Genomic DNA, 141,909 nt, shown 5'->3' with positions numbered 1-141,909 from the left:
ATATACCGTATGCTGTGTGGGGGGGACTTGTCTATATACTGTATACTGTGTGTGGGGGACTTGTCTATATACTGTATGCTGTGTGGGTGACTTGTCTATATATCGTATGCTGTGTGTGGGGGACTTGTCTATATACCTTTATGCTGTGTGTGGGGGACTTGTCTATATACTGTATGCTCTGTGTGGGAGACTTGTCTATATGCTGTATGCCGTGTGTGGGGGACTTGTCTATATACTTTATGCTGTGTGTGGGGGACTTGTCTATATACTGTATGCTCTGTGTGGGGAACTTGTCTATATACTGTATGCTCTGTGTGGGGAACTTGTCTATATACAGTATGCTGTGTGTGGGGGACTTGTCTATATACTGTATGCTGTGTGTGGGGGACTTGTGTATATACTGTATGCTGTGTGTGGGGGACTTGTCTATATACCGTATGCTGTGTGTGGGGGACTTGTCTATATACTGTATGCTGTGTGTGGGGGACTTGTGTATATACCGTATGCTGTGTGTGGGGGACTTGTCTATATACCGTATGCTGTGTGTGGGGGACTTGTCTATATACCGTATGCTGTGTGTGGGAGACTTGTCTATATACCGTATGCTGTGTGTGGGGGACTTGTCTATATACTGTATGCTGTGTGTGGGGGACTTGTCTATATACCGTATGGTGTGTGTGGGAGACTTGTCTATATACCGTATGCTGTGTGTAGGGGACTTGTCTATATACCGTATGCTGTGTGTGGGGGACTTGTCTATATACTGTATGCTGTGTGGGGGGGACTTGTCTATATACCGTATGCTGTGTGTGGGGGACTTGTCTATATACCGTATACTGTGTGTGGGGGACTTGTCTATATACTGTATGCTGTGTGTGGGGGACTTGTCTATATACTGTATGCTGTGTGTGGGGGACTTGTCTATATACCGTATGCTGTGTGTGGGGGACTTGTCTATATACTGTATGCTGTGTGTGGGGGACTTGTCCATATACTTTATGCTGTGTGTGGGGGACTTGTCTATATACTGTATGCTGTGTGTGGGGGACTTGTCTATATACCGTATGCTCTGTGGGGTGAACTTGTCTATATACCGTATGCTGTGTGGGGGACTTGTCTATATACCGTATGCTGTGTGTGGGGGACTTATCTATATACCGTATGCTGTGTGTGGGGGTCTTGTCTATATACCGTATGCTGTGTATGGGGGACTTGTCTATATACTGTATGCTGTGTGTGTGTGGGGGGGACTTGTCTATATACCGTATGCTGTGTGTGGGGGACTTGTCTATATACTGTATGCTGTGTATGGGGGACTTGTCTATATACCGTATGCTGTGTATGGGGGACTTGTCTATATACTGTATGCTGTGTGTGTGGGGGGGGGACTTGTCTGTATACCGTGTGTGGGAGGTGGGGGACTTGTCTATATACCGTATGCTGTGTATGGGGGACTTGTCTATATACTGTATGCTGTGTGTGGGGGACTTGTCTATATACTGTATGCTGTGTGTGGGGGACTTGTCTATATACCGTATGCTGTGTGTGGGGGACTTGTCTATATACCGTATGCTGTGTGTGGGGGACTTGTCTATTTACTGTATGCTGTGTGTGGGGGACTTGTCTATATACTGTATGCGGGGGACTTGTCTATATACCGTATGCTGTGTGTGGGGGGGGAGGGGGTGGGGGACTTGTCTATATACCGTATGCTGTGTGTGGGGGACTTGTCTATATACCGTATGCTGTGTGTGTGGTTTGACTTGTCTATATACCGCATGCTGTGTGCGGGAGACTTGTCTATATACCGTATGCTGTGTGTGGGGGACTTGTCTATATACCGTATGCTGTGTGGTGGGGGACTTGTCTATATACTGTATGCTGTGTATGGGGGACTTGTCTATATACCGTATGCTGTGTGTGGGGGACTTGTCTATATACTGTATGCTATGTGGGGGTCTTGTCTATATACCGTATGCTGTGTGGAGGACTTGTCTATATACCGTATGCTGTGTGTGTGTGGGGGGGGTGCGTGGCTTGACTTGTCTATATACCGTATGCTGTGTGTGGGGGGGAGCGGGTGGCGGAATTGTCTATATACTGTATGCTGTGTATGGGGTACTTGTCTATATACCGTATGCTGTGTGTTGGGGACTTGTCTATATACCGTATGCTATGTGGGGGTCTTGTCTATATACTGTGTGTGGGGGACTTGTCTATATACCGTATCCTGTGTGTGGGCGACTTGTCTATATACCGTATGCTGTGTATGGGGGACTTGTCTATATACTGTATGCTGTGTATGGGGGACTTGTCTATATACTGTATGCTGTGTATGGGGGACTTGTCTATATACAGTATGCTGTGTGTGGGGGACTTGTCTATATACCGTATGCTCTGTGTGGGGGACTTGTCTATATACTGTATGCTCTGTGTGGGGAACTTGTCTATATACTGTATGCTGTGTGTGGGGGACTTGTCTATATACTGTATGCTGTGTGTGGGGGACTTGTCTATATACTGTATGCTGTGTGTGGGGGACTTGTCTATATACCGTATGCTGTGTGTGGGGGACTTGTCTATATACCGTATGCTGTGTGTAGGGGACTTGTCTATATACCGTATGCTGTGTGTGGGGGACTTGTCTATATACCGTATGCTGTGTGTGGGCGACTTGTCTATATACCGTATGCTGTGTATGGGGGACTTGTCTATATACTGTATGCTGTGTATGGGGGACTTGTCTATATACTGTATGCTGTGTATGGGGTACTTGTCTATATACTGTATGCTGTGTGTGGGGGACTTGTCTATATACCGTATGCTCTGTGTGGGGGACTTGTCTATATACTGTATGCTGTGTGGGGGGGACTTGTCTATATACTGTATGCTGTGTGGGGGGGACTTGTCTATATACCGTATGCTGTGTGGGGGGGACTTGTCTATATACCGTATGCTGTGTGTGGGGGACTTGTCTATATACCGTGTACTGTGTGTCGGGGACTTGTCTATATACCGTATGCTGTTTGTGGGGGACTTGTCTATATACCGTATGCTGTGTGTGGGGGACTTGTCTATTTACTGTATGCTGTGTGTGGGGGACTTGTCTATATACTGTATGCGGGGGACTTGTCTATATACCGTATGCTGTGTGTGGGGGGGGAGGGGGTGGGGGACTTGTCTATATACCGTATGCTGTGTGTGGGGGACTTGTCTATATACCGTATGCTGTGTGGGGGCGACTTGTCTATATACCGTATGCTGTGTGTGGGGGACTTGTCTATATACCGTATGCTGTGTGTGGGGGACTTGTCTATATACTGTGTGTGGGGGACTTGTCTATATACCGTATGCTGTGTGTGGGGGACTTGTCTATATACCGTATGCTGTGTGTGGGGGACTTGTCTATATACCGTATGCTGTGTGGGGGGGACTTGTCTATATACTGTATACTGTGTGTGGGGGACTTGTCTATATACTGTATGCTGTGTGGGTGACTTGTCTATATATCGTATGCTGTGTGTGGGGGACTTGTCTATATACCTTTATGCTGTGTGTGGGGGACTTGTCTATATACTGTATGCTCTGTGTGGGGGACTTGTCTATATACTGTATGCCGTGTGTGGGGGACTTGTCTATATACTTTATGCTGTGTGTGGGGGACTTGTCTATATACTGTATGCTCTGTGTGGGGAACTTGTCTATATACTGTATGCTCTGTGTGGGGAACTTGTCTATATACAGTATGCTGTGTGTGGGGGACTTGTCTATATACTGTATGCTGTGTGTGGGGGACTTGTGTATATACTGTATGCTGTGTGTGGGGGACTTGTCTATATACCGTATGCTGTGTGTGGGGGACTTGTCTATATACTGTATGCTGTGTGTGGGGACTTGTGTATATACCGTATGCTGTGTGTGGGGGACTTGTCTATATACCGTATGCTGTGTGTGGGGGACTTGTCTATATACCGTATGCTGTGTGTGGGAGACTTGTCTATATACCGTATGCTGTGTGTGGGGGACTTGTCTATATACTGTATGCTGTGTGTGGGGGACTTGTCTATATACTGTATGCTGTGTGTGGGAGACTTGTCTATATACCGTATGCTGTGTGTAGGGGACTTGTCTATATACCGTATGCTGTGTGTGGGGGACTTGTCTATATACTGTATGCTGTGTGGGGGGGACTTGTCTATATACCGTATGCTGTGTGTGGGGGACTTGTCTATATACCGTATACTGTGTGTGGGGGACTTGTCTATATACTGTATGCTGTGTGTGGGGGACTTGTCTATATACTGTATGCTGTGTGTGGGGGACTTGTCTATATACCGTATGCTGTGTGTGGGGGACTTGTCTATATACTGTATGCTGTGTGTGGGGGACTTGTCCATATACTTTATGCTGTGTGTGGGGGACTTGTCTATATACTGTATGCTGTGTGTGGGGGACTTGTCTATATACCGTATGCTCTGTGGGGGGAACTTGTCTATATACCGTATGCTGTGTGGGGGACTTGTCTATATACCGTATGCTGTGTGTGGGGGACTTATCTATATACCGTATGCTGTGTGTGGGGGTCTTGTCTATATACCGTATGCTGTGTATGGGGGACTTGTCTATATACTGTATGCTGTGTGTGTGTGGGGGGGACTTGTCTATATACCGTATGCTGTGTGTGGGGGACTTGTCTATATACTGTATGCTGTGTATGGGGGACTTGTCTATATACCGTATGCTGTGTATGGGGGACTTGTCTATATACTGTATTCTGTGTGTGTGGGGGGGGACTTGTCTGTATACCGTGTGTGGGAGGTGGGGGACTTGTCTATATACCGTATGCTGTGTGTGGGGGACTTGTCTATATACCGTATGCTGTGTGTGGGGGACTTGTCTATATACCGTATGCTGTGTATGGGGGACTTGTCTATATACTGTATGCTGTGTGTGGGGGACTTGTCTATATACTGTATGCTGTGTGTGGGGGACTTGTCTATATACTGTATGCTGTGTGTGGGGGACTTGTCTATATACCGTATGCTGTGTGTGGGGGACTTGTCTATATACCGTATGCTGTGTGTGGGGGACTTGTCTATTTACTGTATGCTGTGTGTGGGGGACTTGTCTATATACTGTATGCGGGGGACTTGTCTATATACCGTATGCTGTGTGTGGGGGGGGAGGGGGTGGGGGACTTGTCTATATACCGTATGCTGTGTGTGGGGGACTTGTCTATATACCGTATGCTGTGTGTGTGGTTTGACTTGTCTATATACCGCATGCTGTGTGCGGGAGACTTGTCTATATACCGTATGCTGTGTGTGGGGGACTTGTCTATTTACCGTATGCTGTGTGGTGGGGGACTTGTCTATATACTGTATGCTGTGTATGGGGGACTTGTCTATATACCGTATGCTGTGTGTGGGGGACTTGTCTATATACTGTATGCTATGTGGGGGTCTTGTCTATATACCGTATGCTGTGTGGGGGACTTGTCTATATACCGTATGCTGTGTGTGTGTGGGGGGGGTGCGTGGCTTGACTTGTCTATATACCGTATGCTGTGTGTGGGGGGGAGCGGGTGGCGGAATTGTCTATATACTGTGTGCTGTGTATGGGGTACTTGTCTATATACCGTATGCTGTGTGTTGGGGACTTGTCTATATACCGTATGCTATGTGGGGGTCTTGTCTATATACTGTGTGTGGGGGACTTGTCTATATACCGTATGCTGTGTGTGGGCGACTTGTCTATATACCGTATGCTGTGTATGGGGGACTTGTCTATATACTGTATGCTGTGTATGGGGGACTTGTCTATATACTGTATGCTGTGTATGGGGGACTTTTCTATATACAGTATGCTGTGTGTGGGGGACTTGTCTATATACCGTATGCTCTGTGTGGGGGACTTGTCTATATACTGTATGCTCTGTGTGGGGAACTTGTCTATATACTGTATGCTGTGTGTGGGGGACTTGTCTATATACTGTATGCTGTGTGTGGGGGACTTGTCTATATACTGTATGCTGTGTGTGGGGGACTTGTCTATATACCGTATGCTGTGTGTGGGGGACTTGTCTATATACCGTATGCTGTGTGTAGGGGACTTGTCTATATACCGTATGCTGTGTGTGGGGGACTTGTCTATATACCGTATGCTGTGTGTGGGCGACTTGTCTATATACCGTATGCTGTGTATGGGGGACTTGTCTATATACTGTATGCTGTGTATGGGGGACTTGCCTATATACTGTATGCTGTGTATGGGGGACTTGTCTATATACTGTATGCTGTGTGTGGGGGACTTGTCTATATACCGTATGCTCTGTGTGGGGGACTTGTCTATATACTGTATGCTGTGTGGGGGGGACTTGTCTATATACTGTATGCTGTGTGGGGGGGACTTGTCTATATACCGTATGCTGTGTGGGGGGGACTTGTCTATATACCGTATGCTGTGTGTGGGGGACTTGTCTATATACCGTGTAATGTGTGTCGGGGACTTGTCTATATACCGTATGCTGTTTGTGGGGGACTTGTCTATATACCGTATGCTGTGTGTGGGGGACTTGTCTATATACTGTATGCTGTGTGTGGGGGACTTGTCTATATACCGTATGCGGTGTGTGTGGGGGACTTGTCTATATACCGTATACTGTGTGTGTGGGACTTGTCTATATACTGTATGCTGTGTGTGGGGGACTTGTCTATATAGCGTATGCTGTGTGGGGGACTTGGCTTTATACTGTATGCTGTGTAGGGGACTTGGCTTTATACTGTATGCTGTGTAGGGGACTTGTCTATATACTGTATGCTGTGTGTGGGGGACTTGTCTATATACTGTATGCTGTGTGTGGGGGACTTGTCTATATACTGTATGCTGTGTATGGGGGACTTGTCTATATACCGTATGCTGTGTGTGGGGAACTTGTCTATATACTGTATGCTGCGTGGGGGGAATTGTCTATATACCGTATGCTGTGTGGGGGGGGACTTGTCTATATACCGTATGCTGTGTGTGGGGGACTTGTCTATATACCGTATGCTGTGTGGGGGGGACTTGTCTATATACTGTATGCTGTGTGGGGGGGATTTGTCTATATACTGTATGCTGTGTGGGGGGGACTTGTCTATATACCGTATGCTGTGTGTGGGGGACTTGTCTATATACTGTATGCTGTGTGTGGGGGACTTGTCTATATACCGTATGCTGTGTGGGGGACTTGTCTATATACTGTATGCTGTGTATGGGGGACTTGTCTATATACTGTATGCTGTGTGTGGGGGACTTGTCTATATACCGTGTGCTGTGTATGGGGGACTTGTCTATATACTGTATGCTGTGTGTGGGGGACTTGTCTATATACCGTATGCTGTGTGGGGGACTTGTCTATATACCGTATGCTGTGTGTGGGGGACTTGTCTATATACTGTATGCTGTGTGTGGGGGACTTGTCTATATACTGTATGCTCTGTGTGGGGAACTTGTCTATATACCGTATGCTGTGTATGGGGGACTTGTCTATATACTGTATGCTGTGTGTGGGGGACTTGTCTATATACCGTATGCTGTGTGGGGGACTTGTCTATATACCGTATGCTGTGTGTGGGGGACTTGTCTATATACTGTATGCTGTGTGGGGGGGACTTGTCTATATACTGTATGCTGTGTGGGGGGGACTTGTCTATATACTGTATGCTGTGTGGGGGACTTGTCTATATACTGTATGCTCTGTGTGGGGAACTTGTCTATATACTGTATGCTCTGTGTGGGGGACTTGTCTATATAACTGTCACGGGTGTGTCGCCACGAAGATCGTCACGATTACACAGCCTGACTTCTCGCAGCTGACTTTTTGGTGCTTTGTGTTTTCGGCAGTGAGGGAGTTAATTCTCTCTCTCTCTGTGCTAGAAGAGGTCCAGCCTCGCCCAGCTGCAATCAATGCTGCTGTAGTGAGTCTCCTTCAAATGCCTGCTGGTCTGTTTGGGAAGTATCGGTGAAAGCATTTCATACAGACTTACAGAGTGGATCGTGGTAATTGGAGTTTCTGAGATAAGTGTATTTGGAGTGTATTTTCCCTTCCTCGCTTTATCATTTATCTCCTTTCCCGTTCGTGTTCCCTCTGTTGTAGTTGTGTAGTTTTTGTATGCAAGGTGGTTTTGGTTTTTCCCTTGTACTGTCTCGTTCGTCTAAGTACTGTGTGTGGGCATATTATTACTTGTCCTCTTTTGTTGTGATCGGGGTCCTTCTCAGGACTAGATTACTTTGGTGCAGGGATCCTCAGGAGGTAGGGGTTACGCTGGCGGCCTGGACCTCTGTACCTTTAACAGTACCTCCAGGTTGAGGGATTAGTCAGGGCCCCAGCTTGGGGTCAGCTTAGGCCCCCTACCTCCAGTATACAGAGACAGCGTGACAATACCGTATGCTGTGTGGGGGACTTGTCTATATACCGTATGCTGTGTGTGGGGAACTTGTCTATATACCGTATGCTGTGTGTGGGGAACTTGTCTATATACTGTGTGTCGGGGACTTGTCTATATACTGTATGCTGTGTGTGGGGGACTTGTCTATATGCTGTGTATGGGGGACTTGTCTATATACTGTATGCTGTGTATGGGGGACTTGTCTATATACCGTATGCGGTGTGTGTGGGGGACTTGTCTATATACCGTATACTGTGTGTGGGGGACTTGTCTATATACTGCATGCTGTGTAGGGGACTTGTCTATATGCTGTGTGGGGGACTTGTCTATATACTGTATGCTGTGTGTGGGGGAGACTTGTCTATATACCGTATGCTGTGTGTGGGGGACTTGTCTATATACCGTATGCTGTGTGTGGGGGGGGGGGAGGGGGTGGGGGACTTGTCTATATACCGTATGCTGTGTGTGGGGGACTTGTCTATATACCGTATACTGTGTGTGGGGGACTTGTCTATATACTGCATGCTGTGTAGGGGACTTGTCTATATGCTGTGTGGGGGACTTGTCTATATACCGTATGCTGTGTGTGTGGGGGGGGGGGACTTGTCTATATACCGTATGCTGTGTGTGGGGGACTTGTCTATATACTGTATGCTGTGTGGGGGGGACTTGTCTATATACCGTATGTTGTGTGTGGGGGGGACTTGTCTATATACCGTATGTTGTGTGTGTGGGGGGGACTTGTCTATATACTGTATGCTGTGTGTGGGGGGGACTTGTCTATATACCGTATGCTGTGTGTGGGGGGGACTTGTCTATATACCGTATGCTGTGTGTGGGGGGGACTTGTCTATATACCGTATGCTGTGTGTGGGGGGACTTGTCTATATACCGTATACTGTGTGTGGGGGACTTGTCTATATACTGTATGCTGTGTGGGGGACTTGTCTATATACCGTATGCTGTGTGTGGGGGGGGGGGAGGGGGTGGGGGACTTGTCTATATACTGTGTGTGGGGGACTTGTCTGTATGCTGTGTGTGGGGGACTTGTCTATATACCGTATGCTGCGTGTGGGGGACTTGTCTATATACCGTATGCTGCGTGTGGGGGACTTGTCTATATACCGTATGCTGTGTGTGGGGGACTTGTCTATATACCGTATGCTGTGTGGGGGGGACTTGTCTATATACCGTATGTTGTGTGTGGGGGGGACTTGTCTATATACCTTATGCTGTGTGGGGGTGACTTGTCTATATACCGTATGCTGTGTGTGGGGGATTTGTCTATATACCGTATGCTGTGTGTGGGGGACTTGTCTATATACTGTATGCTGTGTGGGGGGGACTTGTCTATATACCTTATGCTGTGTGGGGGGGACTTGTCTATATACTGTATGCTGTGTGTGGGGGACTTGTCTATATACCGTATGCTGTGTGTGGGGGACTTGTCTATATACTGTATGCTGTGTGGGGGGACTTGTCTATATACTGTATGCTGTGTGGGGGACTTGTCTATATACCGTATGCTGTGTGGGGGGGGGGGGGGAGGGGGTGGGGGACTTGTCTATATGCTGTGTGGTGGGGGACTTGTCTATATACCGTATGCTGTGTGTGGGGGACTTATAGAATCATAGAATGGTAGAGTTGGAAGGGACCTCCTGGGTCATCTGGTCCAACCCCCTGCTCAAAGCAGGATTCACTAGATCATCTCAGACAGATGTCTGTCCAGCCTCTGTTTGAAGACGTCCATTGAAGGGGAACTCACCACCTCTCGTGGCAGCCTGTTCCACTCATTAATCACCCTAACTGTCAAAAAGTTTTTTCTAATATCTAATCTGTGTCTCCTCCCATTTAGTTTCATCCCATTGCTTCTAGTCTTTCCTTGTGCAAATGAGAATAAAGATGATCCTTCTACAATGTGACAGCCCTTGACATATTTGTAGACAGCTATTAAGTCTCCTCTCAGTCTTCTTTTTTGCAAGCTAAACATTCCCAAATCCTGCAACCGTTCCTCATAGGACATGGTTTGCAGACCAGTCACCATTCTGGTCGCTCTTCTCTGAACTTGCTCCAGTTTGTCTATGTCTTTTTTAAAATGTGGTGCCCAAAACTGTACACAGTATTCCAGATGAGGTCTGACCAAAGAGGAGTAAAGACCGATAATGACTTCACGTGATCTAGACTGTATGCTTCTGTTAATACATCCCAGAATTGTATTTGCCTTTTTTGCTGCTGCATCACACTGTTGACTCATGTTCAGTCTATGATCTATTAGTATACCTAAGTCTTTTTCACATGTACTGTTGCTTAGCTCTATTCCTCCCATTCTGTATATGCTTTTTTCATTTCTATTGCCCAGATGTAGTACTTTGCATTTTTCCCTGTTAAAAACCATTCTGTTGGTTGCTGCCCACTGCTCCAGTTTATTTAGGTCTTTTTGAATCCTCTCTCTCTCTTCTCTAGTATTAGCTATCCCTCCTAGCTTTGTGTCATCAGCAAATTTAATCAGTTTACCCTCAATTCCTTCATCTAAATCATTGATAAAGATGTTGAACAATACAGGTCCCAGGACGGAGCCCTGTGGTACCCCACTTGAGACATTCATCCAGCTGGATGTGAAGCCATTTACAACCACCCTTTGAGTCCGATCACTAAGCCAGTTATGAATCCACCTAACAGTTGCCTGGTCCATTGCATACTTGGTCATTTTTTCAATAAGGATCGTGTGAGATACTTTGTCAAATGCTTTGCTGAAGTCAAGATATACTATATCTACAGCATTTCCCTGATCCACCCAGTCAGTGATTCTGTCATAGAAGGAAATTAAGTTAGTCTGACATGACTTGTTAGTTACAAACCCATGCTGACTCTGGTTAATCACTTCATTCTTATCCATGTACTTGCATACATGTTGTTTAATAATTTGTTCAAAGATCTTTCCTGGTATAGAAGTCAGACTCACCGGCCTATAGTTCCCTGGGTCCACCTTCTTCCCCTTTTTAAAGATGGGAACAACATTTGCTCTTCTCCAGTCTTCTGGGACTTCTCCTGTTCTCCAAGAATTTTCAAAGATTATGGAGAGTGGTTCTAAAATTTCTTCTACGATCTCCTTCAGTACTCTGGGGTGTAATTCATCTGGACCTGGAGACTTGAACTCATTTATGTTAGCTAAATATTCCCTCACAATCTTTCTGTTTACTGATAACTTGGATTCCTCTATTCCTTTAAAAGGACAGTGAAGATCAGTTGATGTTACATTTTCTTTCTGAGAGAAAACAGATGCAAAATAGGAATTAAAAAGCTCGGCCTTCTCAACATCCTCTCTTACCATTTCTCCATTTTCATCCTGTAAAAATCCTATAGCATCTTTGACTTTTCTTTTACTTTTGACATACCCCCAAAATCCTTTTTTATTGCTTTTGACATCTCTTGCAAGCCTTAATTCATTGGACTTGTCTATATACCGTATGCTGTGTGTGGGGGACTTGTCTATATACTGTATGCTGTGTGTGGGGGACTTGTCTATATACTGTATGCTGTGTGTGGGGGACTTGTCTATATACTGTATGCTGTGTGTGGGGGACTTGTCTATATACCGTTTGCTGTGTGGGGGACTTGTCTATATACTGTATGCTGTGTGTGGGGGGACTTGTCTATATACCGTATGCTGTGTGTGGGGGACTTGTCTATATACCGTATGCTGTGTGTGGGGGACTTGTCTATATACCGTATGCTGTGTGTGGGGGACTTGTCTATATACCTTATGCTGTGTGTGGGGGACTTGTCTATATACCGTATGCTGTGTGTGGGGGACTTGTCTATATACCGTATGCTGTGTGTGGGGGACTTGTCTATATACCGTATGCTGTGTGTGGGGGACTTGTCTATATACCGTATGTTGTGTGTGGGGGACTTGTCTATATACCGTATGCTGTGTGTGGGGGACTTGTCTATATACCGTATGCTGTGTGTGGGGGACTTGTCTATATACTGTATGCTGTGTGTGGGGGACTTGTCTATATACCGTATGCTGTGTGTGGGGGACTTGTCTATATACCGTATGCTGTGTGTGGGGGACTTGTCTATATACTGTATGCTGTGTATGGGGGACTTGTCTATATACCGTATGCTGTGTGTGGGGGACTTGTCTATATACCGTATGCTGTGTATGGGGGACTTGTCTATATACTGTATGCTGTGTATGGGGGACTTGTCTATATACCGTATGCTGTGTATGGGGGACGTGTCTATATACCGTATGCTGTGTGGGGGGGACTTGTCTATATACCGTATGCTGTGTGGGGGGGACTTGTCTATATACCGTATGCTGTGTGGGGGGGACTTGTCTATATGCTGTGTGGGGGGGACTTGTCTATATACTGTATGCTGTGTGGGGGGGACTTGTCTATATACCGTATGCTGTGTGGGGGGACTTGTCTATATACCGTATGCTGTGTGTGGGGGACTTGTCTATATACCGTATGCTGTGTGGGGGGGACTTGTCTATATACCGTATGCTGTGTGGTGGGGGAGGGGGTGCTGGACTTGGTTCTCTTTGCTATATGTGGGGGAGGGAGACCTGGATAAATATGCTATACATGGAGGAGGGGAACTTGTCTATATACTTTGTGTGGGGGAGCGGGGACCTGGCTATATACTGTGTGTGGGGGAGCGGGGACCTGGCTATATGTGGTAGGTGTGGGGCAGTTGATGTTACGGGGGCAGCTTTATTGTGAATGTATATGTAGTGGGTACAATGTGGAGGACTCTTTATAGATCACAGACATCATATGTGCTGATCAGGAGCCTTTCTGTGAATGCTATGTGTCAGGTCAGAGCTGCACTATTGCTAGATGATCTTGTGGGGTGAACGTCTCATTCAGACGTCTGTTTTTTTTACATCCATGTTATTGACAGACATAATACGCACCTTTATCATCTATGGGGCAGTTCACATATCCATATATATATTATTTTTTTTTATTTGCATATAGTAACAAACATTGATACAATTCGGATCGATCCCTTTTGATGAAAATCAGTTTTGGTTTTTTTTGCTTTTTTTTTTTAATGTACCAGAAAACTACAGATGTCTGAATGAGGCCTGAAGATCTGTTCAAATGTGGCAGATTGTTCCTGGAGGATTTCCATAGAAAATCAGAGCAAATTAGCAAAAATTCGCAAGAAAATCCACAACAGCAAATTTGCACTCCATGATTATGGTGCAGATCATTCTGGTAATTCACTGTGGAAAACAGCAGCGTGTAAAATAAAAAGAAATAAACTTGCTGGGAGTTGTAGTCCCTCACCACATACTGCAGTGCTATTATGACGCAGTGATGGTTTAGTTACATGATCGGTGCCTGCGCTGTCACTTGCTGGGAGTTGTAGTCCCTCACCACATACTGCAGTGCTATTATGATGCAGTGATGGTTTAGTTACATGATCGGTGCCTGCGCTGTCACTTGCTGGGAGTTGTAGTCCCTCACCACATACTGCAGTGCTATTATGATGCAGTGATGGTTTAGTTACATGATCGGTGCCTGCGCTGTCACTTGCTGGGAGTTGTAGTCCCTCACCACATACTGCAGTGCTATTATGATGCAGTGATGGTTTAGTTACATGATCGGTGCCTGCGCTGTCACTTGCTGGGAGTAGTAGTCCCTCACCACATACCGCTGTGCTATTATGACTCAGTGATGGTGAACTGTGTATCTAATCCTATCCTTTGTGATACTGTCTGCTGAGCCGTGTATCTAATCCCATCCTGTGATACTGTCTGCTGAGCCGTGTATCTAATCCTCTCCTGTGTGATACTGTCTGCTGAGCCGTGTATCTAATCCCATCCTGTGATACTGTCTGCTGAGCCGTGTATCTAATCCTCTCCTGTGTGATACTGTCTGCTGAGATGTGTATCTAATCCTCTCCTGTGTGATACTGTGTGCTGAGCCATGTATCTAATCCTCTCCTGTGTGATACTGTCTGCGGAGCCGTGTATCTAATCCTATCCTGTGTGATACTGTCTGCTGAGGTGTCTATCTAATCCTATCCAGTGTAATACCATCTGCTGAGCCATGTATCTAATTCTCTCCTGTGTGATACTGTCTGCTGAGCTGTGTATCTAATCCTCTCCTGTGTGATACTGTCTGCTGAGCTGTGTATCTAATCCTCTCCTGTGTGATACTGTCTGCTGAGCTGTGTATCTAATCCTCTCCTGTGTGATACTGTCTGCTGAGCTGTATCTCTAATCCTACCCTGTGTGATACCATCTGCTGAGCTATGCATCTAATCCTGTCCTGTGTGATACCGTCTGCTGAGCTATGTATCTAATCCTTTCCTGTGTGATACTGTCTGCTGAGCTGTATCTCTAATCCTGTCCTGTGTGATACCGTCTGCTGAGCTATGCATCTAATCCTGTCCTGTGTGATACTGTCTGCTGAGCTATGTATCTAATCCTCTCCTGTGTGATACTGTCTGCTGAGCTGTGTATCTAATCCTATTGTCGTCACAGAATTTTGGGTCTTCTATCCTTTGGATTACGAGCTCGGAGAGAATGAAGACACAGGACAGGATGTTTGTGTCTAAACATACTGTAAAAACTTTATTACAAAACACAGGGCTAATATACACCCTAAAAGGCAGGAAACTTATTTGCCATATATGGTTCGATTATACAGTTTAGCTGAACAAGCGAAAAAAGCTAGTCTCTGTATGCTTTAAAATATTTAATTAGACGTATCTGGTTAGCAAGGCCATTTTATCTTCTTGCAAGAACACATTATTGCTACAAGAAGAAACATCTGGCCAGGGAGTACATGTTATCTTCTTAGCAAGGACACGCTATTGATACAAGAAGGAACATTTCAGCTTGCTGTTGTTTTTACCTAAAATAACTGTCAGACTTATATAGCATAGATGGGGCCTTTAAACTTGAGGGACTCCATCTTCTGCTATAACACCGTCAACAAGGTACATTGTGGATTTGTCCTGGACAGGGCCAAACTAGCCTCAAGACCTGTTCACACTGCACCAAGACTTGTTGGCGATGGACGTTGCTGAAGTTGCTCCTGAGCAGTGGCACCACATCTATGCTGATTTGCATCCAACTTACCCAGAAACAGGACTCATGGCTGCATCTAGCCCTTGTGACAATACCTGGCTGTCGTCTCCAAGTTTTGTTCCTAAGGACCCTTGTTCTGTTAATGCTGGCAGCACATTTGAACTTGAGGAACCAGACGCTGACGGAGAGATCAGACTCTACACGCTGCATACATGTGATACCAAAGTTGAAGCTGAGGCCTCATCACTCTGGAAGCTTCTCAAGCTAGCCACCAGTTGTGCAGGCTGGTATTCATTTGACTTATACCACCAAGTGCTTCATGGGAGAAGGTATCACATGAATGACATTGCTACTGGACACAGCTTACGGCGGGGAGCTTACCGCCATATGCCTCCAGCTGTGTTAGGACGTTGGAACTTTTTCCAGTGGATTGTTGGGTTGGTGGAAGTGTTTGCACGTTGCGGCTTCCCCAATCCGAAGATGGGTTTCCATTTGGACTTGGATTATCCGGCTGTTGAGGACTTCAGGCCTCCAACTGAAAATTGGACAACAACTGTTATTGTTGTATTCTTGTTTATTTCTTTTAGTCTTCAGGTCTACTGTGACATCCTCAGAAGACTTCACGTCAAAAGAATCATTGTGAAATCTAAAGATTTCAGACGGGGAGTGTTATGTCCCATGATTGGGAATTTCAGAGACTATAATGGACTTCTTACAGTTGCTATGTATTACTGTTTATTGCATTGCTGTAATGTTTACTTTCCTTGAAGTTTGTCCCTTCTGTCTCCCTCTCATGTGGCTGTGATGCAACTATCCCCTCCCTTCTTCTTCTTCCTGCTTCTCCTCATTCTCTACCTTACCACCATTAGAAGCTCATGTGCTCACAGCCTCTCAGAAAAAGTTATTTTTACCTGCTGCTGATGTATTCACTTTTACAAGATTTCTGCAAGGAAAATAAAGCTTCTTCTAAATCTTCACAACGTGCCAGCCTGCAGCCAAGTTAAAGCTATCTGTGACCATCGCCCTTGTAAGTAAGGTGAATACGATAGTCTGGAAACAGCGCCTCACAGCTCCATATATTTACAGCACAGCCATGGGGACAGAATAGTAACCACTGCTTAGACGACAGCCGCTCCTAAGAATGTATGCTTTGCAGAACACAAATGATTACTTCAGTAGGTAGAGTATATGTAAGCAGCTACCTAATATTTTTGGGAATGGCTTTTTTTCTCATGGTAGCAGTAGATAAAAAGATGGCAGCACGGTGGCTCAGTGATTAGCACTGCAGCCTTGCAGCGCTAACCTTGTGGCTCAGTGGTTAGCACTGCAGCCTTGCAGCGCTGGTGGTTCAAATCCCACCAAGGACAACATCTGCAAGGAGTTTGTATGTTCTCCCCGTGTTTGCTTTCCAAAGACACACTGATCGGGTTTAGATTGTGAGCCCCATTGGGTACAGCAATGGTAATGAATGTAAAGCACTGTGGAATACAGGGCCATATTTGGAGTTCATGCTGCCCTAGGCACTTTAAGTGGTCACGCCCCACTGATAAGTCAGACTAAGGCCTGATTCACACGTCAGTATTTTTTGATCAGTATTTGTATGCCTAAACCAGGAGTGTCTCCAAAACACAGAACAGGTGTCAATCTTTCATTTATAGTTTTTCTCTGTAAGTTCCACTTCTGGCTTTGGCATACAAACACTGATACAAAATACTGGCGTGTGAATGAGGCCTAAGGCTATGGTACACTACCGGTTTTCTCTCATCCAAGAAAATCGGTCCAATTATGCTGATAAGACTCTGATCAGATTTTCTTGGATGTGGAGAATAAAAAAAAAAATCTCCATCTTCTCTATTCTGTCAGTCCGTGAAAATCGAACCACATTCGGATGTCATCCGAGTGTGGTCTGATTTTTCCATGGACCTATAGACCTGAATGGCTGAGTGCGATCTGAGAATTGGAGGCAAATCGTGCATGCTGCAATTTATTTCCGACTTGGTCCAATTAAATAAATCGGACACGTAAACTACACCATAGAAGGAGGAGTGCGTCCGATTTTTACGGTCGCGTGCACGAGCCCTAAGGGTATATGCACCCGACGTCTATCTCACACAGATCCACTCTGGAACCCGCCTGAAAAAGCACTAAATAAATGCTAAGCAGAATGAACATATGCAACGGAAAAATGACTTACAGTGCATATGTTTAGTCTTTTGATCTTCTTTTAACAGATTCAGGTTTCCAAAGACGCAAAGCAGTTAAAAGAAGTAACTTAATTTATTTAATACAATTTCAATTAAAAGAAACAAAAAATGGTGGCCAAAACATGTCAGGAACGACAACTAAAAAATAGCAAAAAAAAATGCTTCAGGACAAAAAAAAGATGCCGGTGTGTCCTGAAGAGACTTCTGCCTGAACACATGCAGAGTTTGCAGACATCTAAAAGACATTGTGTGCACATACCCTAAGGCCTTACACATTAGATGACTGTCAGCCAAACTACGCTTCAGCTCAGGGGCAGACATACAGCTGGTGCAGCTGCACAGGGGCCCCGGAGGAGAGGGGCCCGATCAGCTGCTGCACTGTCTGATTCTTACATAGAGCCAAGCGGCAGCATCTACACTAAGAGAAGTGGAAGGGGGCCAGTACCTGAGTCCCTGGCTGTCAGCTAGGGGTCTGCAGACCAGCTGGCAGGGCCCCTCTCCCTCCTCTTAGTTGGTGCTGCCGCTGCTCTAATACGCAGGAGCTCTGGATTCCTGGACACGCCCCCGGCCTCATGTTCAGACCCAGGCAGGAGGAAGCAGCCTGGTGAGTATTGCTGATGCTCTCAGCCAATCCTGTCTCCTGCCTCTGAGCAGCCTCCGAGCAGTCAGTACATCTGACAACTCTTCTTCCCGCTGAGCAGTTTTGACCACTGAACTGCCTGGCCAATGTTCACATGATCTATCACACCAGTCCCCCCTGGCCCCCTGAAGCTTCCTCCACCTCCTGTACTGAGGGGGCTTTATTGCAAAACCGCTGCACTGGTCCATTCACAAGCAGCGGCTGCAGTGTGAATGCTGCCTGAGTGGCTCAGGTCCCCAATAAAGGCCTCCTCAGTACAGGGGTGGTAAGTGGCTACATGGGGGAGGGGAGGGTGATGTGATGGCCGATGTTACTATGGGTCAGGCAGCTAACTGCTTGAAGGCTGCTTCCTGCAGCTATCAGGTAATGAGGCAGAGACAGGACAGGCTGACCGCTGGAGAGCTGCCAGTAGGGCTGATGGAGGACAAAAGACCACCTGGATGCAGCAATGCACCTGCCCGAGGGACTTCATATTAAGTATGTGCACTGTACTGTATTGTATGTGTACTCCATATACCAACCCCTTTTGGTTGGTATATGGAGGGGGCAGGGATACGTCTAATGGTAACAAAGGACGGTCCGCACTCTGTATAGGAGGTATATGAGGTAGTGAGTATTGGTCATGATGAGAATTGTAAGAAAAAATTTCCGTATAGAGAGGTATGGTAAATAATTATGGGCACAAAAGAAATCGGTATTGAGCTGATTTGTATGCTGCCGGGATACCAAATGTATATGTAGTTGCAGTAATTTATTTGAAAGGGGCTGTGCCTTTAAATAATATGAGAGAGAGCGGTGCAGTGAGCGGTAACACTGGTTTCCAGGGTTACCAAGTGATACCAGTTGCATGTGACCGCAGGTCAATGAATGAGGTCTGGTGCAGGACCTTCCAATGTCTGGATGATCGCTTTTACCGTGGTGACCATCGGACGCTGGATGCACGTGACCATGTAGTAGTGAGCAAGGCCCGCTTGAGGACCTTAGTTGCCGAGGTGATCACTGCACGCCGGAAGCTTGCTACCGGAAGCGGTATGGCGTTTGCCGCAAACTGAGGGCGGTCGCCTAGTTTAGGTGACCGCTCTGCAAAATGAGTTTAAGAGCAAGCACGGGGGACAGCATCAAAGGGGTACAGTACATTTGAGTGATTTCTGCCTACAATGATCACACAATGACTGATTACATAATGACTGCAGGATGATATAAATGAGTAATGGATCAGGGAACCCCATTGGAATTATAGGCGGTTACCATGGTGAAGGTAAACAATGATGGGGGAAGGTCCCCTCCCCGGTAAATTATTTAGGACGCCCATCAAACAGCGGTAAATGAGAATAAACAAGAAGGGAGAGACATGTGGCCATCTCCCCCTTTTTTCAGGAGAGTGTGGCACTCTGCACCTCCTCAGAGAAACCCACCACTGTGGGACCTCCATATGTTCGGATATTTTTGATATCTCGTTTTTAGGCACAGAGCACTTTATTTAAGCACTGGGACGCTTTTTGTTGGATTGTAATAATGTTTAGCAACTTGGTCTCATATTAATAGTGCTCTATTGCATGGCTTTTTTTTCCAACAATTACAGTACACTCCCCTGATGACTTCTCCTCACGGAGAAAGAAACGCGTCAGGAGGGATGAACCACACTTGTGTACTGCCCTTGTTAGGGCGTGAGTGCACGGGGTACGACAGGGTAGTAAGGAATATATCCTGTCGATCTCTACATATCTGTACCCCTGGACGTTTGACTCCCCTTCAGCCATAAACGGGTAAGAGCTATACATGTCTTTCTTCTTCTTTGAATGTTGGGGTATGATGCACTTTAGCACCTTGTGATTTTTAATTGTTCTAATGGAGAGAGGTCATGGATGTATGTTTTATGTTATATGATGCTTAATATTTAGTGGACCCAGATAATTTGGGGTCTTTAAAAGTGTTATGATCTGCAAAATGAACTAAGGAAAGATAGGGGAAGGCTGTCCCTACAGTAAGAGTAAGCTGAATCCCTACGATGTAGCGGGCTGCCTGTTCCTAGCGAACAGACCCGCTTTAGTCCTCGGCTAGTCTGAACGAAGATCTATAGCATAAGGGAGGGGTCCCTAAAAGAACTAAGGACTGGGACAAAAAATGGGACACCTCCTAAACAGAAAGTAGTTGCAGAACACAAAAAGACAAACTGACAAAAAGGTACTAGAGGTCCCAGAAGGACCAAGCAAGCTGCCAGATAGGCACAGAAGCACCTGGCTAGAGAAGCAGTAAAACACTGAAGTCCAGCACAGCCAAAAGGGCGGAGCTGGAATATAAAGGCAGATGGTCACGTGACCGCAAAACACAAGATGGAAAAAACAAACAGGAGGGTTCTAACAAAGACTATATACTGTGTCATACTCTGATGGTATTGGAGTTGGTGGGGTGTTAGCAGTTGTTAGCCCACCCACCTTTTTAATTAAGTATTAATAAAAGGTATGTTTTAAAGGGATTTGCTATGCTATAACAAAAATTTGCAGTGCAGGTGCATCAATGTGGAGGGGGGCCTGCTGACACCACAAATATTTCAGCTAGATGAGCATCCTCGGACGCACATTCTGCTGCAATATATTGCAGCGCAGGGGATCCGCCCGCTCCCTGCACTGCACTCCAATTTGCCGCCAGTAGCTGACCTCTTCGTGCCCATGACTGGGGACATTGACGTCATGTGCGATGGTGGGGACACCGAAGTCAGCTGGCGGCTCCGGCTCCTGCTCAGCTTGGTCGCCATAAAAGCAGGGGGGCCCAAACACATTTCTTGCACAGGGGCCCCAAGCTGTCTGTGTCCGCCCCTGCTTCAGCTGATCGTTCAGCAGACAGCCTTTCAGTCGACATTCTCATACACAGGAGCGCTCGCTTAGCCTACAGCTTACAACATCTAAATTAATACATCACCAGGACCGCCGCCAGCAGACTGCTACATCACCAGAACCGCCGCCAGCAGACTGCTACATCACCAGAACCGCCGGCAGCAGACTGCTACATCACCAGAACCGCCGCCTGCAGACTGCTACATCACCAGAACCGCCGCCAGCAGACTGCTACATCACCAGAACCGCCTCCAGCAGACTGCTACATCACCAGAACCGCCTCCAGCAGACTGCTACATCACCAGAACCGCCTCCAGCAGACTGCTACATCACCAGAACCGCCGCCAGCAGACTGCTACATCACCAGAACCGCCGCCAGCAGACTGCTACATCACCAGAACCGCCGCCAGCAGACTTCTACATCACCAGAACCGCCGCCAGCAGACTGCTACATCACCAGAACCGCCGCCAGTAGACTGCTACATCACCAGAACCGCCGCCAGCAGACTGCTACATCACCAGAACCGCCGCCAGCAGACTGCTACATCACCAGAACGGCCGCCAGCAGACTGCTACATCACCAGAACCGCCGCCAGCAGACTGCTACATCACCAGAACCGCCGCCAGCAGACTGCTACATCACCAGAACCGCCGGCAGCAGACTGCTACATCACCAGAACCGCCGCCAGTACATGAATACAGAATCAGAAGTACCATCAGGATATCACCAGAAACGCTATCAGTACATAAATACAACACTAAATCCATCATCTTTACGTGAATACAGCACCAAGCTTAGTGATCAATTGCAATGCCATATCAGTCCCATATACAGTGGAGAAAATAAGTATTTGCTCTTCTATTCCAGTGTCCCCTATGTGTTGTATATACACCAGTCCCAAGGTTTCATATGTGACGTATATGCACCAGCCTCAATGTCTCCTATACAGTGTGTATGCTTCAGCCCCAGTTTCTCCTATGTGATGTATTGTATATACTCCTGCTCCAATGTCTCCTGTGTGATGTATATGCCAGCCACAGTGTCTCCTACATGCTGTATATACTCTAGTCCATCGTCTCCTATGTGTTTTAAATACACTAGTCCCAGTGTCTCCTAGAGTGGGGGAAATAAGTATTTGATACACTGCTGATTTTGCAAATTTTCCCACCTACAAAGAATGGAGAGGTCTGTAATTTTTATCGTAGGTCACTTCACCTGTGAGAGACAGAATCTAAAAATATAAAACGGAAAATCACATTGTATAATTTTTAAATAATTAAATTGCGTTTTATTGCGTGTAATAAGTATTTGATACAATACAAAAACAGAACTTAATATTTGGTACAGAAACTTTTGTTTGCAATTACAGAGGTCAGACGTTTCCTGTAGTTCTTGACCAGGTTTGCACGCACTGCAGCAGGGATTTTGGCCCACTCCTCCATACGGATCTTCTCCAGATCTTTCAGGTTCTTGGGCTGTCACTGGGCAACATTGAGTTTCAGCTCCCTCCAAAGATTTTCTATTGGATTCAAGTCTGGAGACTGGATAGGCCACTCCAGGACACTGAAATGCTTAGTTTCCATGGCTGTGTGTTTCGGGCCTGCAGTGATTAAAAGTATGTTTTCCTTTTAAACGCTGCAGGTTTGATTGCAGAGAAAAGCGCTTTAATCAATTCTATTTTGTACAGGCTTGACGTCCGGGGAACGCCAAGCAATTCCCACCTATGTGCATATTATTCCCCCAATCCTCCCCTCCCCTGCACGTCACAGGGCCCTGTGACGTGCACTGTGCTCCCTGACTTCCCGGGCATGAGCTTTGCTTCATCCCTGACCCGTCTGCCTGTGCCCTGTGACAGTGACTCCCCGGCGACTGCGCAATAGAACCCTGCAGCGCAGTGCACATAGAGACAGGGCCGGGAGGAAGCAAAGTGCGCCCCATGTGAGTGGCGCTTTGCGCATGCCCGGGAAGTCAGGGAGCACAGTGTATTTCACAGGGCCCTGTAACGTGCATGGGATGGGGGGAATATGATAATTAAGCATATAGGCGGGGATTTAGGGGAATAATAAGCACATAAACGGGGATTGCTTGGTGTCCCCCGGATGCCAAGCCTGTACTAAATAGAATTGATTGAAGCACTTTTCTCTGCAATCAAACCTCTACTATGGGCCATACAGGTATGTATAGATTTACTTTTCTATACCCTGTATGGCAATAGTAGAGGTCTGATATCACCAAGGGGGGTGACACATTCCCTTTACGCAAGAGGCACCACTAACCAAACAACATCATGAAGACCAAGGAGATCTCTAAACAAGTCAGGGACAAAGTTGTTGAGCGGTATAAATCAGGGTTTGGGATTTTTTTTTTATAACTCATCTCTGATGATCCCCCAGAGCACCATCAAATCCATTATCATTAAATAGGAAGAACATGGTACCACAACAAACCTGCCAAGAGGGCCGCTCACCAAAATGCTCAGCCTGGGCAAGGAGGGCATTAATCAGAGAGGCAGCACAGAAACCAAAATTAACTGTAAAGGAGCAGCAGAGTTCCCAAGCAGAGACTGTAGTATCTGTCCATATGACCACAATAAGCCGTATACTTTATAGAGGTGGCCTTTATGGAAGAATAGGCACAAAAAGTGTAAGGCTTGTTTTGAGTTTGCCAAAAGACACCTGGGATACTCCCCAAATGTATGGAGGAAGATGCTATGGTCTGATGAGACCAAAATTTAACTTTTTGGCCACAAGGTAAACGCTATGTCTGGTGCCAAACCAACACAGCTCATCACCCCAGGAACACCATCTCCACAGTGAAATATGGTGGTGGCAGCATCATGTTGTGGGGATGATTTTCGGCAGCAGGGACAGGGAAAATGGTCTGAGTTGGGGAAAAGATGCATGGTGCGAAATACAGGGATATTCTTGAGCCAGTAGGTTAGCTACTGGAGGGGCAGAGGGGGCGGTCGCCCCGGGCCCCGCGCTCTGATGACGCCCACCCGGAGCTACACTATTGTAACTGTAGCGGCGTGAGCAGCACGCCGCTACAGTTACGCTCCGGGCCGAGCAGGGAGACTCTATGTCCCTGCTCTGTCTGGCGGCCGCTATGGGGCCCTTGAGCAGGAGGGGGGCCCCAGATGCCAGCATCAGGCCACCCCCACCATTCATCGCAACCACGAGCTCAGTGATAGGAGAGGGAGCGACGCTCCCTCTCCTATCAGTCCCCATAGCGTTCTCTGTGTTTGACGTCACTGACGTCATCACTTGGCACCTGGCCCGCTGTGCTGAAGATGTGTGCGGGCTGGGCTCTCAGAGCAGCGGGGGAACCAGGAGGAGAGAGAGGTGAGTATTGTGCTTATTTTTTTTTTTTTCTTATCGGGGGGATTATGCTACAGACTGCCTATGGGGGGTGGGGGATTGGATTATGCTACAGACTGCCTATGGGTGGGTGCGGGGATTATGCTACAGACTGCCTATGGGGGGCTGGGGGGATTATGCTACAGACTGCCTGTTGGGGGATTATGCTACAGACTGCCTACTGGGGGGTGGGGGATTGGATTATGCTACAGACTGCCTATGAGGGGTGGGGGATTGGATTATGCTACAGACTGCCTGTTGGGGGATTATGCTACAGACTGCCTATAGGGGGGTTGGGGGATTATGCTACAGACTGCCTATAGGGGTGTTGGGGGATTATGCTACAGACTGCCTATTGTGGTGGGGGGATTATGCTACAGACTGCCTGTTGGGGGATTATGCTACAGACTGCCTATGGGGGGTGGGGGGATTATGCTACAGACTGCCTATGGGGGGCTGGGGGGATTATGCTACAGACTGCCTATTGGGGTGGGGGGGATTATGCTACCGATTGCCTATGGGGGGTGGGGGATTGGCTTATGCTGCAGACTGCCTATGGGGGGGATTATCCTACAGACTCTGCCTTTGGGGAGTGCATTATACTATATTGAGGACTATCTGGCGCATTATACTATATGGAGGTTATTTATACAGTGTGGGGATTACAGTTAGGGTCATAAAGTGTGGGAGATTATGTGGGGTCTTTGCACAGTGTAGGGGCCATCATACAGTGTGGGAGATAATGTGGGGTGTTTGCACAGTGTGGGGGCCATCATACAGTGTGGGAGATAATGTGGGGTCTTTGCACAGTGTGGGAGCCATCATACAGTGTGGGAGATAATGTGGGGTCTTTGCACAGTGTGGGGGCCAACATACAGTGTTGGAGACATCAGTTTGGAGGCTACTAAGGGGTCAGTATATTGTGTGTTGGGTACTATACAATGAGGGGGCATTATACTGTGTATAGGAGAGCATCATACTGTGTATAGGAGAGCTGTACATGGGGGGAGACTTAGGACATTATTAAATGTTAAGTGGGCACTTATAGTTATAGGGGAACTCAGGTTTTTGTGACTGTCAGAGGGGCACACAGAGGGCATTATTACTTTCTAGAGGGCAAAATGTGGGCACTGTTTTCTAGGGCACTTGTACACTGCATTACTATATTCTAGAGGGTGGTTTACCATCTTGAGAGCACACAGAAGGTGCAGTAATATGGACACGTACAGCAACAGAGGCTCAGTATTGGGGTATCAGCAGGAAGAGGTGTTTGTGCAGGTTGGGAATAGATGGGGACGGGGCCTGAAATGTAAGGAGTGAAATGTGTCTTTGTTGTGATCTCTGCAGACCTGAGACTCTGAGTCCTGGATGGAGAAGTCGTCGTGTCGGTCTGGGCCAGATGGAAAAGACGGGAAAAGTGAACAATTTAATCAGAAAGAACGTCAGCTGTAAGTTACTATATATAACTGTACTGTGATCTCTTATATGTTCTGCAGGACTGGCAGCTAGCAATATGTCACCATATGGCGGTAATATGAGTGCTGGTCTTTGTATAGAGATTATTTTCAGTAACAGCGCGGTCATCTGCTGAGGTTCTCCTACATCCACCATCTGGGTGCGCCGCTATTTTTGTAATCAGGGTTACCTGGTTAGTTGCCCACTCAGAAGTTTCGCCCCCCCCTGTATCAAAACCCTAGCTATGCCTCTGTCTTGAGCAAACCTGTTTCAGTCTGTCAGTGATTTGACACTGGCACGGAGGTTCACCTTCCAACGAGATAATGACCCAGATCATTCTGCTAAAGCATCACTCGAGTGGTTTAAGGTGAAACGTGTAAATGTTTTGGAGTGGCCTAGTCAAAGCCCAGACCTTAATCCAATTGACAATCTGTGGTCAGACTTGAAGATTGCTGTTCACTGGAGGAAACCAACTAACTTGAAAGAGCTGGAAGAGTTTTGTGTTGAGTAATGGGTAAAAATCCCAGTGGCAAGATGTGGAAAGCTAAAAGGAGACTTATCCAAAGCGGCTTACAGCTGAAATTGCTGCAAAAGGAGGCTCTAAAAATTACTGACTTTAGGGGGTGAATAGTTATGCACACTGAAGTTTTCGGTTATTTTGTCCTATTTGTTGTTTGCTTCACAGTGAAAAGAAAACCAAATGTTCACAGTTGTAGGCATGTACTTTACAGGAACTGATGCAAACCTTCAAAAAAGACAGTGAAATTCCAGGTTGTGAGGTAGCAAAATCCAAAAATGCCAAGGGGGGGTGAATACATTCGCAAGCCACTGTACATACAAATATCCCATACACATGAAAAAAACACAACCAAATACTCACCTCTCTCCCGTGGTGCTCTATCATCGCATCTGCTGTCTCACACACGGATTTCGTGGAAGATGGAGCCGACAGCGCCATCCTCCACCATTGTATTCATCGCTGTCTGCATTCTGAGGATACAGAGAGCGGTGACTGCGTGTGGCTGATGGACGGCGGGCGGGGGAGGGCATGGTGCGGCCCTCTGGCTGTTACAGTCCAGCCCCGTGGACTGAGACAGCCAAGGAGCTGAAACAGTGGCCCGCGGGCCGCCCTTTGCCCAGCTCTGGTCTAGAGTCTTTCTAATCAATGCCGCAATGAAGGGATTGTCCAGTGGATGAACAGGATAGGCAAAAAATTACTGATTGATAGGTGACCCACACTGATCAGCAGATTGGGGTACTTTTATCCCAGGAATGGCACTTTTAACCCTTTTATAAGATGGAGCTAGAGGTCAGATGATCAAGCAGCGCTCCATTAATTTTCTATGGGGCTGATTGAGCAGGTGGTCGAGCATACGCACTGGTGATCCATTCTAACGAGCATAAAAAATATCCGCATTCAGAGCAGGTCCCAGTGGTCAGACCTCCTTTGGATAGGTAACTTATTTTCGCCAGACTACCCCTTTAAAGAAATTTGTACCAATAATCAAATGCACCACAATGAAAAAATTATTTTATAGAACATGTACACCATCCTGGTCGTAGTATTCGTCTGCAATGTAGGTAAATGATGTATTAGTATTAGGCTCAACCAAGTGATTCCAGAAATGGAGATGTACAGTTTGTGGGTGAGAACGCTAAGGGAGTTCAATAGGTGAAAAATGACTGTCTTTAAAAGTTGGGAGATACGCCATTCTGTGACTGCGCCTATGCCCCGTGACCACGCTGAGAATTTTTGGTTTTGAAAGGGGGGAACCAGAATTAGGACTTCAGGACGTAAGGTCAGTGCATATTCTAATAATTATAGTTTATACACTCAGCCCACCCTACCCCCTAGTTATAGGGGTTTTTCACCCAGTGCACATTTTTTGTCAGCAGTGGAGCTCGCTGACTTCTGACGGTGTAATGTTGGGATTCGGCTTTACCCGGCGGTTCAGCCAGTTGTCATGTGACCATAAGTATGTCATGTGTCAAACACATTCTCATCACTTCTCATCCAATTCTCTTACTTTTCTATGGAGGGAAGCAGATGAGAATGTGTTTGGTACAGCGAGGCCTCGCTCACACTGGTGTATAACACAGCTGAGTGCTATCCGATGTTTTATCGGATAGCACTCCGCCCAATGTTATACTATGGGTCCTGGTTGGAGGACTGATTGCTTTTAGTAAGGAGAAAATGTAACCATTATCAGCCCCAAAAGTCAGCCACCAGCCAGTTCTGGACCAGAGGATAGAAACATGAATATTTAAAGGGGTGGTGCACTACTTTAACACTGATGACCTATTCTTAGGATAGGTCAGCAATGTCTGATTGGAGTTTGTGCGACACCTGGCCCCACCGCAGATCAGCTGTTCTCTGTGCCGGTAGGAACTGCTCAGTTACAGAACTGCACGGCTCCGTCTACTGTATAGTGGCCACAAGCTTGTTCTGCATATCTGCCCCTTATTGATTTAAATAAGTGACAAATGTGCAGTACCCAGCTGTGGCCACTATACAGTAGGCGGAGCTGTGCCATAACTGAGCTGTGAGAACAGCTGATCTGTGGTGGTGCCAGGTGTCACAGCCACACAGATCAGACATTAATGCCCTATCCTAAGAATAAATCATCAATGTTAAGAGTGGACAACCTGTTTAAATTTACTAAATGTGTCTCTGGGCTGGGATAGAACACAAACTCATCCAGTGACCCAGATTGCTGCAGATTGGGGCAGGAACGACAACACAATGCGGCTGACTGCTAGTCTGGAGCGGATTACACAGCGGCCAGGGGCGTATATAGAAATCATGGGGCCCCATAGCAAAAGTCCTAATAGTCCTGCACATAGTATGATGGTCCCGCATACAGTCCTGCATATAGTAAGATGGCCTCATATATAGTCCTGCACATAGTATGATGGTCCTACATACAGTCCTGCACATAGTATGATGGTCCCGCATACAGTCCTGCATATAGTAAGATGGTCCCGCATACAGTCCTGCATATAGTAAGATGGTCTCATATATAGTCCTGCACATAGTATGATGGTCCTACATACAGTCCTGCACATAGTATGATTGCCCCACATACAGTCCTGCACATAGTATGATGGTCCCACATACAGTCCTGCACAGTATGATGGTCCCACATACAGTCCTGCACATAGTATGATGGCCCCACATACAGTCCTGCACATAGTATGATGGCCCCACATACAGTCCTGCACATAGTATGATGACCCCAACATATAATGATGACCCCCCACATATAATGACCCGCATAGTATGATGGCCCCCCACCTATAATGACCCATATGGTATGATGGCCCCCACATATAATGGCCCATATGGTATGATGATGTCACGGGTGTGTCAGAGGTGACATACAGTCGCCCTGCAGTTGGTTGCAGGAGATCTGTACATTTGGCATTACAGACATCTTCTTAGAGGCTGGCTGTCTCTAGGACCCAGCGGCTACCTCCCTCTGGCTAATTAGCTCCCTGGCCTAAGTGTATAATTACCTGGTGTGTCTAAGAGGGAGGTGCCGATGATAGTCATTACTACTTGTGAGGCTTTAGCAAGAGCAGTACTTCTTCCTCTCTGCTTGAGTCCGTGTGCGCATTTGTTTGGAGTCGTCTAATGCTAAGCAATTCCCCCCTGTTTGTCTACCCTTGTTGTCTATAGAGTTTAGTGGAGATCAACTAGTGCTCATCTCTTTCCTTCCCTAGCCTTAGCCATATGCCAGGAAAAGTCAGGGCGATTGGTGAAGAGCCAATATAGGGACGGTAGTTAAGACAGGTTGGCACTAGACCAGAGGTCTTCACTCCCCCCTTGTTTCCTAGTGTCTGGGCTCCCTTTCCCTCTTCCCTCTGTATTGCACTAAGTCTTTCCCACACCTTGCGTGACGTTATAGCCGGCCGAGCACGTTTTGAAAAGGGGGAAAAAAAAAACCTGACATTTTTTTTTCCCTCTGTGTGTTTTTGAGCTTGGACCTTTTTTTTTTCCTTTCTCCTTTTCTAAGGGTTCACTTGCAGAGCAGTTGCACAGGCTGTCTCTGGAGGTGAATGACCTCCGCGGTGAGGTACAGCAGCAGCATAAGCGGCTACAGGTCGCCAATATGGGGGTCTCTGCAAGTAGGCCTGCCCAGCCTGATCCCAAGGTTGCCCTACCGGACAGGTTTTCTGGAGGTAGGGACAAGTGTTTTGTATTCAAGGAGGCCTGGAAATTGTATTTTAAACTTCGTCCCTATTCCTCCGAAAATGAGGAGCAACAGGTTGGAATTGTGATCTCTCTACTGCAGGGCGATCCTCAATCCTGAGCGTTTTCTTTACCGCAGGACTTGGTTTGTCTTCAGTCTGTGGAGGGGTTTTTCGGGGCACTGGCCCTTATCTATGATGACCCTGACCGAGTCACCTTGGCTGAGTCTAGGCTACGTCGCCTTCAGCAGGGGAATCGGTCAGTGGAGACGTACAATTCGGAATTCCGTTGATGGGCAACGGATTCCAAATGGAATGACTCAGCCCTTAGAAGTCAATTTTGTGAGGGGCTAACAGAAAGGTTGAATGATGCCTTGGCAGTATATGAAACTCCTCAGTCCTTGGAGGCTGCCATGTCTTTGGCCATACTTCTTGATAGACGCCTTCGGGATAGACGAGTAAGACCACCTTCTCCAGGGCCTTCTTGTCGGGGTTGTGTACCTCTGCCATGGGAGCGATCTGGGGGTGAACCAGTAATGGGGGAGGCGAAGGAATCCATGCAGTAAGGGGGTGTCTCTACATCATACATCTCCCCGGAGATTCGCAAGAAAAAAGGTGTATATTTTTTTTGTGGGGAAAAAGGGACATTTTGTTGGGACCTGTCCTTCAATTCCTAAACAAAAGGAGACTCTATTAACTCTTGGTAGTCTGGAGTTGGATAAACAAGGGGTGCATTTGTGGCCAAACTGCAGTTCCAGCTTTGTCCTGACAGCAGAGGTGGTGTTAGAGAGCAAAACCGAGAACATTTCTGTGTTTGTTGACAGTGGAGCCGGAGTCAGCATGATTGATGCTGAGTTTGTGAAAACTCATGGTCTTGCTTGCTGTGCTTTAGATAAACCTATTTCCATTTTCACCATCGACTCGACGCCACTTGCACAGAAAGTATTTACTCAGATTGTACATAATGTAAAACTGAGGGTGGGGTCACTTCATTGTGAAATAATCCCTTGCTATGTTGTGGACAATTTTCCCACACCGATTGTCTTGGGTATCCCTTGGCTTGTTAAACATAATCTGTTGGTGGATTGGCAAATTATTGAATGGGGAGTTTACTGCCATGAGATTTGTTTAGATATTTCCCTTGCTACTGTCTCTACGGAAATATTACCTGTTTTTCTGTCTGGTTTTGAGGACATTTTTTCTGAGAGGGGGTGTCAGGATTTGTCTCCTCATCATGCTTATGAATGTCCTAATAACCTGACCCCTGGAGCTAAACTACCGAAGTCCAGACTGTATAATCTTTCTGGCCCTGAGAGAAAAGCCATGAAGGATTTCATTGCGGAAAGTCTGGAGATGGGACATATCAGACCCTCATCTTCGAAAAGAAAGTCCCTGTTTAAATTTCCGGGAATTAAATCAAATTACCATCCAAGATCCATATCCTCTTCCCCTGATTCCTGATTTGTTCAGCCAGGTTGTGGGAGCTGAGGTATTCTCCAAATTAGATTTAAGGGGAGTTGACAACCTGGTTAGAATGAGAGAAGGGGATGAATGGAAAACAGCACCCTGGAAGGACATTTCAAGAGTCTGGTCAAACCAAAAGGCATAACCAATGCACCTGCGGTATTCCATCATTTCATAAATTACATTTTCCATCATTTCCATCAGACCACTCCCCTCTGTTTCACAGCTGAATGCATTCTGTTACAAATATATTGTGGGCCAGGAGTCTGTGTCAGACTTTAGTCTGTGTCCATCACCTTAAGTGTCCATTAGCTGAAGTGTCTGAAATTTGAATTAATCCTGAATTGGAACTGAAGGGAACTAGATACTAAGTGACAGTAAACAATGTTTGTCTTTGTTTTCACTCTCACCCCCCTAATCCTTCACTTCTTACAACCACCCCTAATCCCTACACCTAGTAATGAACTCTTCATCTCTCCCTCCATTCTCCCCACCCATCTCACCTCCTCTTCAGAGCTATTCCTCAACATATAATCCTTTGTCTCCAAACATAGACAGACACCTCATGCCCTCTCCTGCTCGCACCTACTAACGCTTTCTCTGCTCCTCCTTACTGCCGGCGACATCTCTCCACATCCCGGTCCTCCTCACCACATCCCTACACTCACTTCCACCTCCTACCCACGATCTATCCCAAACTCTCGTAACCCTTCTAACCTTATACCCATCCGCCCAGCCCCCTCTTCCCCAGTCCCACTAATAGGAGCTCTATGGAACGCTCGCTCCGTCTGCAGCAAACTTTCCTATATTCACGATCTCTTCATCACTAACAAGCTTTCCTTCCTCGGCATCACTGAAACCTGGCTCACCCCCTCCGACACAGTCTCTCCTGATGAACTTTCGTATGGCGGATTCCACCTCTCCCATACCCCCCGCCCCACCGGCAAGCACGGTGGAGGAATAGGTTTCCTCCTCTCAGAAAACTGCTCCTTCACCCATATCCCACTGCCGCCCTCAATTACTCTCCCCTCTTTTGAAGTGCACTGCGTGCGCATCTACTCCCCATCCAACTGGCTGTTATCTACCGCCCCCCAGGATCAACCACCACTTTCTTTGACCACTTCACCACTTGGCTACTTCATTTCCTCTCCGTTGACATCCCCACTATGCTCATGGGCGACTTTAACATCCCCATTGACACTTCCCTCTCAGCTGCCTCTAAGCTTCTATCCCTCACTTCCTCCTTTGGTCTTACTCAGTGGTCTTCCACACCCACCCACAAAGACGGCCACACACTGGACCTCATCTTCACCCGCCTCTGTTCCCTATCTAACCTCTCTAACTCACCTCTCCCTCTTTCTGACCACAACCTACTCACATTCTCTTCTCTCTCCTCCCCGGGGCAACAATCCCCACTCCACAAACTTGCATACCCTCGCAGAAATCTCAAAACACCTTGACCTACACTCACTCTCTGAATCCCTCCTCCCTCTTACAGACATTAGTTCCTTACATGATGCAGATGTTGCTGCTACTTTATACAACACCACAACCGCTGCAGCTCTCGATTCGGTCGCCCCCCTCACACATACCAAGGCTCGCACAATCAACAGACAACCCTGGCACATCAGCCTAACTAAAGAACTGCGACGGGCCTCCAGGGTTGCTGAGCGTAGATGGAAAAGGTCCCACTCCCATGAGCACTTCATCGCATTCAAACTGTCCCTCACTACGTTCAAGTCCACACTCACTGCAGCAAAAAAAACCTACTTCGCATCTCTCATATCCTCCCTGTCTCATAACCCCAAACAACTATTCAACACCTTCAATTCTTTCCTCCGTCCCCCAGTGCCTCCTCCCTCTCCTCTTATTTCAGCCGAAGACTTTGCCTCATTCTTCAAGCAGAAGATTGACACCATCAGACAAAGCTTTTGCCTAAAGCCCCCACAGCCCCTCCCCACACCTACTCAACCCTCTTGCTCCAAAACCACCTTCTCCACCATTTCTGAAGATCAACTTTCCTCTTTACTCTCCAAATCACACCTCACCACCTGTAAACTTGACCCAATCCCGTCCCACCTCATCCCAAACCTTACCACTATCTTCATCCCAGCCCTAGCCCACCTCTTCAACCTGTCACTAACAACTGGTGTCTTCCCCTCATGCTTCAAACATGCCTCAATCACACCAATCCTCAAAAAGCCCTCCCTTGACCCATCCTCTGTGTCTAGCTATCGCCCCATATCACTTCTCCCCTATGCCTCAAAACTACTGGAACAACATGTCCATTCTGAACTGTCCTCCCACCTCTCATCCTGCTCCCTCTTTGACCGCCTACAATCTGGTTTCCGACCACACCATTCTACTGAAACTGCACTGACTAAAGTCACCAGCGACCTACTAACCGCCAAATCTAAGCTACACTACTCTGTCCTCCTCCTATACCTGTCATCTGCCTTTGACACAGTGGACCATTCCCTCTTACTACAGACTCCCTCATCTATCGGCATCACAGACTTGGCCCTATCCTGGATCTCCTCATACCTAACAGACAGGACATCAGGGTCTCCCACTCACACACCACCTCCTCATCTCGCCCCCTATCTGTCGGTGTCCCCCAAGGTTCAGTTCTAGGACCGCTGCTCTTCTCCATCTACACCTTCGGCCTGGGTCAGTTCATAGAGTCTCACGGCTTTCATTATCACCTCTATTCCAATGACACACAGATCTACCTCTCTGGACCCGATATCACCTCCTTACTAACCAAAATCCCACAATGTCTGTCTGCTATTTCATCCTTCTTCTCTGCCAGATTTCTAAAACTTAACATGGACAAAACAGAATTCATCATCTTTCCGCCATCTCATTCAACCCCCCCAACTGACCAACTATTAACGTCAATGGCTGCCCACTCTCCCCAGTCCCTCAAGCTCGCTGCCTTGGGGGAACCCTGGACTCTGAACTCTCCTTCAAACCACATATCCAAGCCCTTTCCACTTCCTGCCGACTCAAACTCAAAAATATCTCCCGGATCCGCACATTCCTCAACCATGAATCTGTAAAAACACTAGTGCACGCCCTCATCATCTCCCGCCTTGACTACTGCAAGCTCCTGCTCTGTGGCCTCCCCTCTAACACTCTCGCACCCCTCCAATCTATCCTAAACTCTGCTGCTCGACTAATCAACCTGTCCCCCCGCTATTCCCCGGCCTCTCCTCTCTGTCAATCTCTTCACTGGCTCCCCATTGCTCAGAGACTCCAGTTCAAAACCCTAACCATGACATACAAAGCCATTCACAACCTGTCTCCTCCATATTTCTCTGACCTAGTCTCCCGTTACATACCCGCACACAACCTCCGATCCTCACAAGAACTCCTTCTCTACTCCCCTCTTATCTCCTCCTCCCACAATCGCATACAAGATTTCTCCCGTGCTTCTACTCTGGAACTCTACCCCAACGTATCAGACTCTCGCCTACCGTGGAAACCTTCAAAAGGAACCTGAAGACCCACCTCTTCCGACAAGCCTACAACCTGCAGTAACCACCGCTCCACCATACTGCTGCACGACCAGCTCTACCCTCACCTACTGTATCCTCACCCATCCCTTGTAGATTGTGAGCCCTCGCGGGCAGGGTCCTCGCTCCTCCTGTACCAGTCGCTGTGACATTGTGTTCAAGATTATTGTAATTGTTCTTTTATTATACCCCTTTTTCACATGTAAAGCGCCATGGAATAAATGGCGCTATAATAATAAATAATAATAATAATAATTTGGTGGGGAGGTTTGTGGTGGTCTATCTGGACAATATTTTGGTTTACTCACCTGATTTTGAGACTCATCGGGGTCATGTTAATCAGGTGCTCCAGATATTAAGGGATAACAAACTTTATGCCAAACTAGAAAAATGTGTTTTCGCTGTTCAGAAGGTGCAGTTTTTGGGGTACTTGTTGTCATCTTTGGGTTTTCGGATGGATCCAGAGAACGTCCCGAGAACCTGAAGGCTCTACAACGTTTTTTGGGCTTTACTAATTTTTACCGTAAATTCATCCAAAACTACTCTGTTATTGTGAAACCCCTTACTGACATGACTAAGAAGGGGTCTGATTTTTCCACATGGTCGGATGCTTCCCTCTAGGCTTTTTCTTCCTTAAAGAATCATTTTGCCACTGCACCTATACTCAGTCAATCTGTTGTTTCTCAACCCTTCATTGTGGAGGTTGATGCGTCGGATGTCAGGGTTGTGGCTGTGTTGTCTCAGGGTTCGTCCCGTGGTAAATGGCTTCCATGCGCATTCTTTTCTAAAAAATTGTCTTCGGCTGAGAGAAATTATGACGTGGGTAATAGGGAACTTTTGGCGATCAAATTTGCGTTCGATGAATGGCGACATTGGTTGGAGGGGGCTGTCCATCTTTTTACTGTTATTACTGACCATAAGAACCTGTTATATCTCCAGTTAGCTAAACGTCTCAACCTTAGACAAGCCAGATGATCACTGTTTTTTACTAGGTTCAATTTTGTTGTCACTTTTCGTCCGTGGGTCAAAAACGTCAAGGCTGATGCTTTGTCCCGGAGATTCACTGGTGGTGGTGACCATGAGAACCCTGCCCCGATATTACAGAAAGGGGTAGTCATTTCGGCACTTTATCTTGAACTGGAGGGTGAGGTGTTGGAGGCTCAGGGGGACGCCCCTGCCTCCTGCCCTTCAGGAAAGTTATTTGTACCATCTAATCTGCTCCGCAAAGTAATTAAGGAACATTATAACTCTGTGCTTGCTGGGCATCCAGATGGTAAGGCAACCGCGGGCCTCCTCTCTCATCATTTTTGGTGGCCAGGGTTGCATCGGGACATAATTGAACACATAGCTGCTTGTAGTATTTGCGCCCGTTGTAAGGTTTTGCATACCCGTTCCGTCTAGTACTTTTCTTCCATTACTTATTCCTAATAGGCCATGGACACACTTGTCCATGGATTTTATTACTGACCAACCGGTTTCTGCAGGCAAAACGGTGGTTTTGGTGGTAGAAGATAGGTTCAGTAAAATGGTTAATTTTGTCTCATTGACTGCGTTTCCAAATGCCAAGACATTTGCTCAGGTGTTCATAAATGAGATAGTGAAGCTTCACAGGGTTCCCTCGTGTCAGATCGGGGGACCCAGTTTGTTTCCTAGTTCTGGAAGGCATTCTGTTCTCGACTGGGGGTGCAGCTGTTCTTTTCCTCTGCCTTCTACCCTCAGTCGAATGGACTGACTGAGCTTGTCAATCAGAATTTGGAGACCTACCCCAGTTGTTTCGTTTCTGAAAATGAGGATTGGGCATCCTACCTACTGCTGGCAGAATTTGCCATTAATAATCATCGTCAAGAATCCACTGGCAGGTCACCGTTCTTCGGTGCATACGGTTATCACCCACAGTTTGGTACTTTTAGTGGGTGAGGAACTTCAGGAGTTCCTGAGGAGGAACGGTTTGCTTCATCGCTCTCCTCGGTATGGCAGGGTGTGCTGAGTAATTTAAAGATCATGGGAGACAGGTATAAATGTATGGCTGACAGAAAACGCTTGCCAGGTCCGGACCTGAATGTGAATGACTTTGTGTGGTTGTGTACCAGGAATATAAGATTGAAAGTTCCTTCTTGGAAGTTGGGACCTAGGTTTATTGGTCCCTATAAAATAACCGCCGTCATCAACCCAGCAGAGTTTCATCTTGAACTTCCTCAGGCCCTTAAAGTCCACAATGTGTTCCATAGGTCCTTACTTAAAAAATATGAGGAACCTCTTGAGCCCTCGCCTCTACCACCACCCCCAGTAAGGGTTGATGACCATGACATACAGTCGCCCTGCAGTTGGTTGCAGGAGATCTCTACATTTGGCATTACAGACATCTTCTTAGAGGCTGGTTGTCTCTAGGACTCAGCGACTACCTCCCTCTGGCTAATTCGCTCCCTGGCCTGGGTGTATAACTACCTGGTGTTTCTGAGAGGGAGGTGCTGGCGATATTCATTACTACTTGTGAGGCTTTAGCAAGAGCAGTACTTTGTCCTCTCTGGAGCTTGAGGCCATGTGCGCATTTGTTTGGAGTCGTCTAAGGCTAAACAATTCCCCCCTGTTTGTCTACCCTTGTTGTCTATAGAGTTAAGTGGAGATCATCTAGTGCTCATCTCCTTCCTTCCCTAGCCTTAGCCATATGCCAGGGAAAGTCAGGGAGAGGCACGCATGCGGCGATTGGTGATGAGCCAATATAGGGACGATAGTTGAGACAGGTTGACACTAGACCCGACTAGGAGGTCTTCACTCCCCTATTTCCCTAGTATCTGGGCTCACTTTCCCTCTTCACTCTGTGTTGCACTAAGTCTTTCCCACACCTTGCGTGACAGATGAGCCCCGCATATAATGGTCTCTATAGTATGATGGCTCCACATATAATGGGCCCCAACATATAATGGCCCATATGGTATGATGAGCCCCACATATAATGGTCCCTATAGTATGATGGCCCCCATATGGTATGATGGGCCCACATATAGTACTGTTTGATTATAAAAAAAAAAAAAAAAAAAAACCTTGCTCCCTGCTGCTCTGGCAGGGCCGTGGATGCAGCGTTGCTAGGGCTGCGGGCGGGAGAGCAGAGGATGCAAGCCACACTGTCTGCTCACAGCCACCTGTGTGCGTCGCAGCATTCAAATGATGAACGCTGCGTGCTCGCGCCCTGCCCCCGGTGATGCCGAGCTACCAGGGCAGGCACCCGGAAAATTAAAGGGGTCGGCAGCCATAAAAATGGGTTGGTGGCCCCCCAAGGACTGCCACACCGTGGCCCGCCGGGAAAGTGCCCAGATGGGCAGATTACCAATCCAGGCCTGCCTGTCTGTGCCCTGCTGCTGATCTGAGGGTATGAGAAGAGGTGCTGGGAGGGAGAGGGGATTACTGAAGCAGGACATTAACCATGTCCTGATCACTATAAGAGGGGCCTCCAGAGCACCCCTTAATACACCATTATAAAGTTATAGGCACTGCACACTGACATTTGTGCCTCATTACCTGTCAGACAATCACAGATTTTGCTTTATAAGCACATCTGTGACTGGCTGACGGGGGATGATATTCAAGTGTCTTCTGTGCCCTGAAGTCACAGCTTGGAGCGGGAAGCTTCAGCAGAAGACAACTGTGGCCCAGACTGACAGTATGGTAAGACATACAGCCTCTCCTGTGGAAGTTCTGGAATAGTATTGTTTTAACCCCTTTCTGACGTGTGACCTAATAGTACGTCATGGTGACCTGGGCCGATTGGACCAATGACGTATTATTAGGTCATATGGCGATCGTGATCGCACACAAGCGCACACAATAAGATTTGGTCCCCACTTCCTCCCGGCATCCTGATAGTTAGCAACTATCCGGGAAGAAGTAGGGAGCAAACCTCATTGTTGTGCACGCCAGAGGTCACTGGAACGGAATTGACTCCCTGGTGCCTGCGCATTTGAGCACAGCAGTGTAACATAGGGCAGGGAGAAAAAAAAATGCTCCTAACGTTATAGGCGCATGCGCGGAATGTGAACGAGAAAGGGGAGGGGAGGAATATGGAAATTAAGCAGATAGACGGGGGTTTCTTGGCGTCAAAAAAAAAAAATGCGCCTTATGTTATAGGCGCATTGCGCATGTGCGGAATGTGCAGTCCTAGACTGCATGTCACAGGGCCCTGTGACGTGCAGGGGAGGAATATGGAAAGCATATAGGCCGGCATTTCTTGGCGTCCCCCGGTTGCCAAGCATATGAAAATGGATTTCTCTGCAATCAGACCGCTAATATGGGACATATAGGTATGTATAGATTTACATTAAAATATGGGACATATAGGTATGTATAGATTTACATTTCTATCACCTGTATGCCCATATTAGAGGTCTGACATCACCCGGGGGGGGTGACAGATTCCCTTTAAGAGTAAATTGCAGTCCTGATTCCCAGTGCCAGTGGGCGGTCGTGTGATCGCTTGTATGTGATTTGCGCTGCTGTTGTAAGCAGCATGTACACAGAGTTTGTGGACCCATAGGATTACTATTCACCCCATACACTGCTCTATGCGTGTGCTGCTTACAAGAGCCGCGTACTTCAGAGCAGTGTTTAGAGCAATTGGTTGGGGTCTCAGAACCCTAACGCCCACCAATCACAAGCTATTTGCAGTGCCTATTGTATATTTGACATAAAAATTGTTATAATACTAAATAAAATGACTGTTACACTTTAAAGAACTATATTCATTTTAATGCCGATCTCTGCTGTCAGACAGCGATCACAGACGACTCCTGCCAGCGATTCAGCGGCTTCTGCGGGGAGAAGCCCCCTGTCAATCATCATGACGTTGGCAGTGATCTCCCATCAACAGAGCAGCCTGGAAAAAAAATATGCTCTATTTGTGTGAAGCAGCAGAATCCCATGCCAAAGCCGTCTGGGACCCCTCTATGCCAGCACTGGGTAGGACAGGCAGGAAGTTAGCAACAATCTGCCTTTTAGCTCATAGGCCCATAGTGAAAAAAAAGAAACAGTTCCGGATAATCCCTAGAGTTTTGAACAAAAAAAATCCATTTCTCCTAACTACAGTATTATTTCCTCCAATATGTAAAGTAGTGAGAGTCTGGACCACTTGATAAGTGATAGGCCACGATAAGCACATCCAAATATGACGTATCAATGGCATGACTGCTTTGTGTCATATTCAGTTCTTAAATATCGAACTTACATTTATTGTTTAGATTTTATAATTGTGTTCTAAACTAGTAATAAATATAACAATCTAGAGGTTTACATAACATTATTGCATTATGAAGGTGAGGAGCCAAGATTTCTTGCACAGGGGCCCTCTGCAGTCTGTGTCCGCCCCTGGTGTATCTTATTACTCTAATAGTCATTCAGCAGAGGCTATTAACTATATATTCTACATGCGGGCTTGTGAATTGTCCATTATTATAATAAACAGCATATAAAGCGCAGTGCAGGAGGCAGCGACGGACATGACTAATACCCCCAAATATTAATGACCGTATGTAAAATAATCACAGGCTACAATTACCCACCATGTTTTATGTTTTTTTTAAATAATTTAATCAACTTTTTATTGTGGTTGTAAATTTGAAATAACAGTGGCAGCTATGATGACATCACAATGCACATGACATCATAGACATTGCATGACATCACAATTGGAGTAGAATGTATGAAGCTCTGCACCGGAGCCATTATGTATTAGTACCTGACAGCTGGAAGGGGACGAGTCCAGGTAGGTAGCTCTTTACTTTTAAGCTTTGGTATACTTATGGCATATTCACCGGATTTATCATGGATTGCCAGGAACACTCTGCAATAAGACATTTTTATGGCAAACCCTTCCCTAAATGAGGAGTCGCTGACGATCAGTTCATATTAATGTGTATGGCAGGTAAAACCCCTAGCAATTAGCTGCTATATTGCTGGCGAAGTTTCTGGTGAGGGGAGGAGAGGCTGCTGAGGGGTTTCTGGTGAGGGGAGGAGAGGCTGCTGAGGGGTTTCTGGTAAGGGGAGGAGAGGCTGCTGAGGGGTTTCTGGTGAGGGGAGGAGAGGCTGCTGAGGGGTTTCTGGTGAGGGGATGGGAGGCTGCTGAGGGGTTTCTGGTGAGGGGAGGAGAGTCTGCTGAGGGGTTTCTGGTGAGGGGATGGGAGGCTGCTGAGGGGTTTCTGGTGAGGGGAGGAGAGGCTGCTGAGGGGTTTCTGGGGAGGAGAGGCTGCTGAGGGGTTTCTGGTGAGGGGATGGGAGGGTGCTGAGGGGTTTCTGGTGAGGGGAGGAGAGGCTGCTGAGGGGTTTCTGGTAAGGGGAGGAGAGGCTGCTGAGGGGTTTCTGGTGAGGGGATGGGAGGCTGCTGAGGGGTTTCTGGTGAGGGGAGGAGAGGCTGCTGAGGGGTTTCTGGTAAGGGGAGGAGAGGCTGCTGAGGGGTTTCTGGTGAGGGGAGGAGAGGCTGCTGAGGGGTTTCTGGTGAGGGGAGGAGAGGCTGCTGAGGGGTTTCTGGTGAGGGGATGGGAGGGTGCTGAGGGGTTTCTGGTGAGGGGAGGAGAGGCTGCTGAGGGGTTTCTGGTGAGGGGAGGAGAGGCTGCTGAGGGGTTTCTGGTGAGGGGAGGAGAGGCTGCTGAGGGGTTTCTGGTGAGGGGAGGAGAGGCTGCTGAGGGGTTTCTGGTAAGGGGAGGAGAGGCTGCTGAGGGGTTTCTGGTGAGGGGAGGAGAGGCTGCTGAGGGGTTTCTGGTAAGGGGAGGAGAGGCTGCTGAGGGGTTTCTGGTGAGGGGATGGGAGGCTGCTGAGGGGTTTCTGGTGAGGGGAGGAGAGGCTGCTGAGGGGTTTCTGGTGAGGGGAGGAGAGGCTGCTGAGGGGTTTCTGGTGAGGGGATGGGAGGCTGCTGAGGGGTTTCTGGTGAGGGGAGGAGAGGCTGCTGAGGGGTTTCTGGTAAGGGGAGGAGAGGCTGCTGAGGGGTTTCTGGTGAGGGGATGGGAGGCTGCTGAGGGGTTTCTGGTGAGGGGATGGGAGGCTGCTGAGGGGTTTCTGGTGAGGGGATGGGAGGCTGCTGAGGGGTTTCTGGTGAGGGGATGGGAGGCTGCTGAGGGGTTTCTGGTGAGGGGAGGAGAGGCTGCTGAGGGGTTTCTGGTGAGGGGATGGGAGGCTGCTGAGGGGTTTCTGGTGAGGGGATGGGAGGCTGCTGAGGGGTTTCTGGTGAGGGGATGGGAGGCTGCTGAGGGGTTTCTGGTGAGGGGATGGGAGGCTGCTGAGGGGTTTCTGGTGAGGGGAGGAGAGGCTGCTGAGGGGTTTCTGGTGAGGGGAGGAGAGGCTGCTGAGGGGTTTCTGGTGAGGGGGTGGGAGGCTGCTGAGGGGTTTCTGGTGAGGGGAGGAGAGGCTGCTGAGGGGTTTCTGGTAAGGGGAGGAGAGGCTGCTGAGGGGTTTCTGGTGAGGGGATGGGAGGGTGCTGAGGGGTTTCTGGTGAGGGGAGGAGAGGCTGCTGAGGGGTTTCTGGTGAGGGGAGGAGAGGCTGCTGAGGGGTTTCTGGTGAGGGGAGGAGAGGCTGCTGAGGGGTTTCTGGTGAGGGGAGGAGAGGCTGCTGAGGGGTTTCTGGTGAGGGGATGGGAGGCTGCTGAGGGGTTTCTGGTGAGGGGAGGAGAGGCTGCTGAGGGGTTTCTGGTGAGGGGATGGGAGGGTGCTGAGGGGTTTCTGGGGAAGGGAGGCTGCTGAGGGGAGGCTGTTGAAGGGTTTCTGGTGAGGGGATGGGAGGCTGCTGAGGAGTTTCTGGGGAAGGGAGGCTGCTGAGGGGTTTCTGGTGAGGGGATGGGAGGGTGCCGAGGGGTTTCTGGGGAAGGGAAGCTGCTGAGGGGTTTCTGGTGGGATGGAGGCTGCTGAGGGGTTACTGGGGAAGGGAGGCTGCAGACGCGAATCTGCTGAGGGGTTTCTGGTGAGGGGAGGCTGCTGAGGGGTTTCTGTTTTTTCTCATTCAGCAGTGATTTACATTGTCCTGGTGGCGGCTTAGAAAATCTTTTGGCCAAAACAAAAGCTGCTGGCTATGTATGTGATCTGGTGTTTGATGGGAACTGTTAATGTGTGATTGGTGAGGACGGGGTGCAGAAAGTAGAGTTTTTCTAAGAGTGGGCGGTGGAACTGTGGAAGGTTCGAGGAGTGGAGGCGGAGCTAGGTTGGTGCTTGGGCAGAGTCTCAAGGGGGCCCGAAAATTTTGCCAGTATGGGGCCCCAAAATTCCTGGTGGCAGCCCTGCCTACAGGACACAATGTTTTACATGCCCCCTATAGTAGGAGGATCGCGATGTAATGATACATGTTTGTTGAGAGACTTCCAGCTCTTTGCACTGGCTCCCCACTATGGAAGTCTTCAGTGGAGCTCGCCCTTTATGCCATCTTTATGCTCTAGTAGGCTATGTAGATAGAGAATGGTCAAAGTTGGGACATCTTTTTGTGACTCCCTTTTTTAGTAGTTTTGCCATTTACGTGAACATATAGCGTTTTGGAACAGAAATCCAGTTGCAAATGCTATCATTCTCTGTTGTCAGCTTTTTTGTTCCTGTTAAATTAGGGGGGTGACATTGGATCTGTAATTTACTGTGGTCAGGAATGGCAGTATGGAGTCCTGTGTTTTCTTTTAGTACATAGAGCAGTAGGTAATATAGATAAAATAAAAGGGTCCCTTTAAATGTCGATCTTATATTTATAAAATGATGGAGGGGTTTTGTCTTATTAAATTTTTTGTTAATGTTGTAAACTGGATCCATAAAAAAGCAGTGACAGTGTTATGACATCACAGTGTATGTGACGTCATCAACATTCTATGACATTACAACAGGGCCAGTTTTAGTCAAAGTGGGTTCCTTGGCAAAAGTTTAAAGTTGGGCCCTAAATGCTAACATATTGCACCATCACATAGAAACATTATGGTTGTATGCACTGAGTTCAGGCCGTTAAACCAGCGTTAATCGACAATGTTGAAGTCATTTGATGCTCGTTTCGCGACCTCTTTCCACCGGCTGAGGAAGAATGATAGGCACAGAATAATCACTAGGAGATAATAATAATCTTTATTTTTTATATAATACACTCCCCATAGTCCTCCATATAGTATAATACACTCCTCATTGTCCTCCTTATAGTATAATACACTCCCATAGTCCTCTATACAGTATAATACACTCTCCATATACCTCTATATAGTATAATGCACTCCTAATAGTTCTCAATAGGACAGAGACACACTGCCGTATTTCTCGTCTGAGGATCGTTAACCACGTACTGGCTGTCTGCTCTCCTGACCTGAGCATGACAGCTGTATAGAAATCCATCGTATCCATCGTGTTGTAATGCTCCGGTCAGGAGAGGTGCCGGCCAGTCCGTTCAGTTCGATGAGATCATCACATGAGTTATACGGCAGTGTGTCTCTGCCCATATAGTATAATACATCCCCATAGTCCTCCATACAGTATAATGCACACCCCATAGTCCTCCATATAGTATAATATACTCCCCATAGTCCTCCATATTAGTATAATGCACCTCATAGTCCTCCATATAGTATAATGCACTCCCCATAGTCCTCCATATAGTATAATGTACTCCCCATTGTCCTGCATATAGTATAATGCACACCGCATAGCATAAATATTCAATTAAAATGCACACTGGGTATTAAAAAACATCCCTGATCTAGATAAACTTTCTAATATAATCACTCATATGTTTGTTCTGATGGCCTCATAAGAAGCCACCATGAGCCAATGTCCCATCCCCTGATGACGCCGCTGAAGCCGTGAAACAATACCTTCTTATTCTGTCACAAATGGTGGCTTCCTATGAGGCCATCAGAACAAAAATATGAGTGATCATATTAGAAAGTTTAGGTAGATCAAGGATGTCATAGTCCTCCATATAGTGTAATGCACACCCCATAGTCCTCCATATAGTATAATGCACACCCCATAGTCCTCCATACAGTATAATGCACACCCCACTGTCCTGTATATAGTATAATACACTCCCCATAGTCCTCCATATTATATAATGCACATCACAAAGTCCTGTATATAGTATAATACAATCCCCATAGTCCTCCATATAGTATAATGCACACCCCATAGTCCTCCATACAGTATAATGCACACCCCATAGTCCTCCATACAGTATAATGCACACCCCACTGTCCTGTATATAGTATAATACACTCCCCATAGTCCTCCATATTATATAATGCACACCACATAGTCCTGTATATAGTATAATACAATCCCCATAGTCCTCCATATAGTATAATGCACACCCCATAGTCCTTCTTATACTATAATGCAGCCCCCATAGTCCTCCATATAGTATAATGCACAACGCATAGTCCTCCTTACAGTATAATGTACACCCCATAGTCCTCCATATAGTATAATTCACACCCCATAATCCTCTGTAGAGTGTAATGCACTCCCCTTCTAGTACATATAGGATAATGCACTCCCCATAGTCCTCGATAGAGTATAATGCAGCCCCTAAATAGTACATATAGTATAATGCAGCCCCCCATAGAGTACATATAATATAATGCAGCCCCCATAGAGTATAAAGTATTATGGCCACCACGTACTCACTGATTTAAAAAAATTTATATATATACTGCCGATACAATTGAATGCGCAGTTGGGTGGGGGCTGGAGCCAGCACTGGGCCCTCTTGGCTATTAGCGGAACGCCACTGGCTGGGGGGCCCTGAGGGAGTAGGGGTCCTAGACAAATGCCTAGATTGCCTGCCCCGAATGCTGGCCCTGCATCACAATTGGAATAGAATGTACAAATTTCTAAATCTGAATTATTTTGTGTCTTTAGATCCTGACAGCTTGAAGGGGACCGGTCCAGGTAATCATCTCTTTGCGGAAGTAACGATGAAAAAAAGTTTTCAGCACATCCTTGGTGTAGAATATCGGGTACTGCTTGTGAAAAAGGCAAGTCCAGCTTCTATCCATAAAATCAAGATTCTTTATTTGCTGATTAAAAATAGGCATAGCAACATTGTGGCAACACTATGTTGTGCCAAGTCATAGGCATGATTGGGGATAAGTGGTGTGAGGGTTTCTAATTAGGGATTTTCTATAAAAAAACAAATGGATTACCTCATTACGAGTAATCCCACAATTCCAATACTACATGCCCTTCCCAAAACCCATGAAAACACTTTCCCCCTCAGATGCATCCCATCATAAATGGCATAGGTTCTTTGGGAGAACGTCTAGGACAGTGGCTAGACACAAGGTTACAACCTTTAGTACGCTGCATTCAGGGGCTGGCTGGCAAATTTTAGCCTGGGGGGCAAGGACACAGCAGTGGCCCATGAATAGGGGCCCATCCTTAACATATTTACAGTGCATTGTGAAAGTATTTGTCCCCCTTGAACTTTTCTACCTTTTGCCACATTTCTGGCTTCAAACATAAAGATATAAAATTCTAATTTTTTTGGGAAGAATCAACAACAAGTGGGACACAATCGTGAAGTGGAATGAAATTTATTGGATATTTTAAACTTTTTTAATAAATGAAAAACTGAAAAGTGGGGTGTGCAATTTATTCAGCCCCCTTGAGTTAATACTTTGTAGAGCAACCTTTTGCTGCGATTACAGCTGCAAGTCGCTTGGGGTATGTCTCTATCAGTTTTGCACATCGAGAGGCGGAAACTCTTGCCTATTCTTCCTTGCAAAACAGCTCGAACTCATTGAGGTTGGATGGAGGGCGTTTGTGAACAGCAGTTTTCAGCTCTTTCCACAGATTCTCGATTGGATTCAGGTCTGGACTTTGACTTGGCCATTCTAACACCTGGATACGTTTATTTTTGAACCATTCCATTGTAGATTTTGCTTTATGTTTGGGAACATTGTCTTGTTGGAAGATAAATCTCTGTCCCAGTCTCAGGTCTTTTGCAGACTCCAACCGGTTTTCTTCCAGAATGGTCCTGTATTTGGCTCCGTCCATCTTCCCATCAATTTTAACCATCTTGCCTGTCCCTGCTGAAGAAAAGCAGGCCCAAACAATCATGCTGCCACCACCATGTTCGACAGTGGGGATGGTGTTTTGAGGGTGATGAGCTGTGTTGCTTTTACGACAAACAGATCGTTTTGCGGCCAAAAAGTTCGATTTTGGTTTCATCTGACCAGAGCACCTTATTCCACATGTTTGGTGTGTCTCCCAGGTGGCTTGTGGCAAACTTCAAACGAGACTTTTTATGGATATCTTTGAGAAATGGCTTTCTTCTTGCCACTCTTCCATAAAGGCCTGATTTGTGCAGTGTACAACTGATTGTTGTCCTATGGACAGACTCTCCCACCTCAGCTGTAGATATCTGCAGTTCATCCAGAGTGATCATGGGCCTTTTGGCTGCATCTCTGATCAGACTTCTCCTTGTTCGAGATGAAAGTTTAGAGGGACGGCCGGGTCTTGGTAGATTTGCAGTGGTCTGATACTCCTTCCATTTCAATATAATCGCTTGCACAGTGCTCCTTGAGATGTTTAAAACTTGGGAAATCTTTTTGTATCCAAATCCAGCTTTAAACTTCGCCACAACAGTATCTCGGACCTGCCTGGTGTGTTCCTTGGTCTTCATGATGCTCTCTGCACTTGAAGCTGAACCCTGAGACTATCACAGAGCAGGTGCATTTATACAGAGACTTGATTACACACAGGTGGATTCTATTTATCGTTACCAGTCATTTAGGACAACATTGGATCATTCAGAGATCCTCACTGAACTTCTGGAGTGAGTTTGCTGCACTGAAAGTAAAGGGGCCGAATACTATTGCACGCCCCACTTTTCAGTTTTTTTAATTTGTCAAAAAAGTTTAAAATGGCCAAGAAATTTCGTTCCACTTTACGATTGTGTCCCACTTGTTGTTGATTCTTCCCCCAAAAATTAGAATTTTATGTTTGAAGCCAGAAATGTGACAAAAGGTAGAAAAGTTCAAGGGGGCCAAATACTTTCACAATGCACTGTATTTCCAGCTGCTTCATAGGTTATATTCACACAAGCATATTGTCTGTCTAAGTGCTGCTCGTGATAAAAACTGACAGCACTTTGACCAGTTCAGATGAGCATTTGTAGGGATCAGACATAGTACATATTATGCTTATAAATTACGATTTTTAAAGGGGATATACGTTGCTAGAGGTGCAGTAAAACAATGTACACTGTTCTTTTCTACACTCTGGGGCTGTGTGCCCACGATGCGTTTTTTAAGCTTTTCCGCAGCGGCAAAAACGCTGCAGAAACGCTTAAAAAACGCATGGTAGAAGGCCTGCCATGTTCCCCAATGATAATCCGCATGTGCTTTGCACATGCTGCGGAAATTTTCGCTGCGGATTATCATTGCGGAAAAAAACGCAGCACTACCAATTACTTTGCGGAAGTGCTGCGTTTTCGCCTCCATTGACTTTCATTAGACCGCATGGATCACGCATCACTGTATATGTATATGCGCTTTCCATGCGTTCTAATGTGCGGATAGTACCCAGGTCTAGAGAAGAGGAGACCGTCCTCCGGACCTGGGTACCATAGAAAACTGTAAAAAAAAATTAAAAAAATCAATAAAATAAAATAAAAAAGAAATATATATTTACCTTCTGGCGGCCCCCGATGCTCTCCTCCTCTCATGCCGGCAGTTCGCGATGGACTGAAGGACCTGCGCTGATGTCATAGTCATGTGACGTGTCACGCGACGCTGACATCGGCAGGTCCTTCAGTGTAACGCGATCTGCCTGCAGCCGGGACGGTGAAGCAAGACAGCGGGAGCCATTGGAAGGTAAGTATAGATTTATTTTTTATTTTTTAACATTCTTTCGGTCACAGTATATAAATCCATGCCGGTTGCATGGATTTATATAGTGTGACCAAGTTGTCAAGCACTTTCCAAGTGATGCTAAAATCGCCTGGAAAGCGCTTGTTAACCCGCATGTGGAAATGCAAGTGAAGAACGCTTCACATCCGCATGTCCCTGGCAGGAAAAACACATGTACAATCCGCATGTACAATCCGCATGTACAATCCACATGTACAATCCGCATGTACAATCCACATGTACAATCCACATGTACAATCCACATGTACAATCCGCATGTGCAATCCACATGTACAATCCACATGTACAATCCACATGTACAATCCGCATGTACAATCCGCATGTACAATCCGCATGTACAATCCGCATGTACAATCCACATGCGTTTTTTCTGCCAGGGAGATGCAGAAACGCTAAGGAAAAAATCCTGAGCATTTCTGCATCGTGGGCACATAGCCTTAAAAAATTATATCAGCAAAGTAAACATGGTCACACAAGCATAGGTTTGCTAGATAGATACTTATGAATTATTATTTTGTGTATTTTTTCATACATACTTGATCAAGCAAGTAATCATTGTAAACTTCAACTCCACATTAAAGTATACGAGCTACTGAACCTATTCTATACCCAGGTGGCGATCATTTTTAATGCTATATGGTCATATAGCACCCATCAAGTTATGTGCAGCCCCCATCCTTTTATGTGCTGCCTCAATTTTGTTATGTGCAGCCCTCTTCCTACGCCTTCATCATGTTATGTGCTGCCCCTATCCTGTTATGTGTGCCCCCATCCTGTGCCCCAATACTGTTATGTGCTGCCCCTATCCTATTATGTGCTGCCCAATCCTGCTCCTCCATCCTTTTATGTGCTTCCCCCATCCTATTATGTGCTGCCCAATCCTGCTCCTCCATCCTGTTATGTGCTTCCCCCATCCTGTTATGTGCTTCCTTCATCCTTCTCCTCCATCCTGTTATGTGCTGCCCCCATCCTTCGCCTCCATCCTGCACTCCCCATCCTGTGATGTGCTACCCCATCTTATGTGCTGCCCCCATCCTGTTATGTGCTGCCCCCATCCTGTTATGTGCTGCCCCCATCCTGTTATGTGCTGCCCCCATCCTTCGCCTCCATCCTGCACTCCCCATCCTGTGATGTGCTACCCCATCCTATGTGCTGCCCCCATCCTGTTATGTGCTGCCCCCATCCTGTTATGTGCTGCCCCCATCCTGTTATGTGCTGCCCCCATCCTGTTATGTGCTGCCCCCATCCTTCGCCTCCATCCTGCACTCCCCATCCTGTGATGTGCTACCCCATCTTATGTGCTGCCCCCATCCTGTTATGTGCTTCCCACATTCTTCTCCCCGATCGTGTCATGTGCTTCCCCCATCCTGCGCCCCATCCAGTTATGTGCTCCCCCATCCTGCACCCCATCCAGTTATGTGCTCCCTCTTTCCTTTGCCCCATCCTGTTTTATGTGCTGCCCCCACCTTATGTGCAGCCCCCATCCTGGTATGTACTCCCCATCCTGTTATGTGCAGCCCCCATCCTGTTATGTGCTTTCCCCATCCTGCGCCCCCATCCTGTTATGTGCTGCACACATCGTGCTCACATAACAGGATGGGGTAGCAGAATGGGGAAATACATATCAGGATGAAAGCGCAGGATGAAAAAAGCACATAACAGGATAGGGGGAGCACATAACAGTATGGGGGCTGCAAATAACAGGATGGGGCAGCAGGATGGGGGCTGCAGAGAACAAAATGGGGGCAGCACATAACAGGATGGGGGCTGCACATAACAGAATGGGGGAAGCACATAATCGGATGGGGTCGCAGAATGAGGGCAGCACATAACGGGATGGACAGGAAGCACAGAACAGGATGGGACCGTAGAATTGGGGCTGCACACAACAGGGTGGGGGCAGCACATAACAGGGTGGGGGCAGCACATAACAAGATGGGGGTAGCACATAACAGGATGGCGAAGTAGGATGGGGGAGCACATAACAGGATGGGGGGCAGCACATAACAAGATTGGGACACAGGATGGGGGCATCACATAACGTGATGAGGGCACAGGATGAGGGCAGCACATAACAGAATGGGGGCGCAGGATTGGGGGCGCAGAATGGGGGCAGCACATAACAGGATGGTGGCGCAGGATCCATTCTGTTATGTGCTTCCCCTATCCTGCGCCCCATCCTGTTATGTGCTGCCACCATCTTATGTGTAGCCCCCTCCTGCAACCCATCCTTTTCTGTGCTACCCCATCCTTTTATATGCAGCCCCCATCCTGTTATATGCTCCCCCCATCCTGTTATGTGCTCCCCAATCCTGTTATATGCTTTTCCATCCTGCGCCCCCTATCCTGTTATGTGCTGCCCCTATCCTGTGCCCCCATCCTGCGCAGGCACATAACAGGATGGAGGGGGCAACACATAACAGGATGGGGGCGCTGGATGGGGGAAGCACAGAACTGGATGGTGGCAGCACATAATAGAATGGGGGCACAGGGTGGGGGCTGCACATAACAGGATAGGGACACAGAATGAGGGCAGCACATAACAGAATGGGGTCGCAGGATGAGGGAAGCACATAACAGGATGGGGGCTCAGGATGGGGGCAGCACATAACAGGATAGGTGCGCAGGATGGGGGCAGCATATAACAGGATGGGGGCGCAGGGTGGAGGCAGCACATAACATGATGGGGGCAGCACATAACAGGATAAGTGCGCAGGATGAGGGAAACACATAACAGGATGCGGGCGCACATATCAGGATGGGGGCAGCACATACTACAATGGGGGCGCAGGATGGGGGCTGCACATAACAAGTGGGGGCGCAGGATGGGGCTGCACATAACAGGATGGGGGTACAGGATGAGAGAGCACATAACAGGATGGGGATGCAGGATGAGGGAGCGCATAACAGGATGGGGATGCAGGATGAGGGAGCACATAACAGGATGGGGATGCAGGATGAGGGAGCGCATAACAGGATGGGGATGCAGGATGAGGCAGCACATAACAGGATGGGGGCACATGGTGGAGGCAGCACATAACAGGATGGGGGAGCACATAACAGGATGGGGATGCAGGATGAGGGAGCGCATAACAGGATGCGGATGCAGGATGAGGGAGCACATAACAGGATGGGGATGCAGGATGAGGGAGCACATAACAGGATGGGGATGCAGGATGAGGGAGCACATAATAGGATGGGGGCACATGGTGGAGGCAGCACATAACAGGATGGGGGCTCAGGATGGGGGAGCACATAATAGGATGGGGATGCAGGATAGGGGCACCACATAATAGGATGGGGGCAGCACATAACAGGATGGGGTCGCAGGATGGGGGCAGCACATAACCCGATGGGGAAATCACATAACCTGATGGTGGCACAGGATGAGGGCAGCACACAACAGAATGGTGGCACAGGATTGGGGGCGCAGGATGGGAGCAGCACATAACAGGATGGGCCGCAGGATGGGGGCAGCACATAACAGGATGGGGGCGCAGGATCCATCCTGTTATGTGCTTCCCTTATCCTTCTCCCCCATCTTGTCATGTGCTGCCCCCATCCTGTTATGTGCTTCCCCTATCCTGCGCCCCATCCTGTTATGAAGGCGCAGGATGGGGGAAGCACATAACAGGATGGGGGTACAGGATGGGGGAGCACATAACAGGATGGGGATGTAGGATGAGGGAGCGCATAACAGGATGGGGATGCAGGATGAGGGAGCACATAACAGGATGGGGATGTAGGATGAGGGAGCGCATAACAGGATGGGGATGCAGGATGAGGGAGCACATAACAGGATGGGGATGCAGGATGAGGGAGCACATAACAGGATGGGGGCGCATGTTGGAGGCAGCACATAACAGGATGGGGGCTCAGGATGGGGGAGCACATAACAGGATGGGGATGCAGGATAGGGGCAACACATAATAGGATGGGGGAGCACATAACAGGATGGGGATGCAGGATAGGGGCAACACATAATAGGATGGGGGCAGCACATAGCAGGATGGGGAAGCAGGATGGGGGCAGCACAAAAGGATGGGGTCGCAGGATGGGGGCAGCAAATAACCCGATGGGTAAATCACATAACGTGATGGTGGCACAGGATGAGGGCAGCACACAACAGAATGGTGGCACAGGATTGGGGGCGCAGGATGGGAGCAGCACATAACAGGATGGGCCGCAGGATGGGGGCAGCACATAACAGGATGGGGGCGCAGGATCCATCCTGTTATGTGCTTCCCTTATCCTTCTCCCCCATCTTGTCATGTGCTGCCCCCATCCTATTATGTGCTTCCCCTATCCTGCGCCCTATCCTGTTATGGAGGCGCAGGATGGGGGATGCACATAACAGGATGGGGGTACAGGATGGGGGAGCACATAACAGGATGGGGATGTAGAATGAGGGAGCGCATAACAGGATGGGGATGCAGGATGAGGGAGCACATAACAGGATGTGGATGCAGGATGAGGGAGCACATAACAGGATCGGGGCGCATGGTGGAGGCAGCACATAACAGGATGGGGGCTCAGGATGGGGGAGCACATAACAGGATGGGGATGCAGGATAGGGGCAACACATAATAGGATGGGGGAGCACATAACAGGTTGGGGATGCAGGATAGGGGCAACCCATAATAGGATGGGGGCAGCACATAACAGGATGGGGAAGCAGGATGGGGGCAGCACAAAAGGATGGGGTCGCAGGATGGGGGCAGCACATAACCCGATGGGTAAATCACATAACGTGATGGTGGCACAGGATGAGGGCAGCACACAACAGAATGGTGGCACAGGATTGGGGGCGCAGGATGGGAGCAGCACATAACAGGATGGGGGCAGCACATAACAGGATGGGGGCGCAGGATCCATCCTGTTATGTGCTTCCCTTATCCTTCCCCCCCATCTTGTCATGTGCTGACCCCATCCTGTTATGTGCTTCCCCTATCCTGCGCCCCATCCTGTTATGGAGGCCCAGGATGGGGGAAGCACATAACAGAATGGGGACGTAGGATTGGGGCAGCACATAACAGGACGGGAGCAGCGCAGAACAGGATGGTGGTGCAGGATGGGGGAGCACATAACAGGATGGGGCGCAGGATGGGGGAAGCACATAAGAGGATGTGGGAAGAACATAACAGGATGGGGGCGCAGGATGGAGGAAGCACATACATAACTGGATGGGGCAGCACAGAACAGGATGGAGGCACAGCACGGAGGCAGCACATAACAGGATGGGGGCTACACATAACAGGATGGGGAAGCATGTAACAGGATGGGGGCACAGGATGGGGGCGCAGGATGGGGGAGCACATAACAGGAAGGGGAACAAGATGGGGGCTGCATATAAGGGAGCAGTATGGGGCTGCACATAATAGGATGGGGGCGGAACATAACAGGACGGGGGCGCAGGATGGGGGTGCACACAACAGGATTGGGGAGCAGGATGGGGTCAGCACAAACATGATGGGGGAGCACATAGGAAGAAGGATCACAGAACAGGATGGGCGCTGCACATAACAAGATGGGGGCAGCACAAACAGGATAGGGGCAGCACATAACAGCAGGATGGGGATGCACATAAGATGGGGGCAGCACATAACAGGATGGGACACGATGGGGGCAGAACATAAAGGGGAGGGGGCGCAGTATGGGGGCAGCACATACCAGGATGGGGGCACAGGATTGGGGCTGCATATAAGATGAGGGCAGGAAATAATAGGATCCTGAGCCCCCATATATTCTGCCCCATCATGCGCCCCCATTCTGTTATGTGCTTCAACATCCTGTTATGTGCTTCCTCCATCCTGCGACCCCATCCTGTTATGTGCTTCCCCCATCTTATGTGCAGCACCTATCCTGTTATGTGCTCCTTCCCCCATCTTATGTGCAGCCCCCATCCTGTTATGTGCTGCTCCCATCCTTTTATGTGCAGTCCTTTTCTCTGCTCCCCCATACTGTTATGTGCTTCCTCCATCCTGCTCCCCTATCCTGTTATGTGCAGCCTCCCTCCTGCGCCCCAATCCTGTTATGTGCTGCCCCCATTTTGTTATGTGCTTCCTACATCCTGCGCCCCCATCCTATTATGTGCTGCCCTCATTCTGCAGCCTTGTCCTTTTATGTGCTGCCCCATCCTGCGCCCCATGGTGTTATGTGCTGCTCCTATCCTGTGCCCCCAATCCTGTGCCCCCATCCTGTTATATGCTTCCCTCATTCTGCGCCCCCATCCTGTTATGTGCTGCCCCCATCCTGTTATGTCCTTCCACTATTCTGTTCTATGCTGCCCCCATCCTGTTATGTGTTGCCCCCATTCTGCGCCGCCATCATCCTGTTATCTGCTCCCACATCCTGCACCTCTATCCTGTTATGTTCAGCCTCCATCCTGCGCCCCCACTCTGTTTTGTGCTGGCCCCCATCCTGTTTTGTGCTGGCCCCCATCCTGTTTTGTGCTGGCCCCCATCCTGTTTTGTGCTGGCCCCAATCCTGTTTTGTGCTGGCCCCCATCCTGTTTTGTGCTGGCCCCCATCCTGTTTTGTGCTGGCCCCCATCCTGTTTTGTGCTGGCCCCCATCCTGTTTTGTGCTGGCCCCCATCCTGTTTTGTGCTGGCCCCCATCCTGTTTTGTGCTGGCCCCCATCCTGTTTTGTGCTGCCCCCATCCTGTTTTGTGCTGCCCCCATCCTGTTTTGTGCTGCCCCCATTCTGCGCCGCCATCATCCTGTTATGTGCTGCCCCCATCCTGTTATGTGCTGCCCCAATCCTACACCCCCATCCTGTTATGTGCTTCCCCCATCCTGCGCCTCCATCCTGTTAAGTGCGCAGGATGATGGCAGCACATAACAGGATGGGGCAAGCACATAACAGGATGGGGTAGCACATAACAGGAACTGGGGGTGCAAAATAGGGGCTGCACGTAAGATGGGGGCAGCACATAACAGGATGGGGGCACAGGATGGGGGAAGCACATAAGAGGATGGGGGAAGCACATAACAGGATGGGGGGCAGCATATGACAGGATGGGGGCTCCACACAACCGGATGGGGGAGAACATATCAAGATGGGGAAGAAGTATGGGGGCAGCACATAACAGGATGGGGTTGCATAAGAGGATTGGGGTAGTTCCTAACAGAATGGGGGGCGCAGGATGCAGCACATAACAGGATGGGGGCAGCACATAACAGGATAGGGGCGAAGGATGGGGGAGCACGTAACAAGATGGGGGCGCAGGATGGGGGGAAGCACACAACACAATGGGGGAGATGGATGTGGGAAGCACATAACAGGATGGGGACGTAGGATGGGGGCAGCACATAAGATGGGGGAGTAGGATGGGGGTTGTAGATAGCAGGATGGGGGCAGCACATAACAGGATGGAGGCAGCTCATAATAGGATGGGGGAACAGGATGGGGGCTGCACATAACAGGATGGGGGCAGCACATAACAGGATGGGGGAGCAGAATGGGGGCAGCACATAATAGGATAAGGCAGCACATAATAGGATAAGGCAGCACATAACAGCATGGGGGGGACGTAGGATGGGGGCAGCACATAACAAGATTGGGGGAGTAGGGTGGGGGTTGTAGATAGCAGGATGGGGGCAGCACATAACAGGATGGGGGCAGCACATAACGGGATGGAGGCAGCTCATAATAGGATGGGGGAACAGGATGGGGGCAGCATATAACTGGATGGGGGAGTAGGACGGGGGCAGCACATAACAGGATGGGGGAGCAGAATGGGGGCAGCACATAATAGGATAAGGCAGCACATAATAGGATAAGGCAGCACATAACAGCATGGGGACGTAGGATGGGGGCAGCACATAACAAGATTGGGGGAGTAGGATGGGGGTTGTAGATAGCAGGATGGGGGCAGCACATAACAGGATGGGGGCAGCACATAACAGGATGGAGGCAGCTCATAATAGGATGGGGGAACAGGATGGTGGCAGCATATAACAGGCTTTCCCTATCCTGCGCCTCCATCCTGTTATGTGCGCAGGACGGGGGCAGCACATAACAGGATGGGGCGCTGGATGGGGGAGCACATAACAAGATGGGGGCGCAGGATGGGGGAAGCACACAACATAATGGGGGAAATGGATGTGGGAAGCACATAACTGGATGGGGAAGTAGGATGGGGGCTGCACATAACAGGATGGGTCAGCACATAACAGGATGGGGGCAGCACATAATAGTATGGGGGAACAGGATGGGGGCAGCATATAACTGGATGGGGAGTAGGATGGGGCTGCACATAACAGGATGTGGGAGCAGGATGGGGGCAGCACATAACTGGATGGGGGCTGCACATAACAGGATTGACACTACACATATGATGGGGAAACAACAGAACAGGATGGAAGCGTAGGATTGGGGCAGCACATAACAGGAGGGGGGGCAGGATAGGGGAACATATAACAGTATGGGGCGCAGGATGGGGGAAGCACATTACACGATGGGGAGAAGGATGTGGGAAGCACATAACAAGATGGGGCAACACATGACAGGATGGGGGAGCTGGATGGGGTAACACATGACAGGATGGGCGCACAGGATGGGCGCAGCAGATAACAGGATGGGGACTGCACATAAAATGGGGGCAGCACATAACCGGATAAGTGGCGCAGTTTAAGGGCAGCTCATAACAGGATGGGAGCAGCACATAAAAGGACGGGGGTGTAGGATGGGGGCAGCTCAAAACAGGATGGGGGCTGCTCCAAACAGGATGGGGGCAGCTCCAAACAGGATGGGGGCGCAGGATGGAGCAGCACATAACAGGATGGGTGCGCAGGATGGGGGATAACAGGATGGGGGTGTAGGATGGAGGAAGCACCTAACAGTAAGGGGGAGCAGGATATGGGGAGCACATAAGATGGGGGCACAGGATGGAGGAGCACATAACAAGATGGGGGCATGGGATAGGGGCAGCACATAAAAGGATAATGACGCAGGATGGAAAAAGCACATAATTGGATGGGGGAAGCACATAATAGGATGGGGAAGCACATAACAGGATGGGGGCGCAAGATGGGCGAAGCACATAACAGTATGGGGGAAGCACATAACAGGATGGGGGCACAGAATGAGGGCAGCACAAAACAGGATGGGACGCAGGATGGGAAAGCACATAAGATGGGGGGCGCAGAATGGGGGCAGCACATAACAGGATTGGGAAGCAGGATGGGGCAAGCACAACAGGATGGGGGCAGCACATAAAAGGATGGGGGTGCTGGAAGGGGCAGCACATAACAGGATGGGTGCGTTGGATGGGGGCAGCACATAACAGGATGGGGGCGCAGGATGGAGGAAGTACATAACAGGATGGGGGAAGCACATAACAGCATGGGGGCACAGGACGGTGGCAGCACATAACAGGATGGGGAAAGCACATAACAGGATGGGGGCAGCATATAACAGAATGGGGGCACAGGATGGGGCTGCACATAACAGGATGGGGGCAGAACATAACAGGATGGGGACGCAGGATGGAGGCAGCACATAACAGTATGGTGGAGCAGGATGTGGGAAGCACATAACAGGACTGGGGAGCAGAATGAGGGCTGCACATAACAGGATGGGGGCAGCATATAACAGAATGGGGGCAAAGGATGCGGAAGCACATAATAGGATGGGGGTGCAGGATGGGGGCAGCACATAAAAGGATGGGGGCAGCACATACCAGAATGGGGGCACAGAATGGGGAAGCACATAAAAGGATAATAGCGCAAGATGGGGGAAGCACATAACAGGATGGGGGCTCCGGATGGAGGAAGCACATAACAATAAGGGGGAGCAGCATGTGGGGAGCACATAACAGGCTGGAGGAACGGGATGGGGGCAGCACATAAAAGGATAAGGGCGCAGGATGGGGGAAGCTCATAACAGGATGGGGGCAGCACATAACAGGATGGGGATGCAGGATGGGGGCAGCACATAACAAGGATGGGGGCGCTGAATGAGGGCAGCACATAACAGAATGTGGGCGCAGGGCGAGGGAAGCACATAACAGGATGGGGGCGCAGGATGGGAGCAGCACATAACAGAATGGGGCACAGGATGGGGGCGCAGAATGGGGACTGCACATAAGATGGGGGCTGCACCAGTATGGGGGCGCAAGATGGGAGCAGCACATAACAGGATTGAGGCGCAGAATGGAGGCAGCACATAACATGTTGGTTGCGGGCTCAGGATGGAAGAGGCACATAACAGTATGGGGGAGCAGGATGTGGGAAGCAGATAACAGGATGTAGGCTGCACATGAGATGGGGGCAGCACAAAACAGGATGGAGATGCAGGATGGGGGCTGCACATAACAGTATGGGGGCTGCACATAACAGTATGGGGGCGCATGATTGAGGGCGCAGGATGGGAGCAGCACATAACAGGATGTGGGTGCAGGATGCGCATTAAAGTATGGGGGAGCAGGATGTGGGCGTTGAATGGGAGCAGCACATAACAAGATGGGTGAGCAGGATGGAGGAGCACATAACAGGATGGGGCAGCACATAAAAGAATGGGGGCGCCGGATGGTGGAAGCACATAACAGGATGGGGGCGCAAGATATGTCTGGCACATAACAGGATAAGGAAGCAAATAGCAGGATGAGGGCAGCATATAAAAGAATGGGGGCAGCTCGGGGGTACAGGATGGGGGCAGCACATAACAGGATGGAGAGGCACATAACAAAATGGGGGCGCAGGATGGGGGAAGCACATGTAATGTAATGCTATCTATCTATCTATCTATCTATCTATCTATCTATCTATCTATCTATCCCTTCTTTACTTCCTTTTGGAGAAAAAGTCAGATCAGACAAGGATTTTGTAGTTTTTTCCTACCTATAGGTGGCACTCCATCCTGCGCCCCCATCATGTTATGTGCTGCCCCCACCCTGCGCCCCCTTCCTGTTATGTGCTCCTCCATCCTGCACCCCCATCCTGTTATGTGCTTCCCACATCCTACGCTCACATCCTGTTCTATGGTTCCCCTATCCTGCGCCCCCCCATCCTATTATGTGCTGCCCCCATCCTGCACCCCATTCTGTTATGTGTTGCCTTCACACTACGACCCCATTCTGTTATGTGCTACCCTCATCCTGTGCTCCTGTCCTGTTATGTGCTTCCCAGATCCTGCTCCCCCATACTGTTATGCGCATCTTGCACCCACATCCTGTTATGTGCTGCTCCCATCCTGCGCCCTCAATCCTGCACCCCCATACTGTGATGTGCAGCCCCCATCTTATGTGCAGTCCCCATCCTGCGCCCCTGTTATGTGCTGCCCCCATCCTGCATCCCCATCCTGTTATGTGCTTCCCCCCATCCTACACCCCCATTTTGTTATGTGCTGCCTCCATCCTATTATGTGCTCCTCCATCCTGCACCCCAATCCTGTTATGTGCTTCCCCAATCCTACGCCCCCATCCTGTTATGTGCTGCCCCTTTCCTGCTGCCCCATACTGTTATGTGCTGCCCCATCTTATGTGCAGTCCCCATCCTGCGCCCCTATCCTGTTATGTGCTCCCACATCCTGCCCCCGAGACTCTCACCCCCCCACCAGCTCACCCCCTCACCCCATCAGACGCTCACCCCCTCAGACGCTCACCCCCTCAGACGCTCACACCCTCAGACGCTCACCCCCTGAGACGCTCACACCTTCACCCCCTCAGACGCTCACACCCTCACCCCCTCAGACGCTCACCCCCTCACTCCCTCAGACGCTCACCCCCTCACTCCCTCAGACGCTCACCCCCTCACTCCCTCAGACGCTCACCCCCTCACCCCCTCAGACGCTCACCCCCTCAGATGCTCACCCTCCCACCCCCCACCCCCTCAGACGCTCACCCCCTCAGACGCTCACCCCCTCACCCCCTCAGACGCTCAACCCCTCAGACGCTCAACCCCTCACCCCCCCACCCCCTCAGACGTTCACCCCCTCAGACGCTCACCCCCCATCCCCTCAGACTCTCACCCCCCCACCCCCCCACTCTCCCCCCACCTCAGACGCTCACCCCCTCAGACGCTCACCCCCTCAGACGCTCACCCCCTCAGACGCTCACCCCCTCAGACGCTCACCCCCTCAGACGCTCCCCCTCTCAGACGCTCACCTCCCCACCTCCTCAGATGCTCACCCCCTCATCCTCCCACCCCCTCAGACGCTCACCCCCCCACCACCTCAGACGCTCACCGCCCCACCAACTCACCCCCTCAGACGCTCATCCCCCCCCCTCAGACGCTCACCCCCCCACCCCCTCAGACGCTCACCCCCCACCCCCTCAGACGCTCACCCCCTCACCCCCCCACCCCCTCAGACGCTCACCCCCTCACAACCTCACCCCCTCAGACGCTCACTCCCTCACCTCCTCACCCCATCAGACGCTCTAACCCTCACCCCCTCAGGCGCTCACCCCCACAGACGCACACCCCCTCACCCCCTCAGACGCTCACCCCCTCAGACGCTCACCCCCTTACCCCCTCAGATGCTCACCCCCCCACCCCCTCAGACGCTCACCCCTTCACCCCTCCACCCCCTCAGACGCTCACCCCTTCACCCCTCCACCCCCTCAGACGCTCACCCCCTCAGACCCTCACCCCCTCAGACACTCATCCCATCAGACGCACACCCCCTCACCCCATCAGACGCTCACCCCATCAGACGCTCACCCCATCAGACGCTCACCCCTCACCCCCCCACCCCCTCAGAGGCTCACCCCCCCACCTCCACCCCCTCAGACGCCCACCCCCCCACCCCCTCAGACGCTCACCCCCTCAGACGCTCACCCCCTCAACTGCTTAGACGCTCACCCCCTCAGACTCTCACCCCCCCACCCTCTCACCCCCTCAGACGCTCACCCCCCCATCCCCCCACACCCTCAGACTCTCACCCCCTCAGACGCTCACCCCCTCAGATGCTCACCCCCTCAACCCCTCAGACGCTCACCCCCTCACCCTCTCAGACACTCACCGCCTCACCCCCTCAGACGCTCACCCCCTCAGATGCTCACCCCCTCAGACGCTCACCCCCTCAGACGCTCACCCCCTCACCCCCTCAGACGCTCACCCCCTCAGACGCTCAGACGCTCACCCCCTCAGACGCTCACCCCCTCAGACGCTCACCCCCTCAGACCCTCACCCCCTCAGACGCTTAGCCCCTCACCCACTCAGACGCTCACCCCCTCAGACGCTCACCCCTTCACCCCCTCAGACGCTCACCCCCTCAGACGCTCACCCCCTCACCCCCTCAGACGCTCACCCCCTCAGACGCTCACCCCCTCAGACGCTCACCCCCTCAGACACTCACCCCGTCACCCACTCAGACGCTCACCCCCTCAGACGCTCACCCCCTCAGACGCTCACCCCCTCAGACGCTTACCCCCTCACCCACCCAGACGCTCACCCCCTCAGACGCTCACCCCTTCACCCCCTCAGACGCTCACCCCCTCAGACGCTCACCCCCTCAGACGCCCACCCCCTCAGAAGCTCACCCCCTCAGACGCTCACCCCCTCAGACGCTCACCCCCTCAGACGCTCACCCCCTCAGACGCTCCCCCTCTCAGACGCTCACCTCCCCACCTCCTCAGACGCTCACCCCCTCATCCTCCCACCCCCTCAGACGCTCACCCACTCACCCCCTCAGACGCTCACCCCCCACCCCCTCAGACGCTCACCCCCTCACCCCCCCACCCCCTCAGACGCTCACCCCCTCACAACCTCACCCCCTCAGACGCTCACTCCCTCACCTCCTCACCCCATCAGACGCTCTAACCCTCACCCCCTCAGGCGCTCACCCCCACAGACGCACACCCCCTCACCCCCTCAGACGCTCACCCCCTCAGACGCTCACCCCCTTACCCCCTCAGATGCTCACCCCCCCACCCCCTCAGACGCTCACCCCTTCACCCCTCCACCCCCTCAGACGCTCACCCCTTCACCCCTCCACCCCCTCAGACGCTCACCCCCTCACCCCCTCAGACCCTCACCCCCTCAGACACTCATCCCATCAGACGCACACCCCCTCACCCCATCAGACGCTCACCCCATCAGACGCTCACCCCATCAGACGCTCACCCCTCACCCCCCCACCCCCTCAGAGGCTCACCCCCCCACCTCCACCCCCTCAGACGCCCACCCCCCCACCCCCTCAGACGCTCACCCCCTCACCCCCTCAGACGCTCACCCCCTCAACGGCTTAGACGCTCACCCCCTCAGACTCTCACCCCCCCACCCTCCCACCCCCTCAGACGCTCACCCCCTCACCCCCTCAGACGCTCACCCCCCCATCCCCCCACACCCTCAGACTCTCACCCCCTCAGACGCTCACCCCCTCAGATGCTCACCCCCTCACCCTCTCAGACACTCACCGCCTCACCCCCTCAGACGCTCACCCCCTCAGATGCTCACCCCCTCAGACGCTCATCCCCTCACCCCCTCAGACCCTCACCCCCTCAGACGCTCAGACGCTCACCCCCTCAGACGCTCACCCCCTCAGACGCTCACCCCCTCAGACGCTCACCCCCTCAGACCCTCACCACCTCAGACGCTTAGCCCCTCACCCACTCAGACGCTCACCCCCTCAGACGCTCACCCCTTCACCCCCTCAGACGCTCACCCCCTCAGACGCTCACCCCCTCACCCCCTCAGACGCTCACCCCCTCAGACGCTCACCCCCTCACCCCCTCAGACGCTCACCCCCTCAGACGCTCACCCCCTCAGACGCTCACCCCCTCAGACACTCACCCCGTCACCCCCTCAGACGCTCACCCCCTCAGACGCTCACCCCCTCAGACGCTCACCCCCTCAGACGCTTACCCCCTCACCCACCCAGACGCTCACCCCCTCAGACGCTCACCCCTTCACCCCCTCAGACGCTCACCCCCTCAGACGCTCACGCCCTCAGACGCCCACCCCCTCAGAAGCTCACCCCCTCAGACGCTCACCCCCTCAGACGCTCACCCCCTCAGACGCTCACCCCCTCACCCCCTCAGACGCTCACCCCCTCAGACACTCACCCCGTCACCCACTCAACCCCTCAGACGCTCACCCCCTCAGACGCTCACCCCCTCGCCCCCTCAGACGCTCACCCCCTCAGACGCCCACCCCTCAGACGCTCACCCCCTCACCCCCTCAGACGCTCACCCCCTCAGACGCTCACCCCCTCACCCTTTCACCCCCTCAGACGCTCACCCCTTCACCCCCTCAGACGCTCACCCCCTCAGACGCTCATCCCTCAGACGCTCACACCCTCTCCCCCTCAGACACTCACCCCCTCAGACGCTCACCCCCTCACCCGCTCAGACGCTCACCCCCTCAACTGCTTAGACGCTCACCCCCTCAGACTCTCACCCCCTCAGACGCTCACCCCCTCAGACGCTCACCCCCTCAGACGCTCACTCCCTCAGACGCTCACCCCCTCAGACGCTCACCCCCTCAGACGCTCACTCCCTCAGACGCTCACCCCCTCAGACGCTCACCCCCTCAACTGCTCAGACGCTCACCCCCTCAGTCGCTCACCCCTTCAGACGCTCACCCCCTCAGACGCTCACCCTCTCCGACGCTCACCCCCTCAGACGCTCACCCCCTCACCCCCTCAGACGCTCACCCCCTCAGACGCTCACCCCCCCACCCACTCACCCCCTCAGACGCTCACCCCCCCACCCCCTCAGACGCTCACCCCCTCACCCCCCACCCCCTCAGACGCTCACCCCCTCACCCCCCCACCCCCTCAGGCGCTCACCCCCTCACAACCTCACCCCCTCAGACGCTCACTCCCTCACCCCATCTGACTCTCTAACCCTCACCCCCTCAGACGCTCACCCCCACAGACGCTCACCCCTTCACCCCCCTCAGACACTCACTCCCTCAGACGCTCACCCCCTCATACGCTCACCCCCCCACCCCCTCAGACGCTCACCCCTTCACCCCTCCACCCCCTCAGACGCTCACCCCTTCACCCCTCCACCCCCTCAGACGCTCACCCCCTCAGACCCTCACCCCCTCAGACCCTCACCCCCTCAGACACTCATCACATCAGACGCTCACCCCATCAGACGCTCACCCCATCAGACGCTCACCCCCCCACCTCCACCCCCTCAGACACTCACCCCCCCACCCCCTCAGACGCTCATCTCCGCACCCCTTCAGACGCTCACCCCCCCCACCCCCCACCCCCTCAGACGCTCACCCCCTCACCCACTCAGACGCCCACCCCCCCAGACGCTCACCCCCCCACCCCCTCAGACGCTCACCCCCTCAGACGCTCACCCCCCATCCCCCCACACCCTCAGACTCTCACCCCCTCAGACGCTCACCCCCTCAGATGCTCACCTTCTCAACCCCTCAGACGCTCACCCCCTCACCCCCTCAGACACTCACCCCCTCAGACGCTCACCTCCTCACCCCCTCAGACGCTCATCCCCTCACCCCCTCAGACGCTCATCCCCTCACCCCCTCAGACGCTCACCCCCTCAGACGCTCACCCTCTCACCCCCTCAGACGCTCACCCCCTCAGATGCTCACCCCCTCAGACGCTCACCCCCTCACCCCCTCAGACGCTCACCTTCTCAACCCCTCAGACGCTCACCCCCTCACCCCCTCAGACACTCACCCCCTCAGACGCTCACCCCCTCAGATGCTCACCCCCTCAGACGCTCACCCCCTCACCCCCTCAGACGCTCACCTCCTCACCCCCTCAGTCGCTCACCCCTTCAGACGCTCACCCCCTCCGACGCTCACCCTCTCCGACGCTCACCCCCTCAGACGCTCACCCCCTCACCCCCTCAGACGCTCACCCCCTCAGACGCTCACCCCCCCACCCCCTCAGACGCTCACCCCCCCACCCCCTCAGACACTCACACCCTCACCCCCCACCCCCTCAGACGCTCACCCCCTCACCCCCCCCACCCCCTCAGGCGCTCACCCCCTCACAACCTCACCCCCTCAGACGCTCACTCCCTCACCCCATCTGACGCTCTAACCCTCACCCCCTCAGACGCTCACCCCCACAGACGCTCACCCCTTCACCCCCCTCAGACGCTCACTCCCTCAGACGCTCACCCCCTCATACGCTCACCCCCCCACCCCCTCAGACGCTCACCCCTTCACCCCTCCACCCCCTCAGACGCTCACCCCTTCACCCCTCCACCCCCTCAGACGCTCACCCCTTCACCCCTCCACCCTCTCAGACGCTCACCCCCTCAGACCCTCACCCCCTCAGACCCTCACCCCGTCACCCGCTCACCCCCTCAGACGCCCACCCCCTCACCCTCTCAGACGCTCACCCCCTCAGACGCTCACCCCCTCAGACACTCACCCCGTCACCCGCTCACCCCCTCAGACGCTCACCCCCTCACCCCCTCAGACGCACACCCCCTCAGACGCTCACCCCCTCACCCTCTCAGACGGTAACCCCCTCAGACGCTCACCCCCTCACCCCTTCACCCCCTCAAACGCTCACCCCTTCACCCCCTCAGACGCTCACCCCCTCACCCCCTCAGACGATCACCCGCTCAGACGCTCACCCCCTCACCCCCTCAGACGCTCACCCCCTCACCCCCTCAGACGCTCACCCCCTCAGACACTCACCCCGTCACCCACTCAACCCCTCAGACGCTCACCCCCTCAGACGCTCACCCCCTCGCCCCCTCAGACGCTCACCCCCTCAGACGCCCACCCCTCAGACGCTCACCCCCTCACCCCCTCAGACGCTCACCCCCTCACCCTTTCACCCCCTCAGACGCTCACCCCTTCACCCCCTCAGACGCTCACCCCCTCAGACGCTCATCCCTCAGACGCTCACACCCTCTCCCCCTCAGACGCTCACCCCCTCAGACGCTCACCCCCTCACCCGCTCAGACGCTCACCCCCTCAACTGCTTAGACGCTCACCCCCTCAGACTCTCACCCCCTCAGACGCTCACCCCCTCAGACGCTCACCCCCTCAGACGCTCACTCCCTCAGACGCTCACCCCCTCAGACGCTCACACCCTCAGACGCTCACTCCCTCAGACGCTCACCCCCTCAGACGCTCACCCCCTCAACTGCTCAGACGCTCACCCCCTCAGTCGCTCACCCCTTCAGACGCTCACCCCCTCAGACGCTCACCCTCTCCGACGCTCACCCCCTCAGACGCTCACCCCCTCACCCCCTCAGACGCTCACCCCCTCAGACGCTCACCCCCCCACCCACTCACCCCCTCAGACGCTCACCCCCCCCACCCCCTCAGACGCTCACCCCCTCACCCCCCACCCCCTCAGACGCTCACCCCCTCACCCCCCCACCCCCTCAGGCGCTCACCCCCTCACAACCTCACCCTCTCAGACGCTCACTCCCTCACCCCATCAGACGCTCTAACCCTCACCCCCTCAGACGCTCACCCCCACAGACGCTCACCCCTTCACCCCCCTCAGACGCTCACTCCTTCATACGCTCACCCCCTCACCCCCTCATACGCTCACCCCCCCACCCCCTCAGACGCTCACCCCTTCACCCCTCCACCCCCTCAGACGCTCACCCCTTCACCCCTCCACCCCCTCAGACGCTCACCCCCTCAGACACTCATCACATCAGGCGATCACCCCATCAAACGCTCACCCCATCAGACGCTCACCCCATCAGACGCTCACCCCATCAGACGCTCACCCCTCACCCCCCCACCCCCTCAGAGGCTCACCCCCCCACCGCCACCCCCTCAGACGCTCACCCCCCCACCCCCTCAGACGCTCATCTCCCCACCCCCTCAGACGCTCACCCCCCCCCACCCCCCACCCCCTCAGACGCTCACCCCCTCACCCACTCAGACGCCCACCCCCCCAGACGCTCACCCCCCCACCCCCCACCCCCTCAGACGCTCACCCCCTCAGACGCTCACCCTCCCCATCCCCCCACACCCTCAGACTCTCACCCCCTCAGACGCTCACCCCCTCAGACGCTCACCTTCTCAACCCCTCAGACGCTCACCCCCTCACCCCCTCAGACACTCACCCCCTCAGACGCTCACCCCCTCAGATGCTCACCCCCTCAGACGCTCACCCCCTCACCCCCTCAGACGCTCACCTCCTCACCCCCTCAGTCGCTCACCCCTTCAGACGCTCACCCCCTCCGACGCTCACCCTCTCCGACGCTCACCCCCTCAGACGCTCACCCCCTCACCCCCTCAGACGCTCACCCCCTCAGACGCTCACCCCCCCACCCCCTCAGACGCTCACCCCCCCACCCCCTCAGACACTCACACCCTCACCCCCCACCCCCTCAGACGCTCACCCCCTCACCCCCCCCACCCCCTCAGGCGCTCACCCCCTCACAACCTCACCCCCTCAGACGCTCACTCCCTCACCCCATCAGACGCTCTAACCCTCACCCCCTCAGACGCTCACCCCCACAGACGCTCACCCCTTCACACCCCTCAGACGCTCACTCCCTCAGACGCTCACCCCCTCATACGCTCACCCCCCCACCCCCTCAGACGCTCACCCCTTCACCCCTCCACCCCCTCAGACGCTCACCCTTCACTCCTCCACCCCCTCAGACGCTCACCCCCTCAGACCCTCACCCCCTCAGACCCTCACCCCCTCAGACACTCATCACATCAGACGCTCACCCCATCAGACGCTCACCCCATCAGACGCTCACCCCCCCACCTCCACCCCCTCAGACGCTCACCCCCCCACCCCCTCAGACGCTCATCTCCGCACCCCCTCAGACGCTCACCCCCCCCACCCCCCACCCCCTCAGACGCTCACCCCCTCACCCACTCAGACGCCCACCCCCCCAGACGCTCACCCCCCCACCCCCTCAGACGCTCACCCCCTCAGACGCTCACCCCCCCATCCCCCCACACCCTCAGACTCTCACCCCCTCAGACGCTCACCCCCTCAGATGCTCACCTTCTCAACCCCTCAGACGCTCACCCCCTCACCCCCTCAGACACTCACCCCCTCAGACGCTCACCTCCTCACCTCCTCAGACGCTCATCCCCTCACCCCCTCAGACGCTCATCCCCTCACCCCCTCAGACGCTCACCCCCTCAGACGCTCACCCTCTCACCCCCTCAGACGCTCACCCCCTCAGACGCTCACCCCCTCAGACGCTCCCTCCCTCAGACCCTCACCCCCTCACCCCCTCAGACGCTTACCCCCTCACCCACCCAGACGCTCACCCCCTCAGACGCTCACCCCTTCACCCCCTCAGACGCTCACCGCCTCAGACGCTCACCCCCTCAGACGCCCACCCCCTCACCCTCTCAGACGCTCAGACGCTCACCCCCTCAGACACTCACCCCGTCACCCGCTCACCCCCTCAGACGCTCACCCCCTCAGACGCTCACCCCCTCAGACGCACACCCCCTCAGACGCTCACCCCCTCACCCTCTCAGACGGTAACCCCCTCAGACGCTCACCCCCTCACCCCTTCACCCCCTCAAACGATCACCCCTTCACCCCCTCAGACGCTCACCCCCTCACCCCCTCAGACGATCACCCGCTCAGACGCTCACCCCCTCACCCCCTCAGACGCTCACCCCCTCACCCCCTCAGACGCTCGCGCCCTCACCCCCTCAGACGATCATCCGCTCAGACGCTCACCCCCTCACCTCCTCAGACGCTCACCCTCTCACCTCCTCAGACGCTCAACTCCTCACCCCCTCAGACGCTCACCCCCTCAGACCCTCACCCCCTCAGACGCTCACCCCCTCACCCCCTCAGACGCTCACCCCCTCCGACGCTCACCCCCTCACCCCCTCAGACACTCACCCCCTCAGACGGTCAGACGCTCACCCCCTCAGACGCTCAACCCCTCATATCCCCTCAGACGCTCATGCCCTCAGACGCTCACCCCCTCAGACGCTCACCCCCCACCCCCTCAGACGCTCACCCCCTCACCCCCCCCACCCCCTCAGGCGCTCACCCCCTCACAACCTCACCCCCTCAGACGCTCACTCCCTCACCCCATCAGACGCTCTAACCCTCACCCCCTCAGACGCTCACCCCCACAGACGCTCACCCCTTCACACCCCTCAGACGCTCACTCCCTCAGACGCTCACCCCCTCATACGCTCACCCCCTCAGACACTCACCCCCTCAGACGCTCACCCCCTCAGACGCTCACCCCCTCAGACGCTCACCTCCTCACCCCCTCAGACGCTCACCCCCTCCGACTCTCACCCCCTCACCCCCTCAGACGCTCACCCCCTCCGACGCTCACCCCCTCACCCCCTCAGACGCTCACCCCCTCAGACGCTCAACCCCTCATCCCCTCAGACGCTCACCTCCTCCGACTCTCACCCCCTCAGACACTCACCCCCTCAGACGCTCACCCCCTCACCCCCTCAGACGCTCACCTCCTCAGACGCTCACCCCCTCACCCCCTCAGACGCTCACCCCCTGAGACGCTCACCCCCTCTGACGCTCACCCCCTCAGACGATCACCCACTCAGACTCTCACCCCCTCACCCCCTCAGACGCTCACCCCCTCAGATGCTCACCTCCTTACCCCCTCAGACGCTCACCCCCTCAGACGCTCATTCCCTCACCCTCTCACCCCTTCAGACGCTCACGCCCTCAGACGCTCACGCCCTCAGAAGCTCACCCCCTCAGACGCTCACCCCCTGAGACGCTCACCTCCCCATCCCCCCACCCCCTCAGACTCTCATCCCCCCACCCCCCACTCACCCCCCCACCTCAGACGCTCACCCCCTCAGACGCTCACCCCCTCACCCCCTCAGACGCTCACCCCCTCAAACGCTCACCCGTCAAACGCTCACCCCCTCAGACGCTCACCCCCTCAGACGCTCACCCCCTCAGACGCTCACCCCCTCAGACGCTCACACCCTCACCCCCTCAGACGCGCACCCCCTCAGACGCTCACCCACTCATCCCCTCAGACGCTCACCCCCCCAGACGCTCACCCCCCAGACGCTCACCCCCTCAGACGCTCATTCCCTCACCCCCTCACCCCCTCAGACGCTCACGCCCTCACCCCCTCAGACGATCATCCGCTCAGACGCTCACCCCCTCACCCCCTCAGACGCTCACCCCCTCAGACGCTCACCCTCTCACCTCCTCAGACGCTCACCTCCTCACCCCCTCAGACGCTCAGACGCTCACCCGCTCAGACTCTCATTCCCTCACGCCCTCAGACGCTCATGCCCTCAGACGCTCATGCCCTCAGACGCTCACCCCCTCAGACGCTCACCCCCTCAGACGCTCACCCCCTCAGACGCTCACCCCCTCACCCCCTCAGACGCTCACCCCCTCAGACGCTCACCCCCTCACCCCCTCAGACGCTCACCCCCTCAGACACTCACCCCCTCAGACGCTCACCCCCTCAGACGCTCACCTCCTCACCCCCTCAGACGCTCACCCCCTCCGACTCTCACCCCCTCAGACACTCATCCCCTCAGACGCTCACCCCCTCACCCCCTGAGACGCTCACCTCCTCAGACGCTCACCCCCTCACCCCCTGAGATGCTCACCCCCTGAGACGCTCACCCCCTGAGACGCTCACCCCCTCAGACGCTCACCCCCTCAGACGCTCACCCCCTCAGACGCTCACCCCCTCAGACGATCACCCCCTCAGACGCTCACCCCCTCACCCCCTCAGACGCTCACCTCCTCACCCCCTCAGACGCTCATTCCCTCACCCCCTCACCCCCTCAGACGCTCACCCCCTCAGACGCTCACGCCCTCAGACGCTCACGCCCTCAGAAGCTCACCCCCTCAAACGCTCACCCCCTCAGACGCTCACCCCCTCAGACGCTCACCCCCACATCCCCCCACCCCCTCAGAGTCTCATCCCCCCACCCCCCACTCACCCCCCAACCTCAGACGCTCACCCCCTCAGACGCTCACCCCCTCACTCCCTTAGACGCTCACCCTCTCAGACGCTCACCCCCTCAGACGCTCACCCCCTCTGACGCTCACCCCCTCTGACGCTCACCCCCTCACCCCCTCAGACGCTCACCCCCTCAGACGCTCACCCCCTCAGACGCTCACCCGCTCACCCCCTCAGACACTCACCCCCTCCGACTCTCACCCTCTCAGACGCTCACCCGCTCACCCCCTCAGACGCTCACCCCCTCAGACGCTCACCCCCTCAGACCCTCACCCCCTCAGACGCTCACCCCCTGAGACGCTCATCCCTTCACCCCCTCAGACGCTCACCCCCTCAGACGCTCACCCCCTCACATGCTCACCCCCTCAGGCACTCACCCCCTCACCCCCTCAGACGCTCACCCCCTCAGACGCTCACCCCCTCACCCCCTTAGACGCTCACCCCGTAACCCCCTCAGCCCCTCAGACGCTCACCCCGTCACTCCCTCAACCTCTCAGACGCTTACCCCCTCAGACGCTCACCCCCTCAGACGCTCACCCGCTCACCCCCTCTGACGCTCACCCCCTCAGACGCTCACCCGCTCACTCCCTCAGACACTCACCCCCTCAGAAGCTCACCCTCTCAGACGCTCACCCGCTCACCCCCTCTGACGCTCACCCCCTCAGACGCTCACCCCCTCACCCCCTCAGACGCTCACCCCCTGAGACGCTCATCCCTTCACCACCTCAGACGCTCACCCCCTCACACGCTCACCCCCTCACCCCCTCAGATACTCACCCCCTCAGACGCTCACCCCCTCACCCCCTCAGATGCTCACCCCCTCAGACGCTCACCCCCTCAGACGCTCACCCCCTCAGACGCTCACCCCTTAACCCCCTCAGACCCTCAGACGCTCACCCCGTCACTCCCTCAACCCCTCAAACGCTTACCCCCTCAGACGCTCACCCCCTCAGAGGCTCACCCCCTCACCCCCTCAGACGCTCACCCCCTCAGACGCTCACCCCCTCAGACGCTCACCTCCTCAGACGCTCACCCCCCTCAGACGCTCACCCCCTCACCCCCTCAGACACTCACCCCCTCAGACGCTCACCCCCTCAGACGCTCACCCCCTCAGACGTTCACCCCCTCAGACGCTCACCCCGTCAGACGCTCACCCCTTGAGACTATCACCCCCTCAAATGCTCACCCCCTCAGACGCTCACCCCCTCAGACGCTCACCCCCTCAGACGCTCACCCCTCAGACGCTCACCCCTTCTCCCCCTCAGACGCTCACCCCCTCAGACGCTCACCCACTTACCCCCTCAGACTCTCACCCCCTCAGACTCTCACCCCCTCACCCCCTCAGACGCTCAGCTCGTCAACCCCTCAGACGCTCACCCCCTCAGACGCTCACCCCCTCAGACGCTCACCCCCTCAGACGCTCACCCCCTCACTCTCACCCCCTCAAAGGCTCACCCTTTCAGACGCTCACCCCTCAGACGCTCACCCCCTCAAACGCTCACCCCCTCAAACGCTCACCCCCTCTCCCCCTCAGACGCTCACCCCCTCTCCCCCTCAGACGCTCTCCCCCTCAGACGCTAACCCCCTCACCCCCTCTGACGCTCACCCCCTCAGACGCTCACCTCCTCAGACGCTCACCCCCTCTGACGCTCACCCCATCTTACGCTCACCCCATCTTACGCTCACCCCATCTGACGCTCACCCCCTCTGACTCTCACCCCCTCTGACGCTCACCCCCTCTGACGCTCACCCCCTCTGACGCTCACCCCCTCACCCCCTCTGACGCTCACCCCCTCTGACGCTCACCCCCTCACCCCCTCAGATGCTCACCCCCTCAGTCGCTCACCCCCTCACCCCCTGAGACGCTCACCCCCTCACCCCCTGAGCCGCTCACCCCCTCAGACTCTCACCCCCTCAGATGCTCACCCCCTCAGATGCTCACCCCCTCAGACGCTCAACCCCTCAGACGCTCACCCCTCAGACGCTCACCCCCTTAGCCCCTCAGACGCTCACCCCATCACCCCCTCAACCCCTCAGACGCTCACCCCGTCACCCCCTCAACCCCTCAGACGCTCACCCCCTCAGACGCTCACCCCCTCAGACGCTCACCCCCTCAGACGCTCACCCCTCAGACGCACACCCCTCAGACGCTCACCCCCTCTCCCCCTCTGACGCTCTCCCCCTCTGACGCTCACCCCCTCAGACGCTCACCCCCTCAGACGCTCATCCCCTCAATCCCTCAGACGCTCACCCCCTCAGACGCTCACCCCCTCAGACGCTCACCTCTTCAGACGCTCACCCCCTCACCCCATCAGATGCTCACCCCCTCAGATGCTCACCCCCTCAGACGCTCACCCCTGAGACGCTCACCCCCTCAGACGCTCACTCCCTCAGATGCTCACCCCCTCAGACGCTCACCCCGTCACCCCCTTAACCCCTCAGACACTCACCCCCTCAGACGCTCACTCCCTCACCCCCTCAGATGCTCACCCCCTCAGACGCTCACCCCCTCACCCCCTCAGACGCTCACCCCCTCAGACGCTTACCCCCTCTCCCCCTCAGACGCTCACCCCCTCAGACGCTCACCCCCTCAGACGCTCTCCCCCTGAGACTATCACGCCCTCAAACGCTCACCCCCTCTCCACCTCAGACACTCACCCCCTCAGACGCTCACCCCTCAGACGCTCACCCCCTCTCCCCCTCAGACGCTCACCCCCTCAGACGCTCACCCCCTCAGACGCTCATCCCCTCACCCCCTCAGACGCTCACCACCTCAGACGCTCACCCCCTCAGACACTCATTCCCTCACTCCCTCACCCCCTCAGACGCTCACCCCCTCAGACGCTCACCCCCTCAAACGCTCACCCCCTCAGACGCTCACCCCCTCAGACTCTCACCCCCTCACCCCCTCAGACGCTCACCCCCTCAGACACTCACCCCTCAGACGCTCACCCCTCAGACGCTCACCCCTCAGACGCTCACCCCCTCAGACGCTCACCCCCTCACCCCCTCAGACGCTCTCCCCCTCACCCCCTCAGACGCTCTCCCCCTCACCCCCTCAGACGTTCACCCCTTCACCCCCTCTGACACTCACCCCCTCAGACGCTCTCCTCCTCAGAAGCTCACCCCCTCACCCCCTCAGACGCTCACCCTCTCAGACGCTCACCCCTGAGACGCTCACCCCCTCAGACGCTCACTCCCTCAGACGCTCACCCCCTCAGACGCTCACCCCCTCAGATGCTTACCCCCTCAGACGCTCACCCCCTCACCCCCTCAGACGCTCACCTCCTCAGACGCTCACACCTCTCAGACGCTCACCCCCTCAGACACTCACCCCCTCAGACGCTCACCCCCTCAGAGTCTCACCCCCTCAGACGTTCACCCCCTCACCCCCTCAGACGCTCACCCCGTCAGACGCTCACCCCCTCAGACGCTCACCCCCTCACCCCCTCAGACGCTAACCCCCTCAGACGCTCACCCCCTCACCCCCTCAGACGCGCACCTCCTCAGACGCTCACCCCCCTCAGACGCTCACCCCATCACCCCCTCAGACACTCACCCCCTCAGACGCTCACCCCCTCAGACGCTCACCCCCTCAGACGTTCACCCCCTCAGACGCTCACCCCTTGAGACTATCACCCCCTCAGACGCTCACCCCCTCAGACGCTCAGCCCTCAGAAGCTCACCCCTTCTCCCCCTCAGACGCTCACCACATCAGACGCTCACCCACTCACCCCCTCAAACGCTCACCCCCTCAGACGCTCAGCTCGTCACCCCCTCAGGCGCTCACCCCCACATACGCTCACCCCCTCAGACGCTCACCCCCTCAGACGCTCACCCTCTCACCCCCTCAGACGCTCACCCCCTCAGACGCTCACCCCCTCAGACGCTCACCCCCTCACTCTCACCGTCTCAAAGGCTCACCCCCTCAGACGCTCACCCCTCAGACGCTCACCCCCTCAGACGCTCACCCCCTCAGACGCTCACCCCCTCTCCCCCTCAGACGCTCACCCCCTTTCCCCCTCAGACGCTCACCCCCTCACCCCCTCAGACGCTCACCCCCTCAGACGCTCACCCCCTCACCCCCTCTGACGATCACCCCCTCAGGCGATCACCCCCTCAGACGCTCACCCCCTCAGACGCTCACCCCCTCAGACGCTCACCCCCTCTGACGCTCACCCCCTCTGACGCTCACCCCCTCTGACGCTCACCCCCTCACCCCCTCTGACGCTCACCCCCTCTGACGCTCACCCCCTCTGACGCTCACCCCCTCACCCCCTCAGATGCTCACGCCCTCAGTCGCTCACCCCCTCACCCCCTGAGACACTCACCCCCTGAGCCCCTCACCCCCTCAGACGCTCATCCCCTCAGATGCTCACCCCCTCACCCCCTTAGATGCTCACCCCCTCAGACTCTCACCCCCTCATACGCTCACCCCACAGACGCTCACCCCCTGAACCCCTCAGACGCTCACCCCGTCACCCCCTCAACCCCTCAGACGCTCTCCCCCTCAGACGCTCACCCCCTCACCCCGTCAGACGCTCACCCCCTCTCCCCCTCTGACGCTCTCCCCCTCTGACGCTCACCCCCTCAGACGCTCACCCCCTCAGACGCTCACCTCCTCAGACGCTCACCCCCTCACCCCCTCAGACGCTCACCCCCTCAGACGCTCACCCCTGAGACGCTCACCCCCTCAGACGCTCACTCCCTCAGATGCTCACCCCCTCAGACGCTCACCCCCTCACCCCCTCAGATGCTTACCCCCTCAGACGCTCACCCCGTCACCCCCTTAACCCCTCAGACGCTCACCCCCTCAGACGCTCACCCCCTCTGACGCTCACCCCCTCTCCTCCTCAGACGCTCACCCCCTCAGACGCTCACCCCCTCAGACGCTCACCCCCTCAGCCCCTCATACGCTCACCCCCTCAGACGCTCACCCCCTCTCCCCATCAGACGCTCACCCCCTCAGACGCTCACCCCCTCAGACGCTCACCCCCTCAGACGCTCACCCCCTCAGACGCTCACCCCCTCAGATGCTCACCCCCTCAGACGCTCTCCCCCTGAGACTATCACGCCCCTAAACGCTCACCCCCTCTCCACCTCAGACACACACCCCCTCAGACGCTCACCCCTCAGACGCTCACCCCCTCTCCCCCTCAGACGCTCACCCCCTCAGACGCTCACCCCCTCACCCCCTCAGAGGCTCACCCCCTCAGACGCTCAACCCCTCACCCCCTCAGACGCTCACCTCGTCACCCCCTCAGACGCTCACCACCTCAGACGCTCACCCCCTCAGACTCTCATTCCCTCACTCCCTAACCCCCTCAGACGCTCACCCCCTCAAACGCTCACCCCCTCAGACACTCACCCCCTCACCCCCTCAGACGCTCACCCCCTCAGACGCTCACCTCCTCAGACGCTCACCCCCTCAAACGTTCACCCCCTCGCCCCCTCAGACGCTCACCTCCTCAGACGCTCACCCCTCAGACGCTCACCCCTCAGACGCTCACCCCTCAGACGCTCACCCCCTCAGACGCTCACCCCATCACCCCTTCAGACACTCTCCCCCTCACCCCCTCAGACATTCACCCCTTCACCCCCTCTGACGCTAACCCCCTCACCCCCTCAGACGCTCACCTCCTCAGACGCTCACCCCCTCAGACGCTCACCCCTGAGACGTTCACCCCCTCAGACGCTCACTCCCTCAGACGCTCACCCCCTCAGACGCTCACCCCCTCACCCCCTCAGATGCTTACCCCCTCAGACGCTCACCCCGTCACCCCCTTATCCCCTCAGACACTCACCCCCTCAGACGCTCACCCCCTCACCCCCTCAGACGCTCACCCCCTCAGACGCTCACCCCCTCACCCCCTCAGACGCTCACCCCCTCAGACGCTCACCCCCTCTCCCCCTCAGACGCTCACCCCCTCAGACGCTCACCGCCTCAGACGCTCACCCCCTCAGATGCTCACCCCCTCAGACGCTCTCCCCCTGAGACTATCACCCCCTCAAACGCTCACCCCCTCTCCACCTCAGACACTCACCCCCTCAGACGCTCACCCCTCAGACGCTCACCCCCTCAGACGCTCACCCCCTCAGACTCTCACCCCCTCACCCCCTCAGACGCTCACCTCGTCACCCCCTCAGACGCTCACCACTTCAGACGCTCACCCCCTCAGACGCTCATTCCCTCACTTCCTCACCCCCTCAGACGCTCACCCCCTCAAACGCTCACCCCCTCAGACGCTCACCCCCTCAGACTCTCACCCCCTTACCCCCTCAGACGCTCACTCCCTCAGACGCTGACCCCCTCAGACGCTCACCTCCTCAAACTCTCACCCCCTCAAACGCTCACCCCCTCACCCCCTGAGACGCTCACCCCCTGAGACGCTCACCCCTCAGACGCTCACCCCTCAGACTCTCACCCCCTCAGACGCTCTCCCCCTCACCCCCTCAGACGCTCACCCCCTCACCCCCTCAGACGCTCACCCCCTCAGACGCTCACCCCCTCACCCCCTCACTCGCTCACCCCCTCAGACGCTCACCCCCTCACTCGCTCACCCCCTCAGACGCTCTCCCCCTCACCCCCTCAGACGCTCACCCCCTCACCCCCTCAGACGCTCACCCCCTCAAACGCTCACCCCCTCACTCGCTCACCCCCTCAGACGCTCACCCCCTCAGACGCTCATTCCCTCACCCCCTCTGACGCTCACCCCCTCAGACACTCACCCCCTCAGACGCTCACCCCCTCACCCCCTATGACGCTCACCCCCTCAGACGCTCACCCCCTCAGATGCTCACCCCGTCACCCCCTCAGACGCTCACCCCCTGAGACGCTCACCCCCTCACACCCTGAGACACTCACCCCCTCAGACGCTCACCCCCTCAGACGCTCACCCCCTCAGACGCTCACCCCCTCAGATGCTCACCCCCTCAGACGCTCTCCCCCTGAGACTATCACCGCCTCAAACGCTCACCCCCTCTCCACCTCAGACACTCACCCCCTCAGACGCTCACCCCTCAGACGCTCACCCCCTCTCCCCCTCAAACGCTCACCCCCTCACTCACCCCCTCAGACGCTCACCCCCTCAGACGCTCACCACTTCAGACGCTCACCCCCTCAGACGCTCATTCCCTCACTTCCTCACCCCCTCAGATGCTCACCCCCTCAAACGCTCACCCCTCAGACGCTCACCCCCTCAGACTCTCACCCCCTCAGACGCTCACCCCCTCAGACGCTGACCCCCTCAGACGCTCACCTCCTCAGACGCTCACCCCCTCAAACGCTCACCCCCTCACCCCCTCAGACGCTCACCCCTCAGACGCTCACCCCTCAGACGCTCACCCCTCAGACTCTCACCCCCTCAGACGCTCTCCCCCTCACCCCCTCAGACGCTCACCCCCTCACCCCCTCAGACGCTCACCCCCTCAGACGCTCACCCCCTCACCCCCTCAGACGCTCACCCCCTCACTCGCTCACCCCCCTCACTCGCTCACCCCCTCAGACGCTCACCCCCTCAGACGCTCACCACTTCAGACTCTCACCCCCTCAGACGCTCATTCCCTCACCCCCTCAGACGCTCACCCCCTCACCCCCTCTGACGCTCACCCCCTCACCCCCTCAGATGCTCACCCCCTCAGACGCTCACCCCCTCAGATGCTCACCCCGTCACCCCTCAGACGCTCACCCCCTGAGACGCTCACCCCCTCACCCCCTGAGACGCTCACCCCCTCAGACACTCACCCCCTCACCCCCTCAGATGCTCAGCCCCTCAGACGCTCACCTCCTCAGACGCTCACCCCCTCAAACGCTCACCCCCTCACCCCCTCAGACTCTCTCCCCGTCAACCCCTCAGACGCTCACCCCGTCACCCCCTCAGACGCTCACCCCCTCACCCCCTGAGAAGCTCACCCTCTCAGACTATCACCCCCTCAAACGCTCACCCTCTCACCCCCACAGACGCTCACCCACACAGACGCTCACCCCTCAGACGCTCACCCCCTCAGATGCTCACCCCCTCAGATGCTCACCCCCTCAGACGCTCACCTTGTCACCCCCTCAAACGCTCACCCCCTCAGACGCTCACCCCCTCACTCCCTCAGACGCTCACCCCTCACGCCCTCATGCCCTCACCCCCTCAGGCGCTCACCCCCTCAGACGCTCACCCCCTCAGACGCTCACCCCCTCACCGCCTCAGACTCTCACCTCTTCACCCCCTCAGACGCTCACCCCCTCAGACGCTCACCCGCTCATCCTCTCACCCCCTCAGATGCTCACCCGCTCACCCTCTTACCCCCTCAGACGCTCACCCGCTCACCCTCTCACCTCCTCAGACTCTCACCCCCTCAGACGCTCACCCCCTCAGACGCTCACCCCCTCAGATAATCACCCCCTCACGCCCTCAGATGCTCACCCCCTCTGATGCTCACCCCCTCTGACGCTCACCCCCTCAGAAGCTCACCCCCTCAGATGCTCATCCCCTCACCCCCACAGACTCTCACCCCCTCACCCCCTCAGACGTTAACCCCCTCAGACGCTCACCCCCTCACCCTTTCAGATGCTCACCCCCTCAGACGCTCACCCCCTCAAACGCTCACCCCCTCACCCCCTTAGACGCTCACCCCCTCAGACGCTCACCCCCTCAGATGCTCACCCCCTCTGATACTCACCCCCTCTGATGCTCACCCCCTCTGATGCTCACCCCCTCTGACGCTCACCCCCTCTGACGCTCACCCCCTCTGACGCTCACCCCCTCAGAAGCTCACCCCCTCAGATGCTCACACCCTCACCCCCTCAGATGCTCATCCCTTCACCCCCACAGACGCTCACCCCCTCAGACGCTCACCCCCTCAGACGCTCTCCCCCTCACCCCCTCCGACGCTTACCCCCTCAGACGCTTACCCCTCAGACACTCACCCCCTCTCCCCCTCAGACGCTCACCCCCTCAGACGTTCACCCCCTTAGACGCTCACCCCCTCACCCCCTCAGACGCTCACCCCCTCACCGCCTCAGACGCTCACCTCCTCACCCCCTCAGACGCTGACCCCCTCAGACGCTCACCCCCTCAGACTCTCACCCTCTCATCCCCTCAGACGCTCACCCATTCAGATGCTCACCCCCCTCAGATGCTCACCCCCTCAGATGCTCACCCCCTCAGACTCTCACTCCCTCACCCCCTCAGATGCTCACCCCCTCAGATGCTCACCCCCTCAGATGCTCACCCCCTCAGATGCTCACCCCCTCAGATGCTCACCCCCTCAGATGCTCACCCCCTCTGATGCTCACCCCCTCAGACGCTCACCCCCTCAGAAGCTCACCTCCTCACCCCCTGAGATGCTCACCCCTTCAGACGCTCATTCCCTCACCCCCTCAGACGCTCACGCCCTCAGACGCTCACCCCATCAGACGCTCACCCCCTCAGACGCTCACCCCTTCACTCAGACGCTCACCCCCTCAGATCTCACCCCCTCATACGCTCAGACGCTCACCCCCTCACCCCCTCAGACGCTCACCCCCTCAGACGCTCACCCCCTCTCCCCTCAGAAACTCACCCCCTCAGACGCTCACCCCTCACCCCCTCAGACGCTCACCCCCTCACCCCCTCAGGCGCTCACCCCCTCAGACGCTCTCCGCCTCACCCCCTTTGACGCTCACCCCCTCTGACCTCACCCCACAGCACTCACCCCCGCAGACGCTCACCCCCTCACTCCCCCTCAGACGCTCACCCCCTCAGACGCTCACCCCCTTAGACGCTCACCCCCTAACCCCCCCACCGCCTCAGACGCTCACTCCCTCACCCCTTCAGACACTCACCCCCTCACCTACTGAGACGCTCACCCCCTCAGACGCTCTCCCCCTCAGACGCTCACCCCCTCACCCCCTCAGACGCTCACCCCCTCACTCCCTCAGACGCTCACCCCCTCAGACGCTTAACCCCCTCAAACGCTCACCCCCTCAGACGCTCAGACGCTCACCCCCTCAGACGCTCAGAAGCTCACCCCCTCAGACGCTCAGACGCTCACCCCCTCAGACGCCCCCCTAACTCCCTCAGACGCTTACCCCCTCAGTCTCCCACCCCCTCAGACGCTCACCCCCTCAGACGCTCACCCCCTCAGACGTTCACCCACCTGAAACGCTCACCCCCTCAGACGCTCACCCCCTGAGACGCTCCGACGCTCACCCCCTCAGACGCTCACCCCCTCAGTCGCTTACCCCCTCACCCCCTCAGACGCTCACCCCCTCAGACCCTCAGACGCTCACCCCCTCAGACGCTCACCACCTCAGACGCTCAGAAGCTCAGACGCTCACCCCCTCAGACGCTTACCCCCTCAGACTCTCACCCCCTCAGACGCTCACCCCCTCAGACGCTCATCCCCTCAGAGGCTCACCCCCTCAGAGGATCACCCCCTCCGACGCTCACCACCTCAGACGCTCACCCCGAGACGCTCACCCCTCAGACGCTCACTCCCTCACCACCTCAGATGCTCACCCCCTCAGACGCTCAGACCCTCACCCCCTCAGACGCTCAGCCCCTCAGACGCTCACCCCCTCAGAAGCTCACTCCCTCAGACGCGTACCCCCTAAACCCCCCACCCCCTCAGACACTCAATCCCCCACCCCCTCAGACGCTCACTCCCTCACCCCCCCACACGCTTATCTCCTCACCCCCCCCACCCCCTCAGACGCTCACCCCCACACCCCCTCACCCCCCAACCCCCTCAGACGCTCACCCCCTTACCTCCCCACCCCCTCAGACGCTCACCCCTTCAGACGCTCACCCCTTCAGACGCTCACCCCCTCAGACGGTCACCCCCTAAGACGCTCACCCGCTAACACCCTCAGACGCTCAAATGCTCACCCCCTCACCCCCTCAGAGGCTCACCTCCTCCGACGCTCACCCCCTCAGACGCTCACCGCCTGAGACGCTCACCCCCTCAGACGCTCAGACGCTCACCCCCTCAGACGATCACCCCCTCACCCCCTCAGACGCTCACCCCCTCAAACGCTCACCCGCTGACACCCTGAGACGCTCACCCCCTGAGACGCTTACCCCCTCAGATGCGCACCCCCTAACCCTTCCACCCCCTCAGACGCTCACCCCCCCACCGCCTCAGAAGCTCACCCCTTCAGACGCTCACCCCCTCACCCCCCACCCCCTCAGACGCTCACCCCCTCACCCCCCCACCCCTTCAGACTCTCACCCACCCACCCCCTCAGACGCTCACCCCTCCCCCCCACCCCTTAAGACGCTCACTCCCTCACCCCCTCAAACTCTCACCCCCCCACAAGCTCACCCACTCACCCCCCCACCCCCTCAGACGCTCACACCCACACCCCCCCACACCTTCAGACGCTCACCCCCTCACCCCCCACCCTGTCAGACGCTCAACACTTTAGACGCTCACCCCCTCAGACGCTTACCCCCTCACCCCCTCAGACGCTCACCCTCTCAGACGCGCACCCCCTCACCCCTCCACCCACTCAGACTCTCACCCCCTCACCCCCCCACCCCCTCAGACGCTCACCCCCCCACCCCCTCAAACGCTCACCCCCACCCCCCCTCACCCCCCCCACCCCCTCAGACGCTCACCCTCTCACCCCCACCCCCTCAGACGCTCACCCCCTCAGACGCTCACCCCCTCACACTCTCACCCCCTCACCCTCTCAGACGCTCACCCCCTCACCCTCTCAGACGCTCACCCCCTCACCCCCTCAGACGTTCACCCCCTCACCCTCTCAGACGCTCACCTCCTCACCCCCTCAGATGCTCACCCCCTCAGACGCTCACCCCCTCAGACGCTCACCCCCTCATCCCCTCAGACGCTCATCTCCTCAGACGCACACCCCCTCACCCCCTCAGACGTTCACCCCTCAGACGCTCACCCCCTCACCCCCCACCCCTTCAGTTGCTCACCCCCTCAGACGCTCAGACGCTCACCCCCTTAGGCGCTCACCCCCTCACCCCTCAGACGCTCACCCCCTCACCCCTCAGACGCTCACCCCCTCAGACGCTCACCCCCTCAGACGATCACCCCCTCAGACGCTCACCCCCTCAGACGCTCACCCCCTCAGATGCTCACCCTCTCAGACGCTCAGCCCCTCACACGCTCACCCCCTCAGAATGCACCATGCACACCCCCTCACACCCCACCCCCTCAGACGCTCATTCCCTCAGACGCTCACCCCCTCACCCTCTCAGACCGTCACCCCTCAGAGGCTCACCCCCTCAGACGCTCACCCTCACCCGCTCAGACGCACTCACCTCAGACCCCCCTCAGACGCTCACCCCCTCTGACGCTCACCCCCTCAGACACTCACCCCCTCACCCACTCAGACGCTCACCCCCTCAGGCGCTCCGCTCACCCTCTCACCCCCTCAGACACTCACCCCCTCACCCACTCAGACTCTCACCCCCTCAGACGCTCACCCCCTCAGACGCTCACCACCTCAGAAATTCACCCCCTCAGACGCTCACCCCCTCACCCTCTCAGACGCTCACCTCCTCACCCCTAATGCTCACCTCAGATGCTCACCCCCTCTCACCCCTCCTCAGACGCTCACCCCCTCACCCCTCACACGCCTCACCCCCTCAGACGTTCACCCCCTCACCCCCCCCCCACCCCCTCAGACGCTCACCCCCTCACCCCCCACCCCTTCAGTTGCTCAGCCCCTCAGACGCTCAGACGCTCACCCCCTCACCCCCCCTCAGACGCTCACCCTCAGACGCTCACCCACCCCTCAGACGCTCACCCTCAGACGCTCACCCCTCACCCCTGTGCAGACGCTCACCTTTAGACTCACCCCTCAGACGCTTACCCCCTCACCCCCTCAGACGCTCACCCTCTCAGTCCCTCCTCACCCCCTCACCCCTCAGACGCTCACCCCCTCACCCCCTCACCCCCCACCCCTTCAGTTGCTCACCCCCTCAGACGCTCAGACGCTCACCCCTTAGGCGCTCACCCCTCACCCCTCAGACGCTCACCCCCTCAGACGCTCACCCCTCACCCCCTCAGACGCTCACCCCCTCAGACGCTCACCCCCTCAGACGCTCAGCCCCTCACACGCTCACCCCCCTCAGACGCGCACCCCCACCCCTCACTCCCCACCCCCTCAGACGCTCACCCCCTTAGACGCTCACCCCCTCACCCCCTCAGAGGCTCACCCCCTCAGAGGCTCACCCCCTCAGACGCTCACCCCCTCAGACGCACACCCCCTCTAACGCTCACCCCCTCAGACGCACACCCCCTCTGACGCTCACCTCCTCACCCCCTCAGACACTCACCCCCTCACCCACTCAGATGCTCACCCCCTCAGGCGCTCACCCTCTCACCCCTCAGACACTCACCCCCTCACCCACTCAGACTCTCACCCCCTCAGACGCTCACCCCCTCAGACGCTCACCACCTCAGAAATTCACCCCCTCAGACGCTCAACCCCTCACCCCCTCAGACGCTCACCCCCTCAGACGCTCACCTCCTCAGACGCTCACCCCCTCACCCGCTCACCCCCTCACCCCCTCAGATGCTCACTCCCTCAGACTCTCACCCACTCACCCCCTCAGACGCTCACCCCCTCAGCCCCTCAGACGCTCACTCCCTCAGAAGCTCACCCCCTCACCCCCTCAGACGCTCACCCCCTCAGACGCTTACCCCCTCACCCCCTCAGATTCTCACCCCTCAGAAGCTCACCCCCTCAGACGCTCTCCCCCTCTGACGCTCACCCCCTCTGACGCTCACCCCCTCTGACGCTCACCCCCTCTGACTCTCACCCTCTCTGACGCTCACCCCCTCAGACGCTCACCCCCTCACCCCCTCAGATGCTCACCCCCTCAGATGCTCACCCACTCACCCCCTCATACGCTCACCCCCTCAGCCCCTCAGACGCTCACCCCTCAAAAGCTCACCCCCTCACCCCCTCAGACGCTTACCCCCTCACCCCCTCAGACGCTCACCCCCCTGACGTTCACCCCCTCAGACGCTTTCCCCCCTCTGACGCACACCCCCTCTGACGCTCACCCCCTCTGACGCTCACCCCCTCAGATGCTCACCCCCTCAGATGCTCACCCCCTCAGACGCTCACCCCCTCAGACGCTCACCCCCTCAGACGCTCACCTCCTCAGACCCTCACCCCCTTAGATGCAGACCCCCTCACACCCTCAGATGCTCATCCCCTCAGACGCTCACCCACTCAGACGCTCACCCCCTCAGACTCTCACCCCCTCAGACGCACACCCCCTCTAACGCTCACCCCCTCACCCCCTCAGACACTCACCCCCTCACCCACTCAGACGCTCACCCCCTCAGGCGCTCACCCTCTCACCCTCTCAGACACTCACCCCCTCACCCACTCAGACTCTCACGCCCTCAGACGCTCACCCCCTCAGACGCTCACCACCTCAGAAATTCACCCCCTCAGACGCTCAACCCCTCACCCCCTCAGACGCTCACCCCCTCAGACGCTCACCCCCTCAGACGCTCACCCCCTCAGACGCTCACCTCCTCAGACGCTCACCCCCTCACCTGCTCACCCCCTCACCCCTCAGATGCTCACCCCTCAGACGCTCACCCCCTCAGACGCTCTCCCCCTCAGACGCTCTCCCCCTCAGACGCTCACCCCCTCAGACGCTCACCCCCTCAGACGCTCACCCCCTCTGATGCTCACCCCCTCTGACGCTCACCCCCTCTGACGCTCACCCCCTCTGACGCTCACCCCCTCTGACTCTCACCCCCTCTGACGCTCACCCCCTCTGACGCTCACCCCCTCACCCCCTCAGATGCTCACCCCCTCAGACGCTCACCCTCTCCCCCCCTCAGACGCTCACCCCCTCAGCCCCTCAGACGCTCACCCCCTCAGAAGCTCACCCCTCACCCCCTCAGACTTTCACCCCCCCTGACGCTCACCCCTCAGACGCTTTCCCCCTCTGACGCACACCCCCTCTGACGCTTACGCCCTCTGACGCTCACCCCCTCAGATGCTCACCCCCTCACCCCCTCAGACGCTCACCCCCTCAGACGCTCACCTCCTCAGACCCTCACCCCCTTAGACGCAGACCCCCTCACACCCTCAGATGCTCATCCCCTCAGACGCTCACCCACTCAGACGCTCACCCACTCAGACGCTCACCCCCTCACCCCCTCAGACGCTGACCCCCTCAGACGCTGACCCCCTCAGACGCTGACCCCCTCAGACGCTGACCCCCTGACCCCTTCATACGCTCACCCTCTCAGACACTCACCCCTTCAGACGCTCACCCACTCATACGCTCATCCCCTCGGACGCTCACCCCCTCACCCCCTCAGACTCTCACCCCCTCACCCCCTCAGACGCTCACCCCTCACCCCCTCAGACTCTCACCCCCTCAGACTCTCACCCCCTCTGACGCTCACCCCCTCACACGCTCACCCCCTCAGACGCTCACCCCCTCAGACGCTCACTCCCTCACCCCCTCAGACGCTCACTCCCTCACCCCCTCCAACGCTCACTCCCTCACCCCCTCAGACGCTCACCCCCTCACTCTCTCACCCCCTCAGACGCTCACCCCCTCAGGCACTCACCCCCTCAGACGCTCTCCCCCTCACCCCCTCAGACGCTCACCCCCTCAGACGCTCACCCCCTCAGATGCTCACCCCTTCACCCGCGCCGACGCTCACCCCCTCAGACGCTCACCCCCTCAGGCGCTCACCCCCTCCGACGCTCACCCCCTCTGACGCTCACCCCCTCTGACGCTCACCCCCTCAGACGCTCACCCCCTCAGAAGCTCACCTCCTCACCCCCTCTGACGCTCACCCACTCTGACGCTCACACCCTCTGACGGTCACCCCCTCAGACGCTCACCCCCTCAGACGCTCACCCCCTCACCCCTTCAGATGCTCACCCCCTTAGACGCTCAGCCCCTCAGACGCACACCACCTCACCTCCTCTGAAGCTCACCCCCTCAGACGCTCAGCCCCTCAGACGCACACCCCCTCACCTCTTCTGAAGCTCACCCCCTCAGAAGATCACCCCCTCAGATGATAACCCCCTCACCCACTCAGACGCTCACTCCCTCTCCTCCTCACCCCCTCAGACGCTCACCCCCTCAGACGCTCACCCCCTCAGACGCTTACCCCTCTGACGCTCACCCCCTCAGACTCTCACCCCCTCAGACGCTCACCCCCTCAGACGCTCACCCCCTCAGAAGCTCACCTCCTCACCCCCTCTGACGCTCACCCCCTCTGACGCTCACCCCCTCAGACGCTCACCCGCTCAGACGCTCACCTCCTCACCCCCTCTGACGCTCACCCCCTCTGATGCTCACCCCCTCAGATGCTCACCCACTCACCCCCTCAGACGCTCACCCCTTCACCCCCTCAGACGCTCACCCCCTCAGACGCTCACCCCCTCAGACGCTCACCCCCTCACCCCCTCAGACGCTCAGCCCCTCAGACGCACACCCCCTCACCTCCTCTGAAGCTCACCCCCTCAGACGCTCAGCCCCTCAGACGCACACCCCCTCACCTCCTCTGAAGCTCACCCCCTCAGACGATAACCCCCTCACCCTCTCAGACGCTCACCCCCTCAGACGCTCACCCCCTCAGACGCTCACCCCTCACCCCCTTAGACGCTCACCCCCTCAGAAGCTCACCCCCTCAGATGATAATCCGCTCAGACGCTCACCCCCTCAGACGCTCACTCCCTCACCTCCTCACCCACTCAGACGCTCACCCACTCAGACTCTCACCCCCTCTGACGCTTACCCCCTCTGACGCTTACCCCCTCTGACGCTCACCCCCTCAGTCGCTCACCCCCTCAGACGCTCAGACGCTCACCCCCTGAGACGCGCACCCCCTCACCCCCCCACCCCCTCAGACGCTCACCCCCTCATACGCTCACCCCCTCAGAGGCTCACCCCCTCAGATGCTCACCCCCTCAGAAGCTCACCCCCTCAGACGCTCACCCCCTCAACCCCTCAGACACTCACCCCCTCAGACGCTCACCCCCTCAGACGCGGGAGAGCGTCTGAGGGGGTGGGCGTCTGAGGGGGTGAGGGGGTGAGCTTCTGAGGGGGTGAGCGTCTGAGCATATGAGGGGGTGAGTGTCTGAGGGGGTGAGCGTATAAGCGTCTGAGGGGGTGAGCGTCTGAGGGGGTGAGGGTCTGAGGGGGTGAGCGTCTGAGGGGGTGAGCGTCTGAGGGGGTGAGCGTCTGAGCGGGTGAGCGTCTGAGGGGGTAAGGGAGTGAGCGTCTGAGGGGGTGAGCAGGTGAGCGTCTGAGGGGGTGAGAATCTGAGGGGGTGAGCGGGTGAGAGTCTGAGGGGGTGAGCGTCTGAGGGGGTGAGCGTGTGAGCGTGTGAGGGTGTCAGCGTCTGAGCGGGTGAGCGTCTGAGGGGGTGAGCGTCTGAGGGGGTCAGCGTCTGAGGGGGTCAGCGTCTGAGTTGGTGAGAGGGTGAGCGTGTGAGGGGGTGAGCGTGTGAGGGGGTGAGCGTCTGAGGGGGTGAGGGTCTGAGGGTGTGAAGGTCTGAGGGGGTGAGCGTCTGAGGGGGTGAGCGTCTGAGGGGGTGAGAGGGTGAGCGTCTGAGGCGGTAAGAGTCTGAGGGGGTGAGCGTCTGAGGGGGTGAGGCGGTCAGCGTCTGAGGGGGTGAGCGTCTGAGGGGGTGACCATCTGCGGGGGTGAGCGTCTGAGGTGGTGAGGGGGTGAGTGTCTGACGGGGTGAGGGGGAGAGCGTCTGAGGGGGTGAGCGTGTGAGGGGGTGAGGATCTGAGGGGGTGAGGGGGTGAGCGTCTGAGGGGGTGAGCGTCTGAGGGGGTGAGCGTTTGAGGGTGAGCGTGTGAGGGGGTGAGCGTCCGAGGGGATGAGGGGGTGAGCGTCTGAGGGGGTGAGCGTCTGAGGGGGTGAGGGGGTGAGCGTCTGAGGGTGAGCTTGTGAGGGGCTGAGCGTCTGAGGGGGTGAGGGGTTGAGCGTCTGCGGGGGTGAGCATCTGAGGGGGTGAGGGGATGAGCGTCTGAGGGGGTGAGCGTCTGATGGGGTGAGGGGGTGTGCCTCTGAGGGGGTGAGGGAGTGTGCGTCTGAGGGGGTGAGCGTCTGAGGGGATGAGCGTGAGGGGGTGAGCGTCTCAGGGGGTGAGCGTCTGAGGGGGTGAGCGTCTGAAGGGGTGAACATCTGAAGGGGTGAGCGTCTGAGGGGGTGAGCGTCTAAGGGGGTGAGCGTCTGAGGGGGTGAGCGTCTGAGGGGGTGAGCGTCTGAGGGTGCGAGCGTCTGACGGGGTGAGGGGGTGAGCGTCTAGGGGTTAGCGTCTGAGGGAGTGTGGATCTGAGGGTGTGAGCGTTTGAGGGGGTGAACGTCTGAGCGTCTGAGGGGGTGAGCGTCTGAGGGGGTGAGGGGGTGAGCATCTGAGGGGATGAGCGTCTGAGGGGGTAATGGGGTAAGCGTCTGAGGCGGTGAGCGTCTGAGGGGGTGAGCGTCTGAGGGGGTGAGGGGGTGAGCGTCTGAGGGGGTGAGCGTCTAACCGTCTGAGGTGGTGAGGGGATTAGCATCTGAAGGGGTGAGAGTCTGAGGGGGTGAGGGGGTGAGCGTCTGAGGGGGTGAGCGTCTGAGGAGGTAAGCGTCTGAGGGGGTGAGCGTCTGGGGTGGTGAGCTTCTGAGCGTATGAGGGGGTGAGCGTCTGAGGGGGTGAGCGTCTGAGGGGGTGATCGTCTGAGGGGGTGAGCGGGTGAGGGGGTGAGCGTCTGATGGGGTGAGGGGGTGTGCGTCTGAGGGGGTGAGGGGGTGTGCGTTTGAGGGGGTGAGGGGGTGAGCGTCTGAGGGGATGAGGGGGTGAGGGTGAGGGGGTGAGCGTCTGAGGGGCTGAGCGTCTGAGAGGGTGAGCGTCTGACGGGGTGAGGGGGAGAGCGTCTGAGGGGGGTGAGCGTGTGAGGGGGTGAGGATCTGAGGGGGTGAGGGGGTGAGCGTCTGAGGGGGTGAGCGTCTGAGGGGGTGAGCGTTTGAGGGTGAGCGTGTGAGGGGGTGAGCGTCCGAGGGGATGAGGGGGTGAGCGTCTGAGGGGGTGAGCGTCTGAGGGGTTGAGCGTCTGAGGGGGTGAGGGGGTGAGCGTCTGAGGGTGAGCTTGTGAGGGGCTGAGCGTCTGAGGGGGTGAGGGGTTGAGCGTCTGCGGGGGTGAGCATCTGAGGGGGTGAGGGGAAGAGCGTCTGAGGGGGTGAGCGTCTGATGGGGTGAGGGGGTGTGCCTCTGAGGGGGTGAGGGAGTGTGCGTCTGAGGGGGTGAGCGTCTGAGGGGATGAGCGTGAGGGGGTGAGCGTCTGAGGGGGTGAGCGTCTGAGGGGGTGAGCGTCTGAAGGGGTGAACATCTGAAGGGGTGAGCGTCTGAGGGGGTGAGCGTCTAAGGGGGTGAGGGGTGAGCGTCTGAGGGGGTGAGCGTCTGAGGGGGTGAGCGTCTGAGGGGGTGAGGGGGTGAGCGTCTGAGGGTGTGAGCGTCTGACGGGGTGAGGGGGTGAGCGTCTAGGGGTGAGCGTCTGAGAGAGTGAGGATCTGAGGGGGTGAGCGTCTGAGGGGGTGAACGTCTGAGCGTCTGAGGGGGTGAGCGTCTGAGGGGGTGATCGTCTGAGGGGGTGAGCGTGTGAGGGGGTGAGGGGGTGAGCATCTGAGGGGATGAGCGTCTGAGGGGGTAAAAGGGTAAGCGTCTGATGCGGTGAGCGTCTGAGGCGGTGAGCGTCTGAGGGGGTGAGCGTCTGAGGGGGTGAGGGGGTGAGCGTCTGAGGGGGTGAGCGTCTAACCGTCTGAGGTGGTGAGGGGGTTAGCGTCTGAAGGGGTGAGAGTCTGAGGGGGTGAGCGTCTGAGGGGGTGAGGGGGTGAGCGTCTGAGGGGGTGAGCGTCTGAGGAGGTAAGCGTCTGAGGGGGTGAGGGGGTGAGCGTCTGGGGTGGTGAGCTTCTGAGCGTATGAGGGGGTGAGCGTCTGAGGGGGTGAGCGTCTGAGGGGGTGAGCGTCTGAGGGGGTGAGCATCTGAGGGGGTGCGCGTCTGAGGGTGTGAGCGGGTGAGCGTCTGAGGGGGTAAGCGTCTGAGGGGGTGAGCGTCTGCGTGGGTTAGGGGGTGAGCGTCTGAGGGGGTGAGCTTCTGAGCGTATGAGGTTGTGAGCGTCTGAGGGGCTGAGCGTCTGAGGGGGTGAGGGGATGAGCGTCTGAGGGGGTGAGCGGGTGAGCGCCTGAGGGGTTGAGCGTCTGAGGGGGTGAGGGGGTGTGCATCTGAGGGGGTGTGCGTCTGAGGGGGTGTGAGTCTGAGGGGGTGTGCGTCTGAGGGGGTGAGCGTCTGAGGGGGAGCGTTTGAGCATCTAAGGTGGTGAGGGGGTGAGCTTCTGAGCGGGTGAGCACGTGAGCGTCTGAGGGGGTGAGCGTCTGAAGGGGTGAGGGGGTGAGCGTCAGAGGGGGTGAGGGCTTGAGCATCTGAGGGGGTGAGGGTCTGAGGGTGTGAGAGGGTGAGCATCTGAGGGGGTGAGAGTCTGAGGGAGTGAGCGTCTGAGTGTCTGAGGGGGTGAGCGTCTGAAGGGGTGAGGGGGTGAGCGTCTGAGGGGGTGAGCGTCTGAGGGCGTGAGCGGGTGAGGGGGTGAGCGTCTGAGGGGGTGAGGGGGTGAGCGTCTGAGGGGTGAGCGCGTCTGAGGGGGTGAGCGTCTGAGGGAGTGAGCGTCTGAGGGGATGAGGGGGTGAGGGTCTGAGCGTCTGAGGGGGTGAGGGTCTGAGCGTCTGAGGGGGTGAGCGTCTGAGGGGGTGAGGGGGTGAGCGTCTGAGGGGGTGAGCGTCTGAGGGGATGAGGGGGTGAGGGTGAGCGTCTGAGGGGGTGAGGGTCTGAGCGTCTGAGGGGGTGAGCGTCTGAGGGGTTCAGGGGGTGAGCGTCTGAGGGGGTGAGGGGGTGAGCATCTGAGGGGGTGAGCGTCTGAGGGGATGAGCTTCTGAGGGGGTGAGCGTCTGAGGGGGTGAGCGTCTGCGCGTGTGAGGGGGTGAGCGTCTGAGGGGGTGAGCGTCTGAGGGGGTGAGCGTCTGAAGGGGTGAGGGGGTGAGCGTCTGAGGGAGTGAGGGGGTGAGCGTCTGAGCTTCTGAGGGGGTGAGCATCTGAGGGGGTGAGCGTCTGAGCGGGTGAGCGCCTGAGGGGTTGAGCGTCTGAGGGGGTGAGGGGGTGTGCGTCTGAGGGGGTGTGAGTCTGAGGGGGTGTGCGTCTGAGGGGGTGAGCGTCTGAGGGGGGAGCGTTTGAGCATCTAAGGTGGTGAGGGGGTGAGCTTCTGAGCGGGTGAGCACGTGAGCGTCTGAGGGGGTGAGCGTCTGAAGGGGTGAGGGGGTGAGCATCAGAGGGGGTGAGGGCTTGAGCATCTGAGGGGGTGAGGGTCTGAGGGTGTGAGAGGGTGAGCATCTGAGGGGGTGAGGGGGTGAGAGTCTGAGGGAGTGAGCGTCTGAGTGTCTGAGGGGGTGAGCGTCTGAAGGGGTGAGGGGGTGAGCGTCTGAGGGGGTGAGCGTCTGAGGGCGTGAGCGGGTGAGGGGGTGAGCGTCTGAGGGGGTGAGGGGGTGAGCGTCTGAGGGGGTGAGCGCGTCTGAGGGGGTGAGCGTCTGAGGGAGTGAGCGTCTGAGGGGATGAGGGGGTGAGGGTCTGAGCGTCTGAGGGGGTGAGGGTCTGAGCGTCTGAGGGGGTGAGCGTCTGAGGGGGTGAGGGGGTGAGCGTCTGAGGGGGTGAGCGTCTGAGGGGATGAGGGGGTGAGGGTGAGCGTCTGAGGGGGTGAGGGTCTGAGCGTCTGAGGGGGTGAGCGTCTGAGGGGTTCAGGGGGTGAGCGTCTGAGGGGGTGAGGGGGTGAGCATCTGAGGGGGTGAGCGTCTGAGGGGATGAGCTTCTGAGGGGGTGAGCGTCTGAGGGGGTGAGCGTCTGCGCGTGTGAGGGGGTGAGCGTCTGAGGGGGTGAGCGTCTGAGGGGGTGAGCGTCTGAAGGGGTGAGGGGGTGAGCGTCTGAGGGAGTGAGGGGGTGAGCGTCTGAGCTTCTGAGGGGGTGAGCATCTGAGGGGGTGAGCATCTGAGGGGGTGAGCGGGTGAGGGGGTGAGCGTCTGAGGGTGTGAGGGGGTGAGCGTCTGAGGGGGTGAGCGTCTGACCATCTGAGGTGGTGAGTGGGTTAGCGTGTGAGGGGGTGAGGGGTTGAGAGTCTGAGGGGGTGAGCGTCTAAGGGGGTGAGCGTTTGAGGGGTTGAGCGTCTGAGGGGATGAGGGCGTGAGCGTGTGAGTGGGTGAACGTCTGAGGTGGTGAGGGGGTGACCGTCTGAGGGGGTAAGCGTCTGAGGGGGTGAGGGGTTGAGCGTCTGAGGGGGTGAGCGTCTGAGGGGGTGAGTTTCTGAGCGTCTGAGGGGGTGAGTGTCTGAGGGGGTGAGCGTCTGAGAGGGTGAGGGGGTGAGCGTCTGAGGCGGTGAGAGTCTGAGGGGGTGAGCGTTTGAGGGGGTGAGGGGGTTAGCGTCTGAGGGGGTGAGCGTCTGAGGGGGTGAGCGTCTGAAGGGGTGATCGTCTGAGGGAGTGAGCGTCTGAGGGGGTAAGGGGGTAAGCGTCTGAGGGGGTAAGCATCTGAGGCGGTGAGCGTCTGAGGCGGTGAGCGTCTGAGGGGGTGAGGGGGTGAGCGTCTGACCGTCTGAGGTGGTGAGGGTGTTAGCGTCTGAGGGGGTGAGGGGGTGAGCGTCTGAGGGGGTGAGCATCTGAGGGGGTGAGGGGGTGAACGTCTTACCGTCTGAGGTGGTGAGGGGGTTAGCGTCTGAGGGGGTGAGGGGTGAGCGTCTGAGGGGGTGAGCGTCTGAGGGGGTGAGGGGGTGAACGTCTGAGGAGGTGAGGGGGTGAGCGTCTGAGGGGGTAAGTTTCTGAGGGGGTGAGCGTCTGAGGGGGTGAGCGTCTGAGGGGGTGAGTTTCTGAGCGTCTGAGGAGGTGAGCGTCTGAGAGGTTGAGGGGGTGAGCGTCTGAGTGGGTGAGGGGGTGAGCGTCTGAGGGGGTAAGCGTCTGAGGGGGTGAGGGTCTGAGGGGGTGAGGGTCTGAGGGGGTGAGCGGGTGAGGGGGTGAGCGTATGAGGGGGTGAGCGTCTGAGGGGTTGTGGGGGTGAGCGTCTGAGGGGGTAAGGGGGTGAGCGTCTGAGGGGCTGAGCGTCTGATGGGCTGAGCGTCTGAGGGGGTGAGCGTCTGAGGGGGTGAGCGGGTGAGGGGGTGAGCGTTTTAGGGGGTGAGGGGTTGAGCGTCTGAGGGGGTGAGCGTCTGAGCATCTGAGGCGGTGAGCGTCTGAGGGGGTGAGCTAGAGTCTGAGGGGGTGAGCGAGAGTCTGAGGGGGTGATCGAGAGTGAGGGGGTGAGCGAGAGTCTGAGGGGGTGAGCGTCTGAGAGTCTGAGGTTGTGAGCATCTGAGCCGGTGAGCGTCTGAGGGGGTGAGGGGGTGAGCGTCTGAGGGGGTGAGCATCTGAGAGGGTGAAGGGGTGAGCGTCTGAGGGGGTGAGGGGGTGAGCGTCTGAGGGGGTGAGGGGGTGAGCGTCTGAGGGGGTGAGGGGTTGAGCGTCTGAGGGGGTGAGGGACTGAGCGTCTGAGCGGGTGAGCTTCTGAGGGGGTGAGCGTCTGAGGGAGTGAGCGTCTGAGGGGGAGAGCGGGTGAGGGGGTGAGTGTCTGAGGAGGTGAGCGTCTGAGGGGCTGTGGGGGTGAGCGTCTGAGGGAGTAAGGGGATGAGCGTCTGAGGGGGTGTGGGGGTGAGCGTCTGAGGGAGTAACGGGGTGCGCGTCTGAGGGGGTGAGCGTCTGAGGGGCTGAGCGTCTGAGGGGGTGAGCGTCTGAGGGGGTGAGCGTCTGAGGGGGTGAGCATCTGAGGGGGTGAGCGTCTGAGGTCTTGAGCGTCTGAGGGAGTGTGGGGGTGAGCGTCTGAGGGGGAGAGCGTCTGAGGGGGTGAAGGGGTGAGCGTCTGAGGGGGTGAGCGGGTGAGGGGGGTGAGCGTCTGAGCGGGTGAGGGGGTGAGAGTCTGAGGGGTTGAGCGTCTGAGGGAGTGAGCGTCTGAGGGAGTGAGCGTCTGAGGGGGTGAGGGAGTAAGCGTCTGAGGGGTGAGCGTCTGAGGGGGTGAGGGGTTGAGCGTCTCAGAGGGTGAGCGTCTGAGGGGGTGAGGGTCTGAGGGGGTAAGGGGGTGAGCGTCTGAGGGCGTTAGGTGGTGAGCGTCTGAGGGGTGAGGGGTGAGCCTCTGAGGGTTGAGCGTCTGAGGGGGTGAGGGGTTGAGCGTCTCAGAGAGTGAGCGTCTGAGGGGGTGAGGGTCTAAGGGGGTGAGCGTCTGAGGGCGTTAGGTGGTGAGCGTCTGAGGGGTGAGCGTCTGAGGGGGTGAGGGGGTGAGCGTCTGAGGGGGTGAGCGTCTGAGGGGGTGGGCGTCTGAGGGGGTGAGCGTCTTAGGGGGTGAGCGTCTGAGGGGGTGAGCGTCTGAGAGTCTGACGGGGTGAGCGTCTGAGGCTGTGAGCGTCTGAGGGGGTGAGGGGGTGAGCGTCTTGAGGGGTGAGCGTCTGAGTGTCTGAGGGGATGAGCGTCTGAGGGGGTGAGCGAGAGTCTGAGGGGGTGAGCGAGAGTCTGAGGGCGTGAGCGTCTGAGGTCGTGAGCGTCTGAGGGGGTGAAGGGGTGAGCGTCTGAGGGGGTGAGGGGGTGAGCGTCTGAGTGTCTGAGGGGTTGAGTGTCTGAGGGGGGTGAGTGTCTGAGGGGTGAGCGTCTGAGGCGGTAAGGGGGTGAGCGTCTGAGGGCGTTAGGTGGTGAGCCTCTGAGGGGGTGAGGTGTGAGTGTCTGTGGGGGTGAGCGTCTGAGAGTCTGAGGCGATAAGCGTCTGAGGGGGTGAGGGGGTGAGCGTCTTGAGGGGTGAGAGTCTGAGTGTCTGAGTGGGTGAGCGTCTGAGGGGGTGAGCGAGAGTCTGAGGGGTGAGCGAGAGTCTGAGGGTGTGAGCGTCTGAGAGTCTGAGGGGGTGAGCGTCTGAGGGGGTGAGCGTCTGAGGGGGTGATGGGGTGCTCGTCTGAGGGGGTGTGCGTCTGAGGGGGTGAAGGGGTGAGCCTCTGAGGGGGTGAGCGTCTGAGGGGTGAGGGGGTGAGTGTCTGAGGGGGTGAGTGCCTGAGGGGGTGAGCGTCTGAGGGGGTGAGCGTCTGAGGGGGTAAGCGTCTGAGGGGTGAGGGGGTGAGCGTCTGAGGGGGTGAGTGTCTGAGGGGTGAGTGTCTGAGGGGTGAGTGTCTGAGGGGGTGAGCGTCTGAGGCGGTAAGGGGGTGAGCGTCTGAGGGCGTTAGGTGGTGAGCCTCTGAGGGGGTGAGGTGGTGAGTGTCTGAGGGGGTGAGCGTCTGAGAGTCTGACGGGGTGTGCGTCTGAGAGGGTGAGCGTCTGAGGGGTGAGCGTCTGAGGGGGTGAGCAAGAGTCTGAGGGGGGTGAGCGAGAGTCTGAGGGCGTGAGCGTCTGAGAGTCTGAGGGGTGAACGTCTGAGGGGGTGAGCGTCTGAGGGGGTGATGGGGTGCTCGTCTGAGGGGGTGTGCGTCTGAGGGGGTGAAGGGGTGAGCGTCTGAGAGGGTGAGCGTCTGAGGGGGTGAGGGGGTGAGTGTCTGAGGGGGTGAGTGCCTGAGGGGGTGAGCGTCTGAGGGGGTGAGCGTCTGAGGGGGTAAGCGTCTGAGGGGGTGAGCGTCTGAGGGGCTGAGCGTCTGAGAGGGTGAGGGGTGAGCGTCTGAGCGGGTGAGGGGGTGAGCGTCTGAGGGGTAAGCGTCTGAGGGGGTGAGGGGTTGAGCATCTGAGGGGGTGAGCGTCTGAGAGGGTGAGGGGGTGAGTTTCTGAGCGTCTGAGGGGGTGAGCGTCTGAGGGGTGAGGGTCTGAGCGTCTGAGGGGGTGAGCGCCTGAGGGGGTGAGCGTCTGAGGGGGTGAGGGGGCGAGCGTCTGAGGGGTGAGCGGTCTGAGTGGGTGAGCGTCTGAGGGGGTGAGCGTCTGCGGGGTAAGGGGGTAAGCGTCTGAGGGGGTGAGCGTCTGACCGCTACATCTAGGTCTGCACCACTAGAGGGAACATGTATGATAATAACACTGTATATAGTAACCTCCCGCTACATCTAGGTCTGCACCAATAGAGGGAACATGAATGTAATAATAACTATATATAGTAACCTCCCTCTACATCTAGGTCTGCACCTCTAGAGGGAACGTGTATGTAATAATAACACTGTATATAGTAACCTCCCGCTACATCTTGGTCTGCACCACTAGAGGGAACATGAATGTAATAATAACACTGTATATAGTAACCTCCCGCAACATCTAGCTCTGCACCACTAGAGGGAACATGAATGTAATAATAACACTGTATATAGTAACCTCCTGCTACATCTAGGTCTGCACCACTAGAGGGAACATGTATGTAATAATAACACTGTATATAGTAACCTCCCGCTACATCTAGCTCTACACCACTAGAGGGAACATGTAAGTAATAATAACACTGTATATAGTAACCTCCCGCTACATCTAGCTCTGCACCACTAGAGGGAACATGAATGTAATAATAAGCGTCTGAGGAGGGGGTGAGCGTCTGAGCGTCTAAGGTGGTGAGGGGGTGAGCGTCTGAGGGGGTGAGCGTCTAAGGTGGTGAGGGGGTGAGCGACGGGGTGAGCGCCTGAAGGGGTGAGGGGGTGAGTGTCAGAGGGGGTGAGGGCGTGAGCGTCTGAGGGGGTGAGGGTCTAAGGGGGTGAGCGTCTGAGGGGGTGAGCGTGTGAGGGGGTGAGCGTCTGAGGGGGTGAGCGTCTGAGGGGGTAAGCGTCTGAGGGGGTGAGCGTCTGAGGGGGTGAGCGTCTGAGCTTCTGAGGGGGTGAGCGTCTGAGGGGGTGAGGGGTTGAGCGTCTGAGTTGTTGAGCGTCTGAGGGGGTGAGCGTCTGAGGGGGTGAGGGGTTGAGCGTCTGAGGGGGTGAGCGTCTGATGGGTGAGGGGGTGTGCTTCTGAGGGGGTGAGGGGGTGTGCGTCTGAGGGGGTGAGGGGGTGAGCGTCTGAGGGGATGAGGGGGTGAGGGTGAGGGGGTGAGCGTCTGAGGGGCTGAGCGTCTGAGGGGGTGAGCGTCTGCGGGGGTGAGGGGGTGAGTGTCTGAGGGGCTGAGGGGGTGAGCGTCTGAGGGGGTGAGCGTCAGAGGGGGTGAGGGGGTGAGCGTCTGAGGGGGTGAGGGCGTGAGCGTGTGAGGGGGTGAGCTTCTGAAGGGGTGAGGGTGTGAGCGTCTGAGGGGGTGAGGTGGTGAGGGGGTGAGCGTCTGAGTGGGTGAGGGGGTGAGCGTCTGAGGGGGTGAGCGACTGAGGGTCTGAGGGGGTGAGGGTCTGAGGGGGTGAGGGTGTGAGGGTCTGAGGGGGTGAGCGTCTGAGGGACTGAGCGTCTGAGGGGGTGAGCGTCTGAGGGGGTGTGGGGGTGAGCGTCTGAGAGGGTAAGGGAGTGAGCGTCTGAGGGGGTGAGCGTCTGAGGGGCTGAGCGTCTGAGGGGGTGAGGGTCTGAGGGGGTGAGGGTCTGAGGGGGTGAGCGTCTGAGGGACTGAGCGTCTGAGGGGGTGAGCGTCTGAGGGGGTGTGGGGGTGAGCGTCTGAGGGGGTAAGGGGAGTGAGCGTCTGAGGGTGTGAGCGTCTGAGGGGTTGAGGGGCTGAGCGGGTGAGCGGGTGAGGGGGTGAGCGTCTGAGGGGGTGAGGGGGTGAGCTTCTGAAGGGGTGAGGGTGTGAGCGTCTGAGGGTGTGAGCGTCTGAGGGGGTGAGCGTCTGAGGGGATGGCGTCTGAGGGGATGAGCGTCTGAGGGGGTGAGCTACTGAGCGTCTGAGGGGGTGAGAGTCTGAGGGGGTGAGCGTCTGAGGGGGAGAGCGGGGGAGGGGGTGAGCGTCTGAGGGGGTGAGCGTCTGAGGGGGTGTGGGGGTGAGCGTCTGAGGGGGTGAGCGTCTGAGGGGGTGAGCGTCTGAGGGGGTGAGCGTCTGAGGGGGTGAGCGTCTGAGGTGCTGAGCGTCTGAGGGGGTGAGCGTCTGAGGAGGTGAGTGGGTGAGAGGGTGAGCGTCTGAGTGGTTAAGGGGGTGAGCTTCTGAAGGGGTGAGGGTGTGAGCGTCTGAGGGGGTGAGGTGGTGAGGGGGTGAGCGTCTGAGGGGGTGAGCTTCTGAAGGGGTGAGGGGGTGAGCGTCTGAGGGGGTGAGCTTCTGAGGGGGTGAGGGGGTGAGCGACTGAGCGTCTGAGGGGGTGAGCGTTTGAGGGGTGAGGGTCTGAGGGGGTGAGGGTCTGAGGGGGTGAGGGTCTGAGGGGGTTGAGGGTCGAGGGGGTGAGCGGGTGAGGGGGTGAGCGTCTGAGGGGGTCAGCGTCTGAGGGGTTGTGGGGGTGAGCGTCTGAGGGGGTGAGCGTCTGAGGGGGTGAGCGTCTGAGGGGGAGAGCGGGGGAGGGAGTGAGCGTCTGAGGGGGTGAGCGTCTGAGGGGTTGTGGGGGTGAGCGTCTGAGGGGGTAAGGGGGTGAGGGGGTGAGCGTCTGAGGGGGTGAGAGGGTGAGCGTCTGAGTGGTTAAGGGGGTGAGCTTCTGAAGGGGTGAGGGTGTGAGCGTCTGAGGGGGTGAGGTGGTGATGGGGTGAGGGGGTGAGCTTCTGAAGGGGTGAGGGGGTGAGCGTCTGAGGGGGTGAGCGTCTGAGGGGGTGAGCGACTGAGCGTCTGAGGGGGTGAGCGTCTGAGGGGGTGAGCGTCTGAGGGGGTGAGCGTCTGAGGGGGTGAGGGTCTGAGGGGGTGAGCGGGTGAGGGGGTGAGCGTCTGAGGGGTTGTGGGGGTGAGCGTCTGAGGGGGTAAGGGGGTGAGCGTCTGAGGGGCTGAGCGTCTGAGGGGCTGAGTGTCTGAGGGGGTGAGCGTCTGAGGGGGTGAGCGGGTGAGGTGGTGAGCGTCTGAGGGGGTGAGGGGGTGTGCGTCTGAGGGGGTGAGGGGTGAGCGTCTGAGGGGATGAGGGGGTGAGGGTGAGGGGGTGAGCGTCTGAGGGGCTGAGCGTCTGAGGGGGTGAGCGTCTGCGGGGGTGAGGGGGTGAGTGTCTGAGGGGCTGAGGGGGTGAGCGTCAGAGGGGGTGAGGGGGTGAGCGTCTGAGGGGGTGAGGGCGTGAACGTCTGAGGGGGTGAGGGGGTGAGCTTCTGAAGGGGTGAGGGGGTGAGCGTCTGAGTGGGTGAGGGGTGAGCGTCTGAGGGGGTGAGCGACTGAGGGTCTGAGGGGGTGAGGGTCTGAGGGGGTGAGCGTCTGAGGGGGTGAGCGTCTGAGGGGGTGTGGGGGTGAGCGTCTGAGAGGGTAAGGGAGTGAGCGTCTGAGGGGGTGAGCGTCTGAGGGGCTGAGCGTCTGAGGGGGTGAGGGTCTGAGGGGGTGAGGGTCTGAGGGGGTGAGCGTCTGAGGGACTGAGCGTCTGAGGGGGTGAGCGTCTGAGGGGGTGTGGGGGTGAGCGTCTGAGAGGGTAAGGGAGTGAACGTCTGGGGGGGTGAGCGTCTGAGGGGCTGAGCGTCTGAGGGGGTGAGGGTCTGAGGGGGTGAGGGTCTGAGGGGGTGAGGGTCTGAGGGGGTGAGCGTCTGAGGGACTGAGCGTCTGAGGGGGTGAGCGTCTGAGGGGGTGTGGGGGTGAGCGTCTGAGGGGGTAAGGGAGTGAGCGTCTGAGGGGGTGAGCGTCTGAGGGGTTGAGGGGCTGAGCGGGTGAGGGGGTGAGCGTCTGAGGGGGTGAGGGGGTGAGCTTCTGAAGGGGTGAGGGTGTGAGCGTCTGAGGGGGTGAGCGTCTGAGGGGATGAGCGTCTGAGGGGGTGAGCGACTGAGCGTCTGAGGGGGTGAGAGTCTGAGGGGGTGAGCGTCTGAGGGGGTGAGCGTCTGAGGGGGTGAGCGTCTGAGGGGGAGAGCGGGGGAGGGGGGTGAGCGTCTGAGGGGGTGAGCGTCTGAGGGGGTGAGCGTCTGAGGGGGTGAGCGTCTGAGGGGCTGAGCGTCTGAGGGGGTGAGTGGGTGAGAGGGTGAGCGTCTGAGTGGTTAAGGGTGTGAGCGTCTGAGGGGGTGAGGGGGTGAGCGTCTGAGTGGGTGAGGGGGTGAGCGTCTGAGGGGGTGAGCGACTGAGGGTCTGAGGGGGTGAGGGTCTGAGGGGGAGAGCGTCTGAGGGACTGAGCGTCTGAGGGGGTGAGCGTCTGAGGGGGTGTGGGGGTGAGCGTCTGAGAGGGTAAGGGAGTGAGCGTCTGAGGGGGTGAGCGTCTGAGGGGCTGAGCGTCTGAGGGGGTGAGGGTCTGAGGGGGTGAGCATCTGAGGGGGTGAGGGGGTGAGCGTCTGAGGGGGTGAGCGTCTGAGGGGGAAGCACACCCCCTCAGACGCTCAGACCCTCACCCGCTCAGACCCTCAGACGCTCACCCCCTCAGACGCCAACCCCCTCAGACGCTCACCCTCAGACGCTCACCCCCTCAGTCGCTCACCCCCTCAGTCGCTCACCCCCTCAGGCATCTGAGGGGGTGAGGGGGTAAGCGTCTGAGGGGGTGAACGTCTGAGCGGGTGAGGGGGTGAAGGGATGAGCGTCTGAGGGTGTGAGGGGGTGAGCTTCTGATGGGGTGTGCCTCTGAGGGGGTGAGCGTCTGAGGGGGTGAGTGTCTGAGGGGGTGAGGGGATGAGCGTCTGAGGGGGTGAGCGTCTAAGGGGGTGAGGGGGTGAGTGTCTGAGGGGGTGAGCGTCTGAGGGGGTGAGTGTTTTAGGGGGTGAGTGTCTCAGGGGGTGAGCGTCTCAGGGGGTGAGCGTCTCAGGGGGTGAGCTTCTCAGGGGGTGAGCTTCTCAGGGGGTGAGCTTCTTAGGGGGTGAGCTTCTTAGGGGGTGAGCGTCAGAGGGCTTGAGCGTCTGAGGGCGTGAGCGTCTGAGTCGGTGAGGGGGTGAGGGGGGTGAGCGTCTGAGGGGGTGCGCGTGTGAGGGGGTGAGCGTGTGAGGGGGTGAGCGTCTGAGGGGTTGAGCGTCTGAGGGGGTGAGCGTCTGAGTGGGTGAGTGGGTGAGAGGGTGAGCGTCTGAGTGGTTAAGGGTGTGAGCGTCTGAGGGGGTGAGGGGGTGAGCGTCTGAGTGGGTGAGGGGGTGAGCGTCTGAGGGGGTGAGCGACTGAGGGTCTGAGGGGGTGAGGGTCTGAGGGGGAGAGCGTCTGAGGGACTGAGCGTCTGAGGGGGTGAGCGTCTGAGGGGGTGTGGGGGTGAGCGTCTGAGAGGGTAAGGGAGTGAGCGTCTGAGGGGGTGAGCGTCTGAGGGGCTGAGCGTCTGAGGGGGTGAGGGTCTGAGGGGGTGAGGGTCTGAGGGGGTGAGGGTCTGAGGGGGTGAGCGTCTCAGGGACTGAGCGTCTGAGGGGGTGAGCGTCTGAGGGGGTGTGGGGGTGAGCGTCTGAGAGGGTAAGGGAGTGAGCGTCTGAGGGGGTGAGCGTCTGAGGGGCTGAGCGTCTGAGGGGGTGAGGGTCTGAGGGGGTGAGGGTCTGAGGGGGTGAGGGTCTGAGGGGGTGAGCGTCTGAGGGACTGAGCGTCTGAGGGGGTGTGGGGGTGAGCGTCTGAGGGGGTAAGGGAGTGAGCGTCTGAGGGGGTGAGCGTCTGAGGGGTTGAGGGGCTGAGCGGGTGAGGGGGTGAGCGTCTGAGGGGGTGAGCTTCTGAAGGGGTGAGGGTGTGAGCGTCTGAGGGTGTGAGCGTCTGAGGGGGTGAGCGTCTGAGGGGATGAGCGTCTGAGGGGGTGAGCGACTGAGCGTCTGAGGGGGTGAGCGTCTGAGGGGAGAGCGGGGGAGGGGGTGAGCGTCAGAGGGTGAGCGTCTGAGGGGGTGAGCGTCTGAGGGGGTGAGCGTCTGAGGGGCTGAGCGTCTGAGGGGGTGAGTGGGTGAGAGGGTGAGCGTCTGAGTGGTTAAGGGGGTGAGCTTCTGAAGGGGTGAGGGTGTGAGCGTCTGAGGGGGTGAGGTGGTGAGGGGGTGAGCGTCTGAGGGGTGAGCGTCTGAGGGGGTGAGCGTCTGAGGGGTGAGCGTCTGAGGGGGTGAGCGTCTGAGGGGCTGAGCGTCTGAGGGAGTGAGGGTCTGAGGGGGTGAGGGGGTGAGGGTCTGAGGGGGTGAGTGTCTGAGGGACTGAGCGTCTGAGGGGGTGAGCGTCTGAGGGGGTGTGGGGGTGAGCGTCTGAGGGGGTAAGGGAGTGAGCGTCTGAGGGGGTGAGCGTCTGAGGGGTTGAGGGGCTGAGCGGGTGAGCGGGTGAGGGAGTGAGCGTCTGAGGGGGTGAGCTTCTGAAGGGGTGAGGGTGTGAGCGTCTCAGGGTGTGAGCGTCTGAGGGGGTGAGCGTCTGAGGGGATGAGCGTCTGAGGGGGTGAGCGACTGAGCGTCTGAGGGGGTGAGAGTCTGAGGGGGTGAGCGTCTGAGGGGGAGAGCGGGGGAGGGGGTGAGTGTCTGAGGGGTGAGCGTCTGAGGGGGTGTGGGGGTGAGCGTCTGAGGGGGTGAGCATCTGAGTGGGTGAGCGTCTGAGGGGTGAGCGTCTGAGGGGGTGAGTGGGTGAGAGGGTGAGCGTCTGAGTGGTTAAGGGGGTGAGCTTCTGAAGGGGTGAGGGTGTAAGCGTCTGAGGGGGTGAGGTGGTGAGGGGGGTGAGCGTCTGAGGGGGTGAGCTTCTGAAGGGGTGAGGGGGTGAGCGTCTGAGGGGGTGAGCTTCTGAGGGGGTGAGGGGGTGAGCGACTGAGCGTCTGAGGGGGTGAGCGTTTGAGGGGGTGAGGGGGTGAGGGTCTGAGGGGGTGAGCGGGTGAGGGGGTGAGCGTCTGAGGGGGTGAGCGTCTGAGGGGTTGTGGGGGTGAGCGTCTGAGGGGGTGAGCGTCTGAGCGTCTGAGGGGGTGAGCGTCTGAGGGGGTGAGCGTCTGAGGGGGTGAGCGGGGGAGGGGGTGAGCGTCTGAGGGGGGTGAGCGTCTGAGGGGGTGTGGGGGTGAGCGTCTGAGGGGGTAAGGGGGTGAGGGGGTGAGCGTCTGAGTGGGTGAGAGGGTGAGCGTCTGAGTGGTTAAGGGGGTGAGCTTCTGAAGGGGTGAGGGTGTGAGCGTCTGAGGGGGTGAGGTGGTGAGGGGGTGAGCGTCTGAGGGGGTGAGCTTCTGAACTGGTGAGGGGGTGAGCTTCTGAGGGGGTGAGCGTCTGAGGGGGTGAGCGACTGAGTGTCTGAGAGGGTGAGCGTCTGAGGGGGTGAGCGTCTGAGGGGGTGAGGGTCTGAGGGGTGAGCGGGTGAGGGGGTGAGCGTCTGAGGGGTTGTGGGGGTGAGCGTCTGAGGGGGTAAGGGGGTGAGCGTCTGAGGGGCTGAGCGTCTGAGGGGCTGAGTGTCTGAGGGGGTGAGCGTCTGAGGGGGTGAGCGTCTGAGGGGGTGAGCGGGTGAGGTGGTGAGCGTCTGAGGGGGTGAGCGTCTTAGGGGGTGAGCGTCTGAGGGGGTGAGGGGGTGAGCGTCTAAGTGGGTGAGGGGGTGAGCGTCTGAGCGTCTGAGGTGGTGAGCGTCTGAGGGGGTGAGGTTCTGAGGGGGTGAGGTTCTGAGGGGGTGAGGTTCTGAGGGGGTGAGGTTCAGAGGGGGTGAGCGTCTGAGGGGGAGGGGGTGAGGGGGTGAGCGTCTGAGTGGGTGAGCGTCTGAGTAGGTGAGCGTTTGAGGGGGTGAGCGTTTGAGGGGGTGAGCGTTTGAGGGGGTGAGCGTGTCAGGGGGTGAGCGTCTGAGGCGGTGAGGTGGTGACCGTCTGAGGGGTGAGTGTCTGAGGGGGTGAGGGTGTGAGCGTCTGAGGGGGTGAGCGTCTGAGGGGGTGAGCGTCTGAGGGGGTGAGCATCTGAGGGGGTGAGGGGGTGAGCGTCTGAGGGGGTGAGCGTCTGAGGGGGAAGCTCACCCCCTCTGACGCTCAGACCCTCACCCGCTCAGACCCTCAGACGCTCACCCCCTCAGACGCCAACCCCCTCAGACGCTCACCCTCAGACGCTCACCCCCTCAGTCGCTCACCCCCTCAGTCGCTCACCCCTCAGGCATCTGAGGGGGTGAGGGGGTAAGCGTCTGAGGGGGTGAACGTCTGAGCGGGTGAGGGGGTGAAGGGATGAGCGTCTGAGGGTGTGAGGGGGTGAGCTTCTGATGGGGTGTGCCTCTGAGGGGGTGAGCGTCTGAGGGGGTGAGTGTCTGAGGGGGTGAGGGGATGAGCGTCTGAGGGGTGAGCGTCTAAGGGGGTGAGGGGGTGAGTGTCTGAGGGGGTGAGCGTCTGAGGGGGTGAGTGTTTTAGGGGGTGAGTGTCTCAGGGGGTGAGCGTCTCAGGGGGGTGAGCGTCTCAGGGGGTGAGCTTCTCAGGGGGTGAGCTTCTTAGGGGGTGAGCTTCTTAGGGGGTGAGCGTCAGAGGGCTTGAGCGTCTGAGGGCGTGAGCGTCTGAGTCGGTGAGGGGGTGAGGGGGGTGAGCGTCTGAGGGGGTGCGCGTGTGAGGGGGTGAGCGTGTGAGGGGGTGAGCGTCTGAGGGGTTGAGCGTCTGAGGGGGGTGAGCGTCTGAGGGGGTGAGGGGGTGTGCGTCTGAGGGGGTGAGCGTCTGAGGGGGTGAGTTTCTGAACATTTGAGGGGGTGAGCGTCTGAGGGGGTGAGCGTCTGAGGGGGTGAGGGAGTGAGCGTCTGAGGGGGTGAGCGTCTGAGCGGGTGAGAGTTTCAAGGGGTGAGAGGGTGAGTGTCTGAGGGGATGCGTGACTGAGGGGGTGAGGGGGTGAGCTCCTGAGGGGGTGAGCGTCTGAGCATCTGAGGGGGTGAGCGTCTGAGGGGGTGAGCGTCTGAGGAGGAGAGGGGGTGAGCGTCTGAGAGTCTGAGGGGGTGAGCGTCTGAGGGGTTGAGCGTCTGAGGGGGTGAGCGTCTGAGGGGGTGAGGGGGTGTGCGTCTGAGGGGGTGAGCGTCTGAGGGGGTGAGTTTCTGAACATTTGAGGGGGTGAGCGTCTGAGGGGGTGAGCGTCTGAGGGGTGAGGGAGTGAGCGTCTGAGGTGGTGAGCGTCTGAGCGGGTGAGAGTTTGAAGGGGTGAGAGGGTGAGTGTCTGAGGGGGTGAGTGACTGAGGAGGTGAGGGGGTGAGCGTCTGAGGGGGTGAGCGCCTGAGGGGGTGAGGGGGTGAGCGTCTGAGGGGGTGAGCGTCAGAGTCTAAGGGGGTGAGCGTCTGAGGCGGTGAGCGTCTGAGGGGGTGAGCGTCTGAGCGGGTGAGGTGGTGAGCGTCTGAGGGGGGTGAGCTTGTGAGGGGGTGAGCTTCTGAGGGGGTGAGCGTCTGAGGGGGTGAGCGTCTGAACATCTGAAGGGATGAGCGTCTGAGGGGGTGAGCGTCTGAACATCTGAGGGGATGAGCGGGTGAGAGCCTGAAGGGGTGAGGGGGTTAGCGTCTGAGTGGGTGAGCATCTAAGGGGGTGAGCGTCTCAGGGTGTGAGGGGGTGAGAGTCTGAGGGGGTGAGCGTTCGAGGGGGTGAGGGGGTGAGCTCCTGAGGGGGTGAGCATCTGAGCGTCTGAGGGGGTGAGCGTCTAAGGGGGTGAGCGTCTGAGGGGGTGAGCGTCTGAGGGGGTGAGCATCTGAGGGGGTGAGGGGGTGTGCGTCTGAGGGGGTGTGCGTCTGTGGGGGTGAGCGTCTGAGGGGGTGAGCGTCTGAACATCTGAGGGGGTGAGCGTCTGAGGGGGTGAGCATGTGAGGGAGTGAGGGAGTGAGCGTCTGAGGGGGTGAGCGTCTGAGCGGGTGAGAGTTTGAAGGGGTGAGAGGGTGAGCGTCTGAGAGGGTGAGCTTCAGAGGGGGTGAGCGACTGAGGGGGTGAGGGTGTGAGCGTCTGAGGGGGTGAGCGCCTGAGAGGGTGAGGGGGTGAGCTTCTGAGGGGGTGAGCGTCAGAGTCTAAGGGGGTGAGCGTCTGAGGCGGTGAGCGTCTGAGGGGGTGAGCATCTGAGCGGGTGAGGTGGTGAGCGTCTGAGGGGGTGAGCTTCTGAGGGGGTGAGCGTCTGAGGGGGTGAGCGTCTGAAGGGGTGAGCGACTGAACATCTGAGGGGGTGAGGGGGTGAGCGTCTGAGGGGTAGAGAGCGTCTGAGGGGGTGAGCGACTGAGGGGGTGAGCGTCTGTGGGGGTGAGCGTCTGAGGGGGTGAGCGTCTGAACATCTGAGGGGGTGAGCGTCTGAGGGGGAGAGCGTCTGAGGTGGTGAGCGTCTGAGGGTCTGAGGGGGTGAGCGTCTGAGGGGGTGAGCGTCTGAGGAGGAGAGGGGGTGAGCGTCTGAGGGGGTGAGCGTCTGAGAGTCTGAGGGGGTGAGCGTCTGAGGGGTTGAGCGTCTGAGGGGGTGAGCGTCTGAGGGGGTGAGGGGGTGTGCGTCTGAGGGGGTGAGCGTCTGAGGGGGTGAGTTTCTGAACATTTGAGGGGGTGAGCGTCTGAGGGGGTGAGCGTCTGAGGGGGTGAGCGAGTGAGCGTCTGAGGGGGTGAGCGTCTGAGCGGGTGAGAGTTTAAAGGGGTGAGAGGGTGAGTGTCTGAGGGGATGCGTGACTGAGGGGGTGAGGGGGTGAGCTCCTGAGGGGGTGAGCGTCTGAGCATCTGAGGGGGTGAGCGTCTGAGGGGGTGAGCGTCTGAGGAGGAGAGGGGGTGAGCGTCTGAGAGTCTGAGGGGGTGAGCGTCTGAGGGGTTGAGCGTCTGAGGGGGTGAGCGTCTGAGGGGGTGAGGGGGTGTGCGTCTGAGGGGGTGAGCGTCTGAGGGGGTGAGTTTCTGAACATTTGAGGGGGTGAGCGTCTGAGGGGGTGAGGGAGTGAGCGTCTGAGGTGGTGAGCGTCTGAGCGGGTGAGAGTTTGAAGGGTGAGTGTCTGAGGGGGTGAGTGACTGAGGGGGTGAGGGGGTGAGCGTCTGAGGGGGTGAGCGCCTGAGGGGGTGAGGGGGTGAGCGTCTGAGGGGGTGAGCGTCAGAGTCTAAGGGGGTGAGCGTCTGAGGCGGTGAGCGTCTGAGCGGGTGAGGTGGTGAGCGTCTGAGGGGGTGAGCTTGTGAGGGGGTGAGCGTCTGAGGGGGTGAGCGTCTGAACATCTGAAGGGATGAGCGTCTGAGGGGGTGAGCGTCTGAACATCTGAGGGGATGAGCGTCTGAGGGGGTGAGCGTCTGAGCGGGTGAGAGCCTGAAGGGGTGAGGGGGTTAGCGTCTGAGTGGGTGAGCATCTAAGGGGGTGAGCGTCTCAGGGTGTGAGGGGGTGAGAGTCTGAGGGGGGTGAGCGTTCGAGGGGGTGAGGGGGTGAGCTCCTGAGGGGGTGAGCATCTGAGCGTCTGAGGGGGTGAGCGTCTAAGGGGGTGAGCGTCTGAGGAGGAGAGGGGGTGAGCGTCTGAGGGGGTGAGCGTCTGAGGGGGTGAGCATCTGAGGGGGTGAGGGGGTGTGCGTCTGAGGGGGTGTGCGTCTGTGGGGGTGAGCGTCTGAGGGGGTGAGCGTCTGAACATCTGAGGGGGTGAGCGTCTGAGGGGGTGAGCATGTGAGGGAGTGAGCGTCTGAGGGGGTGAGCGTCTGAGCGGGTGAGAGTTTGAAGGGGTGAGAGGGGTGAGCGTCTGAGGGGGTGAGCTTCAGAGGGGTGAGCGACTGAGGGGGTGAGGGTGTGAGCGTCTGAGGGGGTGAGCGCCTGAGAGGGTGAGGGGGTGAGCTTCTGAGGGGGTGAGCGTCAGAGTCTAAGGGGGTGAGCGTCTGAGGCGGTGAGCGTCTGAGGGGGTGAGCATCTGAGCGGGTGAGGTGGTGAGCGTCTGAGGGGGTGAGTTCTGAGGGGGTGAGCGTCTGAGGGGGTGAGCGTCTGAAGGGGTGAGCGACTGAACATCTGAGGGGGTGAGGGGGTGAGCGTCTGAGGGGTAGAGAGCGTCTGAGGGGGTGAGCGACTGAGGGGGTGAGCGTCTGTGGGGGTGAGCGTCTGAGGGGGTGAGCGTCTGAACATCTGAGGGGGTGAGCGTCTGAGGGGGAGAGCGTCTGAGGTGGTGAGCGTCTGAGGGGGTGAGCGTCTCAGGGTGTGAGGGGGTGAGAGTCTGAGGGGGTGAGCGTTCGAGGGGGTGAGGGGGTGAGCTCCTGAGGGGGTGAGCGTCTGAGGGGGTGAGCGTCTGATGGGGAGAGGGGGTGAACGTCTGAGGGGGTGAGCGTCTGAGGCGGTGAGAGTCTGAGGGGGTGAGGGGGTGAGAGTCTGAGGTGGTGAGCATCTGAGGGGGTGAGGGGGTGTGCGTCTGAGGGGGTGAGCGTCTGAGGGGGTGAGCGTCTGAGGGGGTGAGCGTCTGAGTGGGTGAGCGTATGAGGGGGTTAGCGTCTGAGGGGGTGAGCGTCTGAGGGGGTGAGCGTCTGAACATCTGAGGGGGTGAGCGTCTGAGGGAGTGAGGGAGTGAGCGTCTGAGGGGGTGAGCGTCTGAGCGGGTTAGAGTCTGAAGGGGTGAGGGGGTGAGCGTCTGAGTGGGTGAGCGTCTGAGGGGGTAAGGGGGTTAGCGTCTGAGGGGTTGAGGGGGTGAGCGTCTTAGGGGGTGAGGGGGTGAGCGTCTGAGGGGGTGAGCGCTTGGGGGAGTGAGCGTCTGAGGGTGTGAGCGTCTGAGGGGGTGAGGGGGTGAACGTCTGAGGGAGTGAGGGAGTGAGCGTCTGAGGGGGTGAGCGTCTGAGCGGGTGAGAGTTTGAAGGGGTGAGAGGGTGAGCATCTGAGGGGGTGAGCGTCTGAGTGGGTGAGCGTCTGAGGGGGTGAGTGGGTGAGCGTCTGAGGGGGTGAGCGCCTGAGGGGGTGAGGGGGTGAGCGTCTGAGGGGGTGAGCGTCAGAGTCTAAGGGGGTGAGCGTCTGAGGCGGTGAGCGTCTGAGGGGGTGAGCGTCTGAGCGGGTGAGGTGGTGAGCGTCTGAGGGGGTGAGCTTCTGAGGGGGTGAGCTTTCTGAGGGGGTGAGCGTCTGAGGGGGTGAGCGTCTGAACATCTGAGGGGGTGAGCGTCTGAGCGGGTGAGAGTCTGAAGGGGTGAGGGGGTTAGCATCTGAGTGGGTGAGCATCTAAGGGGGTGAGCATCTCAGGGTGTGAGGGTGTGAGAGTCTGAGGGGGTGAGCGTCTGAGGTGGTGAGCGTCTGAGGGGGTGAGCGTCTGAGGGGGGTGAGCGTCTAAGGGGGTGAGCGTCTGAGGGGATGAGCGTCTGAGGGGGTGAGGGGGTGTGCGTCTGAGGGGGTGAGCGTCTGAGGGGGTGAGCGTCTGAGGGGGTGAGGGGGTTAGCGTCTGAGGGGGTGAGCGTCTAACGGGGTGAGGGACTGAGGGGATGAGGGGATGTGGGGGTGAGCGTCTGAGGGGATGAGGCGGTGAGCGTCTGAGGGGTTGAGCGTCTTAGGGGGTGAGCGTCTGAGGGGGTGAGCGTCTGAGGGGGTGAGCGTCTGAGAGGGTGAGCGTCTGAGCGTCTTAAGGGGTGAGCGTCTGATGGGGTGAGGGGGTGAGAGTCTGAGGGGGTGAGCGTCTGTGGGGGTGTGCGTCTGAGGGGGTGAGCATCTGAGGGGGTGAGCGTCTGAGGCGGTGAGGGGGTGAGCTTCTGAGCATCTGAGGGGGTGAGCGTCTGAGTGGGTGAGCGTCTGAGCGGGTGAGAGTCTGAAGGGGTGAGGGGGTGAGCGTCTGAGTGGGTGAGCGTCTGAGCGGGTGAGAGTCTGAAGTTGTGAGTGGGTGCGCGTTTGAGGGGGTGAGCTCCTGAGAGGGTGAGCGACTGAGCTTCTGAGTGGGTGAGCGTCTGAGGGGGTGAGGGGGTGAGCGTCTGAGGGGGTGAGCATCTGAGAGTCTGAGGCGGTGAGCGTCTGAGGCGGTGAGCGTCTGAGGGGGTGACGGGGTGAGCGTCTGAGGGGGTGAGGGGGTGTGCGTCTGAGGGGGTGAGCGTCTGAACATCTGAGGGGGTGAGCGTCTGAGGGAGTGAGCGTCTGAGGGAGTGAGCGTCTGAGCGGGTGAGGGGGTGCGCATTAGAGGGTGAGGGGGTGAGCGTCTGAGGGGGTCAGCGTCTGAGGGGGGGAGGGGGTGAGCGTCTGAGGGGGTGAGCGTCTGAGGGGGTGAGGGGGTTAGCGTCTGAGGGGGTGAGTGTCTGAGGGGGTGAGGGGGTGAGCGTCTGAGGGGGTGAGCGTCTGAGAGGATGAGCGTCTGAGGGTGTGAGCGTCTGAGGGGGTGAGCGTCTGAGGGGGTGAGCGTCTGAGGGGATGAGCGTTTGAGGGGGTGTGCGTCTGAGGGGGTGAGCGTCTGAAGGGGTGAGCGTCTGAGGGGGTGAGTGTCTGAGGGGGTGAGGGGGTTAGCGTCTGAGGGGGTGAGCGCCTAAGGGGGTTAGGGGGTGTGGGGGTGAGCTTCTTAGGGGGTGAGCGTCTGAAGGGGTGAGGGGGTGATCGTCTGAGGGAGTGAGGGTGTGAATGGGTGAGCGTCTGACGGGGTGAGGGAGTGAGCGTCTGAGGGGGTGAGCGTCTGAGGGGGTGATCGTCTGAGGGTGTGAGGGGGTGAGCGTCTGAGGGGATGAGCGTCTGAGGGGGTGTGCGTCTGAGGGGTTGAGTGTCTGAGGGGGTGAGCGTCTGAGGGGGTGAGGGGGTTAGCGTCTGAGGGGGTGAGCTTCTAACGGGGTGAGGGGGTGTGGAGGTGAGCGTCTGAGGGGGTGAGCGTCTGAGCGTCTGAGGGGATGAGGGGTTCAGCGTCTTAGGGGGTGAGCGTCTGAGGGGGTGAACGTCTGAGGGGGTGAGCGTCTGAGAGGGTGAGCGTCTGAGCGTCTTAGGGGGTGAGCGACTGAGCGTCTGATGGGGTGAGTGGGTGAGAGTCTGAGGGGGTGAGCGTCTGTGGGGGTGAGGGGGTGTGCGTCTGAGGGGGTCAGCATCTGAGGGGGTGAGCGTCTGAACATCTGAGGGGGTGAGCGTCTGAGCGGATGAGAGTCTGAAGGGGTGAGGGGGTGAGTGTCTGAGTGGGTGAGCGTCTGAGCGGGTGAGAGTCTGAAGGGGTGAGGGGGTGCGCGTTTGAGGGCGTGAGCTGCTGAGAAGGTGAGCGACTGAGCTTCTGAGTGGTTGAGCGTCTGAGGGGGTGAGGGGGTGAGCGTCAAAGGGGGTGAGCATCTGAGAGTCCGAGGGGGTGAGCGTCTGAGGGGGTGAGGGGGTGTGCGTCTGAGGGGGTGAGCGTCTGAGGGGGTGAGCGTCTGAACATCTGAGGGGGTGAGCGTCTGAGGGAGTGAGCGTCTGAGGGAGTGAGCGTCTGAGCGGGTGAGAGTCTGAAGGGGTGAGGGGGTGAGCGTCTGAGTGGGTTAGCTTCTGAGGGGGTGAGCGTCTGAGGGGGTGAGCGTCTGAGGTGGTGAGGGGGTAAGCATCTGAGGGGGTGAGCGTTTGAGGGGGAGAGGGTGTGAGCGTCTGAGGGGGTGAGGAGGTGTGCGTCTGAGGGGGTGAGCGTCTGAACATCTGAGGGGGTGAGCGTCTGAGGGAGTGAGCCTCTGAGGGGGTGAGCGTCTGAGAGTCTGAAGGGGTGAGGGGGTGAGCGTCTGAGTGGGTGAGCGTCTGAGGGGGTGAGGGGGAGAGCGTCTGAGGGGGTGAGCGTCGGAGGGGGTGAGCGTCAGATGGTGAGGGGTTGAGCGTCTGAGGGGGGGAGGGGGTGAGCGTCTGAGAGGCTGAGCGTCTGAGGGGGTGAGGGGGTTAGCGTCTTAGGGGGTGAGTGTCTGAGGGGGTGAGCGTCTGAGGGGGTGAGCGTCTGAGAGGGTGAGAGGGTGAGCGTCTGAGGGTTTGAGCGTCTGAGGGGGTTAGCGTCTGAGGGGGTAAGCGTCTGAGGGGGTGAGGGGGTGAGCGTCTGAGGGATGAGCGTCTGAGGGGGTGTGCGTCTGAGGGGGTGAGCGTCTGAGGGGGCGAGGGGGTGAGCGTCTGAGGGGGTGAGCGTCTGAGGAGGTGAGGGGGTTAGCGTCTGAGGGGGTGAGCGTCTAAGGGGGTGAGGGGGTGTGGAGGTGAGCGTCTGAGGGGGTGAGCGTCTGAGGGGGTGAGGGTGAGGGGGTGAGGGTGTGAAGAGGTGAGCGTCTGACGGGGTGAGGGAGTGAGCGTCTGAGGGGGTTAGCGTCTGAGGGTGTGAGGGGGTGAGCGTCTGAGGGGGTGAGGGGGTGACCGTCTGAGGGGGTGAGCGTCTGAGGGGGTGAGCGTCTGAGCGTCTCAGGGGGTGAGCGACTGAGCGTCTGATGGGTTGAGTGGGTGAGAGTCTGAGGGGGTGAGCGTCTGTGGGGGTGAGGGGGTGTGCGTCTGAGGGGGTCAGCATCTGAGGGGGTGAGCGTCTGAACATCTGAGGGGGTGAGCGTCTGAGGGGGTGAGCGTCTGAGCGGGTGAGAGTCTGAAGGGGTGAGGGGGTGAGCGTCTGAGTGGGTGAGCGTCTGAGCAGGTGAGAGTCTGAAGGGGTGAGGGGGTGCGCGTTTGAGGGGGTGAGCTCCTGAGAGGGTGAGCGACTGAGCTTCTGAGTGGGTGAGCGTCTGAGGGGGTGAGCGTCTGAGGGGGTGAGCATCTGAGAGTCTGAGGGGGTGAGCGTCTGAGGCGGTGAGCATCTGAGGGGGTGAGGGTGTGCGTCTGAGGGGGTGAGCGTCTGAGGGGGTGAGCGTCTGAACATCTGAGGGGGTGAGCGTCTGAGGGAGTGAGCGTCTGAGGGAGTGAGCGTCTGAGCGGGTGAGAGTCTGAAGGGGTGAGGGGGTGAGCGTCTGAGGGGGTGAGCGTCTGAGAGGGTTAGCTTCTGAGGGGGTGAGCGTCTGAGTGGGTGAGCGTCTGAGGGGGTGAGCATCTGAGGGGGTGAGGGGGTAAGCGTCTGAGGGGGTGAGCGTTTGAGGGGGAGAGGGTGTGAGGGGGTGTGCGTCTGAGGGGGTGAGCGTCTGAACATCTGAGGGGCTGAGCGTCTGAGGGAGTGAGCGTCTGAGGGGGTGAGCTTCTGAGAGTCTGAAGGGGTGAGGGGATGAGCGTCTGAGTGGGTGAGCGTCTGAGGGGGTGAGGGGGAGAGCGTCGGAGGGGGTGAGCGTCAGAGGGTGAGGGGGGGAGGGGGTGAGCGTCTGAGGGGGTGAGCGTCTGAGGGGGTGAGAGTCTGAAGGGGTGAGGGGGTGAGCGTCTGAGTGGGTGAGCATCTGAGGGGGTGAGGGGGAGAGCGTCTGAGGGGGTGAGCGTCTGAGGGGGAGAGCGTCGGAGGGGGTGAGCGTCAGAGGGTGAGGGGGTGAGCGTCTGAGGGGGGGAGGGGGTGAGCGTCTGAGGAGGGTGAGCGTCTGAGGGGGTGAGGGGGTGAGCGTCTGAGGGGGTGAGCGTCTAAGGGGGTGAGGGGGTGTGGGAGTGAGCGTCTGAGGGGGTGAGCGTCTGAGGGGGTGAGGGTGAGGGGGTGAGGGTGTGAAGAGGTGAGCGTCTGAAGGGGTGAGGGGGTGAGCGTCTGAGGCGGTGAGCGTCTGAGGGGGTGAGCGTCTGAGGGGGGTGAGCGTCAGGGAGTGAGCGTCTGAGGGGGTGAGGGGGGTGTGCGTCTGAGGGGGTGTGCATCTGAGGGGGTGAGTATCGGAGCGTCTGAGGGGGTGAGCGTCTGACGGGGTGAGGGGGTGAGCGTCGGAGCGTCTGAGGGGGTGAGCGTCGGAGCGTCTGAGGGGGTGAGCGTCTGAGGGGGTGAGCGTCTGAGCGGGTGAGCGTCGGAGCTTCTGAGGGGGTGAGCGCCGGAGCGTCTGAGGGGGTGAGCGTCTTAGCGTCTGAGGGGGTGAGCGTCTGAGGGGGTGAGTGTCTGACGGGGTGAGGGGGTCAGCGTCTGAGGGGGTAAGGATCTGAGGGGGTGAGGGGGTGAGAGTCTGAGGGGGTGAGCGTCTGAGGGGGTGAGCGGGTGAGGGGGTGAGCGTCTGACGGGGGAGAGCGTCGGAGGGGGTGAGCGTCAGAGGGTGAGGGGGGGAGGGGGTGAGCGTCTGAGGGGGTGAGCGTCTGAGGGGGTGAGAGTCTGAAGGGGTGAGGGGGTGAGCGTCTGAGTGGGTGAGCATCTGATTGGGTGAGGGGGGAGAGCGTCTGAGGGGGTGAGCGTCTGAGGGGGAGAGCGTCGGAGGGGGTGAGCGTCAGAGGGTGAGGGGGTGAGCGTCTGAGGGGGGGAGGGGGTGAGCGTCTGAGGAGGGTGAGCGTCTGAGGGGGTGAGCGTCTGAGGGGGTGAGCGTCTAAGGGGGTGAGGGGGTGTGGGAGTGAGCGTCTGAGGGGGTGAGCGTCTGAGGGGGTGAGGGTGAGGGGGTGAGGGTGTGAAGAGGTGAGTGTCTGAAGGGGTGAGGGGGTGAGCGTCTGAGGCGGTGAGCGTCTGAGGGGGTGAGCGTCTGAGGGGGTGAGCGTCAGGGAGTGAGCGTCTGAGGGGGTGAGGGGGGTGTGCGTCTGAGGGGGTGTGCATCTGAGGGGGTGAGTATCGGAGCGTCTGAGGGGGTGAGCGTCTGACGGGGTGAGGGGGTGAGCGTCGGAGCGTCTGAGGGGGTGAGCGTCGGAGCGTCTGAGGGGGTGAGCGTCTGAGGGGGTGAGCGTCTGAGCGGGTGAGCGTCGGAGCTTCTGAGGGGGTGAGCGCCGGAGCGTCTGAGGGGGTGAGCGTCTTAGCGTCTGAGGGGGTGAGCGTCTGAGGGGGTGAGTGTCTGACGGGGTGAGGGGGTCAGCGTCTGAGGGGGTAAGGATCTGAGGGGGTGAGGGGGTGAGAGTCTGAGGGGGTGAGCGTCTGAGGGGGTGAGCGGGTGAGGGGGTGAGGGGGTGAGCGTCTGACGGGGTGAGGGGGTGAGCGTCTGAGGTCGTGAGCGTCTGAGGGGATGAGGGGTGTTCGTCTGAGGGGGTTGCATCTGAGGGGGTGAGTGTCGGAGCGTCTGAGGGGGTGAGCGTCTGAGAGGGTGAGGGGGATGAGCGTGTGAGGGGGTGAGCGTCTGAGTGGGTGGGGGGGTGAGGGGGTGAGCGTCTGAGGGGGTGTGGGGTGAGGGGGTGAGCGTCTGAGGGGGTGGGGGGGTGAGCGTCTGAGGGGTGGGGGGTGAGGGGGTGAGCATCTGAGGGGGTGAGCGTCTGAGGGGGTGAGCTTCTTATTGTCTGAGGGGGTGAGCGTCTGAGGGGGTGAGCGTCTGAGGGGGAGAGGGGGTGAGCGTCTGACGGGGTGAGGGGGTGAGCGTCTGAGGGGGTGAGGATCTGAGGGGCTGAGCGTCTGAGGGGGTGAGCGTCTGAGGGGGTGAGCGTCTGAGGGGGTGATCGTCTGGGGGGTGACCGTCTGAGGGGGTGAGCGTATGAAGGGGTGAGGGGGTGAGAGTTTGAGCTGGTGAGCGTCTGAGGGGGTGAGCATGTGAAGGGGTGAGCGTCTGAGTGGCTGATCCGGTGAACGTGTGAGGGGGTGAGCATCTGAGGGGGTGAGGGGTTGAGCGTCTGGGGGGCTAAGTGTCTGAGGGGGTGAGGGGGTGAGCGTCTAAGGGGGTGAGCGTCTGAGGGGGTGAGGGGGTGTGCGTCTGAGGGGGTGAGCGGCTGATTCGGTGAGCGACTGAGGGGGTGTGCGTCTGAGGGGGTGAGGGGGTGAGTGTCTCAGGGGGTGAGCATCTGAGTGGGAGAGCGTCTGAGGGGGTGAGGGGGTGAGCGTCTGAGGGGGTGAGTGTCTGAGGGGGTGAGGGGGTGAGCGTCTGAGGGGGTGAGAGGGTGAGCATCTAAGGAGGTGAGCGTCTGAGGGGGTGAGGGGGTGAGCGTCTGAGGGGGTGAGGGGGTGAGCATGTGGGGGGGTGAGGGGGTGAGCGTCTGAGGGGGTGAGCGTCTGAGGGGGTGAGCGTCTGAGGGGGTAAGGGGGTGAGTGTCTGAGGGGTTGAGGGGGTGAGGGGGTTAGCGTCTGAGGGGGTGAGGGGGTTAGCGTCTGAGGGGTGGGGGTGAGCGTCTGAGGGGGTGAGCGTCTAAGGGGTGAGCATCTGAGCGTCTGAGAGGATGAGGGGGTGAGGGTGAGGGGGTGAGCGTCTGAGGGGTGAGCGTCTGAAGGGGTGAGGGGTTGTGCGTCTGAGGGGGTGAGGGGGTGAGCGTCTGAGGGGGTGAGCGTCTGAGGGGGTGAGCATCTGAGGGGGTGAGCGTCTGAGGGGGTGAGCTTCTGAGGGGGTGAGCGTCTGAGGGGTGAGCGTCTGAGGGTGTGAGCATCTGAGGGGGTGAGGGGATGTGCATCTGAGGGGGTAAGCGTCTGAGGGGGTAAGCGTCTGAGGGGGTAAGGGGGTGAGAGTCTGAGGAGGTGAGCGTCTGAGGAGGTGAGCGTCTGAGGGGGTGAGCGTCTGAGGGGGTGAGCGTCTGAGTGGGTGAGGGTCTGAGCGGGTGATGGGGTGAGCATCTGAGGGCGTGAGCGTTTTACGGGGTGAGCGTCTGAGGGGGTGAGGGTGTGAGCGTCTCAGGGGGTGAGCGTCTGAGGGGGTGAGCGTCTGAGCGTCTGAGGGGTGAAGGGGTGAGCGTCTGAGGGGGTGAGCGGGTGAGAGGGGTGAGAGTCTGAGGGGGTGAGCATCTGAGCGTCTGAGTCGGTGAGCGTCTGTGGGGGTGAGCGTCTGTGGGGGTGAGCGTGTGAGGGGGTTAGCACCTGAGGGGGTGAGCGTCTGAGGAGGTGAGCGTCTGAGCGAGTGAGGGGGTGAGCGTCTGAGCGGGTGAGGGGGTGAGCGTCTGAGGGGGTGAGCGTCTGAGGGGGTGTGCGTCTGAGAGGGTGAGGGGGTGAGCATCTGAGGGGGTGAGGGGGTGAGCGTCTGAGGGGGTGAGCGTCTGAGGAGGTGAGCGGGTGAGGGGGTGAGCGTCTGAGCGGGTGAGGGGTTGAGCGTCTCAGGGGGTGAGCGTCTGAGGGGGTGAGCGTCTGAGGGGGTTAGCGTCTGAGGGTGTGAGGGGGTGAGCGTCTGAGGGGGTGAGGGGGTGAGCGTCTGAGGGGGTGAGCGTCTGAGGGGGTGAGCGTCTGAGCGTCTGATGGGTTGAGTGGGTGAGAGTCTGAGGGGGTGAGCGTCTGTGGGGGTGAGGGGGTGTGCGTCTGAGGGGGTCAGCATCTGAGGGGGTGAGCGTCTGAACATCTGAGGGGGTGAGCGTCTGAGGGGGTGAGCGTCTGAGCGGGTGAGAGTCTGAAGGGGTGAGGGGTGTGAGCGTCTGAGTGGGTGAGCGTCTGAGCGGGTGAGAGTCTGAAGGGGTGAGGGGGTGCGCGTTTGAGGGGGTGAGCTCCTGAGAGGGTGAGCGACTGAGCTTCTGAGTGGGTGAGCGTCTGAGGGGGTGAGCATCTGAGAGTCTGAGGGGGTGAGCGTCTGAGGCGGTGAGCATCTGAGGGGGTGAGGGTGTGCGTCTGAGGGGGTGAGCGTCTGAGGGGGTGAGCGTCTGAACATCTGAGGGGGTGAGCGTCTGAGGGAGTGAGCGTCTGAGGGAGTGAGCGTCTGAGCGGTGAGAGTCTGAAGGGGTGAGGGGGTGAGCGTCTGAGGGGGTGAGCGTCTGAGAGGGTTAGCTTCTGAGGGGGTGAGCGTCTGAGTGGGTGAGGGGGTGAGCGTCTGAGGGGGTGAGCATCTGAGGGGGTGAGGGGGTAAGCGTCTGAGGGGGTGAGCGTTTGAGGGGGAGAGGGTGTGAGGGGGTGTGCGTCTGAGGGGGTGAGCGTCTGAACATCTGAGGGGCTGAGCGTCTGAGGGAGTGAGCGTCTGAGGGGGTGAGCTTCTGAGCGTCTGAGGGGGTGAGGGGGAGAGCGTCTGAGGGGGTGAGCGTCTGAGGGGGAGAGCGTCGGAGGGGGTGAGCGTCAGAGGGTGAGGGGGGAGGGGGTGAGCGTCTGAGGGGGTGAGCGTCTGAGGGGGTGAGAGTCTGAAGGGGTGAGGGGGTGAGCGTCTGAGTGGGTGAGCATCTGAGGGGGTGAGGGGGAGAGCGTCTGAGGGGGTGAGCGTCTGAGGGGGAGAGCGTCGGAGGGGGTGAGCGTCAGAGGGTGAGGGGGTGAGCGTCTGAGGGGGGGAGGGGGTGAGCGTCTGAGGAGGGTGAGCGTCTGAGGGGGTGAGGGGGTGAGCGTCTGAGGGGGTGAGCGTCTAAGGGGGTGAGGGGGTGTGGGAGTGAGCGTCTGAGGGGGTGAGCGTCTGAGGGGGTGAGGGTGAGGGGGTGAGGGTGTGAAGAGGTGAGCGTCTGAAGGGGTGAGGGGGTGAGCGTCTGAGGCGGTGAGCGTCTGAGGGGGTGAGCGTCTGAGGGGGTGAGCGTCAGGGAGTGAGCGTCTGAGGGGGTGAGGGGGGTGTGCGTCTGAGGGGGTGTGCATCTGAGGGGGTGAGTATCGGAGCGTCTGAGGGGGTGAGCGTCTGACGGGGTGAGGGGGTGAGCGTCGGAGCGTCTGAGGGGGTGAGCGTCGGAGCGTCTGAGGGGGTGAGCGTCTGAGGGGGTGAGCGTCTGAGCGGGTGAGCGTCGGAGCTTCTGAGGGGGTGAGCGCCGGAGCGTCTGAGGGGGTGAGCGTCTTAGCGTCTGAGGGGGTGAGCGTCTGAGGGGGTGAGTGTCTGACGGGGTGAGGGGGTCAGCGTCTGAGGGGGTAAGGATCTGAGGGGGTGAGGGGGTGAGAGTCTGAGGGGGTGAGCGTCTGAGGGGTGAGCGGGTGAGGGGGTGAGGGGTGAGCGTCTGACGGGGGAGAGCGTCGGAGGGGGTGAGCGTCAGAGGGTGAGGGGGGGAGGGGGTGAGCGTCTGAGGGGTGAGCGTCTGAGGGGGTGAGAGTCTGAAGGGGTGAGGGGGTGAGCGTCTGAGTGGGTGAGCATCTGAGGGGGTGAGGGGGAGAGCGTCTGAGGGGGTGAGCGTCTGAGGGGGAGAGCGTCGGAGGGGGTGAGCTTCTGAGGGGGTGAGCGTCTGAGGGGTTGATCGTCTGAGGGGTTTAGCGGGTGAGCGTCTGAGGGTGGGGCGGTGAGGGGGTGAGCGTCTGACGGGGTGAGGGGGTGAGCGTCTGAGGGGTTGAGGGGGTGAGGGTCTGAGGGGGTTTTGGTCTGAGGGGGTGAGGGTCTGAGGGGGTGAGCGTCTGAGGGGATGAGGGGTGAGCGTCTGAGGGGTGAGCGTCTGAGGGGGTGAGCGTCTGAGGGAGTGAGTGGATGTGCGTCTGAGGGGGTGACCTTCTGAGGGGGTGAGCGTCTGAGGGGGTGAGGCGGTGAGAGTCTGAGGAGGTGAGCGTCTGAGGGGGTGAGCGTCTGAGGGGGTGAGGGTCTGAGCATGTGTTGGGGTGAGCATCTGAGGGGGTGAGCGTCTTAGGGGGTGAGGGTCGAGCGTCTGAGGGGGTGAGGGAGTGAGCGTCTGAGGGGGTGAGCGTCTGAGGGGGTGAGCGTCTGAGGGGGTGAGCGTCTGAGGGGGTGAGCATCTGAGGGGTTGAGGGGTGAGCGTCTGAGGGGTTGAGCGTCTGACGGGGTGAGGGGGTGAACGGGTGAGGGTCTGAGGGGGTGAGGGTCTGAGGGGGTGAGCGGGTGAGGGGGTGAGAATCTGAGGGGGTGAGCGGGTGAGGGGGTGAGCGTCTGAGGGGGTGAGCGTCTGAGGGGGTGAGGGGGTGAGCGTCTGAGGGTGAGCGTCTGAGCGGGTGAGGGGGTGAGCGTCTGAGCGTGTGAGGGGGTGAGCGTCTGAGGGGGTGAGCGTCTGAGGGGGTGAGCGTCTGAGGGGGTGAGGGGGTGAGCGTCTGAGGGGGTGAGCATCTGAAGGCGTAAGGGGGTGAGCGTCTGAGGGGTTGAGCGTCTGAGGGGGTGAGCGTCTGAGGGGGTGAGCGTCTGAGGGGGTGAGGTCTGAGGGGGTGAGCGTCTGAGGGAGTGAGGGGGTGAGGGGTGAGCGTCTGAGTGGGGGGGTGAGCGTCTGAGGGGGTGAGCGTCTCAAGGGGTGAGCATCTGAGGGGGTGAGGAGGTGAGCGTCTGAGGGGGTGAGCGTCTGAGGGGGTGAGCGTCTGAGGGGGCGAGCATCTGAGGGGTAAGCGTCTGATGGGGGTGAGTTGGTGGTGGGGTGATCGTCTGAGGGGGTGAGGGTTGAGGGGGTGATCGTCTGAGGGGGTGAGCGTCTGAGGGGGTGAAGGGGTGGGGGGGTGAGCGTCTGAGGGGGTGGGTGGTGAGGGGGTGAGCGTCTGAGGGGGTGGAGGGGTGAGCATCTGAGGGGTTGAGCCGTTTGAGGGGGGTGAGCGTCTGTGGGGGTGACCGTCTGAGGGGGTGAGGGGGGAGAGCGTCTAAGGGGCTGAGGTTGTGAGCGTCTGAGGGGGAGAGCGTCTGGGTTGAGTTTCTGAGGGGGTGAGGTTGTGAGGGGGTGAGCGTCTGAGGGGGTGGAGGGTGAGCGTCTGAGGGGGTGGGGGGTGAGAGTGAGGGGTGTGGGGATGGTGGGGTGAGCGTCTGCGGGGGTGGTGGGGTGAGCATCTGAGGGGGTGGGGGTGTGAGGGTGTGGGGGGTGAGTGTCTGAGGGGGTGTGGAGGTGAGCGTCTGAGGGGGTGGGGGTGTGAGGGTGTGGGGGGTGAGTGTCTGAGGGAGCGTCTGAGGGGGTGGGGGGGTGAGCGTCTGAGGGGTGGGGGGTGAGGGAGTGAGGGGGTGAGTGTCTGAGGGGGTGAGCGTCTGAGGGGGTGAGCGTATGAAGGGGTGGGGGTTGAGTGTCTGAGGGTTTGGGGGGTGAGCATCTGAGGGGATGGAGGGGTGAAGGGGTGTGAGTCTGATGGGGTGAGCGTCTGAGGGGGTGGGGGTGTGAGGGTGTGGGGGGGTGAGTGTCTGAGGGGGTGTGGAGGTGAGCGTCTGAGGGGGTGGGGGTGTGAGGGTGTGGGGGGTGAGTGTCTGAGGGAGCGTCTGAGGGGGTGGGGGGGTGAGCGTCTGAGGGGGTGGGGGGTGAGGGAGTGAGGGGGTGAGTGTCTGAGGGGGTGAGCGTCTGAGGGGGTGAGCGTATGAAGGGGTGGGGGTTGAGTGTCTGAGGGTTTGGGGGGTGAGCATCTGAGGGGATGGAGGGGTGAAGGGGTGTGAGTCTGATGGGGTGAGCGTCTGAGGGGGTGGGGGGGTGAGCGTCTGAGGGGGTGGGGGGATGGGGAGGTGAGCGTCTGAGGGGGGTGAGGGGGTGAGCGTCTGTGGTGGTGAGCATCTGACGGGGTGAGGGGGAGAGCGTCTGAGGGGGTGAGGGTGAGAGGGAGTGAGCGTCTGAGGGAGTGAGCGTCTGAGGGGGTGAGGTTGTAAGGGGGTGAGCCTCTGAGGGGGTGAGCGTCTGAGGGGGTGAGCGTCTGAGGGTGTGGGGGTGAGGGGGTGAGCGTCTGAGGAGGTGGGGAGGTGAGCGTCTGAGGGGGTGGAGGGGTGAGCGTCTGAGGGGGTGGAGGGGTGAACGGGGGGTGTCTGAGGGGGTGAGCGTCTGAGGGGGTGAGCGTCTGAGGGAGTGAGCGTCTAAGGGGGTGAGCGCCTGAGGAGGTGGGGGGTGACCGTCTGGGGGGGTGAGGGGGTGAGCGTCTGAGGGGGTGGGGGGTGAGGGGGTGAGCGTCTGAGGTGGTGGGGGGGTGAGCGTCTGAGGGGGTGGGGGGTGAGCGTCTGAGGGGGTGAGGTGGCGGGGTTATCTGGTCTGTTTTTGCCACCCTGGGGGCTAAATACCCAGGGCTGTACTCTTAACCTGTTCTTGTATCAGTTCCTGTCTGAATTGGGACCTATCCTTGATCCTGTGTGTATCTGTGTCTGGTTCTTTCCCTTCACCTCTTGTGTTTGAACCTGCACATATTCCTGATTCCTGCAGTGTCTGAACGAGTGCCTACCTCTAATCTGTTGTCACTGTGCAACTTTAGTGTTAGTGAGTACACTTGCTACTTCTTTGTAAGTACCCTGTGTGAACTTGTTCCTATCTGTCTTGTCCGTACCTATCCTTGTGTGCATCCTGTATGAAACTGACCCTGTCCAGTGCTTGTGAACCGAGTCCTGGCTGCATGTGCGGTTTCCTTGCCTGGCCGCGTCTGCGGTTCTCTACCAATCCGTCCAGTCTGAACTGGGTCCTACCAGTGTCTGTATATCAGCCGTGTCTGCCAGTATCTGCCTATATACCAGCCTGACCTGTCGGCACCTGCCAGTGTGTATCTGTATTCCAGCCGAACCTGCCAGTACATATAAACCTCGTTAAGGGTTAGGAGCTGTGTGAGCGTCTGAGGGGGTGGGGAGGTGAGCGTCTGAGGGGGTGGGGGGGTGAGGGTGGTGAGCGTCTGAGGGGGTGGGGAGGTGAGCGTCTGAGGGGGTGGGGGGGTGAGCCTGTGGGGGGGTGAGCGTCTGAGGGGTTGAGGGGGTGAGCGTCTGAAGGGGTGAGCGTCTGAGGGGGTGAGCGTCTGAGAGGGTGAGTGTCTGAGGGGGTGAGCGTCTCAGGGGGTGAGCGTCTGAGGGGGTGAGCGTCTCAGGGGGTGAGCGTCTTACGGGGTGAGCATTTGAGGTGGTGAGGGGGTGAGCGTCTGAGGGGGTGAGCGTCTGAGGGGGTGTGGAGGTGAGCATCTGAGAGGGTGGGGGTGAGCGTCTGAGGGGGCGGGGGGGTGAAGGGGTGAGCGTCTGAGGGGTGAGCGTCTGAGGGGGTGGGGGGGTGAGTGTCTGAGGGGGTGGGGGGTGAGCGTCTGAGGGGTTGAGCATCTGAGGGGGGTGAGGGGGTGAGCGTCTGAGGGGGTGAGGGAGAGAGCGTCTGAGGGGGTGAGGGGGAGAGGGAGTGAGCGTCTGAGGGGGTGAGGTTGTAAGGGGGTGAGAGTCTGAGGGGGTGAGGGAGTGAGCGTCTGAGGGGGTGGGGGGTGAGCGTCTGAGGGGGTGGGGGGTGAGGGGGTGAGCGTCTGAGGAGGTGGGGAGGTGAGCGTCTGAGGGGGTGAGCGTCTGAGGGGGTGGAGGGGTGAAGGGGGGGGCGTCTGAGGGGGTGAGCATCTGAGGGAGTGAGCGTCTGAGGGGGTGAGTGTCTCAGGGGGTGGGGGGTGAGCATCTGAGGGGGTGGGGGGGTGAGCATCTGAGGGAGTGAGCGTCTGAGGGGGTGAGTGTCTGAGGGGGTGGGGGGTGAGCGTCTGAGGGGTTGAGCATCTGAGGGGGGTGAGGGGGTGAGCGTCTGAGGGGGTGAGGGAGAGAGCGTCTGAGGGGGTGAGGGGGAGAGGGAGTGAGCGTCTGAGGGGGTGAGGTTGTAAGGGGGTGAGCGTCTGAGGGGGTGAGGGAGTGAGCGTCTGAGGGGGTGGGGAGGTGAGCGTCTGAGGGGGTGGGGGGTGAGGGGGTGAGCATCTGTGGAAGTGGGGAGGTGAGCGTCTGAGGGGGTGGGGGGTGAGCGTCTGAGGGGGTGGAGGGGTGAGGGGGGGGCGTCTGAGGGGGTGAGCATCTGAGGGAGTGAGCGTCTGAGGGGGTGAGCGTCTCAGGGGGTGGGGGGGTGAGCATCTGAGGGGGGAGGGGGGTGAGGGGGTGAGCGTCTGAGGGGGTGGGGGGGGTGAGCGTCTGAGGTGGTGGTGGGGTGAGCGTCTGAGGGGGTGAGCGGGTGGGGGGATGGGGGGTGAGCGTCTGAGAGGGTGGGGGGGTGAGCGTCTGAGGTGGTGGGGGGGTGAGCGTCTGAGGTGGTGGGGGGGTGAGCGTCTGAGGAGGTGGGTGGGTGAGAGTCTGAGGAGGTGGGGGGATGGTGGGGGTGAGCGTCTGCGGGGGTGAGCGTCTGAGGGGGTGTGGAAGTGAGCGTCTGAGGGGGTGGGCGTGAGCGTCTGAGGGGGTGGGGGGGTGAGGGAGTGAGCGGCTGAAGGGGTGAGCGTCTGAGGAGGTAAGGGGGTGAGCGTTTGAGGGGGTGAGCGTCTGAGGGGATGGGGGGGTGAGTGTCTGAGGGGGTGGGGGGTGAGCGTCTGAGGGGTTGAGCATCTGAGGGGGGTGAGGGGGTGAGCGTCTGTGCGGGTGAGCGTCTGAGGGGGAGAGCGTCTGAGGGGGTGAGGGGGAGAGGGAGTGAGCGTCTGAGTGGGTGAGGTTGCAAGGGGGTGAGCATCTGAGGGGGTGAGGGGGTGAGCGTTGAGTGGGTGGGGGGGTGAGGGGGTGAGCGTCTGAGGGGGTGGGGGTGAGGGGGTGAGCGTCTGAGGAGGTGGAGAGGTGAGCGTCTGAGGGGGTGGGGGGGTGAGCGTCTGAGGGGGTGGAGGGGTGAAGGGGGGGCGTCTGAGGGGGTGAGCACCTGAGGGAGTGAGCGTCTGAGGGGGTGAGCGTCTCAGGGGTGGGGGGTGAGCATCTGAGGGGTTGGGGGGGTGAGCGTCTGAGGGGGTGGGGGGGTGAGCGTCTGAGGTGGTGGGGGGCTGAGCGTCTGAGGAGGTGAGGGGGTGGGGGGATGGGGGGTGAGCGTCTGAGGGGGTGAGCGTCTGAGGTGGTGGGGGGGTGAGCGTCTGAGGGGGTGGGGGGGTGAGGGGGTGAGCGTGTGGGGGGGTGAGCGTTTGAGGGAATGAGGGAGTGAGCGTCTGAGGGGGTGAGCTTCTGAGGGGGTGGGGGGTGAGGGGGTAAGCGTCTGAAGGGGTGAGCGTCTGAGGCGGTGGGGGGGTGAGCGTCTGAGGCGGAGGGGGGTGAACGTCTGAGGAGGTGAGCGTCTGAGAGGGTGAGTGGGTGAGCATCTGAGGGGCTGAGCGTCTGAGGCGGTGAGCGTCTGAGGGGGTGAGCGTCTGAGGGAGTGAGCGTCTTAGAGGGTGAGCGTCTGACGGGGTGAGCATCTGAGGGGGTGAGGGGGTGAGCGTCTGAGGGGGTGAGCGTCTCAGTGTCTGAGGGGGTGAGCGTCTGAGGGGTTGAGCGTCTGATGGGGTGAGCATCTGAGGGGGTGAGGGGGTGAGCGTCTGAGGGAGTGGGGGGTGAGCGTCTGAGGGGGTGAGCGTGTGAGGGGGTGAGGGGGGGAGCGTCTCAGGGGGTGAGCGTCTCAGGGGGCGAGCGTCTGATGGGGTGAGGGGGTGAGTTGGTGGGGGGGTGAGCGTCTGAGGAGGTGAGGGTTGAGGGGGTGATCATCTGAGAGGGTGAGCGTCTGAGGGGGTGACCGTCTGAGGGGGTGGGGGGGTGAGCGTCTGAGGGGGTGAGGGGGTGAGCGTCTGAGGGGGTGGGAGGGTGAGCGTCTGAGGGGGTGAGCGTCTGAGGGGGTGAGCGTCTGAGGGGGTGAGGTTGTGAGGGGGTGAGCGTCTGAGGGGGTGAGTGTCTGAGGGGGTGAGGTTGTGAGGGGGTGAGCGTCTGAGGGGGTGGGGGGTGAGCGTCTGAGGGGGTGGGGTGTGAGAGTCTGAGGGGGTGGGGGGGGTGAGAGTCTGAGGGGGTGGGGGGATGGTGGGATGAGCGTCTGCGGGGGTGAGGGTGTGAGCGTCTGAGGGGGTGGGGGGTGAGCGTCTGAGGGGGTGGGGGTGTGAGGGTGTGGGGGGTGAGCGTCTGAGGGGGTGGGGGGGTGAGGGGGTGGGCGTCTGAGGGGGTGGGGGGTGAGGGAGTGAGCGGCTGAGGGGGTGAGCGGCTGAGGGGGCGAGTGGGTGAGCGTCTGAGTGGGTGAGCGTCTGAGGGGGTGAGCGTATGAGGGGGTGGGAGGGTGAGTGTCTGAGGGGGTGGAGGGTGAGCATCTGGGGGGATGGAGGGGTGAAGGGGTGAGAGGGTGAGGGGGTGAGCGTTTGAGGGGGTGGGGGGATGGGGGGGTGAGCGGCTGAGGGGGTGAGGGGGTGAGCGTCTGAGGGGTTGAGTGTCTGAGGGGGGTGAGGGGGAGAGCGTCTGAGGGGGAGAGGTTGTAAGGGGGTGAGCGTCTGGGGGGGTGAAGGGGTGGGGGGGTGAGTGTCTGAGGGGGTGAGGGGGTGAGCGTCTGAGGGGGTGGGGGGTGAGCGTCTGTCTGAAGGGATGAGCGTCTGAGGGGATGGGGGGGTGAGCGTCTGAGGGGGTGGGGGGGGTGAGCGTCTGAGGGGTGGGGGGGTGAGAGTGTGAGCCTCTGAGGCGGTGGGGGGTGAGGGCGTGAGCGTCTGAGTGGGTGAGCGTTTGAGGGGCTAGCGTCTGAGGGGGTGAGCGTCTGAAGGGGTGAGCATCTGAGCGTTTGAGGGGGTGAGCGTCTGAGTGGGTGAGCGTCTGAGGGGTTGAGCCTCTGAGGGGGTGAGCGTCTGAGGGGGTGAGCGAGTGAGGTGGTAAGCGTCTGAGGGGGTGAGGGGGTGAGCGTCTGAGGGGGTGAGCGTCTAATGGGGTGAGGGGGTGAATTGGTGGGGGGCTGAGCCTCTGAGGGGGTGAGCGTCTGAGGGGGTGAGCTTCTCAGGGGGTGAGCGTCTCAGGGGGTGAGCGTCTGAGGGGGTGAGAGGGTGAGCATCTGAGGGGGTGAGTGTCTGAGGGGGTGAGCGTCTGAGGGAGTGAGGGGTTGAGCGTCTGAGGGATTGAGGGGGTGAGCATCTGAGGGGGTGGGGGGTGAGCGTCTGACAGGGTGGGGGGGTGAGGTGGTGAGCGTCTGAGGGGGTGGGGGGGTGAGTGGGTGAGCGTCTGAGGGGGTGAGCGTATGAGGGAGTGGGGGGGTGAGTGTCGGAGGGGGTGGGAGGTGAGCATCTGAGGGGATGGAGGGGTGAAGGGGTGAGAGTCTGAGGGGGTGAGGGGGTGAGCGTCTGAGGGGGTGGGGGGTAAGCGTCTGAGGGGGTGGGGGGATGGGTGGGTGAGCGTCTGAGGGGTTGAGCGTCTGAGGGGGGTGAGGGGGAGACCGTCTGAGGGGGTGAGGGGGAGAGGGAGTGAGCGTCAGAGGGGGTGAGGTTGTAAGGGGGTGAGCGTCTGAGGGGGTAGGGGGGTGAGCATCTGAGGGGGTGGGCGGTTGAGCGTCTGAGGGGTTGAGCATCTGAGGGGGTGAGTGTCTGTGCGGGTGAGCATCTGAGAGGGAGAGCGTCTGAGGGGGTGAGGGGGAAAGGGAGTGATCGTCTGAGGGGGTGAGGTTGTAAGGGGGTGAGCGTCTGAGGGGATGAGGGGGTGAGCGTCTGAGGGGGTGGGGGGTGAGGGGGTGAGCGTCTGAGGGGGTGAGCATCTGAGGGGGTGGGGGGTGAGGGGGTGAGCGTCTGAGGAGGTGGGGAGGTGAGCGTCTGAGGGGGTGAAGGGGTGAGCGTCTGAGGGGGTGAGCGTTTGAGGGCGTGAGCGTCTGAGGGTGTGAGGGAATGAGCGTCTGAGGGGGTGAACGTCTGAGGGGGTGAGCTTCTGAGCGTCTGAGGGGGAGAGCGTCTGAGGGGGTGAGCCTCTGAGGGGGTGAGCGTCTGAGGGGGTGAGCGTCTGAGGGGGTGAGCGTCTGAGGGGGAGAGCGGGTGAGCGTCTGAGGGGGTGAGCGTCTGAGAGGGTGAGGAGGTGAGCTTCTGAGGGGGTGAGCGTCTGAGGGGGTGAGGGAATGAGTGTCTGAGGGGGTGAGCGTCTGAGGGGGTGAGCGTCTGAGGGGGTGAAGAGGTGAGCGTCTGAGGCGGTGAGGGGGTGAGCGTCTGAGGGGGTGAGCGTATGAGTGTGTGAGCGCCTGAGGTGGTGAGGGGGTGAGTGTCTGAGGGGGTGAGCGTCTGAGGTGGTGAGCGTTTGAGGGGGTGAGCGTCTGAGGGGGTGAGGGAATGAGCATCTGAGGGGGTGAGCGTCTGAGGGGGTGAGCATCTGAGGGGTGAGCGTCTGAGGGGGTGAGCGTCTGAGGGGGTGAGCATCTGAGGGGTGAGCGTCTGAGGGGGTGAGGGGGTGAGCGTCTGAGGGGGTGAGCGTCTGAGGGGTTGAGGGGGTGACGGGGTGAGCTTCTGAGGGGGTGAGCATCTGAGGGGGTGAGCGTCTGAGTGGGTGAGCGTCAGAGGGGGTGAGGGGGTGAGCGTCTGAGGGGGTGAGGGAATGAGCATCTGAGGGGGTGAGGGAATGAGCATCTGAGGGGGTGAGAGTCTGAGGGGGTGAGGGAATGAGCGTCTGAGGGGTTGAGCGTCTGAGGAGGTGAGCGTCTGAGGGGGTGAGCGTCTGAGGGGTGAGCATCTGAGAGGTGAGCGTCTGAGGGGGTGAGGGGGTGAGCGTCTGAGGGGGTGAGCGTCTGAGGGGTTGAGGGGGTGACGGGGTGAGCTTCTGAGGGGGTGGGCGTCTGAGGGGGTGAGCATCTGAGGGGGTGAGGGGGTGAGCGTCTGAGTGGGTGAGCGTCAGAGGGGGTGAGGGTGTGAGCGTCTGTTGGGGTGAGCATCTGAGGGCGTGAGGAGGTGAGCGTCTGAGGGGGTGAGCGTCTGAGGGAGTTGGGGGGGTGAGCGTGTGAGGGGGTGAGCGTCTCGGGGGGCGAGCGTCTGATGGGGTGAGGGGGTGAGTTGGTGGGGGGGTGAGCGTCTGAGGGGGTGAGGGTTGAGGAGGTGATCGTCTGAGAGGGTGAGCGTCTGAGGGGGTGAAGGGGTGGGGGGTTGAGCGTCTGAGGGGGTGGGGGGTGAGGGGGTGAGCGTCTGAGGGGGTGGGGGGGTGAGGGGTTGAGCATCTGAGGGGGTGAGTGGGTGAGCGTCTGAGGGGATGAGGCGGTGAGTGTCTGAGGGGGTGAGGTTGTGAGGGGGTGAGCGTCTGAGGGGGTGAGTGTCTGAGGGGGTGAGGTTGTGAGGGGGTGAGCGTCTGAGAGGGTGGGGGATGAGCGTCTGAGGGGGTGGGGTGTGAGCGTCTGAGGGGTGGGGGGTGAGAGTCTGAGGGGGTGGGGGGATGGTGGGATGAGCGTCTGCGGGGGTGAGGGGGTGAGCGTCTGAGGGGGTGGGGGGGTGAGCGTCTGAGGGGGTGGGGGTGTGAGGGGGTGGGGGGTGAGCGTCTGAGGGGGTGAGCGTCTGAGGGGGTGGGGGGTGAGGGAGTGAGCGGCTGAGGGGGTGAGCGTCTGAGGGGGTGAGTGGGTGAGCGTCTGAGTGGGTGAGCGTCTGAAGGGGTGAGCGTCTGAGGGGGTGAGCGTATGAGTGGGTGGGGGGGTGAGTGTCTGAGGGGGTGGAGGGTGAGCATCTGGGGGGTTGAGTGTCTGAGGGGGGTGAGGGGGAGAGCGTCTGAGGGGGTGAGGGGGAGAGGGAGTGAGTGTCTGAGGGGGTGAGGTTGTAAGGGGGTGAGCGTCTGAGGGGGTGAGGGGGTGGGGGGTGAGCGTCTGAGGGGGTGAGGGGGTGAGCGTCTGAGGGGGTGGGGGGATGGGGGGGTGAGCGTCTGAGGGGGTGGGGGGGTGAGAGTGTGAGCCTCTGAGGCGTTGGGGTGTGAGGGGGTGAGCGTCTGAGTGGGTGAGCGTCTGAGGGGCTAGCGTCTGAGGGGGTGAGCGTCTGAGGGGGTGAGTGGGTGAGCGTCTGAGTGGGTGAGAGTCTGAGGGGGTGAGCGTCTGAGGGGGTGGGGGGATGGGGGGGTGAGCGGCTGAGGGGGTGAGGGGGTGAGCGTCTGAGGGGTTGAGTGTCTGAGGGGGGTGAGGGGCAGAGCGTCTGAGGGGGTGAGGGGGAGAGGGAGTGAGTGTCTGAGGGGGTGAGGTTGTAAGGGGGTGAGCGTCTGAGGGGGTGAGGGGGTGGGGGGGTGAGCGTCTGAGGGGGTGAGGGGGTGAGCTTCTGAGGGGGTGGGGGGATGGGGGGGTGAGCGTCTGAGGGGGTGGGGGGGTGAGCGTCTGAGGGGGTGGGGGGGTGAGAGTGTGAGCCTCTGAGGCGGTGGGAGGTGAGGGGGTGAGCGTCTGAGTGGGTGAGCGTCTGAGGGGGTGAGCATCTGAGCGTCTGAGGGGTTGAGCCTCTGAGGGGGTGAACGTCTTAGGGGGTGAGCATCTGAAGGGGTGAGCGTTTGATGGGGTGAACGTCTGAGGGGGTGAGCATCTGATTGGGTGAGCGTCTGATGGGGTGACGGGGTGAATTGGTGGGGGGCTGAGCCTCTGAGGGGGTGAGCGTCTGAGGGGGTGAGCCTCTCAGGGGGTGAGCGTCTGAGGGGGTGAGAGGGTGAGCGTCTGAGGGGGTGAGCGTCTGAGGGGGTGAGCATCTGAGGGGGTGGGGGGGTGAGCATCTGACGGGGTGGGGGGGTGAGGTGGTGAGCGTCTGAGGGGGTGGGGGGGTGAGGGCCTGAGCGGCTGAGGGGGTGAGCGTCTGAGGGGGTGAGCGTATGAGGGAGTGGGGGGGTGAAGGGGTTGAGGAGGTGATCGTCTGAGAGGGTGAGCGTCTGAGGGGGTGAGCATCTGAGGGGGTGAAGGGGTGGGGGGGTGGGTGGTGAGGGGGTGAGCGTCTGAGGGGGTGGGGGGGTGAGCGTCTCGGGTTGAGCGTCTGAGGGGGTGAGCGTCTGAGGGGGTGAGCATCTGAGTGGGTGAGTGGGTGAGCGTCTGAGGGGATGAGGGGGTTAGCGTCTGAGGGGGTGAGGTTGTGAGGGGGTGAGCGTCTGAGGGGGTGAGTGTCTGAGGGGGTGAGGTTGTGAGGGGGTGAGCGTCTGAGGGGGTGGGGGATGAGCGTCTGAGGGGGTGGGGTGTGAGCGTCTGAGGGGGTGGGGGGGTGAGAGTCTGAGGGGGTGGGGGGATGGTGGGATGAGCGTCTGCGGGGGTGAGGGGGTGAGCGTCTGAGGGGGTGGGGGGGTGAGCGTCTGAGGGGGTGGGGGTGTGAGGGTGTGGGGGGTGAGCATCTGAGGGGGTGGGGGGGTGAGGGGGTGAGCGTCTGAGGGGGTGGGGGGTGAGGGAGTGAGTGGCTGAGGGAGTGAGCGTCTGAGGGGGTGAGTGGGTGAGCGTCTGAGTGGGTGAGCGTCTGAATGGGTGAGCGTATGAGGGGGTGGGGGGGTGAGTGTCTGAGGGGGTGGAGGGTGAGCATCTGGGGGGATGGAAGGGTGAAGGGGTGAGAGTCTGAGGGGTTGAGCGTCTGAGGGGGTGGGGGGATGGGGGGGTGAGCGGGTGAGGGGATGAGCGTCTGAGGGGTTGAGTGTCTGAGGGGGGTGAGGGGGAGAGCGTCTGAGGGGGTGAGGGGGAGAGGGAGTGAGTGTCTGAGGGGGTGAGGTTGTAAGGGGGTGAGCGCTTGAGGGGGTGAGTGGGTGAGCGTCTGTGGGGGTGGGGGGATGGGGGTGAGCGTCTGAGGGGGTGGGGGGGTGAGCGTCTGAGGGGGTGGGGGGGTGAGAGTGTGAGCCTCTGAGGCGGTGGGGGGTGAGGGGGTGAGCGTCTGAGTGGGTGAGCGTCTGAGGGGCTAGCGTCTGAGGGGGTGAGCGTCTGAGGGGGTGAGCATCTGAGCGTCTGAGGGGGTGAGCGTCTGAGGGGGTGAGCGTCTGAGGGGTTGAGCCTCTGAGGGGGTGAGCGTCTGAGGGGGTGAGCGAGTAAGGGGGTAAGCGTCTGAGGGGGTGAGGGGGTGAACGTCTGAGGGGGTGAGCATCTGAGGGGGTGAGCGTCTGATGGGGTGAGGGGGTGAATTGGTGGGGGGCTGAGCCTCTGAGGGGGTGAGCGTCTGAGGGGGTGAGCTTCTCAGGGGGTGAGTGTCTCAGGGGGTGAGCGTCTGAGGGGGTGAGAGGGTGAGCGTCTGAGGGGGTGAGCGTCTGAGGGGGTGAGCATCTGAGGGGGTGGGGGGGTGAGCGTCTGACGGGGTGGGGGGGTGAGGTGGTGAGCGTCTGAGGGGGTGGGGGGGTGAGGGCCTGAGCGGTTGAGGGGGTGAGCGTCTGAGGGGGTGAGTGGGTGAGCGTCTGAGTGGGTGAGCGTCTGAGGGGGTGAGCGTCTGAGGGGGTGAGTGTATGAGGGAGTGGGGTGGTGAGTGTCGGAGGGGGTGGGGGGTGAGCATCTGAGGGGATGGAGGGGTGAAGGGGTGAGTGTCTGAGGGGGTGAGGGGGTGAGCGTCTGAGGGGGTGGGGGGAAAGCGTCTGAGGGGGCGGGGGGATGGGTGGGTGAGCGTCTGAGGGGTTGAGCGTCTGAGGGGGGTGAGGGGGAGACCGTCTGAGGGGGTGAGGGGGAGAGGGAGTGAGCGTCTGAGGGGGTGAGGTTGTAAGGGGGTGAGCGTCTGAGGGGGTGGGGGGGTGAGCATCTGAGGGGGTGGACGGTTGAGCGTCTGAGGGGTTGAGCATCTGAGGGGGGTGAGGGGGTGAGCGTCTGTGCGGGTGAGCATCTGAGGGGGAGAGCGTCTGAGGGGGTGAGGGGGAGAGGGAGTGATCGTCTGAGGGGGTGAGGTTGTAAGGGGGTGAGCGTCTGAGGGGATGAGGGGGTGAGCGTCTGAGGGGGTGGGGGGGTGAGCGTCTGAGGGGGTGGGGGGTGAGGGGGTGAGCGTCTGAGGTGGTGGGGGGTGAGGGGGTGAGCGTCTGAGGAGGTGGGGAGGTGAGCGTCTGAGGGGGTGAAGGGGTGAGCGTCTGAGGGGGTGAGCGTCTGAGGGGGTGAGCGTCTGAGGGCGTGAGCGTCTGAGGGTGTGAGGAAATGAGCGTCTGAGGGGGTGAACGTCTGAGGGGGTGAGCTCCTGAGCGTCTGAGGGGGAGAGCGTCTGAGGGGGTGAGCGTCTGAGGGGGTGAGGGGGTGAGCGTCTGAGGGGGAGAGCGGGTGAGCGTCTGAGGGGGTGAGCGTCTGAGAGGGTGAGGAGGTGAGCGTCTGAGGGGGTGAGGGAATGAGTGTCTGAGGGGGTGAGCGTCTGAGGGGGTGAGCGTCTGAGGGTGTGAAGAGGTGAGCGTCTGAGGCGGTGAGGGGGTGAGCGTATGAGTGGGTGAGCGCCTGAGGTGGTGAGGGGGTGAGTGTCTGAGGGGGTGAGCGTCTGAGGTGGTGAGCGTTTGAGGGGGTGAGCGTCTGAGGGGGTGAGGGAATGAGCATCTGAGGGGTTGAGAGTCTGAGGGGGTGAGGAGGTGATCTTCTGAGGGGGTGAGCGTCTGAGAGGGGTGAGCATCTGAGGGGTGAGCGTCTGAGGGGGTGAGGGGGTGAGCGTCTGAGGGGGTGAGCGTCTGAGGGGTTGAGGGGATGACGGGGTGAGCTTCTGAGGGGGTGGGCGTCTGAGGGGGTGAGCATCTGAGGGCGTGAGGGGGTGAGCGTCTGAGTAGGTGAGCGTCAGAGGGGGTGAGCGTCTGAGGGGGTGAGGGGGTAAGCGTCTGAGGGGGTGAGCGTCTCAGGGGGTGAGGGGGTGAGCGTCTGAGGGGGTGAGCGTCTGAGGGGGTGAGCGTCTGAGGGGGTGAGGGGGTGGATGTCTGAGGGGGTGAGCGTCTGAGGGGTTGAGCGCCTGAGGGGACGAGGAGGTGAGTGTCTGAGGGGGTGAGCCTCTGAGGGGGTGAGCGTCTGAGGGGGTGAGCGTCTGAGGCGGAGAGGGGGTGAGCGTCTGAGGGGGTGAGGGGGTGAGCGTCTGAGGGGGTGAGCGTCTGAGGGCGTGAGCATTTGCGGGGGGGAGGGAATGAGCGTCTGAGGGGGTGAGCGTCTGAGGGGGTGCGCGTCTGAGGGGGAGAGCGTCTGAGGGGGAGAGCATCTGAGGGGGTGAGGGGTTGAGCGTCTGAGGGGGTGAGGGGGTGAGCATCTTAGGGGGAGAGCGGGTGAGCGTCTGAGGGGGTGAGCGTCTCAGGGGGTGAGGAGGTGAGCTTCTGAGGGGGTGAGCATCAGAGGGGGTGAGCATCTGAGGGGGTGAGCATCTGAGGGAGTGAGAGTCTGAGGGGGTGAGCATCTGAGGGGGTGAGCATCTGATGGGGTGAGCATCTGATTGGGGTGAGCGTCTGAGGGGGTGAGAGGGTGAGAGTCTGAGGGGGTGAGCGTCTGAGGGGGTGAGCGTCTGAGGGGGTGAGGAGGTGAGCGTCTGAGGCGGTGAGGGGGTGAGCGTCTCAGGGGGTGAGCGTCTGAGGGGGAGAGAGGGTGAGTGTCTGAGGGGTAAGCGTCTGAGGGGGTGAGCGTCGGAGGGGGTGAGGGGGAGAGCGTCTGAGGGGGTGAGGGTCTGAGGGGATAAGGGGGTAAGCGTCTCAGGGGGTGAGCGTCTCAGGGGGCGAGCGTCTGAGGGGGTGAGCGTCTGATGGGGTGAGGAGGTGAGTTGGGGGGTTGAGCGTCTGAGGGGGTGAGGGTTGAGGGGGTGAGCGTCTGAGGGGGTGAGGGGGTCAGCGTCTCAGGGGTTGAGCGTCTCAGGGGGTGAGCGTCTGAGGGAGTGAGCGTCTGATGGGGTGAGGAGGTGAGTTGGGGGGTTGAGCGTCTGAGGGGGTGGAGGGGTGAAGGGGGGCGTCTGATGGGGTGAGCATCTGAGGGAGTTAGCGTCTCAGGGGGTGGGGGGTGAGCGTCTGAGGGGGTGAGGGGGTGCGGGGATGGGGGGTGAGCGTCTGAGGGGGTGAGCTTCAGAGGGGGTGGGGGGTGAGCGTCTGAGGGGGTGGGGGGGTGAGCGTCTGAGGGGGTGGGGAGGTGAGCGTCTGAGGGGGTGGGGGGTGAGTGGGTGAGCCTGTGGGGGGGTGAGCATTTGAGGGGATGAGGGAGTGAGCGTCTGAGGGGGTGGCGGGTGAGGGGGTAAGCGTCTGAAGGGGTGAGCGTCTGATGCGGTGGGGGTGGGGGGGTGAGTGTCTGAGGCGGTGGGGGGGTGAGGGGGTGAGCGTCTGAGGGGTGGGCGTCTGAGGGGGTGAGTGGGTGAGCATCTGAGGGGGTGAGCGTCTGAGGGGGTGAGCGTCTGAGTGTCTGAGGGGGTGAGCGTCTCGGGGTGAGCGTCTAACGGGGTGAGCATCTGAGGGGGTGAGGGGGTGAGCGTCTGAGGGGGTGAGCATCTGAGGGGGTGAGCGTCTGAGTGTCTGAGGGGGTGAACGTCTCAGGGGGTGAGCGTCTGACGGGGTGAGCATCTGAGGGGGAGAGGGGGTGAGCGTCTGAGGGGGTGAGCGTCTGAGGGGGTGAGGGGTGAGCGTCTGAGTGGTGGGGGTGAGCGTCTGAGGGGATGAGCGTCTGAGGGGGTGAGCGGGTGAGCGTCTCAGGGGGTGAGCGTCTCAGGGGGCGAGCGTCTGAGGGGGTGAGCGTCTGATGGGGTGAGGGTTGAGGGGGTGATCGTCTGAGAGGGTGAGTGTCTGAGGGAGTGAGCGTCTGAGGGGGTGAAGGGGTGGGGGGGTGAGCGTCTGAGGGGTTGTGGGGTGAGGGGGTGAGCGTCTGAGGGGGTGGAGGGGTGAGCATCTGAGGGGGTGGGGGGGTGAGCGTCTGAGGGGTTGAGCGTCTGAGAGGGTGGGGGGATGGGGGGGTGAGCGTCTGAGGGGGTGAGCATCTGAGGGGGTGAGGGGGTGAGCGTCTGTGGGGGTGACCGTCTGAGGGGATGAGGGGGACAGCGTCTGAGGGGGTGATCGTCTGAGGGGGTGAGGTTGTGAGGGGGTGAGCGTCTGAGGGTGTGAGTGTCTGAGGGGGTGAGGTTGTGAGGGGGTGAGGGGGTGAGCATCTGAGGGGGTGGGGGTTGAGCGTCTGTGGGGGTGGAGTGTGAGTGTCTGAGGGGGTGGGGGGGTGAGAGTCTGAGAGGGTGGGGGGATGGTGGTGGGGTGGGGGGTGAGCGTCTGAAGGGGTGAGCGTATGAGGGGGTGGGGGGATGGGGGGGTGAGCGTCTGAGGGGGTGGGGGGGTGAGCGTCTGAGGGGGTGGGGAGGTAAGCGTCTGAGGGGGTGGGAGGGTGAGAGTGTGAGCGTCTGAGGCGGTGGGGGGTGAGGGGGTGAGCGTCTGAGGGGGTGAGCGTCTGAGGGGCCAGCGTCTGAGGCGGTGGGGGGTGAGCATCTGAGCGTCTGAGGGGGTGAGCGTCTGAGGGGTTGAGCCTCTGAGGGGGTGAGCGTCTGAGGGGGTGAGTGAGTGAGGGGGTGAACGTCTGAGGGGGTAAGCGTCTGAGGGGGTGAGGGGTGAGTGTCTGAGGGGGTGAGCGTCTGATGGGGTGAGGGGGTGAATTGGTGGGGGGCTGAGCCTCTGAGGGGGTGAGCGTCTATGGGCGTGAGCGTCTCAGGGGGTGAGCGTCTGAGTGGGTGAGCGTCTGAGGGGGTGAGGGAGTGAGGGGGTGAGGGAGTGAGGGGTTGAGCGTCTGAGGGATTGAGGGGGTGAGCATCTGAGGGGGTGAGGGAGTGAGCGGCTGAGGGGGTGAGCGTCTGAGGGGGTGAGGGAGTTAGCGGCTGAGGGGGTGAACGTCTGATGGGGTGAGCGTATGAGGGAGTGGGGGGGTGAGAGTCTGAGGGGGTGGGGGGTGAGCATCTGAGGGGATGGAGGGATGAAGGGGTGAGAGTCTGAGGGGGTGAGGCGGTGAGCGTCTGAGGGGGTGGGGGGTAAGCGTCTGAGGGAGTGGGGGGATGGGGGGGTGAGCGTCTGAGGGGGTGAGGGGGTGGGCGTCTGAGGGGGTGGGCGTCTGAGGGGGTGAGCGTCTGAGGGGTGTGAGGGGGAGATCGTCTGAGGGGGTGAGGTTGTAAGGGGGTGAGCGTCTGAGGGGGTGAGGGGGTGAGCGTCTGAGGGGGTGGAGGGGTGAGCGTCTGAGGGGGAGAGGGGGTGAGCGTCTGAGGGGGTGGGGGGGTGAGCGTCTGAGGGGGTGAGCGTCTGATGGGGTGGGGGGATGTGGGGTTGAGTATCTGAGGGGGTGGGGGGGTGAGCGTGTGAGGGGGTGGGGAGGTGAGCGTCTGAGAGGGTGGGTGGGTGAGAGTGTGAGCGTCTGAGGCGGTGGGGGGTGAGGGGGTGAGCCTCTGAGGGGGTGAGCGTCTGAGGGGCTAGCGTCTGAGGGGGTGAGCATCTGAGCGTCTGAGGGGGTGATCGTCTGAGGGGGTGAGCCTCTGAGGTGATGAGCCTCTGAGGGGGTGAGCGTCTGAGGGGGTGAGCGAGTGAGGGGGTGAGCGTCTGAGGGGGTAAGCGTCTGAGGGGGTGAGGGGGTGAACGTCTGAGGGGTTGAGCGTCTGATGGGGTGAGGGGGTGAATTGGTGGGGGCTGAGCCTCTGAGGTGGTGAGCGTCTGAGGTGGGGAGCGTCTCAGGGGGTGAGCGTCTCAGGGGGTGAGCGTCTCAGGGGGTGAGCGTCTAAGGGGGTGAGCGTCTGAGGGGGTGAGCGTCTGAGGGAGTGAGGTGGTGAGCGTCTGAGGGAGTGAGGGGGTGAGCATCTGAGGGGGTAAGCGTCTGAGGGGGTGAACGTCTGAGGGGGTGAGCGTCTGATGGGGTGGGGGGTGAGCATCTGAGGGGGTGGAGGGTTGAGCGTCTGAGGGGGTGAGCGTCTGAGGGGGTGAGGGGTTGAGCGTCTGAGCGGGTGGGGGGATGGGGGGGTGAGCGTCTGAGGGGGTGAGCGTCTGGGGGTGAGCGTCTGAGGGGGTGGGGGGTGAGTGTCTGAGGGGGTGGGGGGGTGAGCGTCTGAGGGGGTGAGGGGGTGAGCGTCTGAGGGGGTGGGGGGTGAGCATCTGAAGGGGTGAGCGTCTGAGGGGGTGGGGGGGGTCAGCGTCTGAGGGGGTGGGGGGGTGAGAGTGTGAGCGTCTGAGGCGGTGGGGGGTGAGGGGGTGAGCGTCTGAGGGGGTGAGCGTCTGAGGGGCTAGCGTCTGAGGCGGTGGGGGGTGAAGGGGTGAGCGTCTGAGGGGGTGAGCGTCTGAGGGGCTAGCGTCTGAGGGGGTGAGCGTCTGAGGGTGTGAACATCTGAGCGTCTGAGGGGGTGAGCGTCTGAGGGGGTGAGCGTCTGAGGGGTTGAGCCTCTGAGGGGGTGAGCGAATGAGGGGGTGAGCGTCTGAGGGAGTAAGCGTCTGAGGGGGTGAGGGGGGTGAACGTCTGAGGGGGTGAGTGTCTGAGGGGGTGAGCGTCTGATGGGGTGAGGGGGTGAATTGGTGGGGGGCTGCGCCTCTGAGGGGGTGAGCGTCTGAGGGGGTGAGCGTCTGAGGGGTTGAGCGTCTGAGGGGGTGAGTGTCTGAGGGAGTGATGGATTGAGCGTCTGAAGGATTGAGGGGGTGAGCATCTGAGGGGGTGGGGGGGTGAGCGTCTGAGGGGGTGGGGGGGTGAGGGGGTGAGCGTCTGAGGGGGTGGGGGAGTGAGGGAGTGAGGGGGTGAGTGGGTGAGCGTCTGAGGGGGTGAGCGTATGAGGGAGTGGGGGGGTGAGTGTCTGAGGGGGTGAGCATCTGATGGGGTGAGGGGGTGAACTGGTGGGGGCTGAGCTTCTGAGGGGGTGAGCGTCTGAGGTGGGGAGCGTCTCAGGGGGTGAGCGAGCGTCTCAGGGGGTGAGCGTCTGAGGGGTTGAGGGGGTGAGCGTCTGAGGGAGTGAGGGGGTGAGCGTCTGAGGGAGTGAGGGGGTGAGCATCTGAGGGGGTAAGCGTCTGAGGGGGTGAGCGTCTGAGGGGGTTAGCGTCTGAGGGGGTGAGCGTCTGATGGGGTGGGGGGTGAGCGTCTGAGAGGGTGGAGGGTTGAGCGTCTGAGGGGGTGAGCGTCTGAGGGGGTGAGGGGTTGAGCATCTGAGGGGGTGGGGGGATGGGGGGGGAGCGTCTGAGGGGGTGAGCGTCTGAGAGGGGTGAGCATCTGAGGGGTGAGCGTCTGAGGGGGTGAGGGGGTGAGCGTCTGAGGGGGTGAGCGTCTGAGGGGTTGAGGGGATGACGGGGTGAGCTTCTGAGGGGGTGGGCGTCTGAGGGGTGAGCATCTGAGGGCGTGAGGGGGTGAGCGTCTGAGTGGGTGAGCGTCAGAGGGGGTGAGGGGGTAAGCGTCTGAGGGGGTGAGCGTCTCAGGGGGTGAGCGACTCAGGGGGTGAGCGTCTGAGGGGGTGAGCGTCTGAGGGGGTGAGCGTCTGAGGGGGTGAGGGGGTGGATGTCTGAGGGGGTGAGCGTCTGAGGGGTTGAGCGCCTGAGGGACGAGGAGGTGAGTGTCTGAGGGGGTGAGCCTCTGAGGGGGTGAGCGTCTGAGGGGGTGAGCGTCTGAGGCGGAGAGGGGGTGAGCGTCTGAGGGGGTGAGGGGGTGAGCGTCTGAGGGGGTGAGCGTCTGAGGGCGTGAGCGTTTGCGGGGGGGAGGGAATGAGCGTCTGAGGGGTGAGCGTCTGAGGGGGTGAGCGTCTGAGGGGGTGCGCGTCTGAGGGGGAGAGCGTCTGAAGGGGAGAGCATCTGAGGGGGTGAGGGGGTGAGCGTCTGAGGGGGTGAGGGGGTGAGCATCTTAGGGGGAGAGCGGGTGAGCGTCTGAGGGGGTGAGCGTCTCAGGGGGTGAGGAGGTGAGCTTCTGAGGGGGTGAGCATCAGAGGGGGTGAGCATCTGAGGGGGTGAGCATCTGAGGGAGTGAGAGTCTGAGGGGGTGAGCATCTGAGGGGGTGAGCATCTGATGGGGTGAGCATCTGATTGGGGTGAGCGTCTGAGGGGGTGAGAGGGTGAGAGTCTGAGGGGGTGAGCGTCTGAGGGGGTGAGCGTCTGAGGGGGTGAGGAGGTGAGCGTCTGAGGCGGTGAGGGGGTGAGCGTCTCAGGGGGTGAGCGTCTGAGGGGGAGAGAGGGTGAGTGGTCTGAGGGGTAAGCGTCTGAGGGGGTGAGCGTCGGAGGGGGTGAGGGGGAGAGCGTCTGAGGGGGTGAGGGTCTGAGGGGATGAGGGGGTGAGCGTCTCATGGGGTGAGCGTCTCAGGGGGCGAGCGTCTGAGGGGGTGAGCGTCTGATGGGGTGAGGAGGTGAGTTGGGGGGTTGAGCGTCTGAGGGGGTGAGGGTTGAGGGGGTGAGCGTCTGAGGGGGTGAGGGGGTCAGCGTCTCAGGGGTTGAGCGTCTCAGGGGGCGAGCGTCTGAGGGAGTGAGCGTCTGATGGGGTGAGGAGGTGAGTTGGGGGGTTGAGCGTCTGAGGGGGTGGAGGGGTGAAGGGGGGCGTCTGATGGGGTGAGCATCTGAGGGAGTTAGCGTCTCAGGGGGTGGGGGGTGAGCGTCTGAGGGGTGAGGGGGTGCGGGGATGGGGGGTGAGCGTCTGAGGGGGTGAGCTTCAGAGGGGGTGGGGGGTGAGCGTCTGAGGGGGTGGGGGGGTGAGCGTCTGAGGGGGTGGGGAGGTGAGCGTCTGAGGGGGTGGGGGTGAGTGGGTGAGCCTGTGGGGGGGTGAGCATTTGAGGGGATGAGGGAGTGAGCGTCTGAGGGGGTGGCGGGTGAGGGGGTAAGCGTCTGAAGGGGTGAGCGTCTGATGCGGTGGGGGGTGGGGGGGTGAGTGTCTGAGGCGGTGGGGGGGTGAGGGGGTGAGCGTCTGAGGCGTGGGCGTCTGAGGGGGTGAGTGGGTGAGCATCTGAGGGGGTGAGCGTCTGAGGGGGTGAGCGTCTGAGTGTCTGAGGGGGTGAGCGTCTCGGGGTGAGCGTCCTAACGGGGTGAGCATCTGAGGGGGTGAGGGGGTGAGCGTCTGAGGGGGTGAGCATCTGAGGGGGTGAGCGTCTGAGTGTCTGAGGGGGTGAACGTCTCAGGGGTGAGCGTCTGACGGGGTGAGCATCTGAGGGGGAGAGGGGGTGAGCGTCTGAGGGGGTGAGCGTCTGAGGGGGTGAGGGGTGAGCGTCTGAGTGGTGGGGGTGAGCGTCTGAGGGGATGAGCGTCTGAGGGGGTGAGCGGGTGAGCGTCTCAGGGGCGAGCGTCTGAGGGGGTGAGCGTCTGATG

This window comes from Phyllobates terribilis, unplaced genomic scaffold, assembly GCF_046119375.1.
Source record: "Phyllobates terribilis strain yellow unplaced genomic scaffold, ASM4611937v1 Scaffold_434__1_contigs__length_1565206, whole genome shotgun sequence".
In the NCBI taxonomy this organism is placed as follows: Eukaryota; Metazoa; Chordata; class Amphibia; order Anura; family Dendrobatidae; genus Phyllobates; species Phyllobates terribilis.
Note: the sequence above shows the minus strand (reverse complement) of the source record.